The sequence below is a fragment of the Colossoma macropomum genome, unplaced genomic scaffold, assembly GCF_904425465.1.
Source record: "Colossoma macropomum unplaced genomic scaffold, Colossoma_macropomum, whole genome shotgun sequence".
NCBI lineage: Eukaryota > Metazoa > Chordata > Actinopteri > Characiformes > Serrasalmidae > Colossoma > Colossoma macropomum.
Window position 1 is genome coordinate 39,776,058 of NW_023494788.1, and position 144,179 is coordinate 39,920,236.

At 39.2% G+C, this 144,179-nt stretch overlaps 5 protein-coding genes across 8 annotated transcripts in view; 3 read left to right on the forward strand and 2 right to left on the reverse strand.

Moving 5' to 3' along the window:
* The first annotated feature begins 11,631 nt into the window (after positions 1 to 11,631).
* Positions 11,632 to 15,563, forward strand: dusp1 (dual specificity phosphatase 1). Its single transcript, XM_036569332.1, has 4 exons — positions 11,632 to 12,197; positions 13,108 to 13,256; positions 13,389 to 13,608; positions 14,343 to 15,563. The coding sequence occupies exons 1-4, from the start codon at positions 11,789 to 11,791 to the stop codon at positions 14,696 to 14,698; spliced, it is 1,134 nt and encodes a 377-aa protein (XP_036425225.1). The 5' UTR covers positions 11,632 to 11,788; the 3' UTR covers positions 14,699 to 15,563.
* Positions 15,564 to 23,522: 7,959 nt separating this feature from the next.
* Positions 23,523 to 82,535, forward strand: neurl1b (neuralized E3 ubiquitin protein ligase 1B). Of its 3 annotated transcripts, none has more exons than XM_036569333.1 (5): positions 23,523 to 24,097; positions 71,181 to 71,759; positions 75,387 to 76,130; positions 78,894 to 79,016; positions 81,550 to 82,535. In XM_036569333.1, exons 1-5 carry the CDS (start codon positions 24,007 to 24,009, stop codon positions 81,795 to 81,797), a joined length of 1,785 nt encoding a protein of 594 aa, XP_036425226.1. In that variant the 5' UTR covers positions 23,523 to 24,006; the 3' UTR covers positions 81,798 to 82,535. The 3 variants fall into 3 exon arrangements, with proteins under 3 accessions (XP_036425226.1, XP_036425228.1, XP_036425229.1); XM_036569335.1 differs by having other exon boundaries at positions 71,184 to 71,759; XM_036569336.1 differs by lacking the exon at positions 23,523 to 24,097 and adding an exon at positions 57,477 to 57,857 and having other exon boundaries at positions 71,184 to 71,759.
* Positions 82,536 to 85,626: 3,091 nt separating this feature from the next.
* Positions 85,627 to 87,816, reverse strand: LOC118807329 (trypsin inhibitor ClTI-1-like). Its single transcript, XM_036569337.1, has 4 exons — positions 87,657 to 87,816; positions 87,399 to 87,445; positions 87,189 to 87,298; positions 85,627 to 85,860 (listed from the first exon to the last, which is right to left on the reverse strand). The coding sequence occupies exons 1-4, from the start codon at positions 87,694 to 87,696 to the stop codon at positions 85,815 to 85,817; spliced, it is 243 nt and encodes an 80-aa protein (XP_036425230.1). The 5' UTR covers positions 87,697 to 87,816; the 3' UTR covers positions 85,627 to 85,814.
* Positions 87,817 to 97,812: 9,996 nt separating this feature from the next.
* uvssa (UV-stimulated scaffold protein A) lies at positions 97,813 to 137,900 on the forward strand. 2 transcript variants are annotated; one of them, XM_036569338.1, is made up of 14 exons: positions 97,813 to 97,936; positions 99,972 to 100,134; positions 100,296 to 100,626; positions 102,969 to 103,089; positions 103,832 to 104,185; positions 105,569 to 105,678; positions 106,571 to 106,699; positions 118,515 to 118,623; positions 125,194 to 125,395; positions 127,262 to 127,399; positions 128,505 to 128,688; positions 129,056 to 129,167; positions 136,674 to 136,866; positions 137,009 to 137,900. In XM_036569338.1, exons 2-14 carry the CDS (start codon positions 100,025 to 100,027, stop codon positions 137,100 to 137,102), a joined length of 2,187 nt encoding a protein of 728 aa, XP_036425231.1. In that variant the 5' UTR covers positions 97,813 to 97,936; positions 99,972 to 100,024; the 3' UTR covers positions 137,103 to 137,900. The 2 variants fall into 2 exon arrangements, with proteins under 2 accessions (XP_036425231.1, XP_036425232.1); XM_036569339.1 differs by having other exon boundaries at positions 97,928 to 98,039.
* A 3,725-nt stretch (positions 137,901 to 141,625) lies between these two features.
* The window catches only part of nkx1.2lb (NK1 transcription factor related 2-like,b), a 3,800-nt gene continuing 1,246 nt past the window's right edge, over positions 141,626 to 144,179 (reverse strand). Inside the window, exon 2 of the mRNA XM_036567915.1 lies at positions 141,626 to 142,395. Within this exon, the coding sequence (XP_036423808.1) occupies positions 141,626 to 142,395 (770 nt within the window). The remainder of the gene's footprint in view (positions 142,396 to 144,179) is intronic.

Consider the following 144,179-nt stretch of genomic DNA (forward strand, 5'->3'; position numbering starts at 1 on the left):
AGTATAAGAGTAACAATGTTAGTAAATATAATTAGTCTTATATGGTAGTGTGTGATGTAGCAGCGAACATGCGCTAGGTCCTTTAACAAAGATGAATTAGTGGAGTTGTGGGAGTTTACACATGATATTATCTAGGGGTTTAATTGTATTAATAAAAAAAATCAAATGAAATGTACTGGAACTCAACTGATTTTTATGATTTTTAGAAAAAGAGAATATTTTCTACTTTGAAAATCCAAATTATAATATATATAGATGTATAATGTATGTTTTTATGTAATTACATTGGAAATGCATTCCAATAATAATAAAAATGTTTGATTTCAATAGTACTTGAGTGAAGCACTATTAATCGAAAATAATATTTAAGTACAGTAATAGACTACAAACATTTGAGGTCCTTTCTTCCCAGTCCTATTCAAAGGACTGAGCCCTGTGAAAACCAGAGAGGGTTATAAGGTCTAGGAGTCAAAAATAACACATTCTTTGATGCTTATCATACAATTGTTGACACTTCTATGCAAACATTTATTGCAAAATAATACTGTGAACAGATATACAAGTAGCTAAATGTGTCTAACCCTATCATTTACAGTTAATTTACTATGAAACCGGCTGGTTAACTGCTAGTTTGTGTTTAAGTTACATTTGATTTTAATGTCGTCTTCATAGCTTCGCTAAATGTACATTGTATGTCATCAGGTACTAAATTAATAGGTGACTATTTGCCACCACTACTTTATTTAATTCAGACTAAAAATACTGTAAAACATTTGAGAGCAAAGCGTCCACTGGTTGGTCCCTTCTGTGCCGTCTATTTACGGCCCTTGGAAGAGATTATTTTTCAACATGTCAGTTTGGAGGTGCACTTTGGTAGCAGTCCTTACTCTCCCCCAGAAGTCAGGAGGCATTTTAAAGGAGATTTGTAGAATTTCCTTCACTACATCTCGCTCACAGTTTAGAGACCTGGATTAGTCCTGTTAGAAAGCAGGAGAAACACAGCTGCCATTTCTACACAGGGAGGATCCCCTGTCGTTGGGAAACTCAGGCCTAAACCAGCGTAGTGAGATTACTACTGAAGGCATTACAATTTCAAAAGCATCTCCACAAACAACTCAGTGAGTGTCCAGGAAATAGGAGTTTAACAAAAGTGTTTTAAACTGAAGGTGTCGTCTGACAGAGTTGACAGAAGCCTCTGCTTTTAAATGCAAACCAGTTTGCACAACACATGTCAGCGCTGGATTCTTTGCTGGTTGTTTGAGGTTCATACTATTTCTATTTACTTATAGCTGGTCTGTGTATTTTGAATATACCAGGTGAGATTTAAGAAAAGGCACAACCAGTTGACAAAGTACCTACAAAGCAAAAAATGCAAGTAATACAAATGTAGGTGTTTACATTTACTCAACATAGTTTGATACTATTGAATAAACTTGACTATTTAACTAGGTAGCATTAAACACTGCCATAAGCCTTATCTGTTCAGAAAAGCCCCACTAACATTAGAACATTAGACAAACAAACAAGTAAACAATACTATTCCCAAACCTCAAGGAAGCATACGATTTACAGTTAACGTCCAATACCAAGTTTAGCTTATTGTTTCTTCATTAAATTAAATCAGGTGTGCAGCTGATGGAATTCAACAAAGCCACACAGTGGCTGGAGTTCACTGAGAAGACAGGAACCAAACCTGCCTTCTTCTATGTTCCTGTAATCAAGATAGTGACTAAAATAAATAAATAAACAAACAAATAAATAAATAAATAAACAACTTAATTCATAATTGTTGTGTTTTACTGTATTTTTACATTCATTATTTATTGTTTTTTGTAAAGGTAAGTTAGGGAAAAACTTACTGACAGGATAAATAGTTACATAGAACATTATAGAACATTAATCTTGGCTGCCTAAGACTTTTGTACATTACTGTGTTTTGGTTGTGTATTTTAATGTGTATAAAAGGGGCTTAGAAAATGAAGGGATTAATTAATTATATATACTCATACATGTATAAATACATACATACACACACACCCACACACACACACACACACACACACACACACACACACACACACATATATATATATATATATATATATATATATATATATATATATATATGTATGAATGTAAAAGTTTAAGAGACTACAGAATATTTACTTTTTTAAAAACATGATATAACATACGGTTTCATCAATGCAAGGGACTAAATTTGCAAAACTATATAGTGTATTTAAACCTATAGAAATGTGTATGGGTATATAAGCCCATGTAAAATTCTGTGTTCAGATGATTTGCCCTGAAATATACAGTAAATTAAAAAAAATATATTCATCCTCTGTGACCTACAGGAACATACTTATTAATATGGTTATAGGTAGTGCATGTATTATTGAATGGTATAATTATGAAGAACAATGTTTTTTCTAACAGAAATATAAATAGATACATGGGTCAAAAAAAAGGTAAGGTGATTAAATCACAAGGCAAGTGGGTGTTGAGTCCTTTTGATGTTGAGGTTACACCACTAAGGCAGGGTGTAACTTCTTGAAACTTAGTGCAGCACAGTATTCATAGGCCTGCAGGCTTGTGAATCCCTTTGATCCCTTTGGAATAGTTTCAAATGAAACTGTGGATCCTTACAGCTACGTTTTTGAAGCAGTTGGTATGATTCCAGTCTTTTTTTTCTGAGTCATCTGCATAATTCTTCCACAGAATCAGAGACAATTATTCTACATGTACACATTGGCATCGTATTAACAAATACAGCAAAGACTGGTGGACACTATTTCAAAATTTAGACAAATATAGGACTCACTGTAATGTTTAGTGTATCCAGCATTTCCAAACCTGTACTCGAAAAAAGTTTGAACAGCACGTGAAATGCAAATAAAAACAGAAAGCCGTGAACTGTAAATCTACTTTCATGTGCATTTAATGAAAACAGTAAAAAGACAATATATTTCATGTTGATTCAATCATGCTTTGGTATACAAGCAGCAACCAGGAAAGCCCCAGTGTTTCATGAGCAAGGGTGGATCAAAACCCGCCACATAACGTCATCCACAGGGAATTCAGGGGAATCTATGTGTGTGAAGGGCAAGGCTGAAAACCACAAATGAATGCCTGTGACCTTTGATCCCTCAGATGGCACTGCCTAAAAACCCAGATCACTTCTCTGATGAAACTGTCAATGAACACAGTTCACTGCTGCATCCACAAATGCACGTTAAGACTGTACCATGCACAGCAGAAGTCATATGTCAACAATGTCCTAAAAACACTGCCAACTTCTCTGAACTTGAACTCATCTAAAATAGACCGATGCACAGTTTAATCAATCAATCAATCAATCTTTATTTAAACTCAGAATACATTAAGGGAAACTCTCATTTACAATGTAGCCGAGTAATACAGGAATCAGGGACTGAGAAGTTGTACAGTACAAAAATAAATCAAGTGCTATAATTAAATAACAAAAATCATAAAAGTAAAATGTAATAATAAGAAGCTACCAATAAACTGTTAAATCAATAAACGATTAAATTACAATATAACAACTTATCAAGTAACTTATCAAGTAAAGAGCAGATAAGGATAAAATAAATAAAACATAAATTAATGAAATAAAAGAAATAGATGTAAGACAATGAATTGATAATAATAAAATAAATAAAAAGAATACTAATAAAAGAAATAAAAAGAATAAAAAGAATGATAAAAAGGAAAGAGATGAAAGTACAATAGTAAAAAAGTAAAATGTAAAAACAATAACTAAGACATGGCTAAAACATACCAAAAGTCATATTAAAAATGAAGTAAAATAAAAAAAGTCAAGTGTCAGGCTGTGCGGAGGTGGTTAGAGACTAAAAGTTTAAAATGTTCATGTGACACCAGAGAGCGAAGTTTCCTGTAGTGAATTCCACCTCACTGGTTCTGTAGCTAAAAGCAGATTTTCCCAGCTCTGTAAAAGCTCTGGGCACCTGAAGAGTGATCCAGTCACTGGAACGAGTCTGATAAACTGCATTATTTACACTGAGCATTTCTGCGATGTACGATGGCCAGTAAGCGCTTTATAGATAAAACGAAAAAACGTGTATTGTGTTTTGTAGTCTGATGAGTCAGCCTTTCAGATTGTTTGTGGAAATAATCAACACGGTGTTCTCTGTGCCAAAGACAAAAAGGACCATCCATATTTGTGGTATAAGATATATGCAAAATATATACAAATAGTGGAGCAACACATGCTGCCTTCTAGACACCGTCTTTTTCAGGATTGTCTATGCTTATTTCCACAATGACAGCATCAAGCCATTCACAATCAAAGAGGGTGGGTGCTAAACTGGCCGGCCTGCAGTCCAAAATTGTCTGCCACCGAAAACGTGTGGCATGAAATTTCTCTTTCCAAACCAGATCGATTGATGTCTTCAGTCCTCAAATGATTATTAAGTGAAAAGGAAAGGTTTTATTCAAATGATTATTAAGTGAAAAGGAAACGCTTTGCAGGCATCAAATTTGGAATAAGGGTATATCTATAAAATGAATGTAATAAAAAAATTAAATTCATAAGGTAAAACTTAATATGTCATGTTTTTTTTAATATATACGTGGAACAGAATTTGCTAATCACTGCTTTCTTTTTTATTAGCATTTCACATACTGTCCCGACTTCCTTGGAATTTGTCCAAAAAAATGTAAAGACCACACATGCATTGCTTAACGTAAGATTATATCATGTGTCATTGTGCAAACTGGACATTTGGACTTGTGTAAATAAAGAGACAGAAACTTTGAAAGAAGGTATTGCAGTAAATAGTGGAAAAGAAACAAGGATATACCCTGTAGTTTCCCACGACTTGCAGCGGTCACCCAGCCATTTCTGTCAGTAAATGGCCGGTGACGACAGGGGTACAGCCTTACACCAACACTATATACAGGAAACGTCTTGCATATACCCTTCTTTCAGTTCCCTTTTGTACCGAGAGCAAAAAGTGTGGTAAACAGAAATAAGGAGGGAAGATTTTTCACTATTGCCATAAAGATGACTCATTTAAACACATTATTGGAAGTGAATAGTCGTAGATACTGTTGCTTTCTATGTTCCTGGTGCACTCTTATGTCATTGTCTCACCATTTCTTATGTCTCTTTACAAGCTGTGATGGATAACCCCTTAAATTCCCAGGCTTATTACATCCTAAGGCTTATAATTCAGTGATTATGGAAAACGACGCAAACAAGCTGAATTATTCTTAAGTTAAAGGATGAATAGAAGCCTGGACCTACTGGCGGACCCTGGATATTCACTCACAGTCATGACAGTACTGTACAAATATCAGAGACCACCCTTTATTTGACTAATTTCTAATCAAAACACCTGTTAAGTACAAGTAATTACATTTTCAGGAGACATTTCTGAGATTAGATATATGATGATCCATTTGTATAGGGAAGAAGAAAGTCAAAAGAAGACAAGTGAAAAAACAGAGTTAAAAAAAATCATTAAATGATACAGAGAAAATGGGACTCCCAACATCTGTACAACACCTGGTAGACGCCCAAAACTGTCACCATCAGATAAACAGCATTTGAATCTTTGAGAGAAAATCCAGATTTGCTTCAGTTCTGAAAAAAACACAGGTGTTTCTGTCCATCCTTCCACTCAACCCTATGGGCCTGAAAGGATTTACAGCTGTCAAGAAGCCGTTACTGAGAAAGGGAAACAAAACCAATCAAACAAAGAAGCTGCTAGTGTTCTCAAGACAACGGACTGCCCAACCAAGAGTCCAGACCTCAATATCACTGAATGTATTCGGGATCACTTGGATTACGAGAAACACAAAGTGCAACCAACTTCTAAGACTGAACTTTGGAGGTGTGGAGATTTCTTTAAAAAACTGATATCAAATCTCTCAAACGAATGGAAGCTGTAATAAAGACGAAGAGTGGATACACTACATACTGAAAAAACTCACAATATATGTAGTGGTTGAGGCTTGTGTATCATTTTCTGTTAAATATGACATTTTTGTGAAATACTGAAATATTTGAGGTTTCCTAATCCACATCCCCCACAAAGAAACTAGTGTTTACAGTAAGTGCGGGTACAGTACAATGTGTTTTCAGACCACCTCCCCCTGCACATACTCCGCAAAAATGAGTAACATTCTCTTTCTGTGGCTCGTATTACAGGCTTGAGTCATCGCAGTGGGGTTTGGACAGTAAAGTCCAGCTCAGCAGGCAGATGTGCTGCATCGCAAGGCGTTGCCAAGTTCCCCTCTCTTGTTACTTTTTGTTTCTTCCTCTGTTATGGTCACACAGCCTTCGAGCGGTGCTCCAGCAGTCCACCTTCCTGACTCAGGCGCTAGAAACGTACCCCTGACGTCAGCAACTGTACTCTAACGCTGTCCTACTTTCATTTTGGTATACACTCTGCCTCTGTGAAGCAGGAAATGTGGTAAACATTTCAGAGCCTCGCTCAGGTTGGAAAGAGTTGTTTCTATGTATAAGTGGTTTAGCAAAGCACAAGCGCTGGCTTGCATGAGCAGCAACAACTTCTCTAAACTTCAGGAATGCCATGTCGTTCAGTCATGGGCTATTTCGAGACATAACAGCTTAAAGGGGTGCTATGAATTAGAAACCAGCCAGGGTACAGTACTAGTCAAAAGTTTGGATGCATATTCTTATTACAAGGATTTTCTTTGTATTTTACTGTTTTCCACGTTTCAGAATAATAGTGAGGTTATCAAAACAATGAAATGACGTGTCTGGAATTATATCTTCTACTTTAAATTCTTCAAAGTAGCCCTTTTTGTCTTAATAAAGTTTTACACACTCTTGGCATTCTGTCAAGCAGCTTTATGAAGAGACACCTGAGATGATTTTTCAGCAGGCTTGTTCCACATATCGCTGTTGTTGGAACAAAACCTTGTATCCCCAGAATGGTAGCTTTACAGGAGAAGGAAAAAACCTACTTTACTTTTAATGTAAGTCAATGGAACCAGACATTTTTCCAAGTCATTTTGGGCCGTTTCTTTTAGTCCATTCAACATAAAATTTACATACAATGTAAAGGGCAAAAGGCCTTTTCAAATTAAGTCAAAAACTGAAAAACGACAAAAATGGAAATGCAAGGTTTTCTGTCGACAACAGTGGAAAAAGAGGTGGGTGATATAGCAAAAATATAACATCACGATACTTGAAGACTTCATGAAACACAAAATGCATCACAATATTTATTTTTCCCATTTCTTTATATTACAATTTGTATGTATTATATACACACACACACTATCTAAGCTGCTTATTCTTCTGGGTTGCGGGGGGAGCTGGAGCTTATCCCAGCAGTCAATAGGATAAAGGCAGGAAACACCCTGAACAGGTCGGCAGTCCATCACAGGGATATATTATATATTATTTTATTAATTATATTTGTATATTATATGATATTTTATATGTGAGTATTTTTTAAATATAACATATTCAATATTTATGAATTATTTCTTAAGTTAAAATCTCACATCCTCGAAAAAGTAACTTTACAGGGGAGCGAAAAGAACATAACTTTCAGTGTAACTCAGTGTAAAAACATAGCATTCAGAGTCGTTTGTATTATTCCTATTGGTCTGTTTGTCATAAAATTCATAAACAGTGTAAAAGGCAACTTCCATTTTCAAATTATGTAATCAAAAAGACAAAAATGGAGATACAAAGTGTTGTACCAACAACGACTATATAATACACTGCACTAAATCCATGAAATGAGGCCTAATTCTGTTCTTTCAGTACTGCCGATATACACAATATGCTTAGAAAAATATATTGTGACGGAATGTATCACAATAACGATGAACATCATGATATTGCCCACCCCAACCTTGAAACTACTCGTTTGGATGGCAATAATTTTTAATTTTTTCATTTAAAATGTTCCTTTTTAAAATAAATACACACACAAACATCAGCCTCCCTATTTACATCTATCTTAGAAGCAAACTGTAAACCTTCAAGCACGAGCCCTTAGATCAGAAAGTCTTTACGATTAAACATACGTTCAATCATGTGTCCAAACTTTTGACTTCTACTGTATGTCTCAACATGGTCTAACCCAGAAGTAAGACATCACAAAGAGGAAATAACCCACACGTTTTAACGTAACCACATCCATGGCAACGCGGCCGGCCTTGTTATGAGGACTGCCTTGACAAGTTACACAACAAAACAAACCTTCAGACGTGTCCGCATTGTTTTGAGAAACACAACAAATGACCCGATAAAACCTGACGGGCAAGAGTGCAATGCAAAGACACCTAAAGCGATTGGTCAAACTGCTGCAAAGCTACAGGAAGATCCTTTCTGTAATCTCTTAATCAGAGATCTTCACATTTTTTAGTCTCTTAAAGCCCAAAACAGGTCTAACGGCATAAACAAACAAACAGGCAGGTCCCACGCTGTGATCCCATGCAGCCGAACCTGTGTAGTGTTTTTCAGCTGATGGAAATTTACCAGACCTCCAGTTTCTATACAGTGATTAACTTTTATGGTTTGCCTTTGCTCTCGCCGCATTGCACACTGCATAGGCCTGTACAATAAAAACAAAGTATAAACTTTTATGAGTGCAGTGACAGGTATTCACTAATTATCTTGTTATTTGTTAGAACTCATCAAAGGAGGAGAGCAAAGATCACATCCACAAACAATCACATCATGGAAAATTTGTTAAATTCCTCGACTGATACTGAACTGCTGCCTAAGGAGAAAGTTCTCAGACTGAGCATCTTCTCATCTTTCTCTAAAATAGATCAATAATGATAGTAAATAATAATAATAATAAAAAAACCATCATCATCATCATCATCATCATGCTACCTTTACTTTTACTATTAATTATTACTGTTGTTGTGGTTGCTGCTGTTGTTGTTGGTGGTGTATTTTTCTATTGTTATTATTTTTCTGTACATAGTAAACCAGAAATGTATTGATCTATATGGTCTGAACATTTTATGATTATGAAATACTGAATACTGAATTTAACCACTGCTGAACGCAGATTGTATCTCTTCTCTTCCACTAGCATTTGCATTAGGGGTGTGTTTCAAGGAGCAGGATTTCTCAGTAAGCTGGATAACTTAAACCTGGAGCAGCTTGTTTTTTAAGGCCTAAATTGTCAGACTAACCAAGAAATATTGCTTAGTGAAACACCCACTAGGTCTATTATTATTCTTGTTGTTGCTGCTGCTGCTGCTTGTTGTATATTTCTTTTGTTGTTATTATTCAGAGGTGGGTGGAACAGCCTTCACCCAAACTCAAGAACACGTATTAATATTTGGGTGAAATAATGCCTCAAGTAAAATTTCCCTTCCCCACAAAAAAAAACAACTTGAGTAGAAGTACAAAAGTATGATGTTTTAAAACTACTTCAGTACTGAGTAACATACACTGCATATAACATATACTGCAGTGGAACCTCTTAGTGGAACTTCAGCATCTCTCGGCACACAAACTGAAGTCTGTTAGGCGCTATTCTTCTCTTTTCAGGATTTTTTTTGGTTTAAAGGAAAATACTAAAGCTTCAAAGTCAGAAATGTGACCAATTATAAAGCAATACAGATGCTGTCACTAAGAAAACATTGAAATTAAACACAAAAAGGAATTAGTAACTAAATTAGAACGGCTAAAATGTAAAAATGTAGATTCCTTTACTCACTAATATTACTGAGTAGAGGTTTTATGATTTGAAGAATACAAATCCATCAATATTTTACTTAAGTACATGTATTTGAGTATATCTAACTAGTTACTCCCTACGTTTGTTATGATTATATTCAAAGTAAAATTCTTAACATTTTATGATTGTCAAACATTGCTGAATTTATCTCATAGACCACACGTATAAAAATAACAATTCAGAGAGCTTCTTTTCAAATAGTATCAGGTCTATTATTATTATTATTATTATTATTATTACGAATAGTAGTAGTAGTAACATTGCTTTCTATTTATGTATACATTTATATAAAAAGACTCTGGTAATTCTGATTATATTCATTGTAAAATTCTGAACATTTTATGATTGTGAAATATTGAATACTGAATTTATCTAATAGACCACTTGAGTATAAAATGACTAATTCTCTTTGCTTTAAATAGTATTAGGTCTATAATAATAATACATTTCATTATTATTGTTATTACTATTGTTTTGTTTTGAACAGCAGTAGTATTAGAATTAGTTTGTTGTTAAATAGTAGTAGTAGTAGTAGTATTAGTAGTAGTTTATTGTTGTTGTGAATAATAGTAGTTTGTTGTTGTTAAATAGTAGTAGTAGTTTGTTGTTATTTTGAATAATAGTAGTTTGTTGTTGTTAAACAGTAGTAGTATTAGTAGTAGTTTGTTGTTGTTTTGAATAATAGTAGTTTGCTGTTGTTATTAAACAGTAGGAGTATTAGTAGTAGTAGTTGTTTTGAATAATAGTAGTTTGTTGTTAAATAGTAGTAGTAGTATTAGTATTAGTTTGCTGTTGTTGTTAAATAGTAGTAGTATTAGTAGTAGTTTGTTGTTGTTTTGAATAATAGTAGTTTGTTTTTGTTGTTAAATAGTAGTAATAGTATTAGAAGTAGGTTGTTGTTAAATAGTAGTAATAGTATTAGTAGTAGTTTGTTGTTGTTGTTTGAATAATAGTAGTTTGTTGTTGATTTGAATAATAGTAGCTTGTTGTTGTTGAACAGTAGTAGTAGTATTAGGAGTAGTTTGTTTTTGTTTTGAATAATAGTAGTTTGTTGTTGTTTAACAGTAGTAATAGTATTAGTAGTAGTTTGTTGTTGTTTTGAATAATAGTAGTTTGTTGTTGTTGTTGAACAGTAGTAGTAGTAGTAGTAGTAGTAGTTTGTTGTTTTGAATAATAGTAGTTTGTTGTTGTTGAACAGTAGTAGTATTAGTAGTAGTTTGTTGTTGTTTTGAATAATAGTAGTTTGTTGTTGTTGAACAGCAGTAGTATTAGTAGTAGTTTGTTTTTGTTTTGAATAATAGTAGTTTGTTGTTGTTTTGAATAATAGTAGTTTGTTGTTGTTGAACAGTAGTAGTAGTATTAGTAGTAGTTTGTTTTTGTTTTGAATAATAGTAGTTTGTTTTTGTTGTTGTTGAACAGTAGTAGTAGTAGTATTAGTAGTAGTTTGTTTTTGTTTTGAATAATAGTTTGTTGTTGAACAGTAGTAGTAGTATTAGTAGTAGTTTGCTGTTGTTGTTAAATAATAGTAGCAGTAATAGTTTGTTGTTGTTGTTTTGGATAGGTGTAGTTTGTTGTTGCTGAACAGTGGTAGTGGTATTAGTAGTGGTATTACATTGTATTTATTTATAGGTGTTTATTAAAACACACTCTGGTCCCTCTGATCATTCCCTGATTGGTGAACCCTGAACACCGATCCGTCTTGATGAAGTGTATTGATTAGGTTAGGCTGACTGCGGTGTGAAGCTCTACAGTGCGGGCTTTGGTCTCCCTTGCTGCTTATGACGTACGTGCGAATTCACGCGGGCAGCTTGCCAGACTGTTAGGCGCGTGACGTCACAGCCCCCCCCTCGCTGAGAGGAGACGGAGCTATAAAAGAGCGCGCTGAAGAAGCGGGGGCAGAACGGAAAACGGGAAGGAAGGACGTTAAACTTTTGGACGAATTTCAAGATCGTCGACGCGGATTTTCACCAAACTTTTTAGTCGATTACCTGAGACAGAAAACTTTTTGTCGGCGAACAAAACCCCGAGCGGCGATCGGACTTACATCTCCTAACTTTATGTACTTAGACCTGTCTCTTCCCGCGCTCCGCCCTACTATGGTCATTATGGAAGTTCCCAGCATCGACTGTGTCGCCCTTCGGGCGCTGCTGGACGGGGACGAGCCCGGCTGCCTCGTGCTGGACTGCCGCTCGTTCTTCTCTTTCAGCTCGTCTCACATCCCCGGGTCCACCAACGTCCGCTTCAGCACCATCGTGCGGCGGCGGGCGCGCGGCGGGCTCGGGCTCGAGCACATCGTGCCGAACGAGGACACGAGGAGCGGGCTTCTGTCCGGCCGGTACCGGACCGTGGTGCTTCTCGACGAGAGGAGCTCCGACATCGCCCAGACCAAGAAAGACGGGACCCTGATGCTGGCCGTGACCGCGCTGTACAGAAACCCGTGCGGAGCTAACGTGGTCTTCCTGAAAGGTAGGTTAAACGAACTAAGCGTTAGCTAAAGTTAGCGAAGCCGCTTTAACCAGAGGTGTAAAATCCAGGTCCAGAAAGTAAAAATCCGTCCCAGGATTTTGTTCCAACGGCCTGGCTTCTCTAGTTAGATCAAACCACCAGCGAAGCTGTCCAGGCAGTTGGAACCAAATCCCGGGAAGGATTTTAACTTTCTGGACCTGATTTTTACACCTCTGGCTTTAACCTGTGTTTGGAGGTGGATGAAGCAACTTAAAACAAAACTAAAATTAATTCTGTTACTTAAATGAAATTATGGTTCACCTAAAATACTTCGAGGCTGAAGTTTAGCTTCTTACTCGCCAGCTTCTTGTTCGAAATTTCCCGGTCCACCTTAAATGGAGCAGCACTTACATTGTGGCGCCTCAGGGAAATTCGAACAATAAGCTGGGGCATAGGAAGCTAACTAGCTAACTTCAGCTTCGTATCTGAGGTAAATTTCGTCTGTTATCTACATAGGAAGGGGATTTTTAACTGAAGTAAAATGCTGAAGCTTGAACAGAACCCAAAGAAGGAATTAGGAACTAAATAGAAAAGATTGGCTTGTTTCCTCACACGTATACTTACATTAAACATACATAGAAAGTATTATTTGAGCACCAACCAATCAAATTTACTTATTTAGCTATATGGCACTGAATAAATGTGAGTAGTAACTACCCACCTCTGCTCATGTTAGCCTTCTTTATAGCCTCTGGGTTATTTGTGGCTCTCTGGCCTTGTACGGTAACTGCACTCCAATGTTTACTTCAGCTGTTGCCCCTCTCAACTGTTCTCTCACCCTTTGTGTCACCACAACTGTCAGTCACAGTTGACACTTGTAAATTATGCGATGTAATTAAACGTCGTCTTTTTTTAATTCTCTTATTTTTAGGTGGATTTGACACATTCGCTTCTGAATTCCCTGAAATGTGCACCAAACCAGCCCCCCCTCAGGGACTCAGTCTGCCTCTGAGTGCCAGCTGCCACCCTGACAGTGCTGGATCCGGTTGTAATACATGCGCTACCCCTCTGTATGATCAGGTAAGAGCGTGGCAAAAGGCTCATTAGGCCATTTTGTCAAGAATTACTTCACCCGAGGAACACTTTCAGTTTTGTTTTTCGGTTTGATTCACGTTCACCATCTTTAATCCTTCCCTCAATCTTGTTTTTTAGGGCGGCCCTGTGGAAATCCTACCCTTTCTCTACCTTGGCAGTGCCTACCATGCTTCTAGAAAAGACATGCTGGACATGTTAGGGATCACAGCCCTCATAAACGTTTCTGCCAACTGTCCAAACCACTTCGAGGACCATTATCAGTACAAGAGCATTCCGGTTGAAGATAACCACAAGGCTGACATCAGCTCCTGGTTCAATGAGGCCATTGAATTTATCGGTGAGAATTTTTTCTTATCCACTATTATTTGATTCTCTGTTACAAAACAAGAACAGATGTTGCTATAGGAGGGTTTTTGACGAGCAAACCCCCCCGCCCCCCTCCCCGAGTGAGGCCTGAATTAAATTTTTCAAAAGTTCCCTCCAAATCGACCAGCTGGATGGACCAAGCTTGACAGCTACAATAGCTTACATCATCCCCTCTCATCCCATTTAAAGAGGTGCCCCCTTTTCATGGAAAGCAGCCGGCCACGACCCGATCTGCTTTTTAGGGAGCAACTGGCTCTCTTTGCTTGCCTGGCTCCCTTTGTTCTGGTCAAACAAAAGAGGGTTTTCTCTGGCTCTCGACTGGCCTTCCTCCCCAGATCAATGCTCACAGCAGGGGGGCAGCCACCCCACATTGTGTATTCAGACCTGCCACTGAGAGAGTGCTACCCCATCACCCACCCCACAGCCCTCATTTAACTTCTTCCTGTTTCCCTAATGAGACGGCTCCCTCCGTTAGCTGTACTGCAGGGTTTATGATTTGCAATTGAAAGTGGAGGGAGGCAAATGCGACGGGGAAGGAGTTGCCGTTAGCCATTTTCAGCTTAGGGTTCTGAGGTCTTTAGACGAAGCTGTATTTTATACCAGAAATAACAACATTATATCTTTGTCCAACTTACCTGATGTGATGCTCTGTGTTGAGGCCTTTTGTGTAGATTTGAACTAACGTCCTCCGTCTTTTTCACGCAGACTCAGTACGGAACAAAGGTGGCCGTGTCTTCGTCCACTGCCAGGCCGGCATCTCGCGGTCGGCCACCATATGCCTGGCCTACCTGATGCGCACCAACCGGGTCAAGCTGGACGAGGCCTTCGAGTTTGTCAAGCAGCGGCGCAGCATCATCTCCCCCAACTTCAGCTTCATGGGCCAGCTGCTGCAGTTCGAGTCGCAGGTTCTGGCCTCGTCCAAATGCTCCTCGGAGGCAGGGAGCCCTGCGCTCAGCAAGAGCAGCACCGTTTTCAACTTCCCTGTCTCCATCCCCGTCCACGCTGCGGCCAGCCCACTCTCCTTCCTGCACAGTCCCATTACCCCCTCGCCCACCTGCTGACGGGACGTTTTGACAAGCAGGACGTTCTTGGTTCAGATGATCACTCTGGTGGTCTTTGCATTTCTGGACAATTACAATACCTTATTCCTCTTGTTACAACAGTATTTGCACAGCTTTCTGGAGAGGAGTAGGTGGCTGGTCCAACCTCGCTCTTGCGGACTGGCTGTGTTTTGAACACAAGACGGCAGTCATTCGTGTTGACTGAGCTGAAGGGGTTGGGCGTTCGTTAGTGTGCGTGTTTGTTAGTGGAACACACACGAGGCTCTTGAATGTCTTTGTATATCAGTCTCCGGGAATTCGAGTGTCGCAACTGATAATCACGTTGTGTTTTTATTTATTACCACCAATAAAGCAGCAGGTCTTACAGTTTGCTCAGGAAAAGTTAGCTTTTATTTGTTAGACACCCTTTGTTGTTTTTGTTTTTGTTTTAGCAAACACAAGTAGTCTGAGGGGACCATGTGTTGATGGGCTTGAAGGTGCTAATCTGAGTGAATGCCCCCTCTTTGGTTTCCTTTTTCGGTTCTTGAACAATGAATGTATTTATCATCTCTGGCTAGACTAGCTCTGCCTTAAGACAATGAAAGTTAAACGTATGGCTCGCTCAAGGGCCATTTATGCCTTTCAGAACTTAATCCAACTCACCAAGACGTTTGTTTCTTGTAAGCAAGCACGAAATACCTCATGTGTCTGTTTGTTGGCAGCCCTGTAAGAACCCTCCCTCAAGCACTAATGGGAGTGACTTCCAGGAGACTGTTTTGATATGTGATATTTATTTCCTAAATTAATATATTTCTTATGTTATATTTTTACATGTTTGTGATAAGATGTTTTGATACTGACGAATAAATGAATTTTTGTTACAATAGTGATGTGATTGTGGTTTACTTGGTGTGACATTTGCATTTTAACAATTTAAACATAAAGACACTGAAATACTGAGAGTACATACTGAATTTAAAGTAATAGTAGATGGAAGTTGTGGTCTTAAACATTTCTACCACATCAATCCAGAGAATTATTAAGTAAATACTGGCATCTTAGAAAGGATTTAGGAGTTTAAAGTCTCTCACCACTAGGCTGGAAATGTTAGACATCATTGCTGAGTAGATAAGATTAAATATTTCCCCTTTGTAACACTGGCAGAACACTCCATGTGGCACATGTGGTACGTGTAGGCCTGCCTGACCATTTGACTTTGTTTTTGAAACTTAAACCTCCTAGTTTTGAAATGAAATCTCTGGGTAAACACAGTCTTGGAAAAAGGCCTCTGGGTCAGAGCCCACTCTGTATCAAGTGTCAGCAAGTCGTCAACTGCTTGCGGAGTCCAGAAGAGCAAGCTGAGAAACTCGATACATGTGGACTCTGATCACGAGATCTATGGGAGTGGTGAGAAATGTCTGTTGTATAATTACAGTGTACAGTAATGGTTTAACTCTATGTTGATTATATGTAGGTTGTTTTAAATGGTTTTAAACCTACGCTTTATATCGCTGTTGGAACAAAACCTTGTATCTACATTTTTGGCCTTTTAGCCATAATCTGAAAATATTAGCTGCTCTTTACTTTGGGTAAAATGTCATGATGGAGAGACCAATAGAAAATATCAAAAATAACTAATTAAAACATTGATTTGTATTACGTTCAGAATGAATTTTTCCTGTATAGTTACCATTCTGGTGATACAATGTGTCCAAAAGCATGACAGCAACTATAAATGCCTTTAATTTCACTGTTTGGATGGCAACTTTACAGAAGAAGGAAAACTCTTTGAATGAAAGTCAACTTAAAAGTTTTATAGATTTTTATTCCAAGTAATTACGGATCATTTCTATTTGCTCATTCTGATATTTTCACACAGTGTAAAGGGCAGTTGGAATGTTTTAAACCTACAAAAAATGAGATACAAGGTCTCGACAGTGACGATATTATATCACAACCTTGTAAACAAATATTCCCAGCTGGTCAGAAAGTAAGTTTTGACCTTGTTTGTTTACAAGGCCGCAGCTAGTGCTTAAATATCGGTGGGAAAAAAGAACAACCCTTTCATATTCAAACCTACCCGGCCATATGTAGCGGCACTCTGCCCTGCCTTTAACCGTGCGTTGGAATTTCACATTGGCGATGTTGGTTGGGGTTACACCGTATAGAATCATTATCAATGTCCCCTATTGTTTGGGCCACAGAGTCTCAGCTAGCTCCTCTGATCCCTGTCAGGCGGCGGGAGGGCTGGCCGGAGCGGTCTGGACGACTACTTGGCGAGGCCCTTCTCTGAGCACAATAGGAGCAGCTGCAAGGCGTTTGGGAAAAGTGTGACAACTATAGCGCGCTTAGTGTTTGGGCAAACAGCAGTGTTCTAAAGGCTGCCCTGGGTGCCATGAACGATGGCAGGGAAGAGCGCCTTCGAAGGCTCATATATTCTCAGCTTGCAAATTAGCACAACGCCTGGCAGTGATAGCCTCCAGCTGATCACGGCTTTTAGCGCACAAATGTGCCTGAACTTATGCTGACATTGGAAAGGCTGTTGGATGAAAAAGCCTTTTCCCAGCTGTTTACACCACTGACCTCTTCTCTTTACTAAAACTTGCACGTTGTTATGTTACGTTAGGCCTACCTCTATCAAAACAAAGAATATAAAAATGATCAGATTATGATATAATCAGATTAAGTCTTAAGGCATGTTGTTTAGTCATAAATGGCTCCAGTTAAATCTGGTTGATTTTGGTGGCATATGTTGCCTCCTACCCCTCCTTTCACCCTGACCTATTGTGTCTCAAAGAAGGGATCTCTGTTTGTTGTTCTCCATTAGTCATGAGCCATAGAGGGAGGAGGCAACCGAGGGAGGGAGGGAGGAAAGGACCAAAACACTGCTTAACCTCAACCTATTGATAAGATCAGCCATTTCAAAACAACACAAAATCCTAGTCTTGTACCTCTGAACTGCGTTGAAACACCAATCATACATTATTTATTTACTATCGATTTATTTGGTAAATTAATATAGAATCTTCTTTACTGCCCCACCATTACTGTCAATAGAAATAAACTGACAATCTGGGTATTTGAGATTTGGGGCCCAGTAGAACTTCAGTGAAGTCTGTAACTAATTTAAGAAAGTTCTTATTCTCAAGCTTCAGTTCAGCAAATAATCCTGTCAAAATCTATCTCAAAAGTAGCAGTATTGTTGGGAACACTGGTGTAACTATATCACTGAATATCACAATGAAAGCTATTGATCATTTGCCCAATGTGCTACACATTAAAAATAAAAAGAAGGGGGCCAAGAACAGACCCTTGGGGCACACCTCGAGTGACGGGGCCAGCAAATGATTTACTTAAAGGAACAAACTGTTTTTTTGTTGGAAATGTATAATCTGAACGATCTGAACTGTTTTTGTAATTTACAATATTGAAAGCATCACTGAGGGGATCTCGCAACTCTCAAAGTGAGCAGATGTAGTGCTGTGATGTGTGTGAAAGCCATATTGAAAGGGCTCAGAGAGATTTTGTTGAGGAAATCATTTTGCTGGCAGTTGAGAATTGCAAGTTAATGATTTCTGGAAAAAATAAAAAATACAGCATGTTATTACTGGCTACTTCTCCGACTTTTTTAATAGCGACTGTGTTAAAAGGTGACGGCAAAAATTAATGGACAGAGGAAACATTTTTAATCGCCTGTCAGTGAATAACCTTTTTGGAACAATGGCTGGCTTAGTACATCAGCCACACCCATCTCTGACACAAAGAGGCAAAAATAATCTCATGCGACAAATCCTACAAACGTAAGCGCTTATATTGACACGCACATAGACGCTCACACTCATTAAGCTACCGATCTGGACAAAGTCTCTAAGTAAAATCTCTAACAAGGTCTCAGGATGAAGAGTAACCATTGTGTCTATTCTGAAATGGTAAATGTTCTCACATTACAGAAGGAAGATGGGGTCAAACCCAGCCCAGCATCCTTTTCCTATCTCTCTATTTCATAAGTGTGGCTTCAGCAATCTCTCAAAATGACATGGTTTGCTATTTAGGTAACAAGGGCGTTTTGGTGTGAGGTTCACACCCTGCCGGCTTTTGTTTTAGCAAGACTGGCAAGTAAGCCTGAAGGCTAATGTTTAAAGCGCCACTGTCCTGTTTGGACTGTTGTTTAGAGGGTATTCACACCTTATCCTTATCTAATGCACGTCTTAATCCGCCTGGCTGTAGCATGACGAGGCAGCTTTGAGAGTAATGCTCTGATGTCATGGGAGATGAGAGCCTAAAGTAAGAGGATTACTACACCCATCCGTTTTTTGGTCAGCTACTCTAACAGAAAAGGCCGGAAATTACTGTCCAGAGGGCCAGATCTTGAAAATGGCTTTTTCCTCAGAGACGACCCATTCTAGGTAGACAAATCTGAGACTACCTAATCTCGTCACGATGCGACAGCTTAGATGGTTTTAACCGAAGTAAGAGATTTCCTGTATTATAATGTCAGTCGCCTCATATTTTTAAAAGTTTTTTGGTTATATAACTTTTTTCATTTTTTTTCGTCAGGCCTAAATTTAATTTTTATAGCAGGGAAGTTAAAATCGGTCAGGCAAAATAATGAAGAACACATGGAGATGCTGATCTCATTCTGAAATGATTGAATCACCACTGAAACATAATCAAATATGTTTTGGATTAGCATGAACAGGAACAGGACTTTTTAAAAAATGTATAATGGGAAACTGTAAACAATCATGTTGTCATATGTGAAATGTGAAGCGTACACTAATAAGGAAGTCTACAGTCGAAGTTCATTGACAGGACAAGACAGATAGTTAAAACACACAGAAGTCAACATGGCCTGTTTATCTGATCCTCAACAACAACAATAACAACAAAAACCTAAATCTATGAACTTCACAAACCTGAAGTGACTGCTTGGTTAGACTGATGTTTCTTCACCCTTTGTAAAAGGCCAAAGGAAGCCTGCCTAGAGTAACTGTTCCTCATAGTATTGGGTCAGTTGTTCTTGAATATAAACCCCAACACTGTTAGAAATAAAGGTTCTGTGCAGGTACATTTTTCGTTCATCAAGGTACAAACAGTGTAAATGTTCCCTCAAAGCTACAACAGTGGCTTTAAGGTCTGATTGTGAACCTTTAATAAGTTTTTCCAGGTGAAAAGTTCGTATTTGTACCTTTTCATAACCGAATGTTTTAAACAGAACAGTAAAATAAAAGCCTGGAGACGAGACGGGGTGTGTGGAGTCAGTACATCTTAGAACATATCATTTCAGTGGATTATGGTTCAGTTATATTCCCTGACTAAAGGTACTGAGATGGACCCTTGAGGGGACTGCCCCAGTGACAAGAGGAGAACTGCCCCAGTGACAGTTTAGTACAGTGTAAGGTTCCTAATGGTTTTTAGATTGAACTTACAGGTATGGGAAAAGTTTACTTGGCGTAGAGCAGGCATGTCAAACTTGGTGGCTTTTGGGCCAAAGTGCTGTGGAGATTAGCATTTACCCTCATTTAATGCTCTGAGTTCAGTTCATGAAGGCCTGGCTAAGTAGCTAATGAGCTAAATCAGGTGTGTTTAATGAGGCAGTGTCTGACGTCTGCGGTGTTTTGGCCCGCGAGGACTGGAGCCTGACACATGTGGAGTAGAGCATGTACACTTTTTAAAACTTTGAAATGATTCTTCACAAAGGAACCAAAAGTGGTTCTTCTAGGGCATCACCCCAAAGCAACCTTTCTGGTACCTTTGTTTTTACCCCTTGAGTGGTGTTGATGTGTTTGTTACTCAGCGGTCTGCTGGACCCACCACATTATTGTTTTTTTTTTTAAATCAATACAGCCATAACAATATATGTAAAAATACCAGATGTTTAAAAATATCACAAGTGTCCAGCGTAGGGTTCTCCTTTAGCAGCTGTAGCCAGTCAGCAGCCTGTCCATGTTGTCCACCCTCACACACACACACACACACACACACACACACACACACACACACACACACACACATATACAAACACATACACACAGACACACACACACACACACACTAACAGCAGGCCATGTAGGAGGAGAACAGAGTGAAGATACACAGCACCTCCACACTTTTACTCCCCGTGGGTTCAGCCCAACACCACGTGTAGTATAAATGTGTGGGGGGTGAACAGAGTGAAAATGGGTTATTTTATATGTTCTTCACAGAAAATGAGGAAAGGCCAAGAATCTGAGGCTAAAATAATAATAAATCACATCATTTTTTCTTTTGGTAAACATTGAAAATGGGTCACACAGACCCCCCAACACCACACAGGGGTTAGGAGTGTAAAAAAATGTAACAGAATTCCAGAATTCAAAGGAAGATTAAATGGTTCTGAAGGACAAATCCCAACTCTAGGTCAGTTAATATTTCATATTATTGGTGTAACCACTGTATATCGCTGCTGTCGGAAGAAAACCTTGTATCTCCATTTTTGAGTTTCTGACCTAATTTGTAAATGCCTGTAGTTCTTTACATTGTATGTAAATTTCATGAAGAACGGACCAACAGAAACGGCCCAAAACGACTAGGAAAAAGTCTGGTTCCATTGACTTACATTAAAAGTAAAGTAGGTTTTTTCCTTCTCCTGTAAAGTTACCATTTTGGAGACACGAGGTTTTGTTCCGACAACAGCGATATGCTGCCATGTGTCAAATGAAGAAACTGAAGAAAATGCCATGTTCATTTTTCTCAGGTTAACCAGGTGCTTTCCATTTTCACAGAGAAGTGTGTTATCAGGTGGGTGTGATTCACGGTGACACTGCGGGTTTCCTCGTGAGTGGAATTCTCTTTCTTTTCCTTCAGATAGCTGAGAAATCACAACAATGACTGTCAGCAGATCTTCGCTCGCTTAACTGAACACATAATCTTACATAATATTCACAATGACAATCTTGTTTTCAAGCCTACTTGAATGGCTACGGCTGCTACCCTGTGCCTGACTGCCATAAGATACAGTAGGGAGTATTCCAGGTGTGAGAGGTATGAGCCTCTCAGAGTCAGTGTTATGAAACAAACACAGACGTCAGCACACGACAGAAGACAAGTACACATATTAAGAGTGTGGCAGTTTGTTAATGTCACTGATAGTGGAAAATAATAATAGTAATAAAATAAAAGTGTATCTTTGTTAGGAATATATTTTATTTTACAAAGCTGGAAGCTCAATAATACAGTTTTGATTAGTAACTCGAAAAGGCACAACAGAAATTCTCTTGTTCAGAGAGAGAAAGAGACAGACAGACAGACAGACAGACAGAGGGACAGAGAAACAACATAGAGAGACTCACAAAGCCATAGTGTATGGGGAAAGAGAGAGAGAGAGAGAGAGAGAGAGCGAGAGAGAGAGAGAGAGAGAGAGAGAGAGAGAGAGAGAGAGAGAGAGAGAGACAGCGAGCGAACTAATGTGAATTCTGAGTTAAGAGCGACCTCTGCTGACTGTTTTAGGGAATATTCCTTTTCTCTATCGCACGGGTACTGAATTATATGGAAACTCATTCCTAACACTAAAAATGAAAAAAATGCAGCACCTAATTATTATTTTTTCGTTATTAAGTGAACTGCTATGCCAATATTATTTTGTATTACTAAGAAATTCTTTTGAGATACTATCTCATTATTTTGAGATGCTAAGTCATTATTTTGAGATGCTTTCTCATTATTTTGATAAACATCCTGGCTATTTTGAGGACGTTTGTTGTAATTTTGAGATATTTTCTCATGATTTTGAGAAGCTTTATGCTTTTGAAATGAAAATATAAATAAATGTGAATATATATTTAAATGTAAATAATGAGAAGGTTTCGGAAAAATAATGACAACGTTTCTGAAAATATTTCTCAAAATAATGAGAAAGCATCTCAGAATAATGACTCATCATGTCAAAATATTGCTTTAACATTTCAAAATAATGACTTAGTGTCTCAAAAAATTACTTGATATCTCAGAATAATGAGATAGTATTTTAGAACAATGCGATAGCTTTTCAAAATATGAGAAAGTATCTTAAAATAATGATTTAGTATCTCAAAATTATAATTGGTATCTCAAAATAATGAGATATTATTTCAAAATAATGACATAGTATATCAAAATAATCACTTAGTAGCTTAAAATAATGACTCAGTATCTCAAAATAATGACTTAGTAGCTTAAAATAATGACTCAGTATCTCAAAATAATGACTTAGTATTTCAAAAAAATGACTCAGAATCTCAAAACAATGACTTATTATCTCAAAATTATGACTTAGAATCTCAAAACAATGACTTAGTATCTCAAAATTATGACTTGGTATCTCAAAATAATTAGATATTATTTCAAAATAATGGCGCAGTATATCAGAATAATGACTTAGTAGCTTAAAATAATGACTCAGTATCTCAAAATAATGACTTGGTATTTCAAAAATGACTTAGAATCTCAAAACAATGACTTAGTATCTCAAAATTATGACTTGGTATCTCAAAATAATGAGATATTTCAAAATAATAGTATAGCAGTTCACTTAAGAATGAAAGTAGATAATTAGGTGCTGGATGTATTTTTTTTTCTTTATTATTGATTATAAGTGGCGGGAATGGGCTTCCATAGGACTGTGTACGTCAGAGAGCCTTACAGCCAGTTTACAGGTTATGAAATGAAATTGGGGCCGTGATGCTGGACTCAAAATGACAGCAGACTTTTGGTTTATGGTGAGTTACTCACACTACCGGTCAGTATCGGGTATATAAAGGTTTCTGAACACTTGTTCGGCGCTGTAGAGCTGGACCTTTACACCACACGGGCTGATTAATGGTTGTTGAATTGCCCCGTATAAAGGATCATAAACACGTCTATAAAGAATGACTCTGTGGTGAAGTCAGACCAGCACACAGTAATGGTTCATTGAGCCCCTGACCTATTTCGATATGTAGTTACTCTTTCATCCACAAGACGTCGAAAGTGTCCGGTCCGCTTCTGTAACGGTTTAAGTCGTGTCCCCTCAGTGGCTCTGCCTGCTAAGCCCACCAAACACTGCCCACTTTCTTCTGTTGGAAAGGCGGCGACTCTCCCTCAGGCTTTCGAAACGCAATTGGCCGGCTGTGTTGAGATAAGGGCAGTTGGGCACGAGTTGGCCGGTTTTAGATTTCAAACTGAATTCAGGCGGGATTTCTCTGTTTACGCGCTTCATCACATCAGACTTCAGACCTCAGAGCTGGGAATGTGAGCGCCAAGGAAGAGCTGGGAGACAAGCAGTTACACCGGGCCGCACTTCTACCTTCATATCTGAGAGAAAGTAGAGCCGAATGGGGAATAACGAGTCATCTTCGCTGTTTTCTCAGCAGCTCTCCAGGCCTGAGCCAGCTGCTGCCTGGCAGTGCACGTCCACTAGAAAAGGTGAGTTCAGCTTATGTCTCATTACCGCTGACAGGGCTGAACATTTCCTGTGGACTCTAAATTCTGATCAAATAAAAACCTTAGTATGGCTTATCTGGTAGTGTTTTACTCATTTATGTGTGTTTATTTTGGAATGACAGAGGTCCCTGTCGAAAAAACAGCTTACAGCAGGATTGATCTCATGCTGGTCTAAGCTGCCTCTGATATATGGCAAAATATGGACTTCAAATATAGGACATATATTAGCATATATGGATTTCTGTTTTGTCCCACATGTATGTGACATATATGCCAGCTTATTTGAATTTGGCCATTTTCAAATATGGGACACATGGGATATATTTCAGCTATACATCAACATATATAAACATATATGTGTAACACATACATTGAACAATGTATGATAGAAGACATCATTCATGCTATATAATGTTCTTTAATTGAATTAATGTTATGGTGTGTATATATATATATATATATATAGATATATATATATATATATAGATATATATATGTGCTGTCGGAAGAAAACCTTGTGTCTCCATTTTTGTCAATTTTCACTTGTAAAATGCCTGTTGTCCTTTACATTGTTTGCAAATTTCATGAAGAATGCACCAAAAGAAACGGCTCAAAATGACTTGGAAAAAATTCTGGTTCCATAGACTTACATTAAAAGAAGTAAAGTATGGTTTTTCCTTCTCCTTTACAGTTATCATTTTGGAGATACAAGGTTTTCTTCCAACAACAGCGATATATATAAAGGTTCAGGTGCATATATATATATATATATATATATATATATATATATATATGTATATATATATATATATATATATATATATATATATATATATATATATATATATATATATATGCACCTGAACCTTTATGATATATGTGCATATATGGCCATATATCTGTATTACATATATGGGTGATCTATATTGGTTTATGCTGGTCTTGTTCTGGTCTGCTGTTGGTTTGGCTATTCACCCAACGTGGTCATGCTGCAATATATACTGGTTTTGCTGGTGATCAGCAATGTTGATCTGTGCTGGTTTTTCTAGCAGGTGTAGTTTAGGACAGACTTGTTTCTTTAATTTGCACTTTCATACACTTTTCATACAAATGTAGGTGTTAGCATACAGAAACAGGTCTGCTGTCAGATCTACAGGCCTACTGAGAGTTGAAGCTGTGCAAGATTTCCTAACACATTTTACCAAAATGTTAAATTGACATCTTAGCAAAATGTGTGTAGTTTGGTGGTGGCACTGAACTTAAGTAAGGACCTAATTGTGGGCAATATGATGAGAACAGAGAGACAAAAACAGCTTAGACCATGTTAGTTTCCATGTTAGTTGGTTTGTCATTCAAAACGTAACATTGCTGGTTTTGCTGGTGACCAGCTGTGCTCTCCTGTGCTGGTTTTTGCAGCAGGGAGTGTGCCTTTCTGTGCAATTTGTGAATATCATTGGTGCATTAGAGCACACACTGAACAACCACATGTTTCAGTACAAAGAGAGCCTTTTGAATTGGATTAGGGCAGAATGTCGCTGCTGTCGGAAGAAAACCTTGTATCTCCATTTTTGTTGTTTTTCAGTTTTTGACCTAATTTCAAAATGCCTGTTGTCCTTTACATTGTATGTAAATTTTATGATGAACGGACCAAAAGAAATGACCCAAAATGACTTGGAAAAAAGTCTGGTTCCATTGACTTACATTAAAAGTAAAGTAGGTTTTTTCCTTCTCCTGTAAAGTTACCATTTTGGAGATACAAGGTTTTCTTTCGACAACAGCGATATATGGGGTCGAATGAATATATTTTTTTTATCATAGTTATCATAGTTTTGTCAGTATTTTAGCACGATTGGTGCTTTTTGTCAGTTCCAACTTATCAAACCTCAGAAAAATGTGTCGCTGGTATATATATATATATATATATATATATATATATATATATATATATATATATATATATATATTGATTTACATATAATATTTGCATATGAAATACACAGTTGTGTTAGTGTAAGAGCTCTTGCCGTTTTAAAGGAATTTCTTAGACACATGAACACGTTCATTAGAACAATGCACGTGACAGGGCGTTTAACCTTTACCAGTGTCAATATTAATTTAACACAAATGTTCAGACTAGCACATTTTTACAGTTACACATGGTGTAAATGCATTCAGAGTCATTTCATTGAGTTTGTCTCTCTCTGTCTCTCACAGTCTCTTGTTTAGCGAATCTAATCAAGGAGATCTTGTGGCAATATGAAAAAGTGTTTCATATTTTCATGGGAATGCTTGCATGGCCAGACATGATGTACCAGATGTTTCCAGAGTGAGACAGGAAGTGTTGCTCCTGGGATGATCGAGCGGTCATTATTGGCTACTGAGCTATGCAGAGTTGGTGGAGCTGTCCTTTCCCAGGACCTTTGTGGGCGGTGGGAGCGCTTGGTTGGGAATAATTATGACGTATAGGGAGAGAAATAGAATGGCATTCGACCCCTGAAATACACTTGCTTGTGTTTTATTGGATTGATGTCAGCAATTATGAGCCAAATGCAGTAGAGACATCAGATCTTTCGTCCGTGTTCTCGTGTAAAAGTCCCAATAAAGCAGCCATTATTATTGATAACAGTGTTGCTTTTGTAGTTTTTGGCCAGACTGGATTAATTTGGCAGTGAATGTGGTTAAACTTGAGAGGGCATTATCAACCAGCAGATGGCGTCTGTGGTTCTGTGACTGAGCAGCGGAATTACTTTACTGTGTTGGATGACCGATTTTAAGAATTCAGTTAGAATTAGAATAGAACAGAACACTATATGTGTGGCTTTTTCCAATGTGGTCTCAAGATGTTACAGAACATAGATAGATAGATAGATAGATAGACAGAAAGACAGACAGACAGACAGACAAATAGATAGACAGACAGACAGATAGATAGATAGATAGACAGACAGACAGATAGATAGATAGACAAACAGACAGACAGATAGATAGATAGACAGACAGATAGATAGGTAGATAGACAGACAGATAGATAGATAGATAGATAGATAGATAGATAGATAGATAGATAGATAGATAGACAGACAGACAGACAAATAGATAGACAGACAGACAGATAGATAGATAGACAGACAGACAGACAGACAGACAGATAGATAGATAGATAGATAGATAGATAGATAGATAGATAGATAGACAAACAGACAGACAGATAGATAGATAGACAGACAGATAGATAGTTAGATAGATAGGTAGATAGACAGATAGATAGATACATAGATAGACAGACAGACAGACAGACAGATAGATAGATAGATAGATAGATAGATAGATAGATAGATAGACAGACAGACAGACAAATAGGTAGATAGATTGATAGATACATAGATAGATAGACAGACAGAAAGACAGACAGACAGACAGACAGACAGATAGATAGATAGATAGATAGATAGATCACTTTATTAATTCCAGAGGGAAATTCTTCTATTCCAGCAGTACAAAGTGCAGTAAAGAACAAAACAAGAGCAAAATGAACAGGAGCAAAGTATTGCTGTACACTATTTACAGATACATAAATAGAAAGTAAAGATTAATAATGAAATAAAATACACTAAAACAATAAACAATAATAAAAATAATGTGCAGTAAAAAAATAAGAAGTAAATTGCATAAGTACTGTGCAGTTGACAATGCAGTGGTGCATGTCCCTTCCAGTGAAAGAACTAGTGACTACAAACTGTAACGATAACCACTGTTAACAGTTGTGCAATATGACATTTATGGATGCATAAACAAAGTGACAGTGCAATATGAATTTTGTATAAATGTATAATCAAAGTGGCAGTGCATAGTAATATGAGTGGAGAGATGCAATGTAATGTCCAGTCCAAATGAATATTCAGACACTTATTATTCAATTTACTTCCAGTGCAAATATATATACACAATGTAAAACTAAATCGATAGGGAAAAAAGATATTCAGAAACCACAAATAAATACCAGTAGTACTTTATCGCAAAACCAGTTTTGTCAGTTACATCTCTGAGGCGTCAATGGTAAGTAGTAATTAGCTTTTAGCAGCTTTGTGGTTCACTTCTGGCTCATTCCTCTTGGCAAACTGACTCAAATTCCCCAAGCTTACGAGAGTCCCTCTAACGGACGCGCAATTTCAAAATCGCCCATAACTTTTCAATGGGATTCATGTGAGGAGATTGGTTAGGCCATACATGCACCTTCACTTTCTGTTTTAGAACCCAGTCTTGGGTGATTTTGGCTGCATGTTTGGGGTCTTGTTTTGTTGATACGTCCTTCTTATCTCCAGGTTCAGTTTCTTGGCCAATGAGATTAAATTCTTCTCGAATGTGTCCATGAGAAGCAGCATATTATGATGCTCCCACCGTACCTCACTGTGGGTATGGTGTTCTCAGGATTATACACAAAACCGTTTTTTCCCCTTTTTTCCTCCAGACATGATGAGCTGAATTATTGCCAAAGAGTCCAATTTTTTTATTTGACCAGAATTCAGAGTTTCAAAAGAGCTCTGATTTGTCTAAATGCACCTGTGCAAGTTTTAGACGTGTATATCTGTGTTTCTTTTCAGCAGATTTTTGCATACGATCTCAGAAATAAAGGTACTAAACTGTCACTGGGGCAGTTCCCCTCTTGTCACTGGGGTGGAACCCTCAAGGGTCCATCTCAGTACCTTTAGTCAGGGAACATAACTGAACCATAATCCACTGAAATGATATGTTCTAAGCTGTACTGACTCCACACACCCCGTCTCGTCTCCAGGCTTTTATTTTACTGTTCTGTTTTAAAACATTCGGTTATGAAAAGGTACAAATACAAACTTTTCACCTGGAAAAACTTATTTAAGGCTCACAATCAGACCTTAAAACCACTGTTGTAGCTTTGAGGGAACATTTACGCTGTTTGAACCTTGATGATCGAAAAATGTACTTGAGCAGAACCTTTATTTCTAACAGTGTAGGGGTTTTAGGTACGGAGATGTTCGCGGTGCAGTTAAGTGCTTATTCTTGTCTGTAAAACTGTTGCTCCTACTACTTTCAGGTCATCCTACAGCTCTTTGCAAGTGACTGCTGGCTTCTCTCTTACTTTAGACTAGTTTAGTTATGGTGCCATGAAATTTCCACGTGCATATTTTTGAACCGATTACACTGAAAGGGATGCTTAACCCCTGTGTGGTGTTGGGGGGTCTGTGTGACCCATTTTCAATATTTACCAAAAGAAAAAATGAAGCGATTTATTATTATTTCAACCTCAGATTCTTGGCCTTTGCTCATTTTCTGTGAAGAACATATAAAATAACCCATTTTCAGTGTCTTCACTCTGTTCACCCCCCACACATTTATATTACACATGTGGTGTTGGCTGAACCCGCGGGGAGTAAAAGTGTGGAGGTGCTGTGTCCTTCACTCTGTTCTCCTCCTACATGGCCTGCTGTTAGTGTGTGTGTGTCTGTGTGTGTATGTGTTTGTATGTGTGTGTGTGTGTGTGTGTGTGTGTGTGTGTGTGTGTGTGTGAGAGAGGCTGGACAACATGGACAGGCTGCTGACTGGCTACAGCTGCTAAAGGAGAACCCTACGCTGGACACGTGATATTTAACACATCTGGTATTTTTACATACATTTTTTTACGGCTGTATTGATTTAAACAAACAATAATGTGGTGGGTCCAGCAGACCACTGAGTAACACACACATCAACACCACACAAGGGTTAGGTTAAGTTGATGTAACAGTGCATTTGTGTAGAACTGATGTACACATTTACATTCAGCAGCTTTTTTCAGTGTATATGGACTTTCTAACAGCCTGGATATCATGAATACTGTGGAATGGACTTGCATGTGGTTGGTTTAGCGTAGTGGGTAACATCTCTGCCTTCTATGCTGTAGACTGGGGTTAAGAGCGTCTGCTAAATGCCATAAATGTAACATGTAAATTATGTAGGGTTGTTCCTGATTTGTCGACATTGCTTAGAAGTAGTAGAGTATTTTAAATCTCAACTTTTATTTTAACTACATTACTTATGAAACGTTTGTTGATAGGCAACAGATGCAAGGATTGCATTCTCTTGCTATAGAATTGTAAATTTGAGGTTTACACGGTTCATGACTCTTGGCTTCTTTACCCTAATCAAGACTAGCTAATAAACTAGTTTTTGGGTTTGTAATGGAATACCCTTACTGCCACTTTTCAATTCAGAAGAACTTCATGAGAAGGAGCTGCCCAGAGGCGTTTCTCCTCCTTAACAGATTTATATCATGCTCGAACACAGTTCCCCTGGCCATATTTCTAATACAGGGTGATTCAAAAAGATTCATCCAATTTCATACTTTTACAACTGTGAGGCGACTGGGAACCAATCACATACCAATTGAAAGAAGTGGTCATAGAGTGTCCGGCTGTCACCAGAAGATGGCTCCCTCATCGCTGGATTGGCCGTAAAGGAGCCCACGATTTGGCCCTCCACTTCTGGCCCCCAAGATCACCAGATCTCACGCTGTGTGACTTTTTTTTGTGGGGGTACGTTAAGGATTCTGTTTATGTGCCACTCCCAACAACACTGGATGATCTCCAAAATCACACTGAAAGAGCCGTGAGTGCAGCGACACCCGACATGCTCAATCCAGTATGGGATGAATCTGACTATGGTGTTGATGTTGTCTGTACAGCTGGAGGAGGTTCATACTGAGACCTTCTACAATCACATAATAAACTTTATGCTCATTTAAACAATTTACAGTTTACTGCATTGATCTGTAATGATTTATAAGTGAAATAAATCATTTGGAAATCGGATAAATCTTTTTGAATCACCCTGTATTAAATACAGATATGGTTATGTGTTACTAAGCTTGGATGTTCTGGACAATCAGTCATTTTTAAAGTCGGACTTTGGGCCAATTACAGCAAGAATATGTTATTCTCACAGCAAAACCTGTTCAGTTTGATATACGGTCATCTAGGCATGAGCAATAAACAATCGGTGGACTGTTATTACAAGCGATGGCGATCAAACGTTGATTGATTAAAATAATTCTGACGATTATTGTACTTCTGTGTTTTAGTTCTGCTAAATTAGAGAGTGCGTGTTTAAACATCAGCTGAGTTGCCAGTTCTTGCTTGGCCGAAATCTCAGGGCTTTCTAGAAGCGTATTGAGTGAACTGCTTTTAGCTTAGTCACTGTAACTCAAATAAGGACATTTAGCAACAATAGCGTTACGATTTTATTGGTTTATATTAGGCCTCAAGAGGCCATTGTGCATTTTAGTTTTGAACTCAGACAAAGAATCTAGCCAGATTGTTTTGCCATTTTAATGGCAAACACAGTAAATAATTTGCTCTATTAGGGAAAAAAACCTTCTAGATTTTTGTTTCAAACTAATGTGCTGGTATTTTTTTTAAAGTAAAGGTTTAAAAAGATAAAATACAATTTTAATTATTTTTATTACAATTTGTAAAGCATAACCTAGTGAATGAGCCCTAGAATACATACTTACATGTTTTAGGCATGTAGAAATAAAGGTTCTGTGCAGGTACATTTTTTTGTTTATCAAGGTACAAACAATGTAAATGTTCCCTCAAAGCTACAACAGTGGTTTTAAGGTCTGATTGTGAAGTTTTTCCAGGTGAAAAGTTCGTATTTGTACCTTTTCATAACTGAATGTTTTAAACAGAACAGTAAAATAAAAGCCTGGAGACGAGACGGGGTGTGTGGAGTCAGTACAGCTTAGAACATATCATTTCAGTGGATTATGGTTCAGTTATGTTCCCTGACTAAAGGTACTGAGATGGACCCTTGAGGGTGACAAGAGGGCCACTGCCCCAGTGACAGTATAGTACCTTTATTGCTGAGTGTATATGTGTCTCATATGTCTAAAATATCACTATCTACATATTTTGGTCCCTAAATCAAGCTAGAATATTTATGTCAACACCTTAAAGGTTTTACCATAACTGTCTATGTCCAACCCATGTCAGGATAGTACATCTGTCACTGCATGTGTTTACTGGAGTAAGTTTGGAGTATGTTTTAGACATGTGCTAAATGCTGTTGTGTGGTAATATGGTTTAAGTGATGTACCCATTTCTCGACACATACATCACCGGGAAGGCATAAGGTTGCATGCTTAAACATTTAAAGGTGTCTGCATTATTGATGAAGTTGGCTCTGTTTACCTGTGTGTGTTATCCTGTCTCAGGGGAGCGCCCAAGATTTGGCACTGCTTTCCTCACCAACCTGTTCGACACGTTAATGTAACGGTCGTTGAATGATAGCCAAGTTAGCACATGGTTTTGTAATAGGGCGAATCTAAGGGTGGGCCTTATGGAAAAAAATAACACAATACTTGAAAGTCAACCTGAAATGTTGAATTTACCTTTTTATTTGTTCTTGGTTATATTAAGCCAGATTCATCATACCGTTCTATCATAATAACAAAACTTCTTGTTTTTCCGTAATCTTTAAACAAAGTGTAATGACTTTTAGCCTCCTTGAAAATGTTTTTGGAGTTTTGGCTGTGTTATCGTGCACCAGTTGGTGGAGAAAAATAAAATATAATAATATATATATATATATTATATACACCAATCAGGCATAACATTATGACCATCTCCCTGTTTCTACGCTCATTGTCCATTTTATCAGCTCCACTTACTATATAGGTGCACTTTGTAGTTCTACAGTTACAGACTGTAGTCCATCTGTTTCTCTGATACTTTGTTAGCCCCCTTTTACCCTGTTCTTCAGTGGTCAGGACCCCCATGGACCCTCACAGAGCAGGTACTATTTGGGTGGTGGATCATTCTCAGCACTGCAGTAACACTGACGTGGTGGTGGTGTGTTAATGTGTGTTGCACTGGTCTGAGTGGATCAGACACAGCAGTGCTGCTGGAGTTTTTAAACACCTCAGTGTCGCTGCTGGACTGAGAATAGTCCACCAACCAACAGCGTCCTGTGGGCAGCGTTCTGCGACTACTGATGAAGGACTAGAGGATGACCAACACAAACTGTGCAGCAGCAGATGAGCTATCGTCTCTGACCTTACATCTACAAGGTGGACTGACAAGGTAGGAGTGTCTAATAGAGTGGACAGTGAGTGGACACAGTGTTTAAAAACTCCAGCAGCACTGCTGTGTCTGATCCACTCAGACCAGCGCAACACACACTAACACACCACCACCACGTCAGTGTTACTGCAGTGCTGAGAATGATCCACCACCCAAATAGTACCTGCTCTGTGAGGGTCCATGGGGGTCCTGACCACTGAAGAACAGGGTAAATGATGTAAGTGTACACAAGTTGTTGTTGTTTACAGGCTCTTGCATGCATGTGTTCTGTATTAGTACTGACAATACCCGTGATATACTCAGAAAAGCACATAGTTACGTAATTCATCATGATAACCTGTCGCCGTATCACCCACCCCTGGTTGAATGCGTGTCTGGGGTCAGAGCACTTCGTGTTCAGGCTGCCTGATCCGCACACAGTGGGTGCTGAAGACCAGAAATAGCGGGCCGGGAATATCAGCAATAGCACCAGCAGGAAGTGATGCAGAAACAGATAGCGCCGTTCTCGGCCCAGAATGTCAAAGTGTCTTTGGCTCGACGAAGTGCCAGAAGGAAGTGCCCTGGTGCGGAGGCCATGCACCCTTCTCTCATCCCACAGTGGACTTCCTCTAAGAAAAAAAGAAAATTTACGTTCAAAAGAGTCTCTGTTCTCATTCTTTCCGGTTCCAAGAAGGGTCGGACACACGGGTACGTTTAACAGCGCACGCATTATAGGCTTTACAGCAGGATAACACTGACTATTTGGGCGAATACCTCGACACACCAAGCAGCATAGAGCCATAAAAAGCACTTAACAATGTGGACATCTCTCCCTTCAGCTGTCTTCACATTCCGTGTGCAACAACAGCAGGAAGTCTCAGCTGGTGCTGCTGCAGTCCCACCCAGCCGAGTTTCGTGCGTTCAGTCTACACTATAGGCCAAAAATATAGAGCGAGCAGTGATTTTTTGAAGTTTCACATATTTTTACATATCGAATCACCAACAACCAACACACATCCACACACACACACACATATATATATATATATATATATATATATATATATATATATATATATATATATATATATATATACACATATATATATGGATGTATATATATATGTGGATATATATATATATATATATATATATATCCAAAATGGTAACTTTACAGGAGAAGGAAAAAACCTACTTTACTTTTAATGTAAGTCAATGGAACCAGACTTTTTTCCAGGTAATTTTGTGCCGTTTCTTTTGGCCCATTCGTCATGAAATTTACATACAATGTAGAAGGTAACAGGTATTTTCAAATTATGTCAAAAACTAAAAATCGTCAAAAAAGGAGAGGTTTTTCTCCCGACAACAGTGATAGTATATATATTGTCCATTTTATCAGCTCCACTTACTATATAGGTGCACTTTATAGTTCTACAGTTACAGACTGTAGTCCATCTGTTTCTCTGATACTTTGTTAGCCCCCTTTTACCCTGTTCTTCAGTGGTCAGGACCCCCATGGACCCTCACAGAGCAGGTACTATTTGGGTGGTGGATCATTCTCAGCACTGCAGTAACACTGATGTGGTGGTGGTGTGTTAGTGTGTGTTGCGCTGGTCTGAGTGGATCAGACACAGCAGTGCTGCTGGAGTGTTTAAACACTGTGTCCACTCACTGTCCACTCTATTAGACACTCCTACCTTGTCAGTCTACCTTGTAGATGTAAAGTCAGAGACGATAGCTCATCTGCTGCTGCACAGTTTGTGTTGGTCATCCTCTAGTCCTTCATCAGTGGTCACAGGACGCTGCCCACAGGACGCTGTTGGCTGAATATTTTTGGTTGGTGGACTATTCTCAGTCCAGCAGTGACACTGAGGTGTTTAAAAACTCCAGCAGCACTGCTGTGTCTGATCCACTCAGACCAGCGCAACACACACTAACACACCACCACCACCAGCTTAATAACATTCACATCAACAATATTTTCTCTACCAGATTTTGCACACTGACTCCTTTCTGATGATGCGACAAAGCAGCATTGGTAGTCCGTTCTGTTATGCTTTATCCAATACAAATGTGGAGCCTTAGTAGGACAGTTCCTTATATTTACCAGTATCTTCTGTTATTTTTATTTTATACAAAGCACTAATTTAACATACCTTCAGTTCTTCAAGCCTTCAGGAGCATCTTAATGGGAGGAACCAGGCGGATCTGATTAGAGCTGCAGTAAAACTCTGAGGGAGAATCACCAGGAGTAAAACTAATAAGGAATCAGTTAGTTGGACACTATTGCTGAGATACTTTGTTCTGTGTGAATAAACATTTTCCTTTATGTTACTGTTCTGTACCTATAACTGTACATTTCATGTTCATTACTACAAAGTTAGTGTTGCTTCCAAATGTTTGGCCGGAGGTGTAACTGCACAATAACTTTTATAACCCACATTACACGCATGTCCTTCTGGAGTAAACAGAGTTAGTAGCATATGGAAGTGCTGCCTACTGCGCTCGCTGCTTGTTGTTAATAATGTAAAAGGATCCTTCGGGTTATTAGATCCACTTTCGGGGAGGAAGTTCCCATATTTACAGCTCCTCAAAATAGCCTACTCAGCCAGCACTCAGTGTATCAGTGTCCCCTTCAGAGGCAAGGGGGCCCAGGGAAATTTCTCCCTACACATGGCCTGGTGTCACGAGCAGAGGTGGAAAGAAGAAGGGAAGAAGGGCACAGATGGGCGGAAGTGAGCAGAAACTCAAGGGCCTAGAGGTGACTGGACCCTCTCTGAAAGCGAACGGTCAACCTTCCCCGTTAAATTGGTCCACAGAGGGGAAAAAAGGGTTACGTAATGCACTATGATCTGTCAGTGAGCTCATGGCTCATCCTCTTTCATCCTGGTTAGCTTTGTTAGGGGGAGAAAATGAGCAGTCAACTAACAATGGGTGGAGCCGCCAGTGTGTAATTGCCTGTCTGCCTCGTCTTGTGCTGGAATTGGGTTTCTGTACGTTAACAATGGGGATTAGCAAACCACATCTCACTCGAATCTATGGCGGCAGCAGCAGATGCACCTGGGCGTCATCGTGGCCCCATAGTGAGGTGTCCAGTTCTGCGTGACTAGCATGACTTGGAGCCGAAGTTCAGTCTAAAATAAGAAGAAAAATAACAATAAGCTGTGTCTAAAAAGAGCCTTCCTCTGACTTTTTTGCCCTCATCTGAAAAAAAAGGCCCCCTTTTACAATGCTGTTTGTGTTGGGGTGGAACTCGGGAGGAGGGAGCCAAAATAAGCAGATTTAATCATAAGAAAATAAACGGCCTGCCTTGGGGTTTCCACCGCCGCACTGGAGCTCGCTTCTGATTGCAGCTGCTGCAGTTTGCAGGGCGTGTGAGATGCACCCTGGAAACTGCAAAACACACCGATACTATCACACGCCGCGCCTTTAATTCACACTACAGCCTGTTTGTATTACCTTCCTAAGAGGACTGTATTACACTTACTGCACTCACTGAACAAGGATTCATTATCTTAGGAAGGCTCACAAGTGAACGGGTTGTTTGTTGCAGATTTAGACCATTTATAAAAAGCCTATAAACAACAACAACCATTGTATAGCAACTTTATAAACTGCTTGGTAAGTATCTTTAAAAAAAATGGTTGATTTTAAATTCATACTGTTCTTTTTAGCAACATTGAAGATTACATTAAAGCCTTTTTGCAGTATGGCAAAAGCTTTGCAGGTGCATTTTGTCTGTAACTTATTTGCAAACTTAACACACAATTATTTGCAATTTGTATTGTAAAAAAAACATTAAGGAATCATAAGGTTATATTTTGACTATATACTGTCCTAAGTATAAAGCCTAGATTAATTCTGGGACTTGATGATTAGAGCAAAATACGTTTTGCTATTTCAGTCACTGTTTCCCCTAGATTTTTTTCCAATGTTTTTATGGTCTAACTGTGTACCTTAAATAGGTTTTTCCTAAAGGAAAGGTACACAGTTTTACCTTTTCATCAGTTTATGTTTAAAAACAGGACAAAAAAGTATAAAAAGCCTGGAAACAAGGCAGGGTGTGTGGAGTGCAATTATCTTCCCTAGCAAAAGGTACCGAGTCTGTACCCTTGAGAGTACCACCCCACTGACAGTTTAGTACCTTTTTCACTTTGCAGTTCGCATGTATTTCTATAGTTATATGTAGGAATCGTTTTAATAGTGCCTTAAAGCAGCACTGATACCTGATTATTAGGGATTTAAGCTATAAGTAGTTGCTTATGTCTGCAAATTCTCACTGTTTTTCTCATCATAAAACAGCAAAGATGAAACACTATGCGTGAGTTTTGTCTTTTATTATCACCTATTTAAGGCTACAGCACCATATTTCAATAAAAAAACCCAAACTAATGTTTCAGTTTGCAGGAAAACATTATATCTTTAAGAGTAACCTAAAGAACCGAGCATCTCGCTGCCAATTAGATGCCATGGGAGTTATGGCTTGTCCCTGTTGGCAACAGTGAAACATGTCAGCGTCTATGATTGCAGCTTTCTGTGTGCTACTGTACTTTCTATCACTATGTAAAAGATACCCGAGCCTTTATTGCTGGATGTATTGTGATATTTATGAATGAGTGTGTAAGCTCATTACGATTAAGTGACCCCTATTTGTCCCACAATGGGGAAATTTCACCTCCACAATTTAACCCATCCGTGCAGTTAAACACCACATACACACTAGTGAAGACACACACTAGGGGGCAGTGAGCACACTTGCCTGGAGCGGTGGGCAGCCCTATCTGCAGCGCCCAGGGAGCAGCTAGGGGTTAGGTGCCTTGCTCAAGGGCACTTCAGTCACAGCTCAGTGGATCAAACCGGCGACCTTTCGGTTGCAAGGCTGGTTCCCTAACCTCCAGCCCAGAGTGCAGTTCAGATTGGTAAACACTTATTGTGTTGTGTAATCAAAGCAGTATTAAAACACCACTGGTGTGTCCTAATCGTGTGGTTGCTTGGTCAAAAATGAATTTTCAGCTTTGTGAGATCATATTTTTTACATATCAAATAAATGCTACAAGAGCAATGAGCAATCACAAATGGCCATGTTTTTGCACCTGCCAAAAAGGATTAGGGACCAAAGAACTCTGTGATTAAAGCCTACCATTACGATGGTAGAAGACTAGAGCTAGACGCTGCTCCTCTGGCACAAACTCTGCAACACACTGCTGCATCACACTAAATCTGTGCCAGACGTGGGATCTGAATTTAGTGCTTAACTACACCTGAAAATAGATTGAGAAATTTATTTTGTACAAAAAAAATAGCACAGACTGCATAAAAATAATGGCTATGAAGCAATATTACCAGTTACATCCTCTAATCCAAGCCAGGTGGCACTTTATGGTAGGGGAAACGCTGATATTGCTTCATAATGCAATTGTATGTCCAGCGATATACTGAAAGCACATAGCAACGTAACAGATAACCCCTAATCACATTTATTTCAAGAAATTAGTTCCTGTTATAATGTGCCTACTTTATAAGAAAACCATCTGACCATTAGCTTTGGAAGCCTATTGCCTCTAGTTAATAAAGAGATCCAATGGAAGTTTTACATTATGGCCGTAATTAAAAAATCCAAACAAAGACTTGAGTTAAATCAGCCCGTGTAGTCCAGAGTTGCTCTTAACACACTTGCGGCCCTTCCTTTGGGACTCTGCTCACACTTCGGCCTCCGGTCTGGTTACCTGCCCACAGGAAAGACTGGACCCTCGCTTGATTTTTTTGCTTAGGTCAATATCTCTGGTCAGAGGGTCTTAGGTTTGCGGAGTGTTCCAATGGGGAAAAGTTCAAGCTCTGAAGGAGAAGACAGGAAAGCCAGCTTTACAGAGGAAAATATGGCTATTAAGTCTGCATTTATAAAGAACCGTAGATGTGCATGTTTTTGCTTGTAGTTTTTAAAGTCTTCCTTGTCTTTTGTGAGCTCAGCTGAAATAGTTGGCAATATCAGCTGTGTTCAGATTTCTTCTACAGCTGAAATCAATCTCATACTCTTAAAATTACGTATTAATACTCCAGCACTGCTGTGTCTGATCCACTCAGACCAGCGCCACACACACTAACACACCACCAGTGCTGAGAATGATCCACCACTCAAATAGTACCTGCTCTGTGAGGGTCCATGGGGGTCCTGACCACTGAAGAACAGGGTAAAAGGGGGCTAACAAAGTATGCAGAGAAACAGATGGACTACAGTCTGTAACTGTAGAACTACAAAGTGCACCTATATAGTCAGTGGAGCTGATAAAATGGACGATGAGCGTAGAAACAAGGAGGTGGTCATAATGCTATGCCTGATCAGTGTATATTTCCTCCTGTATTATTGTAGATAGTAGGTTGTTTGAGCAGTTTAAGCACACGTTTAAAAGGCCATTTTAACTGATGTGCTCAGTTAACCTATAACTCATTTTAAAGCTTAGTAATATTTAAGGAAAAAGAAATTGGATCAGTATTGATATCAGCCAATACTAAACATTTCAGTTGGTATCAAGCCATCTCGACTCCCCTCCAGTTTTGAAATATGAGCGCGAGATAGCAGATGATGATGGAAAGAGAGATTATTTTTCAGGGATGGGCTCTGACTTAACTTACAAATGTCAGTCAGTCTTTTTAGGCCGTCACATGGCGGGGAGTCCTGTGGCCGTAAATTTTTCATTTGACATACTTAAGCATATGGTGGACGATATCGCATTGAAGTTTTGCTTCATACAGTATGTTTGTGCCCTCATGGATCACTTTTATCTTGGTTGTATTAATAGAGTCAAACATCAGTGGAATGAGGTCATTCATATGATTAGCAACATGTGGACTGGATGCATGTCTTTCATCGCATTAGGCCCTCGGTCAGTAAACAATCGGTGTCCAGAAGAGGAGGCATAATGCAGCCCATAATGTCCCATGCTCACCATGAGTCCTATGGCCTACCACCCTGGAGGGCCCCTTTTGCTATGGTAACGGCTCTCCGGGTGTTGTTAACCTTGTACAGAGGAGATGCCACGAGGCTCCACGGGCCAATTTGGATCTGCTTTAAAGGGTATTAAAATAGCATTTAAAGATGGAAGAGGACAGGGCAGCTGGGGATGGCTATCGGGGAGTGGCCGTGAAGACTGCATCTGTGACAAGTGACATTAGCGTACAGCGGATCTCCCAAAGCGCCTGCTCCAGCATATCTCACCATGCTTTTAGTAGACCCTGAGAACCATGTGGAAAATTTGTCCTTCACTTATACTCTGGGTATAAATCTCTGACCTCACATTGTTTGATTTGATTACAGTTCTTTAGGAAATCTCAAATTCCACTATTATTTGATTTATTATAGCAAAATACAGAATTCGTTTTAAACACACACTGAATTAACTGATAATAACTGACAATATCAAATATCATGATAATATAAATAACTGTTGATATTATGCTTTTGTTCACTTTCATGTGCCAAGTGATTTTTATTTATTAATTTTTTTGCTGTACCATTTGTTTTGTACAATCATTCTAATCTGTGGACAGTTTAAAAATGTCTATAATAGTAAAGCTTGCACTTAATTATGGTTTATACAAACAGAACGTCAACATCTATTATCTACATGCATATCGCTGCTGTCGGAAGAAAACCTTGTATCTCCAAAATGGTAACTTTACAGGAGAAGGAAAAAACCTACTTTACTTTTAATGTAAGTCAATGGAACCAGACGTTTTTCCATGTCATTTTGGGTCATTTCTTTTCCATTCATCATGAAATTTATACACAATGTAAAGAGCAACAGGTATTTTCAAATTATGTCAAAAACTAAAAAAACGTCAAAAATGGAGATACAAGGTTTTCTTCTGACAACAGTGATATAGAGGTGGGTGATATAGCAAAAGGTGATATCATGATACTTCAGGAAGTTTTTTACTTTACACAGTGTGTGACAATATATTTTTTTTCCAGCATCTGAAAATTAGAACAGAAAAACACATTTTAAAAATACTATCAAAACCATGAATCCAATTGTTTGGATTATACCTCTCTTCTTAATCAAACATGCAGTTTGGAGGTGATTTTTAAGTTATATCCATGATATGCTCACTAAAGCTATTGTGGTACATTGTGATAGAATAAATAAATATTGTCATATTGCCCAGCTTTACATGCAAACATAGTTTGGATGCCACTTGGAAAAATTATAACGTACATATTCAGTCTGACAAAGAATGCTGGGGTTTCTGCAAATGAGAAACATCTACCAGTAGAGAGTGAAATGGCCTATCTTGTTCTAAACATGGGAGCCAGTTGGTTGATTCAACAGACCCTCTCCTCTGCTAGGAACCAGACCCAGTTTAACACACTGAGCTGGATGATGTGTCCTGAAATGTCCTTGCAAATTGGTAGCATTACCCTTGCTAATAATTTGCTTTCTGCACAGATGGCACAATGGTTCTCCACATTTGTTTGGCTGGAAACCAAAATATTGCTAAACTGGCTCATTATACATTATAAGTAATATTAGAAGCTAGCCCAGATAGTAATTATATAAATCATTGTTCATATAAGACTCTATAATGCTCACATGGGGTACTTTGTAACTGAATCTAGATTATGATATTGCTAATTGTGTGCAGATGATAATCGTTTGTCTAAATTTCCATTATTGCCCAAGCTGGCCCTGAATATACAAATGCAACTGTATAGAACTATTTACCCTATACAGTCATATGCAAAATGCAAAAGTCCATTTTAATGCACAGTTATTGTTGATCTATTAATTTCACATATTTGAAAAAAAAAACAAACATAAACTGTGTTTTTTGCCAAAGATAAAGCACATTTCATATTGTACATTTTTACAATGTGTTAAACTTGGCAAATTAAAAGATATGTAAAGTGCGTTAAAGTGTACAGATGTGTGTTGTCTGTAGCATAACTATGGAAATGGGTGTAGCGTAACTATGGAAATGGGCATAGCATAACCATGGAAATGGGTGTAGCGTAACTATGGAAATGGGTGTAGTGTAACTATGGAAATGGGTGTAGTGTAACCATTGAAATGGGTGTATTGTAACTATGGAAATGAGTGTAACATAACTATGGAAATGGTTGTAGCGTAACTATGGAAATGGGTGTAGCGTAACTATGGAAATGGTTGTAGCGTAGCTATGGAAATGGGTGTAGCGTAACTATGGAAATGGGTGTAGTGTAACTATGGAAATGGTTGTAGCATAAGTATGGAAATGGGTGTAGTGTAACTATGGAAATGGGTGTACTGTAACTATGGAAATGAGTGTATTGTAACTATGGAAATGAGTGTAACATAACTATGGAAATGGTTGTAGCGTAACTATGGAAATGGGTGTAGCGTAACTATGGAAATGGTTGTAGCGTAACTATGGAAATGGGTGTAGCGTAACTATGGAAATGGTTGTAGCGTAGCTATGGAAATGGGTGTAGCGTAACTATGGAAATGGGTGTAGTGTAACTATGGAAATGGTTGTAGCATAAGTATGGAAATGGGTGTAGTGTAACTATGGAAATGGTTGTAGCATAAGTATGGAAATGGGTGTAGTGTAACTATGGAAATGGGTGTAGCATAACTATGGAAATGGTTGTAGCTTAACTATGGAAATGGGTGTAGCGTAACTATGGAAATGGGTGCAGTGTAACTATGGAAATGGGTGTAGTGTAACCATTGAGATGGGTCTAGCATAAGTATGGAAATGGGTGTAGTGTAACTATGGAAATGGGTGTAGCATAACTATGGAAATGGTTGTAGCGTAACTATGGAAATGAGTGTAGCGTAACTATGGAAATGGGTGTAGTGTAACTATGGAAATTGGTGTAGTGTAACCATTGAGATGGGTGTAGCATAAGTATGGAAATGGGTGTAGCATAACTATGGAAATTGGTGTAGTGTAACCATTGAGATGGGTGTAGCGTAAGTATGGAAAAAACAAACATAAACTGTAGCCTTTGCAAAGGATAAAGCACATTTTATATTGTATATTTTTACAATGTGTTAAACTTAGTTATCATATAATTTTCACTTAGACAATCAACAAAAACATAGAATGTTGTTTGTGCATTTTAGATTTTACGCTCAATTTTTTAAACTCTAGGAATCGTGCACTGAAAGTTTCGGAAAATTTACATAAGTTTGTTCCCTGGAAAAGGATGACTCAACTTATTTTCACATAGAAAATCAATAAAACATATAATCTGAACAGGTGTGTTCAAGCATACAGCTGTACAGCTGAGACAATCAACAGAAAACAGAGAAACAAATAACAGGCTTTATATACTTATGTCTAAATATAGCTTAAGAATATTATATTTTGGCCAAAGAAACAAATGCATCCTTTATCCAAAACCGATGCCGTTACCTTCCGATCAACTGTGATGCATTTTTACACCCCTGTCTATAACACGCAGCCAGCCGTGTATGATGATGCATCTTATTTTTGTGGTGATTGCTTCCCGTAAAACAATAAAGTTTTAATCGGAAAGGACTGTGTAAAAAAAAAAAGGTGCAAAGTGCTTGTGTGACTGTGCCGGATTGTCTTGTTTTAATCTGGGCCTGCCATACGGTTTTTCAAGTAATTAAGGCTGACTAACCTTTTAAAACAGACTGCAGCCTGATGAGATGTTGCAGACATGGCATGCAGGGTTCCCTGGCCTCTCAGCAGAATCCTCCACCAAGTGGATTACCGAGCGATTGAATTCACCTCTCATTAATCTCAAATTCATATGGCTCCCATTAAATCTTACGATGTGTAAGCCCTGTTTAGAGCACATGGCTACATTCCGTTGGTTTGCAGAAGTGGAGGTCCGTGGAACAACAGTATAACGTTACATCAACAGGGGCGGGAAAGCCACCGGCAGCCTCCTGTCTTCCAAATAAAACGACTGCGAGTCTCGATATTTCGTGTTAAGTGTTTCAAACATTCTCAGCCTTCATTACTGGAATCAACTGTACTCTACTCTCTAAAGCTCTAAAGCACAGTTAAAACACATTTGTAAGCAAAGACGTAGCGCTGGGGCTGGGGACAATGAAATTTCTTGCCTCTTCATAGCATTCAGGCAGTAATGGAGCACATCTGCTCAGAACTTTTTATTTCTAGAATAACTGTGGAATTGGGTGTAGCATAACTATGGAAATGGTTATGATATGTGCAAATTGCAAGTGATAAAATGAAAATGCCTAAAATAATTTTTGTGCTTTTTGCTGCCCGGCAGCTTGTTTCCTTAAAATTGACTTTTATAATTGCAATAAAAATTGACATGACATGTTTCATCTCTGATTATATGTATGACTTGCGTGCCTTTGGATTCCTTGACGCCCCCGTAACCATAACTATGGAAATTGGTGTAGTATAACTATGGAATGGGTGTAGTATAACTATTGAAATGGGTGTAGTATAACTATGGAAATGGGTGTAGCATAAGTATGGAATGGGTGTAGTATAACTATGGAAATGGGTGTAGTATAACTATGGAATGGGTGTAGTATAACTATGGAATGGGTGTAGTATAACTATGGAGTGGGTGTAGCATAACTATGGAAATGGGTGTAGCATAAGTATGGAATGGGTGTAGTATAACTATGGAATGGGTGTAGTATAACTATGGAAATGGGTGTAGCATAAGTATGGAATGGGTGTAGTATAACTATGGAAATGGGTGTAGTATAACTATGGAATGGGTGTAGTATAACTATTGAAATGGGTGTAGTATAACTATGGAATGGGTGTAGTATAACTATGGAATGGGTGTAGCATAACTATGGAATGGGTGTAGTATAACTATGGAATGGGTGTAGCATAACGATGGAAAGGGGTATAGCATAAGTTTGGACATGGGTGTAGTATAACTATGGAAAATGGTGTACTGTAACTATGGAAATGGGTGTAGCGGAACTATTGAAATGGGTGTTGCGTAAGTATGAAAATGGGTGTAGTATAACTATGAAACAATGAAAATGGGTCATTAGGAAACATGATATCGATTTTCATAGCAATGACACCCAGTTGAAAATCCTGTTGACAAGCTGACCAGCTGTGTGTGAGATATTTCTCAGTGGATGTCATAAAATTTTCTACAAATAAATAATTTAAAAATGAAAATACTGACACTTGGTACTAAAACTGAGAGAAAAATGAGAAGTTTTATGAGAAGCTTGGCTCTTTTGCTTCGCATACCAAACCTCAGGTAAGAAACTTGGGTGTGATCTTAGACTCTGAGCTCTGCTTTATCTCACATGTAATCAGTCACTAAAGTAGCTTTTTATCATTTGGGAAATACCGCTAAAGTATGGCCATTTGTATCTCATAGTGATGTAGAGGAAATTGTTCATGCATTTGTTACAAGCAGAGCTGATTACTGTGATTTACTGGTTCTTTAAAAATAATACATCCTAAGAAGAACAAAAAAGAGAGATCAGATCACTCCCATTTTAAAAGAACTACACTGGCTGCCTGCATTTTTTGGGATAGACTTTAATGTTCTGCTCCTGGTTTTTAAGGCTCTAAATGACCTTAAAGCACCTCACAGAATGTCTCTCTGTTTCTGTTCCAGCGTGTGATCTTAGCTCCGCAGATTGTGGCCTTCTGTGAAAACCTTCCGTAAAATACAGAAAATGTGGAGAAGCCTCTTTCGGTTATTCTGCTTCTACACTGTGAAACTCAAATCCACCTTTTATTAGCCAGTTAAGCTCAGTGCTCACTTTTAAGAAACATTTGAAAACTTATTTATCTTTTCGATTTAATCTGTCGTTTACATCGATCACACATAACATTATGACCACCTCCTTGTTTCTACACTCATTGTCCATTTTATCAGCTCCACTTACTATATAGGTGCACTTTGTAGTTCTACAGTTACAGACTGTAGTCCATCTGTTTCTCTGATACTTTGTTAGCCCCCTTTTACCCTGTTCTTCAGTGGTCAGGACCCCCATGGACCCTCACAGAGCAGGTACTATTTGGGTGGTGGATCATTCTCAGCACTGCAGTAACACTGACGTGGTGGAGGTGTGTTAGTGTGTGTTGTGCTGGTCTGAGTGGATCAGACACAGCAGTGCTGCTGGAGTTTTTTAAACACCTCAGTGTCACTGCTGGACTGAGAATAGTCCACCAACCAAAAATATCCAGCCAACAGCGTCCTGTGGGCAGCGTCCTGTGACCACTGATGAAGGACTAGAGGATGACCAACACAACCTGTGCAGCAGCAGATGAGCTATCGTCTCTGACCTTACATCTACAAGGTGGACTGACAAGGTAGGAGTGTCTAATAGAGTGGACAGTGAGTGGACACAGTGTTTAAAACTCCAGCAGCACTGCTGTGTCTGATCCACTCATACCAGCACAACACACACTAACACACCACCACCACTACGTCAGTGTTACTGCAGTGCTGAGAATGATCCACCACCCAAACAGTACCTGCTCTGTGAGGGTCCATGGGGGTCCTGACCACTGAAGAACAGGGTAAAATGGGGGCTAACAAAGTATGCAGAGAAACAGATGGACTACAGTCTGTAACTGTAGAACTACAAAGTGCACCTATATAGTAAGTGGAGCTGATAAAATGGACAATGAGCGTAGAAACAAGGAGGTGGTCATAATGCTATGCCTGATCGGTGTATAAGCTTTATCAGCTGTCTGTAAAGCTGGGGGGGGCATTCCCCCCCTTTGTCCCCACTGGAAACTACGCCTGTGTGTTTAGTGGAGTCATTGATCTGAGAGGTTGGTTCTGTGCTGCAGTTGTTTATGCTGAGTTCCACAGCTGACTAACCTTTGACCTTAACAGATCAAGTACTCCGTTCCAGGCTGCCCATCTTATGGACAGGTCAGCAAAAGGAACTTTATCAAAGAAGGCAAAGCAGGACAACTCAGCACCATCCTACTGACCATCACTTGTTCTCTGCTGTTGTGAAATTAATACACAGTTACATAAAATAAAAGACTATTGTGTCCAGGGCTCATGAGCTACGGCTCACTGCACACGTCATCCGTACTGACTGACAGCCCTTTAAATCTACTGACAGTTTTCATCAGTCAGTGCATTATGTAATCACTTCACCCTCGCCAGAAGGAAGGTCACGCTCCTCCTCTTCCAGTGCAGTACAGTAACCTTCTTTCCATACAGGGAAAGTCATTGCTCTCATCAGAAAGCATTACACTGAAGCCCTTTAGGATGTAGTGTTTTCAGATGGTAGACAGTAGTTAATAATAGAGGTAGCAATCCAGTTTTTCCGATTGCCCTGTGGCATTCGACCCCTTTTGACCTCAGGGCTTTGTGAAAAGGGTTAACTGTTGATGCCAAGGTTCTCGCTATTTTGTGGCTGTTTATGCGCTGTGGAACACTGAACACGTGACACTGAGAAACCTCACACAGCGTGTCAAGTGCATTCTCGACTGCCTTTGAAGCAGTTAACCCTAAATCTTAGGGCAATAAGGAGATTTAAAGATAGACCTGAGGTCTAAATTTGTGAACTGATTCAAACAGTGTCATTGAGGTTTGTATGTTTTGTGTATGCTGCACTAAGCAGTGAGTCACATTGTATAAAAAATACATTTAATACAATCAGTTTTCCTCATAATAATGGCAGCATGAGCTGTAATTCTCGACAGGTCAAGCTAAACGGTTGTGTAAATGAGCTGGATTGATAATCTTACATGCAGCATGTAAGTTGGCAACAGAGACGGCAAACCTGTATTAATGGATATCGGTAACGGGTTGATGTCCACTGGATCAGATATCGAGAAAAAATTACAAAAAAAAGAATGAATATGATCCAGTCCTGTAACAAATCTAGCCTGAAATAGTCCAAACCTACATTAGCTAAGTTTTCATTGACTCTATGTGCAAAATGCGAACGATAAAATGAAAATGTGTAATATAATATTGTTTTGCTGCCCAGCAGCTTGTTTCCATCAAATTGACTTTTATCATTGCAATAAAAATTGTTAATGTAAAGATGTCATTTCTTGCTGCTGTTTTGGTTTATTAAAGTTGTATTTGACACGTTTTCATCTCTAATTGTATGTATTTCACAACTTGCGTGCCTTTGGAATCCCTGCCGTCCCCATAACCTAATAAGAAAGTTTTGTTTATATTGTTTTGTTTTATTTATTATTATTTATCATACATACATACATACATCATCTAAACCGCTTATCCTTCTGGGTCGCGGTGGGGTGCTGGAGCCTATTCCGGCTGTCATTAGGCGGAAGGCAGGATACACCTTGGACAGGTCGCCAGTTCATTGCAGGGCAATATAATTTATTCATCATTATCATTATTATTATTAATTATTTGTTTTTTTCCCCATCAGAACTGTTACACGAGAGATCACATTTCTCTGCCGTGTAGAGCTGTTAGAGAACTTTCCATTTAGATAGGCTGTGGCCTTTTCTGGACGTCTCTCTCTCTCTCTGTGGCCTTTTCTGGACGTCTCTCTCTCTCTCTGTGGCCTTTTCTGGACGTCTCTCTTTCTAAGAGCTAAAAAGTGGCAGCATTCATGTGGCACATGTGTGAAATCGGTCACTTGACACTAAATTTATGTGTGAATGCATTATTTTTCCTGGAAAAAAAAGTTGCCGATGTAGGGATTTACAATATTTCAGGTACTGATAAAAAGTTTCCGCTTAGGTTTTCCACTGAAAGAAAGAACTTTTGTTGACATTAAATATTACCAACAGTTTCCAGCCTACAATGACGAACTTTTTAAAAAGTTCTTTGGATGGAAGTGTAGCTGTTGTGATCACCTACTTTTAGATGCTCATTTTAAGTAAAGTGCTTCAATTAAAAATAGTTCAATTTGAATCTTAGCAGTTTTTAAACAAAAAATATCAGGCCGGTATCGGTACTGGCTGCTCCTCAACGTTTCAATATCAGTATCGGTATTGGAAAGGAAACAGTGGTATCGTGTCATCCCTAGTTAGCATTTTAAAGTTTAATGATTAAAAATAGCTGCACTAATATTACAATATTTGATAAGAAAAGCTGCATTACTGTTGACTCCAACCCAGACCCAACCAAAGTTATGTGTGTCATTGATTTCTAGGGTGGGAGTGGGTTGGGGTGTTGTTTGCAGAACCGAGTTATAATTTGCACTGTTGTAGTGGTGTTAAATTCCAGGTTGTTATTAGCACAGCAAGATGCGAAAGGTCCCACTGCCCTTCTGTACCTTGTCTTGGTATTGTGTGACACGTTCAGAAAGTGCTGTTATTGTATATGTGGAATACAGCTAAATTGCTCTGGTAGTTTAGGGAACATGGCATTGATTGGGAAAATGAGTCAATTACAGGGAGCTCTGGAGAGGAGAAGCAAAATGGTAGCGCAAAATGGTTAACCACAAGAAATCCGAAAGAAATCCAGCAGACCTGCTCCTAACCACTGGCATAACAGGATTTGGGATTTTCACCCCATAACAGATATCTTGGGACCCATTTAGAGGTTGCATTTTAAGAGTTGAGCAGTGGATGCAGGATCACATTGCCCCAAAATGCATTTTAGGGCTATTTCCTCAATTGTGCTGTAAACTTTTAATGATGTGATGCGGCTAAAATAAGCTTTTTCATTAAAACACAGATTCCTTTGTTGATATTTACCGCTGACGCCACCCCACCACAACGCTGTACTTTACATTCATTATGGTTTAATGATGGCATATCTGCACATCTTTGGAAGCACCTTGGCTCAACTTTCAAAGCGCACTGTTTTTCGAGTCACATGGGGACGTGCTTGCAGAAAAACAAGGGGCACATCCAGCCTCACCTTATCGCCTCATATTCATATAGTCATTCATTTATCCAATTTGATGTTAGCCAAGCAATATTTGAATTTTTTTTACCACTTTTGTTGGCATGACTGTCTTATTATTATCCCTTTTTTCTCCAACTCATTATTTTGCTCACTTGCTGACATGGAGTTAGCATGCCATGACCCTGCAGGTATTACTAGGCTTGCGTGGCTATTCTGGGCGCATGCTTCTGAGGCACCAGCCCCGGCCTGGGAGAACATGTTTTCTGTGTTTGTTCACGCAAAGAAGACAAGACCATCACATCAGTACCAGACATCTGCTTTCAACTACAAACAAATCTCTTAGATACATTTTGCAGACATAGAAAGTCGAGCAAAGATCTGCTGTTTTTTTAAACCGAACACAATGTATGGCCACAAAGTTTTAGGCCCAATCGCATTTCTTCTTTTTACCCCTACCCCTTGTTTTCGAGTGTCACCCTAACCCCTTGGAACTGAGTTACAAGGGGTAGTGGTTAAAATCTTGCCCTGCGAAATGGGACAACCCTCAAAAAACAAAACAAAAAAAAATATATTGCTTCATAAACAGCTACTAGCGCTGCTCTGTAGGCGACCCTGCCAGTCTGCAGTGATAGCAGAGGAGGGTAAAGTTCAGCTCCTCACTGCTGGGCTTTAGTTACATTTAGGGCATCATATGCTTTTAAAGAGGGGTATAAGACAATTATTTATTATTGCCCACCACTAACTCCGTTTGGAGGGCCATGTACACTTCGCCCTACGCCTCTATCTCAACAAAAATCAGGACACCCTACCCCTAGACGTGAGCGCGCAAAACAGAGGGCTAAGGGCTAAGTGGTAGGGCCGAGGGGTGAAATGGGACTGGGCCTTTGACACCTGCTCATCTTTTTATTGAAAGCTTTGTTTGTTGAAAATCCCCTTTGCTGCTGTAATAGTCTGTACTCTTCTGGGAAGGCTTTACACCAGATGTCGGAACATTGCTGTGAGGATTTGATTGCATTCAGGCACGAAAGCATTAATAAGGTCAGGTGATGTTGGACGATTAGATCTGGATCACGAGTCCCACTCCAACTCCAGCTGAGCTCCATCACTCCAGAGAATGCAGTTCCAATGGACTTTAGCCCGGTGCTGGGGGTCTAAACCTCTCTAGTTGAGGCTTGGTTTTGGGTATGGTGACCTTAGGCTCATTTGCAGCCTGTAGATCATAGGAGACAACTACACATCCTTTCAGACCCATAGCCTTAAGTTGTCTTTTCACAGTGGATGGATGGACAGAACTAACTGTGCATTTTTTAAGATCTGAAGCAAGAGTGGAGCTTGATTTTCTCCTGTTTCTCAAATATGAAAGCTAAGTGCCTGATGTGATGGTCTTGGTTCTCTGCCAAATCTTGTTAGAAGTCCCATTTTCTCTGTAGCTTTAAATCATTTTATGAACTCCATTTTTGGAAACTCCTGTTTTTTCACTTATTTTCCTTTGACTTTTCTCTTCCTTATGCGAGTGGATCATCTTATATCTAATCTCTTATATCTAAAATGAATTACTTGTACCTAATGGTTGTTTTGACTGGAAATTAAATGAAGGGTGGTCTCTGACATTTCTTCAGTACTGTATATGTGTGTGTGGGAGTGTACACAATAACACAGTTGTTTGACTTATCAGTGCAATTAAAACAAATTAAGATGAATTACTTGTTCTACGTCCTGCTCAATACGTGTTACCTTTCACACATAGGAGAAACAAGTTTGTTGTTCTCTTTTTACATGGTAGTATGCATTTCCTTAAACTAAGGTAGCCATGCATCCGTTTGTCTTGCCAGAGAATGCAAGCACAATAGCACAGCTGGGGGAAATGAGGCCAGTGGTCCACATCTGTTAAAGACACAAACCCCTTGTTCTGAGACGTGTTGGCAGGACCAGCCATATCACTAACGTCAAAAGAGTAACCACACCAGTGAGATCTATTCTCCTTATTCTTTTCTCTAATATGTCTGCCTTTATATACAACCCCATTTCCAAAAAAGTTGGGACGCTGTGCACAATGTGAATAAAAACCGAATGCAATGATGTGCAAATTGTTTAAAGCCTATATTTCATTGAAAATAGTACAAACACAACAAATCAAATGTTGAAACTGAGAAATTTTATTGTTTTTTGAAAAATATTTTCTCATTTTGAATTTGATGCCAAGAATACGTTCCAAAATAGTTGGGACAGGGGCATGTTTACCACTATGTTTCATCACCTCTTCTTTTAAAAACAGTTTGGGAACTGAGGAGACCGACTACTGTAGTTTTGAAAGTGAAATATTTTGCATTGTTGTTTGATATAGAATTTCAGCTGCTCCACAGTTCGGGGTCTCCTTTGTCGTATTTTTAACTTCATATTGCGCCAAATGTTATCAGTGGTGACAGATCTGGACTGCAGGCAGGTCATTTTAGCACCCACACTCTTTTAATTGGAGGAATGCTGCTGTAATACATGCAGAATGTGGTTTAACATTGTCTTGCTGAAATAAAGGCCTTCCCTGAAAACGACATCGTCTGGATGGCAGCATATGTTGACAAAACCTGTATGTAGATGTGCACGTGACTCATGCCATGTGCACTAATGCACCCCGATACCATCATGAATACTGGCTTTTGAACTGATAACAAGCCGAGTGGTCTTTAGCCCAGAGGACACATTGTCCATGATTTCCAAAAAGAATTTCAAATTTTGATTTGTTGGACCACAGGACACTTTTCCACTTCCCCTCAGTCCATTTTATATGAGCTCGGGCCCAGAGAAGGTGGCAGCATTTTTGGGTCCTGTTTATATATGAATTCTTCTTTGCATTCTAGAGTTTTAACTTGCATTTGTGGAGGCAGCGATGAACTGTGTTCACAGACAGTGATTTTTCAGAAGTGTTTCTGAGCCCATGCAGTGATTTCCTCTACAGAATCATGTCTGTTTTTAATGCAGTGCTGACTGAGGGCCCAAAGATCACGGACAGCAAATACTGGTTTTTGACTTTGTCCCTTACATACAGAGATTTCTCCAGATTCTCTGAATCTTTTAATGATATTATGTACTGTAGATGATGAAAAGCACAAGTTCTTTGCTATTTTACGTAGAGAGACGTTATTCTTGAATTGTTGCACTATTTGATGGTGCAGTCTTTCACAGAGTGGTGAACCCCGCCTCATCTCTACTTCTGAAAGACTCAGCCTCTCTGGGATGCTCTTTTATACTCAGTCATGTTATTGACCTGTTGCCAATTAAGGTTTTCTTTTTTAGCATTACACAACTTTTCCAGCCTTTTGTTGCCCCAGTCCCAACTTTTTTGGAACGTGTTGTTAGCATAATATTCAAAATGGGCAAATATTTTTCAAAAAAACAATAAAATGTCTCAGTTTCAACATTTGATATGTTGTCTTTGCACTATTTTCAAAGAAATATAGGGTCTGAATGATTTGCACATCATTGCATTTTGTTTTTATTTACATTTTGCACAGTGTCCCAACTTTTTTGGAAATGGGGTTGTACTTCCAATGGATGTTTTTCTTTATTTTAATGAGCCAACTTATATCTCCCATGAGCACTCCTTGATTTACATTAATGAATGATGATAAACATGGGGCAATTTATTGTATATTTCTGTGTTATTGCTTGTTGTAGTGTCTCCTAGCAAGATTTTGAGCTGAACTACTCTAATCATTTACTATTGGATCCATTCACAACAAATGGATACAATCGGTTCTATGTATTATTATTAGTCAGCTTTCTTTCTTTGAACTAAAAATGTCTGTCCAGAACACCCCGACTAAGCAATCTCAAGCCCTGGCTTTCTCCTAAAATCAGAAAAACCTGCTAGGCACAGAGCACATGGCAATAATTCTCCTTTTAAAGAACTCCGATTAGACACAAATGCTGTCGTTGGATTTCGTACAGACGTTGGCTGACATCAAGTGTTCCAGTCGACACCTTCTTTAGAGAGTTTTCTGTGTTGTCCAATAGAAAACATGACAAATGGCTTTCCCTTTGCTCGCTCAGTCAACAGGTCATGCAAGTACTGTTTATAAAGCCATAGATCACCTAAGGGAAAAAAAAAACACGGTCGGAATGAAGTCATATTGCATGGATCTCTTTTTCTAATTAGATTTAGAGAATAAATTCTACTTGAGGTATTTGCACATGTGTTTAATGAAAACGCCGGGTCCTCTTGGAGGGTGCTTATGACTCACTTTGTCATTAGATCTGTGAGTTGGGGTTTGGACAAAAGCTCCCTGCTGCTCAGACAACCACATGCAATCCTCCCAATCGGCCATCTGCTTAGCATTTCTGCAGCGCCTTGGAAACCGAACGGGAATTAGAAGACTGCAAATCTAACACTTCGCAGTCCAAGGACCAGTCACTCCACCGCATGGCAATGATTTCGATATGATAGGCCAAGTTTCCTTGCACATTATGACAGCTTCATCCCTCAGAAAAGCATACTGCTTCATTAGAAACAAAATTGCTCCATTCTATAGGAGCTTTAGCCAAATACGCGTTGGCCAAAAGCATTTGTCTTCACAGCGTACGGTCGGGTGGACTGTATTAACAAGGACTTTTTTGACCACTGTCCATCCCTGAATGTGCCCTTCACCCGTTTTATCCTAGAATAGCTAAGGGAACTGCCTCATGTTTACTCTGATGCTGAGTCACATTCTCTTCTTGCCTGACACTCTTGACCATGCCCAGAGCGTCTGGCCAGTGAATGAAATCAGAGTGACTCCTTCATGTTAACTGGACCAGAGGAGAGCAGATGCGGTTGAGAAGTTTTGGGAAAAATGCTTAAAATTCAGGTCTTTTTTCAGGGAGAACAAGCATTATCTCTCCATTACTGTGGGCTTTCAGACAAGCAGTGTTGGAGTAATGCCTTTGGAATTAAAAAGCATTAAATTAAACTCGGCGGGAGTCCATTTAACTCCGTAGAAGTTAATTTAACACTGATGATTTTACTGTGTGTCTAATGAGGAGACTCGCACGTGCTGTTGCGATCAAAGTCCGGGCCCCAAAACCTTTTGTTCTCTGCTGACGGCTCGAGTTATCAGACTCATTTATCCTGTTACGCTGAGGGTAAATATGATTGAACTCAAAAACAAAGAGCCGTTGTTCTTGTGATATTTTGTTTACACCACAAGCAATATTGCAGCCACACTCACTGTCTCATGCACGCTTCCTGCGTAAATCCCCACGGCCGCTGCCGTCCTTTCTTCTCTAACTGTGACAAGGACGTCAAGGAATTTCGGTTTTGCTCTAATGTCTCCTGTGTGAGCTGAGAGTGCCACCATTTCCTGCTGCGCCTGCAGAAGGAGAATTGTTCTCAGTAAGCGAAAACCTTTCAACCTTCTACCGCTCTGTCAGAAGGCAGATTTGTCAAGACCACCCGTCAGGGCTAACTACTTTAACTCCGCCTTGGAATTTTGGAGCAGTCACTGGACTGGTGATCAGCCATGCCACACATAAATCCTCACTTTTTACCATATTTACAACAAGACAAGGAATTCAAAGCACTTTGCTGACAGAGGATGGTCTGATTTGTAATGCGGTGCAGGGAAGGCAGAAAGAGAATGCTTTCCAGTTATTTCCACGCAATGCTGATGACACCTACTCCTAGGCCAGGCTTTGGAAATTAAACAATATGTTGCTCGTCTTCCAATTTCTGTCCTATTCCCATCTGTGTGGAGTACGTTGCTTTGCCCCCAGTGGAGGCAGGTCATATTTCTACCAATTACATCAGCTGGAGTGGAACACGTTCAAAGCAACTGGACTTCATTCCATGTGTGTGAATATGAAAAAGGGGCATTTCTCTCGTTACCATCCGAGCACACATGCTAGATGACATGCAGGGCTTAATGTGAGCATATAGCCTCCCTCTGGGCGGTTTGGCGGTGGACTGGACAGACGTTGGCACGCGGCCGGCAATCACGGACCCAGCCCGTTTGGACAGAGCTCCTTAGAGACGGTTTCGGTTCAGAAGACAGGAAACAGCTTGCAAGGATCCCAGCGGTCAAGGCTGTGGAAGGATAGGGATGGGGGGCCGGGGTGGGGATGCAGGGAATTTCCTCATAAGGGCTTGTGTAATTCCCAAACAGGCTTTTATAGAGCCTTTAAAACTTAAAATGGTAATCTCATGCATGATGATTTGTCCTTGGCGTTTTAGGGGCTTTTCTTTGGGAAGACGTGGTAGATTAACCAGGGATTTGTCTCCATTCCATAGATCTGACTATCACAATGAACTTCTGTTAGCAATTTCAGCTCAAGCAGCATGTCATTTTGTGACTTGAGCAGATTTACATTTAAGGCATTTGGCAGACGCTCTTATCCAGAGCGACTTAGAATTAGATCATTTTACACAAAGGTGGTGTTGGTAGTCTTATTGGTATAGTGTGGGGTGCTTGAACCCCAGTCTACAGTGTAGAAGGTGTTACCCACTACACTATGCCAACCAGATGCTCAGAACATCTCAAGATGGCCCAAACTAAGAAACTGAGGTGGGTCATTCTACAGAAACGTCCATTTTTGTGCCTGTAGCGTTTACAGATATATTACACTTCAAAAACATGTTAGGGTTACAACTTATTTATATTTTTAAAATAAAACAATAAGTTATTTTAACAACTACACCTTCTTGAGCCGTCAATTTAGCAATATTAGTTTTTAGATAAATTATCTAGAGTTCCAAGCACCACAGAAGTGCTTGTGTTCACAGTCATGTGTAAAGGCTGAGGCCATATTTTAAAGAAAAAAAAACGTTTTTCTGCAATTTTAACTACAATAATCTACACATGACTATGCAATATATGAATTACATGACAAAGAAAACAAATGCCGATTAAATATTATAAAATATATAATGAAAGTTGTGGTCCTCAGGAGTCGTGTCACTGGTGTTACCGTTTAACAAAAAAATTTGAAATAAAAGTCACACTGATGACATCACTTGACCACCTTTTACCTGTTTTCTGAGGATCTATGAACAAAAGCACATGGTGAGTCCACTGTGTCTTTCAGTTATCAGAGATTTTCTCATTTAGCTCATGATTTCATATGAAGCTTTTAGCTGAAGTCACTGGTGTGACCGACTTTATTCTGAGGTAACTGTGAAAAAGTAGAATACAAATGGATTACATGACATATTTTAGTGGATATTCCATGATTGACAACATGTGGTTTGATGCTCTGCAGCAGCCATTTTGTAAAATGCATTGTTCATCAAAAATGTCTCTGGTGTTCCTTTATTATGTGGAACACCAATGACGGTCGGTAACACCAGTGACTCCTATGTAGAGATAGAAAAGTGGACGTTTCTGCAGGATGACCCAGGTGTCAGTGCGCACATCAAGCCTGTGGATAACAAGCGATGGGACAAAATCATGCCCTGAAGTGCTGGCAGTAATTCCTGGTGAACACTGTCTGTGGTGGGTGTCTTTTGAGAAAGGGGGGGTGTTAATTGGGGCGTGTGATGAGTGGCGTGCTGCATGTGGGTGGTGTGCCTGTATGTTGCTTTAAAGTTGAGCAGGAGTGAAGGCTCGTTTTTCCTTTTTTTCTGAGGGAAGGAGGGGGCGGCAGAGTGCCAATGAGGGCGAACGCTGTGGAGAGAGCTCCACACACGCACGCCTGGCAGATAGGATGAGCGCGTTCAGTGCGGTGGGGCAGCAGAACCCTGCGCTCCTCAGCGCTGACCAAACGCAGCTGTAGGTTCTCCACGGTCGTCGCGTCCACGAGGTGCGTGACATTTCGCTTCTAGATGGAAGGACGAGGAGGAGCTGCATCCGGAATCCACTTGCCACCAAGGGAAGCGAATCGCTCGCAGTAATGGGGAACACTGCGCCCAAACCGCTCTTAGGTAAGAGAAGCGCCGCGGACGCGCGTCTCGGCGCCAGGGCTTCGTTTTAGGGGCAGATCTTGGGGTTAGAGACCCCGACCGTCACCCGCCTGTCATCGTTTCTGCGTTTTGCGTTGCTTCTGTGTTTTGCGTGGGAGCGGACGATGAAGACGGCGGCCGATCGGCGAGTTGTAGAGAAATGTAGATCATCCAGTTTAACCCAGAATACGAGCTGCTCGTTGACACGTTTGGACAGAGCATGATGGACGAGGTTGACGTTGGGCTCACTGATGCACCTTCTTCTCAGGGGCGGTCTCAGATGTTCCAGTGGAGATTCTGTGGTCCACAGCGTTGGGATATGCTTCTTTTTATAGCCTTATATAGGGGGGCTTGCTTATATCTAGCTGTCCTCGCGCTGTTAGACTGGAGACCCTGCCAGCTCAGGCATTGGTTCCAGGACTGGGTCTAGCTTTTCTGAGGACCCTAGGCAGAATTTCTTTGGGGGCCCCCATCTTGCAATGAGCTGTAAAATGATGTGTGATGTCTAATAATAATAACTGCCACAAGCTGTCTGAATTATATACATTTATAACCGGCTAATTTCTAATTATGTATTCTAATAAGTAACAGTTTAAATGATAAATAACCTCCTCAGCATTCTTGATCCACAGTATTTGTTGTCTACTCAGCTAACTTTAAGCTTAGATCCACCCTCGTGGCCGAGACGACAGCATTGCTTTTTTTATCATTATAAATGCTTTACATTCTACGTGTGAAGAGTTACGTTTAAAAAATGCTGTATCTATTTTGGATATAACACATATTTTAAAAGAATAACAGCAGATGTGTAATGGAAATGTCTATTTCTCTAATAAGAATGGTATGAATCATAATAAGGCACTTATTTCTTTGATAAGGATGGTATGAATCATAATAAGGCATATTTCTAGGTTGTGTAAAGTCCACTTCCAATAATATAGGGCTTAAATTATTTATCGTCACCGTCCAAACAAAAATCAAGTATCTCCAAAACAGTAACTTTACAGGAGACGGCAAAACCCTCTTTCCTTTCAGTGCAAATTAATGTAGAAATATTTTATTCTAAGTGATTTTAGAGCATTTCTATTGGTCCATTCTTCATGAAATTTTCACACAGCGTAAAGGACGGCTGGTGTGTTGAAATGATGTAGAAAAATAAAAATTAAACAAAAATGGAGATGTATGGTTTTCTTTGGACAGCGACGAAACCCTGGAAACCCTTCATGTTTAGTTAGTATGATATCTTTTTCCGTCTTTGCTCGACTCCTCCTCACGTTTCACGTGATTGGCTGTTTGTCATAAATGTCAAGCTTTCATGTGCACGCGCACAAGGATTAATCACAGCCTGAGTATCAAAAACTGGATTACCAGAGAAAATTGTAAAATGAGTTGACCACTGCTGTGGTTGTTAAGTTTTGAGAAGCTGAAAAAGTCAGAAAGCCTTTTGAATCTGCTTTGTTAGACAGACTTAAGATTCACTACTTATTCATGTCCAACTACAAACCAAAACAAACGGCATAACATTAACGTACCTTTATGTTTAAGCTTTTTCACTTTTTTTGGCTCCAGGTTTGTACATTCTTTTTTGAAACGTCAAGAACCAGACATTTTCCCCCTCACTTGAGCATGTTGCTCAATATAATGGTGCAGTAATAACCCAGACGTTGTTTGGGGGCACCCCTGGCACTCGCGAGGCCCTAAGCGGCTGCTTATGTCGCTTATTCGAGCCAGCACTGATTAGTTCTGATGATGAACTTGCGTGTGAGTCCAGATCAGATAACACAGCTGTGGGGAAAACCAATAGGCGTACTGTCTGAAGAACTTCATTCTTTATCATGAGAGAAACCTTGTCATGTCACAACCTGGTCCTCCTCTTGTGCACCTTGGAGGAGCTGTTTTTCCAGCTTTGATTTAAGTAGGCCACCCTAAGTTGCTGTCAGGTTTCTGAATGCTCTTAATAGAGTTTTTTTGAAAAGACTTGTACTTTAAATACAGTTTTATGGGACTAATTGTAGTGCACATCCTGTGGCAGTACTGTAGGATTTCTATAGTGCTGCACAATACTTATATAATAATCTACAGTATTTTTTGCCTTCGGATGAAATGTCTGTTACTGTCCTGTAGAAATCTAGTCTACTAATACTATTGGAATCATCTGAAGCGACTCTTTTAGGGATTTGTATAAGAATCCCTGAAGAATTCCCACAATATTCCTTAAGGATGCATAGCTGATTCAAATTCTGGTTTCTTTACAGACAAATTGGCAGATGTTTATTAGCTTGTTTTCCTCAAACACCCACACATGAATGAACACATGAAAAACATTAGCACATTCCCAGTGCTTTCTTTTACCCAAACTTTCAATACAGGGTGATTCAAAAAGATTCATCCGATTTCTAAATGATTTATTTCACTTGTAAATCATTACAGATCAATGCAGTAAACTGTAAATGGTTTAAATGAGCATAAAGTCTATAATGTAATTGTACAAGGTCTCAGTATGAACCTCCTCCAGCTGTACAGACAACATCAACACCATAGTCAAATTCATCCCATACTGGATTGAGCATGTCGGGTGTTGCTGCACTCATGGCTCTTTCAGTGCGATTTCGGAGATCATCCAGTGTTGTGGAGCCAACGACGAACGCTCTGAGCTGTTGGAGCTTCACTGCTGATGAAAATTACGCTGCACAGTTATGACGGATTCACTCTTATTGAAGTGGAGAACGCAGAACGCTTTCTGCTCAGGGGTCTCATCTCCTCTCAGACTCACAGACCCTCTTTCAATTGGATTGTGATTGGTTCCTAGGCGCCTCACGGTTCTAAAACTATGGTGCTTTGAAATCGGATTCATCTTTTTGAATCACTCTGTATAAACAACATTATTTGCTCTTGAATGGCTTAAAACTGCCATTTTGTATTCATAAACAAAAAAATCTTCTATTTAAATAACATGAATCAAATAAAATGCTACATCAAAAGCAAGAGGCGACTGGCTATTCAGCATAATGAAACATCAGGTGTAGGAGATGAGTTTAAATAAAGCACAGATGCACTTACTTCTATCAAGTCAGTGATGTCAAAATTGCAACACAGATCGGCCAAAATAAAAGCAAAAAATTGACCAATTTTCTATCACAATCTGCAGATTCCAATCTTGGCCTATTCTGATCACTTCGCAAAACGCAACATTAAATTATATGCAAAAAGTAATTATGCAGATTTTCAGCTGACTCCATGTTTTTGTGTGCCAGCTGTCTGTGCCCTTTGGAATCCATTCATCTATTTATGTTATTGCCAGGTATGCACTGCTGACAATGCTTAAATTACCGTAGCTTGTATTTTTAGAGCAGCTATTGTCGCCCTCCTGAGTATGTTGTTTTCTTTGGTGATTATTCATCATGCTGTTTATAGATCACAGAACAAAGTGACACGTTTCCACCGTATAGCCTGTCTTGGATGAATGACATCATTAGCACCGAATTGTTTTCGATGTACACAGTTACATGTTACATCATAGCTCTACCGCTGCAACGGCACGAAGGTTCTCCAGAGGGTTTCAGCAGAACTCGTCACTCAAATGAGCTGTGCTGTCTGTTTCAGACATGTAAGGGTATTCAATGGCATAAACAGTTACGTATATGATAATAAATATTAAATCACCATAGTCCAGCTCATGTCACAGTCTAGAATTTATTCAAAACGTGCAGTTCAGTCCTCACAATAAATCAGAATGAAGGGGAGCGACGCCTATTCTTAATATTAAAAATAAATGGAACATTATAACAAATGAAATTATTCCCCTAAAGAATGAACTGATGTCTAATCTGATGTCTAGTCTCAGTCATGTGATATTTTTTTAAAATTTTTTTCCAAATTGCTGTGTAACTCATGATTGATGTGTAAACAAAGTTATTCAGAGTGCTTTCATGTGATATGTTGCATTGTTGAGAAACATAGCCGCACTGATTCTTTAAAGTGGTGGTGATAGGAACCAGGGGTCGTGATGTCTACAACACAAACATAGTTGGTTAGAGGCGGTCAATATGGCAAAAAATATAATATTGCAATAGTTCAAGAAATTTTCATGATACACGATACGTCACGATATACATTTTTTCAGACATCTGATTAGTTGTAACTGAAAAAAGAACCAGAAGTGCTACATTTTAAAAATACCATCAAAAACTGTGAGTAGAATCATTTTATTCAATATTTAGTCTACTGTGTTGCACCAAATCCAGTTAAATGGGACTAATTTTGCTCTCTTTATAATGAAACGTGCAGTTGGTCAGTGTCTACAGGTACTGACGATACAAGCGATATGTTTAGAAAAGAATATTGTAACATAATTTATCACAATAATGATATTGTATTGATAATGTATTACCATATTTCTCACATTGCGCCTGGTGAACCTATACATGTCTTCTGGGTTTTGTATGTAATGTTGTACAGTTGTGGTAAATCTGAAAAAAATGTTTTATTTGGGGACTATATTGCCTATATTGTCCCATATATTGCCCCCAAATACCCTGCATGTTCCATGAATAGGTTTAAAATATACATTTTAGGTCAAAAAGCTTATCTTATACCTATTATAAAATAATGTTTCAACCATCAGGCAGTTTATGTTTAATTATATCATAGTAACGTTCTGTGAGGTAGTTTTTCAGAAGCATTAAACACTTCAGACGTCTGGTTCCTATCAGTACCACTGTGAAAAATTCTGACCTGGCAAGTTTTTTTTTAGAATGGCATATTTTTCATCAAATCACTCTGAATGACTTCGTTTATCTTCATAATCTAATTATGCAGAAGATTTGAAAAATTGTTGGAAGATAAGCAAAATGCGACATGATTTAAACCACATAACGCAGAAATTAATTTCAACAGTCAGTGGTCTTTCAGTGGTCCAGATCAGGCATACAGAACATTCCTACAGTTTGGGTGCATAATGTCAGTCCTTTAACTTCATGACCTCTAATGTAATGTAATCTTTGTTTTAATGCCCCTGAATGGAACGCAGCTCTAGACTGCAATCCATTACCCCTCATTGTGTGCTGTCCCCACCCTCCAGTAATCAATTGTGCATGGAGCAATTGCATTTAATAGTCCCCACTGATATTTGAATGATGAACATTTTTCCCCACAAAACACAAAGCCCTATTAAGTGGCTTAGCATGTACGTGACTAGCAACACTGCATTCGAAATGATAAGCAGATGTGCATTAAAGTAGAAATACAATGGTTTCTTTGAAAATTTTGGTTTTGGAAAAGCCTTGTGATAGGCCTCGCTCATGGATAATTGATGCGCAGTTATGGATAGAATGCTTTGAGTTGCATTTGATATGGCCCAAATAAATATGCACAGCTAAGCCACTGAGCAGAGCTATGGATATTTCCTTTAAAATACAAAGCCTGTTGTCCACGCCGAGAGAAGCCCACGCTGATTGAGGTATTTTGTGAGAACAGTGTGGATTCGGGTCACGGAATGTCAGCTGGGCGCCTTTTTCAGCTGGAAAACGCGCAAATGGACTCTTCCCGCAATAGTTTTTCCCACTTTTCCTTGGGGTGTTTGCAGGATTAGGGAGTGCGCACAATGGCGCACTGTCTCTAAAAATAAACGAGACTACATCACATGTGTGTTAGTCCTCAGAGGGGAGCTCATCGCAGACATTAAAGTGCTGCACTGGCGAACTGTACTTGGCCAGATTACTCTCTCACTCTCTGGTGCCTCTGTTGTCACATTCTCTGACTGTAAGCACCAGGCTCGGGTCACTCACCGTAGGTAGGGATTACATAAAGCAATGCACTTCATCTGAAAAATGGCATTAATCAGAAACAAGTCGCAGCAGGTTAACTAAATTAGCTATGATAAGGTATTGAAAACTCACTAGTTGACTATTTAACCCGTGAAATTCTAAGTACTTAAGATTAATACAGTACTGTACAAACGTCAGAGACCAGAGAACCAGTAAAATGGTCATTCCAGTCAAAAACGGTAACTAAAATATTCATTTTTAGGGTCAGGAAACAAAGCAGAAAACATATATTTAACAGTGAATTACACAGGACATACATGTCAAAATTTTCAGTATATAGTGTGTCCACTTTTCAAGGACATCTGCAGGGATATTTTTTCACCCCTCTAAAGTCCAGTCTTAGAAGTTGGTAGCATTTTCTGCTTCTAATGATCTAATTCCAACTAGACTCATCAGTCCATAAAACCTCCCTCCCCATCTCAGATGTCAAGTTTCAGTGTTGTAGTGCTAAAGTTCTTCTTTTTTGTCTATTTCGTTTTCTCAGTAATGGCTTAATGTCAGCTACACATCCTTTCAGACCCATAGCGCTGAGTTGTCTTCTCACAGTGGGAGGATTGACAGAAACCTGATATTTTCAGATTTGAAGAAGCTTAATTTTCCCCTCTCATTCAAAGCTTTAGGTACTGTTTATGTGTTGGTGACAGTTTTGGTGGTCTTCCAAGTCTTGTATGGTTGCTAAGGTGTCATTTTCTCTGTATCTTTTAATCATTTTTTGGAAGCTGCTGTTTTTTCACACATTTTACTTTGACTTTCCTCTTTTGCACAACACTGTACATTCAAATATTCTGAAAGGAGCACACAAAAATATCTTCAGTCTGCATTTGAAGGCTGCATGTAACACCATGATCTCTCAGCAGCCTAATACAGCTTAAACAATAAAGGCGAAAAACCTACAAATTACAGTCGGATAGCCTCATCATATAGCTGTAAGCGAAATTAGCTAACATACCTTGGAGGTATCCAGTTCAATAATACACTACACACAACGTTACGACACACCGTTAACCTTTGTCTTGTAAAATTGGGGCCTAGTTACAGTTACGAAGCTATAATTGGTCAATCAGTATTTAAAGGGGGGAGTTTCGAGAATGGTGTGCAATAATTAGTTTGCTTTGGTTTGGAAGTGCATCATATTCTTATGGATATTTTAGAAAATGTATAACAAGTGTAATGAAAGTAAAAGTCTAATGGAAATGCTGCCAAAAAGTACAGATACTTGAAAACACTACCAAAGTCCAAAAAAGTCAGTGTACTGTCAACCACTGGCTTGTTTTTCAGTGATGGCCAGTACATGTTCTTAAAAAAGTACATGTACTGTCCACTACTGAGCTTGGCTGCTGTAACAGAAATAGCTTTGTCATCACCTTCTCTCTCCACTATTGAGCAATCAGTTTTGTTTCAGTTTCGTCACGAACACATTCTTGAAGCAAAACGGGCCGAACTGTCCAAGTTCTCTTGCAAGATGGTTTTTCTTAGATCCGTGCAAGACGTGCCAACTAGGACAATCTGTCTAAACCGTCTTAGAATTATGACAATGAAACACTCAAAGGTACATCTTAGCCACAATATCAAGTATGTTGTGTGTATCTTGTTACGCAATTGCCTGCATACTGCAAAGTATGTCTTATTGCAGTAATTACATTTTAGAAGATATGTATGAATCCAGTTTTGGCACGCTAACATTAACACAGCTGGTTTTTAACATGTGTCATAACAGTGGCGTGGGCCCTCAAACCCTCTACTTCTGCATTTTCTTGCTGCGGGTGTATTTTCTTGCTTTCGGGGCCTGGTTTAGACACAAAGCCTGTTGAAGCCTGCGGCGTTTGCTCCAGAAATGTGACAAGATGGCACGAGGCCTTTCGCGCGTGTGCCGGAGCGAGGCGCTGGAGGAGTGGACTGCAGCATCATCGTCTGCCACAGTGCCGATTTGCCGTCAGATCAGGCAGATCTATATTTGGAAGGCGAGCAAAACCGTGCTCCGCTTCACAAGTGCAGTTCACGGCTCTCATCTCGCCCTCGCCTGTGCACAGAGTGGCGGAAAAGGTCCCTAAATCACACAGCTTGTGAGGAGGCGACTCCGGTGTTTTATGCCTTGCGCCTCGGCTCTGTTTATGAAAAAAGACCTTTGGTCTCCATCTCCTCAACACCATCTCCTCGCAGTCAGCTGGGTTTTATCTAACACTGGAAATTTTTTCTCACCAGGGAAAATGAAATGTAAAGGCCCCTGTTAATATGAGCTTCCTTTTTTTTTAGTTTCTGGTCATTTGCACTAGTGTTATTATCATCAGAAGTAAAACTAAACTGTGGAAAAACCATGTGAAACTAGCTATGATTGGGATTAACCTCAAAATATGAGGTATTGAAAGCAAAAGCAGCGATCGTAGTCAATGCACTGAAGTTGTTGGTGGTTTACTGTAACCTTTAGAACCTTTAGAGAAGTATAAGGGCAAAACTCACATGTTGGTTGGCCAATAAGACCTTCCTGTTTCAGTACAGAACAGCAACACAAAACACCATCATGGCTAGAATCACAAAAACAGACCTAACCTTTAGCGTGAAAATAACATGCTACCTTTTTTACGAAGATAAATAATGGAAAATGATAAAAAATTACAGACGCTACTAACCAGAATTATGGGTAGCTCCAACCCGCATGCTACAATTTTATATGATATAAGGCTCTAAGGCACTATTCAAGCTGGTGTAGTTTTATCAGACGAGGTCCATTAATGTAATTTGTGAGTAATTCGACTGGCCGATTTGTGAGAGATACAGGATCTGTGTAAATCCCCCAAATTACACCGAATTACACTACAATTAAGTAGATCCAGATAAACAAACTAACAAAAAAACAAACTTCCGGTAAATACCACATAGAATAGCATTAGGCTTGTAAAGTGGGCTTAACAAACGTCACCCCACAGGACAGAAATCCCTTTGCTGTGTCAGAGGTACCTTCAGATAATTCATTCCATTCTTCTAAGTAGCCCATCTTCAAAATGTTTTAGATTACAGTTGTCCTGTTTTGAATTTGAGGATAAGAAACTGTGCCAAGAGCTCCATTTTAGCGATCAGACTTGTCTCCCTGTCACCAAACAGTATATATTACCTGGATTTATTACTACATTACTCTGAGGTTGATTCAGACAGGACGTCTATCAGTAAAGGAGCTCAGGGTTTGATGAATTATAAGCCCTAAACCCAATTCGAGCTGGATTAGGTTTATTAGAGGAGGTCCAGTAATGTAATTTGTGATTTGTGTGTGATTTGACTGGCCGATTTGTAGAGAATGAAGGACCGGTATAATTTCCCCTAAATTACTCCAAATAGCCAGGATCAAAACATCTTTGTGTGGATATCTACCTCAGCGTTATGCACCACACTTCCCAACAATAAAAACATGTTGTACAGCCAAATGTAAAAAAGATGTGACTCTGAACGAGGGAGGAGACTTTACATCTCATGGCAGCGTAGGGTAGGGGTGGCTGATATGGGAAAAATGTCATATCGCGGACATTTTCACGATGCACGGTATGTATCATCATATTTTGACAGAGACGCTACACTAGCCGCATTTATAAACAGCTGTCAAAAACTCTTGCATATTGTGCTGCACTAAAACCAGATGAACAGGATTAAATATGCCCTCTTTTTAGATTAAATATGCAGCTGGTCAGTGTCCTTTAAGTACTGACAATATCCACAATATGCTCAGAAAAGTATATTGTCGTCACAATAATGGATTTTGTCATGATCACGAAATATTGTCACAGTGCCCACCTCTAGTGTGAGGCAATAACCATTAGCAATGGCAGTTCAAAATGATGGTGCTGAATCATAGTGTAGGAAGCGAATGTACACAGAATTGTTGTGGATTTCAGTAGTGTTGTCATGAATTTAAGGATTAGGGAAATGGTTTAGATCAAGGTCCATTTAGCTGTTAGCCATGTCTTCAGGTCATTCACTCTGGATTTGTTACTTAGCGGACTGGTGAAAACTACAGATATTGCAGATTCAGGATTAAAATCATAAATCTCATCACTCAAATTACATCACCTCGCAGGTAAAACTAATCCAGCTCAAATAGGGCCGAAGAGGTTCTGAGTTTAAGAACAAGTAACAGTTCAGTTGAGACAGTTGAGAACTGACACTCAGTAAAACACTTGCACTACAACTACACACACATTTTCTTAGCCGCTTATCTTCCTGGGTTGCAATTTCGTACACATTCACACTTAGGGGCAATTTAGTATCTCCAGCTGGCCTGACTGCATGTCTTTGGACTGTAGGAGGAAACCGGAGCACCCAGAGGAAGCCCACACAGACATGGGGAGAACATGCAAACTGCACACAGAAAGGACCCTGGTTACCTGGCCAGGGAATCGAACCCTTTTTGCTGTGAGGTGACAGCACTACCCACTGTGTTACTGTGCCACCCTACTTTTATAAATATAAAATACAGGGTGATTCAAAAAGATTAATCCAATTTCACAATGATTTATTTCACTTGTAAATCATCACAGATCAATGCAGTGAACTGTAAATGGTTTAAATGAGCATAAAGTTTATTATGTAATTTTACAAGGTCTCAATATGAACCTCCTCCAGCTGTACGGACAACATCAACGCCATAGTCAGATTCATCCGATACTCAATTGCGCATGTCGGGTGTCGCTGCACTCACGGCTCTTTCAGTGCGATTTCGAGATCATCCAGTGTTGTGGAACCAACGCCGAACGCTCTGAGCTGTTGGAGCTTCACTGCCCACGAAAATCACGCTGCACATTTATGACGGATTCACTCTTATTGAAGTGGAGAACGCAGAATGTTTTCTGCTCAGGGGTCTCATCTCCTCGCAGACTGAAGGGAGCCAGTCAGAAACTCTATGACCCCCTCTTTCAATTGGATTGTGATTGGTTCCTAGGCGACTCATAGTTGTAAAAATATGGTACTTTGAATTCGGATGAATCTTTTTGAATCACCCTGTATAAGTATAGAATAATACCGGCCAGTACTCTCACTTAGCACAGTTTTTAGCTCCTAAAATCAGTATTGATATCAAAGTTGTTGGTTGGGCCCCAACAATTACGTGGCTGTAAACGATTAGTCACCTTTCTTCTCCCTAAAAATACCCCGTGACCATCCAAAGTATTGACTCTAATCATCTTGATGTCATTACAAAGTGCCAGAGCTTGTCAACTGTAAGATTCTTGTGAAATAATCTGATGTACATCATACATCCATGTTACTAAAAATGTGTGCAGTTATTTTTACCTGCATAAACACTTTGACTAATCAGACACTCTGCTGTGACCTGTTCTTATGGAGTTCATAAAAACATCAGATGATTCATTCAAAAAGCCAGGAAGTGAACGGGCAACATGCTTTGCTTGTTGTAACAGGTGTGTTTAATCCTCTTTGTGGAAGTGGTTAAATGAAGTGCGCATTTCAAATAGGAAGGTGATCAGATCGGTAACAGCAGCTTGGAGGTTTACAACACGCTCTCGCTGTCAGATTCACTGAGATGTAGCAGATGCTGGCATTTTTGTCTGCTGCATCATGGATTCGAATATAATGAGAAGTAATGTTCAACTAACTGGTTTGTGATAAACAGAAATCCAGTCTCATCGAATCAATGAGCAAATAACATTTGACAATGGAGCAAGTTACCAGTGTTCCTCTGGAATGCAGTCCTGCAGGATTTAAGTGTGATTATCTGATGATTATTTAATAGGGTACGGCATCTTGCATTCAATATTTACTCAAACGTGTGGATGAAGCACATGTGCCACAATAGGGACCATAACATCATAATACGTGAAGGTATTTTCAAGCACCACAGACGATTCTTAGAGAATAGCGATGCCGCGGAAGAGCCTTATTTGGTTCCCTAAAGAATCTTGTTTGTGAGAGTGAAGAACCTTTTAAAGGTTTAAAGAAACCTTTACATAATGTAAACGTTTGATACAAGTCAAAGTCAAGTCAAAGTTTGATTATATAGTGCTTTTTTCAACCCGAAGCAGCTTTACAGAAAAAAATCCGGGTCTGAGCCCCCAAATCCAGGTCCATTGTAAATGGTCTTTCTAGAACCTTCTTCATTTCTTCCTAACACTATGTGGTTCTTTAAAATTCCGTTTTTTAGGGAACCAGTGATTCTTCTACAGCATAGCATAAAGAATGCTTTTTAGTAACTTTATATTTAAGGGTGTACATGATCAATGGGCATCACAATATTCTGGTTTGTGGAGGTTTGATAGTAGTGCCACATTTAAAAAGGGCTGGGAAAAACATTTTTTCAATATTTTACATAATGCACTGCACTAAATATAGTTAAACAGGACCAATCATAACCTTTTTAAAAAGAAACTTGTAGTTGATCAGTGTTCTTTAAGTACTGAGGATATTAATGGTACATTCAGAAAAGCCTATTGTGACATAATTTATCAAGATAACAACAGCATATCATCATATTACCCGTCCCTACAGCACAAGAATGAATGCAATGTAATGAACATTACTATACTGCGAATGTGCCTTTGCCTGATTGCTTTAATGAAAGTAGTTTGGCAGCAAGTATTGCTCAAATAATTCCTTTGATGCTTAATTATTCATAAACACACAACCAGAGTGTATTTCATATCCTGAGCACAAGAAACCAGCCTCACCTGTGCTGTGATTAAGAACAGGTGGTCACAGTGGACAGAGTAATTGTGCCGTTTTGTTTACTACTGTAGATTTACTGTGCTTTGATACAGCTATATTTGCCTTGGCTGGTGGGAGATCTGTCAATGCTGTCATCACTGTAGCCTTTAGTGCCGCCAGTGGTATGCTATTGTTCCAGGGGTAATGTCGTTTCCATGCCCTTGAGCACCAAGTTCATGGTGAAAGGCAAATGCTCTCCTTATGTTGTTCATTAGGGTGAAATTTGGAGGGTGTATTTATCTAGCCAACATTAGCAGATGTGGGATGTCAGAGGGAAGAAGGGACATTGTGGGAACGTTGTCCGCCCCCCCCCTGCTCCTGCCCCAACTGAAGAGGGTTACCGGATGAAGCTTTTTAAATACAATGCAGTGTATTTTGGTTAATGGGACAGTGTGGGAAAGAGTCTTGAGAGATTTGGATGTAAATAATTGATGTCATAAGACGAGTATAAACTCAGCAGTGTTTTCTCTAAGGAGCAGCCTTTGCTTCTTGTTGAATTCTCCTAACATTTAACTCCTTAACTGCAGGCTTACTGTTCAGTTAATAATCTTAAATCTTTATATGTATTAACTATTATACATTAACTGCTATGAAACTATGTAGTTAAAGTGAGGAACGGAAATGTGGATTCCTGAGAATTTAACTGTTTGACTTACTGAGTTTAATATTTAATGATTTGCTAATATCAGTGAATTGACATATGAACTGTGTTCTTCCTTGTAGCAAAGGATGAGAATTGAGCTTACACTGTTTCTGATGTCTCAATGTTTTGCTCCAGCAGATGCGAGCCTGCAGCACCGCCCGGTGGCCAGCCGCCAGTACTACGCCCTGCAGCATGGTGCAGTGGCAGTGGAGCGGCGCACATCTGCCCAGCAGCCGCCCAGCCTGGAGTCGCCCCGCTTCCATCCGCATGCCAAGGGGAAGAACATCCGCCTGGATGCGCAGCTGCGGCGTGCCACGCGCAAGAACAGCTTCTGTAACGGCATCACCTTCAGCCAGCGGCCTGTGCGCCTTTATGAGAAGGTGCGTCTGCGCCTGTCTGGGGTCCATACCGGCTGGAGCGGGGCGCTGCGCTTTGGCTTCACTAGCCTGGACCCTGGTGAGCTTGCATCGGCCGACATCCCAAAGTATGCGTGTCCTGACCTGGTGACCCGGCCCGGTTACTGGGCGAAGGCTCTGCCGGAGAGGCTGGCCGCCCGGGATAATGTGCTGGCCTTCTGGGCCGACCGGCATGGCCGCGTCTTCTACACTATCAATGAGGGTGAGCCCATCCTCTTCCACTGCGGCCTGAGTGTGGGCTGCCCGCTCTGGGCCATCATTGACATCTACGGGATCACACAAGAGGTCACCTTGTTAGGTGAGTTGCAGCAATCAAACTTGTGTTGTTCACTGAAATCCAGTTTCCCATATTCACACAGACTCTTAAAGTATCTACAGCTCTATATGCTGCATATTATTGCATAGAGAGAGGCCTTATCATCTTACCAAGGATTACTTCTGACAGCAATGAAGACACCATATCATAGTGTACAATGTGATTTTAAGGAATGTCACAGTTTAAATAAACATACAGATAACATAAAACAAAACAATTGTTAATAGCACACAAAGTCTCAAGTCCATCTATATTGTGACTGGAGCTTTTGAAATAGATGTTTTGAGAAATTTAAATTAAGAATTAACAGAATATGTGTTGTGTAATTTTCTTTTTGTAAAGCTGAGTTTTTACCATAGATATAAAGTTTCCATACTGTGCAAAAGTCTTAGGCACTTAAGCAAATTGTTTTAAACCATTTATCTGGACAAAAATTTTATTTTTGCTAATAAAAACAGTATGTAGCATCAACATAAATGCAAAAGTAAGAAAACAGTAAAATGTAACAAGAGATTTTTGTCTTTAAAGAAGTAATTGGTACCATTTGAGCTACTTAGAGGTTTTGCTCCACCTTTTATTTATTTTTTTCAAATCCATGACAGTACACCTGATTTAATTTAATGAATTATTGACTGAAGCAAACCAGGTACAACTACAAATAATACTGGGCTTACTGGTGGAGAAATTTGGAAATGGTTAAGTAAGCACTTTGACATGAATAACCACTACTTATTCTACTAATTGTATTTATATTTAGTCTAATATTAGTGTTTTTTTTTCTGTGCAAAAAAATTTAACTGCCTATTTAAAAACAGTAAACAGTTCAAGAAATGTTTACATTTTAGTTTCAGGTTCTTCAGCTTTTATTCACTGGGTTTATTTTGCCAAGGACTCTTATTGTAGAGGGCGGGGCTAAGAGCCGAAACTCTGCTTATGTATGGCGTAGCTGGGGCCAACAACAGCTGGAAAATAAAGCACCACGACTTGTGCAAAAGTAGTGCCTCTTTTAACAGAAGTGAGCGCTTTTCTGACATGAAGGAATTTGTATCAAAGTCAGGATATCATAAAATTCTAATTCTAATTCTGTCCAAGTCCAAGTTTACCAGATCAGTAATAGTTCGGAAACAAAGTACCTTAGGTTTCTGAGTAAATAGGAGGGCTGATTATTTGTTCAGGTGTGTTAGTCTAGCATGGAAAACTCCAAAATTTGCAGGGTAGGAACTCCAAGACCAGGATTAAGAACCACATGTATAGACACATGTCAAATTATCCAGCTCAAGGTAGTTCCCAGCAGTGGAAGCCCACTAACTGGTCCATTCTGGCTTCACAGAAGTAGCATTGGCAGCAGTGCAAGACTATTAGGATAGCAGCATATTCAAGAGCTTTTTTTGCCCTGATAAGATAGTGTTCTTCCAGCTGAGCCTCAGCCACTTTGGAAGGGCCCCTGAGTAGTGGACAGGGGCAGATTGCCAGAGGAACAGACGTCATAATGACAGAGGTGCCATGGGTCACTATCACACTTTGACAGGCTGACGGCTTTAGTGTGTGTGGCAGCGAGGTGAATCATATCCTGCACACTCCTCCTAAACCCCACACACACTCACAGCATATGAGGCCAAAAGGAGCACCAAGAAACTAGATACAAACCAGTGACTCCCTCTCTTCCACTCTCCCCGACGCTCTGTGACATTGTTTATCTTCTGTCCGTCGGGAGCCCTGGCCATATTTGGTAAGGGCCGCTGTGTATCCCTGGAGAGTGAGTGTTCCTGTGTTGCTGAGACTGATATTCTGGGAGGCCGCAAGTCTGCCAGTGGAGCAAAACCAGATACATGCAAATGTTGTGTCTAGCTTGTCAGTCAAGGCGTGTGCCTTGATTAGCTCGTCAGACTCCACATGATAACTTAAACTTAGATCAGCACTACGTAAAGCAGTTACAAAGCAACACCAATTAAATTACAGAAAATTACAGTAAATATGTTGCTCTTGACTGAATGCAAGGGTGACGTATTTACAACAGCTTATCTCCAAAAAGAGTAATGGTGCATTTAAAGACCGCTTGCACTCAAAAACCTGTTTTAAATGGCTCTTGGAGGTGTAGAATGATATTTGTATCAAATGTATTACTGTAGCACAGAGTTCACATTTTTGTATTGAATTTGTATTGGGTGCTACGATGGAGCTTAGTTTGGTACTGGGTTTATTTTGCCAAGGACTCTTATTGTAGAGGGCGGGGCTAGGAGCCGAAACTCTGCTTATGTATGGCGTAGCTGGGGCCAACAACAGCTGGAAAATAAAGCACCACGAAAACTCCAAAATTTGCAGGGTAGGAACATTAAAGATGTTCCTTTCATTAAAGATGGAGCTTAGTTTGGTACGTCACAAATGAGCTTATCACGGTCCGCACTGCCGATGCCAAACCGGCTCAGGCTCTCGTTAAGGGCAGCACAAGAACTGGAGCTGTGAGAGAGAGAGAGAGAGAGAGACAGAGAGAGAGAGAGATAGAGGCCGCTGGGAAGCTTCATTAGACATTAGCACTAGAAGCTAGCATTAGCTTAGCGAGAACACCTAAACAGGTTTATGCACAACCACTCAGATTAATTCCAGCTCACTAAAGCCTCACTGACTCATGTTTAGAGAATAAAGACTCAAATCTGAGCCTGTAATCTGTGTTTTTTGTGTGTGGAGCTGTGGCTTAAGCCACCTTTAATATATATCCTAGTTAGCACAGGCGAATAACATTTGCTTAGCTTAACCTCCAGCAGTTCTGACTCACTGATGCTGCACTGAGGCAAGTTTAGAAGATAAAGAATCAAATCTGAGCGAGTGAAGTTGAGTGTCTGGTGCTGGAGTGACAGAATCTTTCTGATTATTAAAGATACAGTGGAAGCTTTGTTTCTGCCCTGTCTCATATATTCAAACAGAGATGCTGTGAGACATAGTTAGGGGAAGGGACAGGGTTTGGAAAAGGGGCAGCAAGGGGGCGTTTAAGATTGGCATAATTGTGCATATTCATAGATCTTCTCATCCTTAATGAGCGTTGAGGTTTAGGGATACTCCTGTGCCATTTTGAGGAGTTTCTTGGGCACAACAATACATGATAATAACTACAATGCATAAAAGATTTAACAATATTAACAATTTTTTTTTGTGATTTAACCTTGGGGGTACTTTAAGTCATGTGACTTGACATCAGCAGGAAGTAAGGGCATGGCTAAAATCACATTTTCTTCAGATAATGTTTGCTATGTTAAGTATCAGTTTTGTATTCCAACTAATGATTGTAGCTGGCTAGCTAGCTGTAACGTCAACCATGCTACTGATAACGTAGCAAAAGTTATAGATGTTTGACATTGTCTTACGTCATGATTACGCCAAAATTGACTTTCTGCTCCAAAACACTGAAGAAGGATGGAGGAGGCATCTTAAAAGGCTTTAAATAGAATGGGTGGTTTGGTTTGCAGGGTTTGTTCTGCTCTACTGATACTGCAAAGATTTCATTTTGTGGTTGCAACTGTTCCTTTGAAAAGTCACATACACTGTTATTGGAGCAGAATAACTCTAAAGCCCTTTTTAATGACCGAGTCACTGACTTTCTCACCCTTCTTTCAGAGAGCACATTTGCTGACAGCGTGGGGACGAGCTGCCTGAGCGCAGCGCGCCTCAGCGCCTACCTGCCCCAAAGCAACCACGACTCGGCTAACTACAGTAACAACCAGCTGGAGACCAACCAGGCGGCCGCTGCCAAAATAGCCACCCTTCAACTTGGCGGCTACAACCAGCTCAGTCCCTGCTGTTCCTCCTCTTCTTCCCCCTCCTCCACGTCTGCCCCCTCTTCCTCTGCATCCTTCAGCATCCAGAGGGCCACCCGTGGTATACTCCCAGCCCTCGACACTGATCTGCACTTTCATCCTGTGCGGGGGGCTGACGTAGTGCTGTCCAACGACCGAGCAGTCGCCTGTGTCCACTTCTTGGACAGCAGCCGGACTCTGGTGTTCAGCGACAGGCCTGTGCGTGTCGGAGAGACCCTGTACGTGGAGGTGGGCCACTTGGGCCTCCCCTACTTCGGAGCTCTCCTGTTTGGGATGACCTCCTGCGACCCGGGCACTCTTCACGCTGGTGAGCTGCCAGCCGACCCGGACGTGCTACTGGACCGCAAAGAGTACTGGGTGGTGTATAGGGGCTTCCCTGTTCCTGGACCAGGTGATGTGCTCAGCTTCACCCTGCTGGCCAACGGAGAGGTGCATCATGGGGTGAACGGAGTGGCTCGTGGACGCCTGCTGTGCGTCGACTCCTCACAAGTGCTGTGGACCTTCTTTGCCCTGCATGGCGCCGTCAACCGACTCAGGATATTAGGCAAGTGTCGAAATGGGACCTCTAGATAATTGGTTCTCAAGTCCAGCCCTGAGGGCTCACTGCCCCGCAGCTTCCAGTGTTCCCTGCCCCATCACACCAGGTCCAGCATATGAAGGACTTGATCATGAGCTGATGAGCTGGGTCAGCTATGTTGGGGCAGGAAAGGCAGAGCAGAGCAGTGGGTCCCCAGGACTAGAGTTAAGAATCACTGATCTCGATCACTGATTCCAAAACTTGGTCCTTTTCTGCATATTTTAGTGTTTTTCCTGCTATAACACAACAAATTTAGCTCAGGATGAGCTGGTCAGTTATCTGGAGTGCATTTTACAAAGCTGTTCAATGCTAAATACTTAGTGAACGTTCATTCATCAGAGAGTCCTTCCTGAATTATTAGTACTTTATAAACTCACTAGTAAACTAACAACCAACACAACCCATTTCTTAATGGCAAAGTGCTTCTTTAGTTGAATTTCACGTGCAGTTCTTGATGAAAAAGGCTGCTAATTTAAGTGCAAACTAATAATAATAATAATAATAATAATAATAATATCACAGTGACTACTTAATGGTCAAATTGTCATTTAAATTGTTTCTATTTTATTTTCATTTGTCATTTGTCATAGCTATTAAAATGAAATGGAACATACAATGGGACATAATTTGACGGAGGCCTATTTACTTTGATTAATAAGAACAATTTTGAAAAAATGGAAAGACTACAAATATTTTCACGTGAATTATACATTTTGAAAAACTAAAAAAGGGGCTCCTCTTTACAAGATTTTCTTTGCTGTGCTATAAAATTACAAATGGCTGCTGTTCTAATTTATTTCCCCTAACTGTGCTGAACTCATGCATGGACACAGTTTAATTGTACTGTAAATTGACATTGTTCTTGAAGGACCCATATTATAGAAAACCAAATTTTCCTCACTTTTTCAACATAAATGTGTTTGATGTAGTATGTAAATAATATTAAAGTTTCAAAACGTACCCAGTCCATACAATCCATAAATGGAAACTAAGCTGCAAAAACAGCCTGTTTTGAATTCCTTATTTTTGTGATTTCCTGGGTTTAGTCACAAGAACCAACTCATTTACATGCATCCACCTATTAACCAACAGCAGTTTAGCTCCATCCACTATGAAGTTATAAAGAGTGTTATAGGCCTGGACTGCTTTTTGAATGAGGTGCAATACAGGGCAGCCAGTTAGAACAGAACTCTTTTACATATATCGGCCTTAAAGGCTCAGTAACAAAAACAGCCTGTTTAATTCTAAAGGATAAAGAAAGGTCATGTAAAACCTAATTATGACTCTTTTGGCACAAAAAAAATTATGCATTAAAAAATATATATGAGACACATGGGATTCCTGTAAGCGAAGCTTCTTCACCCGTTTTCCACTGTAATATTTGAAATGTTTATGGATAATTTTTCAAGTGCAACAGAGATTTGGAAAAATAAAATTAATGGTTTACTTTTTGACTGGCAAAACATATTCCCACACTGATGCACGAGAGGAGTCAACAAACACGTTAAGTTTCCGATTCTGGGAAACAGTCGCAGAACTCATGTAATTCTCATGTACTTTGTTAGTTTGTTCATTATTCACTAGGATTGATCGTTTTCGAGAAACTCACCCCTGATTGGTGGGATTAGGTGTGGATTAGACCAAGAAAAACACCAAAATATGCAGAGTACTGTGGGATGGGCCACCAGATGGTCCAGTTTTGCTCTGTCCCATCTCCCAACATACCTGAACCAAGTGAATAAGAACACTGAATGCCTGGAACAGGTGTACTGGAAGCTAACTTAGGGCAAAACTGTGTACCTTCTTGGGGGCTGGGTTGAGAAGCACAGATCAGTATACGGCACATTTTACTGATTAGAATTAAGAGGACAAGTAAAAATAAGAACTTGCAGTTTTACAAATATGCAAAATGTCTGAAGTGTATTTAAGTGTGTTGACCTTGCGTTCTATTTTTCTAGGACACGTCCTCTTTTTGATACCTGACAATGTGAAATTGCTTAAAATGAACAATATTTGGCTTTGCTCTCTGTGGTCAGCCCTGTGCCGACCTCCTGCTCCCAGTGTCCTCTTTTTTGAAAAAAACAAAACATGTTCCTTCAGTACAAGTGTATTTATAGTCCATTAATGTTGCAAGAAAAAATATGAAATACCAGCACAGATCATACTTAAATAAGTGGTTTGGATGTTTAAAATAGAGGTTTTGCTACGACTGGACATTTTTGCAGGCTACAGCAAAAGATTAGCTTAGCTCTCCCCAGTCTTTCAGCTCCTCTGTGGTGGAGAGTAGCCATTACTGCCCAGTCTCATTAAGCTGTTTTTCTCCCAGGCTAGTTTTTTGCCCCCAGAAATAACTGCTGGCACATCCTTTAGTCTGTCTTATTTTGGGATGCTATTTCGCTCTGTAGAATTCCTTCAAAATAGGACCCGAGTCCCTCTGAGCCCAGTAATGTGATTTATAGCAGTATGACAGGCTGTGAGCTTATGCAGGCTGATATATTGTTCAGTCAACAGTGCATACAGAGGGAAGACAAGTTAGGCAACATGACATAAGTCCTATATGATATTCTTTGCTGCTGGATTTCAGAACCAGACGCTGTCGGCACACATTTAACATTTGACAATGATGCGTAACGCATTGCCATGCTGTTTGTAGAGCTGATAGCCTTTCTCTTAGAGAGACAGCTGCCTGGGACAGAGATGATGAACTGTAGCCCTCTTTCTGCCTTCCAGGAACTCTGCAGGCGAGTCCATCCACTTCCCCCTCCGTGTCCCGAGGCACGACATCTGACGACAGTGACTCTGACCTGGCTTTCAGTGTCAACAGATCCTCATCTGCCTCCGAGTCCTCTCTGGGTGAGTGAGAATACACAAAGCTTCCCTTTAATGCTGAGTATACTTATCAGTATTAACTGATCGCTATATGCAGCTTCGGCTTCAGTGGCTGGGAGTACAAAGAAACATTCACAGTTTAGTGAAAAGAGAAGACCTATCTTTTTAAAATAGATGAGCATGTTTTCTTTGTTGGTTTGCTGTAACTAGAGTAAATAGAAGTTAATAGAAAACTGTTTAAATTGGAATAAAGTCAGAACTCATGCATTTTATCCTTTTATTGTGATGTCAGTCTTCACCAGCACTCAGACCCTTTGAGGTTTGCGTTGCAGGCTTGAGTGTTCTGCCTCATCAACTCATTAGCTAATTAGCAAGGCTTTCGTAAAACTTTGCAGCGCTGATCTCTTCAGTGCTGTGGCTCGCCAGGAATTGAGTTAGACTCCCTGGATTTAGGCAAAACCAGGGCCCTGTCCCATTCGGTGCACTTGCAGTCTTCAATTTGGCATATCTGCAGGGATCGCAAAAAGTCCCATTACTCATTTTTGAGTTCAAGGGGTCCTCAGGCAGCACATTACACTTATAGCCTGTACGTCGCATGAGTGTGTCCCAGATGCAAGTTTTTACCTAGTGCCCTTGAAGGCAGACCACAGGGAATAGGGCAGCATTTGGGACAGGCCCCTTCTCCTCCTACAATGAAAACCCTTTGATTAACAAGCTGAGTTCTATAAAATATACTGAAAGGATTAATAAATTGCTATTTTATGTGAACAAATAAGTATTTTTTTCTTACTGAGGGCTATTTTAAAATATAACACTGAAATTAGTGGAAAATGATTATGCCCAAACAATTTTGCTCTCACATCTCTATTAAGGATGGGCGATACACTGCAAAAATCCTAACTTGTCAAGTGAAATTATCTTAAATCTAGCTGATATATCTAAAATGTCTCATTTTGAGACTGCTGTAAGAATACTAGATTATTTAACATATTCTTAAATATTGTCCTACTTGTTTTAAGTGATCTTAGTAAGTCAAGTCTTGGTATATTGGTAGATAATATTGCTTGTTTTAGGCATATTTCTTACAACAAAAAATGATCTGCCAATATAGTGGGATAGTTTGACTTCAAAATCACCTAAAACAAGTAAAAATATCTAGATATAACTTAAAAATTCTTTTGAAAAGCTTACAAAAATTTCAGCATGCAGATTACTGGAAATAGGGGGCAGTCATGGGCTGAAGGTTAGGAAACCAGCCCTGTGACCAGAAGGCCGCTGATTCGATCCCCTGAGCTGACAGTACATGACTGAAGTGCCCTTGAGCAAGGCATCTAACCCCCAACTGCTCCCTGGGCACTGCGGATAGGGCTGCCCACCTCTCCGGGCAAGTGTGCTCACTGTCCCTAGTGAGTGTTCACTAGTGTGTATGTGGTGTTTCACTGCACGGATGGGTTAGAATGCGGAGGTGAAATTTCCCTGTTGTGGGACTAATAAGGGTCTCTTGATCAACTAGATTTAAGATAATTTTACTTCACGAAATACCATTTTTGCAGTGTATGACATTGTTAGGCCTGTCACAAAGGTTATATAATTGTTTTATCACAATTATATGAGCTGCTCTTAATTATTTTCCACTGTTTTCCACTTTTATGTTTAATCTGTTTACATCATAGCAAATAGAATGTGAACCGGGTGTGTTTTCATCAGTCGAATGCTTGTAAAAGTAAAAGGAAAACACATTATCATGGGTCTTATAAAAACACGTCAGTCATCTGGTTGGTTAATCATCTAATTTGGCCACTTTAGACATTTTCTTTAAAAGCTGCATACAGTGAACAAAAAAGAAAAATAGTTAGTCAATATTGTTTTATATGGTAATTAATTGTCAGCTGACAGCATATCGTGATAAATTACTGCATGATACACTTTTCTTTGTACACGATGAATAAAGTCAGTACTTTGAGAACACAGAACAACTGCATGCATCATAAAAACACCAATGACCAATTATAAAAGCCTGTAAACAACAATCAAGTATAATAAATGCATAAATGGTATAATAACAGGTTGCTGATTGGATGATTGGGCCCATTTTATATGATCTTATTTTATTCATTTATTGTTACTAGTTGCTTCTTCTAAAACGGTTTATTCATGCATGAATTAAAAAAACATTGGGCCTCATTCACCAACTGTTCTTAAGAAGAAATTTCTTCTTAAAGCCCACTCAGTATTCACAAAGACTCTGACACTTAGAAATGTTTTCTTATTAGAGATTTGTTCTTAGAACAGAATCCACACACACTAGGAGTTCACACACTAGTTCTGCGGTTTAAGATCACGTCATGAATCTGACGTAGACTTTTTTAGGAAGATATTATTGAATGAGGCCCATTGTTTTTCATAGCCCTCTAACTGTGGCACTACTGTATGCTGACGTATTGTCTGCTGATGTGGTGAATATATGATATACTGTTGCCACGTCACCCACCTTTAAGCTCAACTATAACAAAAGCTGAAAGTCTGGAATGTGACAGTTATGTGTGTTCCTCCTCAGTGACGGCCCCCAGCTCTCCCCTCAGCCCCCCGCTCTCGCCGAGCCTCGTCTTTCCCGAGACACCACTGGGCAGCAAGAGCGGCGAGTGTACCGTGTGCTTTGATCAGGAGGTGGACACGGTCATTTATACGTGTGGACACATGTGCCTCTGTAACGACTGCGGACTGAAGCTGAAAAAGCAGATCAACGCCTGCTGTCCCATCTGCCGGAGACCCATCAAGGACGTGATCAAAACCTACAGGCCATAATGGGGTCCCTCGACAACGAACTCAGCACAAGACTGTCCAACTGTGGGTCCATCCTGGGCTGCTCTGTAGCTTTGTTTCCTGTAGCGTTACTTCACCACCCCTTCTGCCTACCACTTTCAAGCTTGTTTTAAACCATGAAGCCAAAGGCAGCCGAAGATAAGATTTTTTTTTTTTTTTCCACAAATGGGGTTTGTCTGATTTGTGCTCAGACATTTTAGTGCCTTTGAAGTTTGCCTCTAAACAAGCTGACAATCATATTTGATATGTTTTGTATAGATTGGATTTATGGACTATATGAATTTCATAGTCAGAGGGACACTGAGCTGCATCCTTTAGCAATGTATACTTGATAAAAGCAGAGCGGGACAATGAGAGTGATTCTGGGTCGATCTTTTAAAGGTAAACGTATGTTTCTGATTGTTGTGTTTATATGTATGATGACCTCTGATGCATTTGGACATTTATTGCACTTAATCAAGATTAGGCTAAACCTGCGGCACAAGAAACACAACACCCCCGACAGAAACCCAGTGTCACAAGGCACTGAAAAGGCCTGCATTGCAGATATATATATATATAAAAAAGAGATTTTTTTGTAAAAATTTATTTCTTTTTTATGGCTGTGTGATTATGTAGAATTGTGTTTATGTAAAGAGAAAGTAAATGCATTCTTTTCCTGTAGCTGAAGAAATCCTGGGGGAACGTCCTCCTGTAATTTACTAAAAGACTTTCAAACATTAGAATTTCTGGATTGGATTCTTTAACCTCTTTATGACCAGGGTATATTTTGGTTTGTCCATCTGAATTCACATGACCAAATCGTAAGGCAAATTATTCAGTAACTGCATGAAATAAATGTACATTTTTATTTATTTTTTGTAAAAGCTCTCCTTAAATTAACAGAATGTGTTTTATGATCACACATATTGCTATATGCTTACAGTTTACTGCTGAAAGCCAAAAATCTTAGACAGTCTTTGTATTATTTTATAAAAATAATTTTTTCAGAGCAGATCACTGAAGAGACGCCATCTGTTTATAGTTTATAGCCCAGATTTATGGAAAAATGGGTCGACTTTCAGTAGAAAAAAAAAATTGTGAGTTCAGCTTCTTTTATTATAAGAGTTTAAAATTACATCACCCATCTATTTGACTGGAAAGAAGACAGTTACAGCTCGCATACGACCCCCACCTTTTGAATGTAGCTTATGAAATATGAAAGTGTGAAGAATATGACAAAGTGCATTTTGGAGCCACCGGGGGTCCCAAGGGGTTTAAAAGGTTCATATAAAGTCAATAGAATGACCATAGGTCAAACTTTGTAATATGAATTTAGGATCACTGTAGTACTGCAAAATATGCAATTCCCTCTAATTTTCTCTGAAAAAGACAGCTTGACACAAAAGTCTGGCATCCCATTCTGGCAGCCCATTTAAAGCTTGATAATATTGACCCTTATTTAGACTTAAACCACCTTTAAATTGGAATTCCACTGATTTTTCAAAATTTCTGGATAAATAAATGGTTAAGATGTAAACAAAGTCATTCATAGTGATTTAGTATGAAATGCTTGGTTCTAGAGAAACCTATACAATTGTTCACAGCGGTGGTGATGGGAACCAGATGTCTGAAGAGTTGAATGCCTCTAAAAGCTCCCTCACAGAAAAGTATTACATCAAATGGTTGTAAACACGCTGCCTGATGCCCGAGACACTGTTCTATGGTCGTTTTAAGGTTTTGGCCAAAAACTTTTTTCTTTTTTTTTTTTTATATACATGCTGTGTGGAGACGCTTTAAAACAAAATAGTCCCCAAATAGTCAGATTTACCACTATTTTACCATGAACAACATTACACATAAAACTAGAATTAGAATGGCTCTATTTGCATTGTAGACATTGTGACCCCTGGTTCCCATCACCACCACTGTAAAGAAATCAGGCTTGATGTTTTACTACAATGCAGCATCTCACACCAAACCACTCTGCAAGATCTTGTTTACATCTCAGCCGAAATATGCAAATATTTTAATACTTCTACTCAAATGACACAAATGACAAGTACAACAGAATAAAATGTTGCCTTTCAGGTTTCCTTAAATTGTTCTTTAAAACTATTTTTCTAAAGGTAAATCTATTAACAAAAGGAGAGAAAAAGGAGAGATTCAAGATAGCTTAAAGTTAAGCTCCAACTCCAAACCAGGCTTCTCATGAGCTACCTGCAGACTTTAGTTCTGACTTTAATATAACACAACTTGCTGGAGCACTTCTGTATTCCTGAAAAAATGAACTGGATCACTTAACCCTCTATTGCACGATGTTGCCTCAGGGCAACAAACTCATTTTCCTCACCTTACAATAACATTATACATATTTAAACACAATAATAGGGTTAACTATAAAGGGAAGAGTTTAAGTAAGTCAATAAAACGCATATAGTTGGTCATACTATCTCTTAGTGGGCACATTTAAACCTCTTTTTTAACATTCAGTATCAATTTTTTTGTAATGAGAATCTGCAGAAATAGGTTTGTTGCCTAGAAGTAACACTGTGTGACAACGGATGGATTTAGCCAGTCACAAGCCAGATCTCACCACTTCAGAGAGCTCGGCTCTATGCCATTTCTTCCCATAGTCTCACAATGTTGCCTCAAGGCAACATATTCCAAAAAGACCCCTGCACACATTATTATTTTTTTTTTATGTTTTTGAATGTAATATTTGGGACCGATTGTTAATAATTAACAATAAGACTGTAAAATTAAATCAGTTTTTCAGAAATATCCGAGTACTCAGCCAGTAGTGTTATAATAGGGTTGGAGCTAAAGTCTGCAGGTAGCTCTTTAGAAGCCTAGATGGGGATGGGTGATTTAGAAGAAAAGCTATTGTTTTGCATTTGGATACCAGTGAATACCACCAACTCCACAATGGTGCCTAGTTCAACCTTGGAGAACCTACCTGCATGGCACCGTTTAGTGTTCGCTCAAACCAGATTAGGTTCAAGAAGGACTTGCTCACTGAGTATCAATGACTTAACAGTAAACAAAACTATGCAAATAAAGGTGGAACTCCACACAGCTGCTGGGAAATATTGGCACAGTAAATTTAAAACCCTTTGTAAACATCACACATCACTTCCATCATATTACAGCTGCCCTTTACTTCATATGAACATTTTGTGATGAATGGAACATCAGAAATAGTCCAAAATTACTAAAATCCTACATTTAAGTACATTAAATTTAAAAATGGAGTAAACTTCTGGAGATATGAGGTGTGACAATATACATGCTGTACTCATGTGACACTCATGACATCAGAATTTAAAATGATAAAGACAGGAACCGCCCAACACTCTTCATGGAAAACTTGAGTTTACTTAGTTATTAATTTAACCCACCCTAATCTGGCTTTTCAAGTTTTAGAGGCGCAAACTGGAGGCAGATGTGGTAGAGTAAGCCATGTGTGGTAGATAAGGGCCAGAACTAGTTAGGCATCCAAATAAGATATGTAACCAAAGCTGCTACTGTTTCAATTTTTTTCTCAGGTTGACATGCAAACGTAAAAGTAAATTTAAAAAAAAAGTAAATATCATTTATATTTATAATGTGACCTTGTCTGAACAGCCATTTTCAGATGGCCCCTCATAACTGACCTCTATGTCCACCTGAAACCTCTTAAAAATGCCCTGAGACACTCGTAGCAAGTAGATTGAAGATAATTCCGCTTATGTGATACTGCAAGTAATGTTGTTAATGTAACAAAAGAGCCTGTTTTGATGAGTGCAAAAATTCAGTGGTTCACTGAAGATCACCAAAAACATTCAAACACTTTTACAACTTAAGACTCTTTAATTAAGATAAAAAGCTAGAATGATACAAAGACAAAAAACAAACTTAAAACAGTGAGATCACAAAGCATTCATGATATTAAAAAAGATCGTATGTGGTTTGCAGGATACCACTGAAACTCAGACAGGCACTGAACATGTGGCACAGCAGGTGTCGTGGACGTTTGATCTAACAGGCCCTCTTTCTGACTATGTAAGTGTTGGTCTTTTTCTCCCTGTAAACAAAAGAAAGAGGAAGAGTGTTGGCTTCAGTTTCCTTACAGGGTTGGAAAATGCTTGCATATATTATATTATACTTCATTAATATACTTAAGTATTATTTTTGGAATATTTGTACTTTAACAGTATTGAACCTGAATACTTGTACTTCTACCCAATTACATTTCCAAGAGAGAAAAAAAATGCATTTTACTCCTTAAATTTTCATTTAGACCTTCAGTTCCCATTAAAAAAACATCCAAACAGTTAATATCAAGTCAAACTAGCAACTATGTCAATTAGCATCGCTGATTTGTTCTCCGTACTGTATCCACCCCATTTACTTAACTGTAATCATAAAAACACCCTAATAAAAAAAGCCCCAAAATAGCTTATTTTCTAAAAATATCAACCATGTCCAAATAATTACTTAGTATCTGAAAATGACTTATCACAACATTATTAGTTACTTTCTGGAAACTTTCTAACTTATTATCTTGATATATTCCGAGAGAATTGGTTGTTATTTTAAGATATGTCAATATAAATAAATAAATAAATAAATTCATAAATAAGTCATTATTTAGATATACCAAGTCAATATTCTGGTATAATGCTGTCAGATACATACAGAGACCCTGAGATGATAGGTGATTAATTTTTAATAAAGCACGGCCTTGAATTACTATATTGATTCCATGAGTTCAATTTCTCATAACTTGTGGCCTCACTATAAGAATTTATGGCAACAATATAGTTACTTGAGGCTTCAAAATAGTCATTTGAGGCTTCAATATAGCAATTTGTGACCTCAATATAGTAATTTGAGGCCTCAATACAGTAAATTAAACAGTAAAATTGTCACTATAGTAATGCAAGTCCCTAATATAGTTGAGGCCTCAATTTAGTAACTTGTGGCCATAATACAGTAAATTAAACAATAAAATTGTCACTATAGTAATGGAAGGCCCTAATATAATTATTTGAGGCCCTAATATAGTAATTTGTGACCTCAATACAGTTATTTGAGGCCTCAATATAATAACATGCTGCCACAATACAGTAATTTAACCAGTAGAAGTGTCACTATAGTAATGGAAGGTCCTAATATAGTAATTTGAGGCCTCAATATTGTAACTTGTGGCCATAATACAGTGAATTAAACAGTAAAATTGTCACTATAGTAATGCAAAGCCCTAATATAGTAAATTGTGGCCTCGAATTTAGTAATACGTGGGCAACATAGTAAACAGTGGCCACACTAATCACCGTTTCACCTTAGGGTCTCTGTAGGAAGAGAAGGAGAAGAAAACGGGCGATTTTGTGGAGCTGATAAAAGACTTACATGTTATCAAGGCACAGCATACATTCGTTTGAGTGTGTTTTCCCGTCTGATCCGCACACAGGTATGTACTCGCGGGTGCAAATGGGAAGGGCGTATTGGTCACAATCAGGCTGTGAAAACAAGCGGGTTTTATGTAACAATCAGGCTTCACAGCAGAGCAAACAGACATGAAGCCACACCGTGAGACGGAGATGTTATGTTTCCACCCACCGTTCCGTCGTTGACCCTGTTAGTGATGGCGGCTGCTCTGGTCAAAGCTGTGAGGAGAAAGAAAACAGCGTCAGATCCTCAGTGTGAGCTCACACAGTCGGGGTTAGATACGCAGAGACTACTGTTGAGACTGTTAACACACTGACTCATCAACTTTGAAACCTGCTGGAGAAGAACATGAAGACTTTTGATGAAAAACGAGGCCTAAAGTAGTTTCCCCCAAACCTCCTTCCACCACACAACCGTTGCGACACTCACCAGCCACGGAGAGAAGGACGAGGATGACCCTTACGAGCATTGTGAACGGAACCAGGAGACTCGTAGTCTTACTAACGACTGTCTACAGGTTGAAACAAGCCAGACGAAAGCGGCCCACCTACTTATCTCCTTCCCTCTCCCCCTGTACCAGCCCACAGGCGGCGCTTCAGCTTTGGCACCGTAGCAAAACATTAGTGTTGCATGCTGATCTTAGTCCAGCTCTGCCATTGATAGAGCGGCCTACACTTAATAAACTTTATTTGTAATTAATAAACTGGGCATATAAACATAGTAGATGGCCGTAATCATCATCATAATAGGCAAGTTCATTTATGGGTCATTCTACAGAAACGTCCACTTTTCTATCTCTCCATGGGAGTCACTGGTGTAACTGATCATCATTGGTGTTACACATAAGAAAGGTAACACCAGAGACATTTTTGATGAAGAATGCATTTCACAAAACAGAGCATCAAACCACATGTGGTCAATCGTGGAATATCCACTAAAATATGGAATTTAATCTATTTGTATTCTATTTTCTCACAGTTACCTCAGAATAAAGTCGGTCACACCAGTGACTTCAGCTAAAAGCTTCATATGAAATCATGAGCTAAATGAAAAAATCTCTGATAACTGAAAGACACAGTGGACTCACCATGTGCTTTTCTTCATAGATCCTCAGAAAACAGGTAAAAGGAAGTCAAGTGATGTCATCGGTGTGATTTTTATTTCAAAATAAGAGATTTTTTGTTACGCAGTAACACCAGTGACACGACTCCTGGGGACCACAACTTTCATTATGTATTTTATTACTTTTATTTGGCATTTCTTTTCTTTATCATTTAAATCCTATATTTCATGGTAATGTATAGATTATTGCAGTTAAAACTGCAGAAAAAACATTTTTTACCTCAAAATATGGCCTCACCTTTTACACATGACCATGAGGACGAGCTCTTCTGTGGTGCTTGGAATTCTAGATAATTGATTTAAAAAACAATATTGCTAAATTGAAGCTCAAGAAGGTGTAATTGTTAAAATAACTTATTGTTTTATTTTAAAATATAAATAAATTGTAACGCTAACGTGTTTTTTAAGTGTAATATATCTGTAAACGCTAGGGACACAAAAATAGACGTTTCTGCAAAACAATTCAATGTGCTTTACATAAAGTGACTGGGACATCAAAAAGAAAAGAAAAAGACAAAGTGCAAGTGAGTGAAAAACATAAAGTGACAATAGCTTACAAAATTAATATAAAAAAACAGATAATTCAGAGAAAGTACAAAGTACATAAAAGCAAAATAAAAACAAGGAACTTGAAGACAAATGGGCTCAAGTGTTATTTACATTAGTTTATTAAGTGTAAAGCACAGTAGGAGTAAAGTGCAAGTCTTTGAGTTGAATCATGGGCAGATAAGATGAGAAATATTTTTAACCTGGATTTAAATATCGATACATTTGAAGCACATCTAAGATCTTCTGATAGTTTCCTCCAGCTGTATGCAGCATAATAGCTAAGTGCTACTTCAGCATGTTTAGTTTGGACTCTGGGTTCTACCAGCTGTCCTGTATCCATGAGTCTAAGAGGCCTATACAGCTTATATTCTTTAAAGATTCAGAGATGTATTCTGGGCCCAACCACTCAGTAATGTATAGACTAGTAGCAGCACTTTACAGTCTATTCTGTAAGTAACTGGAATAATGTGCTCTGTTCTCTTGGTCCTGGCATGGATAAAGAATGGATGAGGTTCTCTATGTCGTGTTGAGGCACCAAACGTCTGATTCTGGCTATATTTTTAAGGTGATAGAAGGCTGTTTTGGTCACTGCTTTGATATGGCAAGTGAAAGTGAGATTTGAGTCTATTAGAATGCCAAGATTTCAGACCTGGTCATTGGAGACCTGGAATTAAGGTGTTTGCTAATATGAAGTCTTTGTTGCCAAACACCATAATCTGTTTTGTCATTATGTAATTCAGTTACTTATGTGCTCCATACATTGACACCGAAAGTCTTTTGGACAGTATTCATCTGCCAAGTATGTCTGTGTATGGTTTACATAACTATAGTAATAAATGTTGTTGTTCTGTAGAATTTGGCCTAAAAGAGGTCCGAGAACTAAACCCTGGGGGACACCACATGTCATAGCAACTCTAATCAGTTTCATAGCTGTCAAGGGTGACAAAGCAACTCACTCTGGCCTTCTAACTAAGACATGCACCAAGTAAGCTCTGTTCTGGAAAGTCCTACCTAATTTCCCATCCTGTGTAACAGTTTTCTATCATCTACTGTGCCGAATGCAGCACTAAGATCTAGTAACACCAGGACTGATGTTTTGCCATATGAGTCAATATTCAGCTGTATATCATTTAATGCTGTTATAAAAGCCATTTCAGTACAGTGGTGAAGTCAGGAGCCTGATTGAAATTTGTTAAAATAACCATTAAAAAAAAATAATAATAATTGAGTTGATAGAAAACCTTCTCAATTGTTTTACCTATAAAAGGTTGTTTAATACAGAAGCATCCAAAGTTTGATAGATAGACAGCTAGACAGATAGATAGATAGATAGATAGATAGATAGATAGATAGATAGATAGATAGATAGATAGACAGGCAGACAGACAGGCAGGCAGGCAGACAGACAGACAGACAGACAGACAGACAGACAGACAGATAGATAGATAGATAGATAGATAGATAGATAGATAGATAGATAGATAGATAGACAGACAGACAGACAGATAGATAGATAAACAGGTAGACAGACAGACAGACAGATAGATAGACAGACAGACAGATAGATAGATAGATAGATAGATAGATAGACAGACAGACAGACAGACAGATAGACAAACAGAAAGACAGACAGACAGACAGATAGATAGATAGATAGATAGATAGATAGACAGACAGACAAATAGACAGATAGATAGATAGATAGACAGACAGACAGATAGATAGATAGAAAGATAGATAGATAGACAGATAGATAGATAGATAGATAGATAGATAGATAGACAGACAGACAGATAGATAGATAGATAAATAGACAGACAGACAGATAGATAGACAGACAGACAGATAGATAGATAGATAGACAGACAGACAGACAGACAGACAGACAGATAGATAGATAGATAGATAGATAGTATCCAGACTCTCTTTTATGAATTCAGCCACTTTAAAGTGCACCTGTTGCTGGTGTTTCTACTGCACACACACAGTTTGTGTAATCTCCACAGAAAAGCACTGAGTGATAGAATGACATGGGCCTAAGGTCACCATAACTAATGCCAAGTGTTGGCTGGAAGGATATACAGCCCCCAGCATTGGGAGGATTGCTGTGGAGCAGTGGAATTGCATTTTCTGTAGTCTCTGTAGCTCCATCATCAATACGTTTGGGATGGGTTGGTGTTGCACTTGTGATCCAGAGCTAATCACCAAACATCAGTACCTGATCTCATTAATGTTCTTGTGACTGAATGCAGTCAAATCTTCACAGCAATGTTTCAATATCTAGTGTAAAGCCTTCCCAGAAGAGCAGAGACTGCTAATGCAACAAAGGGGGAACATATTTCCTATTTATACCATTGATTTCAGAGGAAAAATTGGATGAGCCAGTGTCTACAAACTTTTGGACATTTTGTATTTGTTTATAGCTTATTGTGCAAGCCACTGAAATCATAATGATGGGAAACAGGTGATTTGAATTGATATTATAATACGGAAGATGAAAGAATATACACACATTGTCAGAAGCGTTTTTTGGAATAAAGAAACAACAGGGATCCCTGCAGAAACAGCTCAGTTCAGCTCAGCTCAGCTCAGGTTTGTAAGTACATTGAAATGATACAAAGATGTATTTCTGTCCAGGCCACACTTTAGGGGCAGCATTTGAGACAGGGGTGTGTAACACTTCACCCAGCTCTACAGAGTTTAGTTGCAATCTTGGTGTAACCAAGATCAAGATATTAGGGCCAGGTGTGGAACTGTAACAGGCCTGGACACGCTAATCCAAGACAATGTTTACGCGTGAAACATATTCACACAACTGATATAAATGTTATTTATATTCATGAGCCTGTGTAAAACTTCTTCAAGAGGCTGTACAACAAACCCAATTCCAAAAATGTTGGGACTGTAGGTGAAACGCAAATGAAAACAGAAAGCAGTGATTTGTAAATTCACTTTAAACAGTATTTCAGGAAAAATACAATACAATACAAAGACAAGATATTTAATGTTTTATCTTATCAACATACTTATCAAACATACGCTCATTCTGAAATCTATGCCTGCAGCATGTTCCAAAAAGTTGGGACAGGGCAAGTTTAAAGCCAGTTTAAGTCGTGCAATGTTTAAAATACATCTTAAGCAGATGTTGCGATCATGTTTGGGTGTAACGGGATACATTCAGAAAAGGCCTCACTTGTAAACAAGAATGGTTCGAGACTTGACACATTGCCAAAAATGTGTCAGTGAGGAATGCAGCGGTTTAAGAACAATGTTTCTCAATGAGCAACTGGAAACATGTATTGTGATCTGATGAGTCAACCTTGCTGATTGTTTCCTGGAATAAAGGATTGTGTTCTCCAGAACAATCCAGGCTGTTACCGGTGTAAAGTTCAAAAGCCAGGCATCATATTTGGAATGTTTACAAAAAAACAGATATTTACAAAAAAGAAAGTAAAGTTCACAGAAGGTAAAACAGCAAATATCATTTGTACTCTTTGCAACTTAATACAGGAATAAACAGTGGTGGACAGTAACAAAGTAAATGTAATTGGTTTCTGTACTTTAGTATTTTTTCGTGTATCTGTACTGAAGTTTTTCCATTTTGGATGACTTTTTACTTTCACTCCACTACATTTCAAAGTCAAATATCTCACTTTTTACTCCACTACATTATGAGAAATCTGTCGTTCCTTTTGGTTTATGTGTGTATAAAAACTTTACATGTGAAAACGAAAGAAGCGCGAAGCAAGAATACCAATCAAGGAACAGCGGTCACTTTGTTTTGAGCTTGTTTTGACCTGTTGGTCATACCGACCCAGTGCAGCACACGGTTCAACATCAGTGCAGCAGTGTAAAATGTTGGGAGAGTCTATTCAATATAAATGATGAACTAACCTAACTCTGTGTAAATAAACCACAATATAGAAATATGTACTCATATGCAGTTGTGACTGACGTGTCTTTATTCTGAATTTATACAAACACTATTTCATTTTATAGTAAATTAGTTTTGGCTAGTTTATGTTTATGAACAGAGACCTACAGATGCAGGTTAGGAAAGGAAACTCATTTGTGAATCTGAGTTTAAAGTTTTTATTAAACTTAAACTTGTAACTAATCTGCAAATAAATCTTAAACTGAAACTTTGCTTGTTTATAAAAAGTTATTTCAGAGCCACTCAGTTCTACCTGTTGGAAACTGTTTGCCTTCAGTGTTTTGTGCTTATGATAATTTTAATAGACATCAGCGTCACTAATTAATGACTCTATTAAAAGACTGGTTTACCAAGAGAGACACTGGAGTATTTTCACCCAAAATGAGTTAATGAAGCAGAGTCTTGTTATAGAAATGATAATAGGACATTAAAGCCATAATTAATCTTTTAGTACTTTTACTTTTGATACTTAAGTACATTTGAAGGCAAATACGTTTGTACTTTTACTCAAGTGGAGGTCTAAAGGGAGAAACTTCTACATTTACTGGAGTAATATTTTACCTTGGTGTATCTCTACTTTAACTCAAGTACAGGGTTTGTGTACTTCGTCCACCACTGGGAATAAACAAAAAGGGTTCCACATAGCACCAAAAAGGCTTCTTCCAGGGGTCACTAGAAGAGCCATTTTGTCTTTTTAACAAAAATCAATCTGCCTCGGGCGCCACAACATTTTATGTTGATTTTATTGAAGTAATACTGTATTTTATCATTGTGGCTGAGAATTTGTCTTAATATGTGCTGATGTTCTAGTATAGACTAAAAAATATAAATGCAAACACAGACTGCTCTGTTCTAAGCTCAGCTACGGCCGCTTTACATCTCAGGCAGGACACTTTTCCTCAAAAGTAGTACAATTTCTTGCAAAATGTCTCTCAACGTTAGATTATTTACGAGGATGAAGTTGCTTCTCATACACCAGCTTCTTGTTCTAACTTGTTCTAACTTGTTCTTCTTCAAGAGGCTGGCGAACAGCTGACTTCAGGTTCGTGACTTTTTAGTGTTTGTCAGTTTCTAATTGCAGATTAAACGTATCATGAAACCAACTGGAGTGATTATAAACACAAATACGCCGATCAGGCATAACATTATGACCACCTCCTTGTTTCTACGCTCATTGTCCATTTTATCAGCTCCACTTACTATATAGGTGCACTTTGTAGTTCTACAGTTACAGACTGTAGTCCATCTGTTTCTCTGATACTTTGTTAGCCCCCTTTTACCCTGTTCTTCAGTGGTCAGGAACCCCATGGACCCTCACAGAGCAGGTACTATTTGGGTGGTGGGTCATTCTCACGTCAACACTGACGTGGTGGTGGTGTGTTAGTGTGTGTTGTGCTGGTACGAGTGGATCAGACACAGCAGTGATGCTGGAGTTTTTAAACACCTCAGTGTCACTGCTGGACTGAGAATAGTCCACCAACCAAAAATATCCAGCCAACAGCATCCTGTGGGCAGCGTCCTGTGACCACTGATGAAGGACTAGAGGATGACCAACACAAACTGTGCAGCAGCAGATGAGCTATCGCCTCTGACTTTACATCTACAAGGTGGACTGACAGGTAGGAGTGTCTAATAGAGTGGACAGTGAGTGGACACAGTGTTTAAAAACTCCAGCAGCACTGCTGTGTCTGATCCACTCGTACCAGCACAACACACACTAACACACCACCACCACGTCAGTGTTACTGCAGTGCTGAGAATGATCCACCACCCAAACAGTGCCTGCTCTGTGAGGGTCCATGGGGGTCCTGACCCCTGAAGAAGTACATTTCTCTCGATGTTCATCTTAAATCTTTCTCTTTGTCGTTTCGTTAGCTACTAGCTAGGCGAGACTGTTGTCTGTGTTGCTATGGTGACCAGCAGTCTGCGCTGATCTTCAGGGTTAAAGGGTGAATTAGCAGTTCTACATTAACTGCAGTGTTTAAGCCCATTTATTGTTAAACTGTGTTGAACGATCAGCAGAGCTTTATTTTACTGTAAAGGAGGATTATTTTATTTTTACCTACAAATCTAATTGTGCTGTGGAGCCACAACAGGGCAGTAAAAGAGCCACATTTGGCTCCAGAGCAGCATGTTGCCGACCCCTGACCTAGTGTGTCAAGCTTGGCATCGTAACAATAGAAGAATCCTTTTTGCTGCTTTATGGATCCCTTTTCAAAAAGGTTCTGTATAGAACCATCTACAGCACATTTTCCATCAAACTAAAAAAAAGGAACCCTTTAATCACACAAAGGGTTCTTTGAGTGTTCCTGTTTCTATATAAACCCATTTTCTTTACTAAAGAACCCTTGAAAAAACATCGTTTTGAGAGTGTATAGTGTACACAAGAAATCCAATTGTTATAGGACTAAGCATCTCAGTAAGTCTGACTGAAGCCTTGTTTGCATGTGTCCATATTAACACCTGAAAACGCCTTTTTCCCTTACATTGTTAAAACCTCCCCACCCACACCAGCCGTGTTTATGAAAATCTCTTTTTGAAATGGTTGTTGATATAGACACTCGTCACACCTTACGGCAGGGGTGCGGACCTGAGGGCAGGAGTCCAAGACAGTTGATTTCTCTGATTTAACACACCTACCAAACCTGACAATTAAGTGATGGATTGAATAGGGTGTGTTTGAACTTGAACACAAAGTTCCCCACCCTATCCTTAAAGGAGAATCCCACCAATTTTAAAAAATGTATCAATAACTTAGCTGTAAACAGAGTCATTCAGAGTGATTTGCTGTGAAAAGGTTTATTGTAGAGAAACTGACAGACTCTGATTTCTTACAGTGGTGGTGATGGGAACCAGGGGTCACAACGTCTACAACACGGAACTGTAACAGGCCTGGACACTAAAGATTCAGGATCAATGCTTACATGCAAATATATCTGAACTTCTTATATAAATGTCATTCATATTCATGAGCTTGTGTAAAACGTGTTCGAGAGGCTGTGCAACAAACCCAATTCCATAAAAAGTTGGGACAGTAAGTTAAATGCAAATAAAAACAGAAAGCAGTGATATGTCCATTCACATTGAGCTGTATTTAAACGGAAACAGAATGAAGACGAGATATTTAATGTTTTATCTTATCAACTTCATTGTTTTATGTAAATATATGCTCATTCTGAAATCGATACCTGCAGCACAAAAAGTTGGGACAAGGCAAATTTAAGACTAGGATCTTTGTGTAATGTTTAAACCACATCTTAAAGTCATGCTTGGGTATAAAGTGAAACATCCAGGAGAGGCCTAGTGAGCAAGGGTGGGTTGAGGGGTGCGGAACTGAGGACTGGAGTCCAACACAGTTGACTGATTTCTTTGATTTAATACCTACTAATAATATCTACTAAACCTGGCGATTGCCTGGTGAATTGAATAGGCTGTGTTTGAACAGAAAAATCTCACTGGAACTCAGAGTTCCCCACCACAGCCTTGAACTTGGGGATTTCATCATCTACGGTACATAATGTTGTTAAACATTCAGAGAATTCTTAGTAATCAAGTAAGCAAGGGACAAGGCCGAAAACCAATACTGGCTGGCGGTGATCCTCCTCTGGTGACACTGCTTTGAAAACTGCAGTGGAAATCAATACATGGGCTCAAGGACACTTGTAAAAACCATTTTCTGTGGACACAGTTCATCGCTACAATGCCAAGAAGAAACCATATATAAACAGGATCCAGAAATAATGCCGCCTTTTCTGGGCCTGAGCTCGTTCAAGATAAACTGAGGTGAAATGAAAAAGTGTCCTGTGGTTCAACAAATCAAAATCTGAAATTTGGTTTGGAAATCACGGACACTGTGTCCTCCAGGCTGAAGAGGAGAGGGACCGTTCAGCTTATTATCACTGCATAGTTCAACGCCAGCATCTGTGATGGTGTTGCGGTGCATTAGTGTACTTGGCATGGGTGCCTTGCACATTTGTGTCCCAACTTTAACAAGTACAACAAAGTTAACAAGTACAACAACAACAATAAATGTCCTTTTTAACAATAGGGGGGTCGTGTGCAGGCTACTTTGCATGCCATGCCCCTCGAGATCCCCTTGAAAGGCATGCCAAAATATGAATCCAGTAATTATTAATTAAGCTTCTATACTTTACAGCTGTCTGCAAAAGTTTGGGCAAATTAAAATTTTGTTTATTTTCTAATGTAAAAAGAAGTACAGAGACACAGCGTTGCACAATTTAATTCACAATGACTGTTTATTTGCTTAATTTAGCATATGGGGTAAAACAAAACAAAATGTGGCTTGTACAAAAGTCATATTTTATATTTTTAAGTTTTTCCAGTATGTTAAACAAATAAACGGAAACTGCATCAAAATTTGCAGAACAATGGCATATTTACATTTGTTTCCTGTAGAGGATGTTAACCTATTTTTGCACAGGACTGTAAGAGCCAAAACAAACTCAGTGAGGCTGCTCTGAGATCAGCATTGTCTGTTTTATTAAATAAATATGAATATAAATAAAATTATAAATATAAATTAATGTATCAGAAGTGCCAAACCTGCATTTTAATACTACTACTACAACTACTACTAGTACTACTAACAATAATAATAGTAATAATAATAATAATAATAATAATAATAATAAAAAAGAAGAAGAAGAAGAAAAAGATAATTTTATATGAAAATAGAATTTTATAGAAAGTTTTATATCTTCTTCTTCTACTACTACTACTACTACTACTACTTATTATTATTATTATTATTATTATTATTATTATTATTATTATTATTATTAAATTGCTGGTTTAGCGCTTTTGCGTGATATATTTATGTATATTTATAATTGTATTTATATATAAGAACAACAACAACATCTAACTTTTTAATAATTTAGGACTTTTAATAGTAGTATCTAACTTTTACTTTGAAAGGCGTCATCTTTCGCGTCTTCAGTTGGCCGGTAGGTAGCTGTGTTCCTGTCTTCACACATTGATGAAGCCAGAATCCAGCAGTGGGGCTGTTGCTGTTCTCTCTCCTCACAGGGGGCTAATACGACCCCTTTTGTTTTGAAATGGCTCTGTTATCGGTCCACTGAAGGTAGGTGACCAGAGTGTCCAGACGAATTCGCTCTGAGTTACCGTCAGTGGTGTCGAGGGTCCTGATATGTTTGTTGTTGTTTCCCGTCAGCGCCTCTTGTAGTGTAAGTTAAGCTCTAAGCTAACGGGTCTGTTGTCGGGTCTGTAATACACTAATCCCGCCTGTGGCGGTTTCAGCCTGGGTTAAAGTTAAACACGGGTCTGGTAGGTTATTCTAACCGGGGCCAGACGTGGTTGAAGCCTCTATGAAGCCTCTTCTTGATGAGAAGAGGCCGGAGTTTGGTACAGCTAGCCAGCCAGCTAACGCTAGCAGACAGTTAAAGGGACATTCTGGTCTAAAACTAGCATTTAATATGTTATCTGTCATGTTATGTGGCCGTTACTCGGGCTCAGCCTCATTAGTTTGAACAAATTCACCATTTTATATTCTTTGTCTCATTGTTTTATGTGTCTAGCTATGTGTCTAGCTATCTGTCTATTTATTTATTTTATTAACATACAGGGGGTCCCAAAAATTCACATCATGTGAGATGTGAATATCTGAGTAACTGCATGTCCTGGCAAACGAAATTAAATAGGCTTCATGTTGAACAATACAAGATTTATTTATCAAAATTCGAACAAGAAATTCAGAGGGATGTAGATTTTATAACCGATTTCACAGCTTCACACATGTAATATCTCCCGATACTGGTGGTCGTCCAGATCCCTTTGTCCTGCACAGACAGCCTTCCTCTTTGAGTTTTTGTGCCATGTCCAAATCTGCTTTCCAGCTGGTGCATTTTTATTGAATTTTCTCGAAAATGCTCGCTGCACACTCTTGTTTGACTGTGTTTGAGTATATTCTAACACACTAAATGATCATTTCTAGTGAACGCCATTCTTCAACCTGAAACAAAAACATTAAAAACTAAACTTGGTTAGTTTTTACACATTTTGTTCAAATTTGAGATCATTTGAGGGAGAATTGGCTGTTATTAGACTAGAAAATGATTTTTTTGGGACACCCTGTATGTCGCATTACAATAAATACATCTATGTCAAAGTAAACTACCGACATAAGTAGTCAACAACAAGAAGCAAAGAAGACAACAATACAGGGTGTCCCAAAAAATTGACATCAAATGATCTCAAATTTTAACATAATGTGTCAATTTAAGGGCGGCACGGTGGTGCAGTGGGTAGTGCCTCACAGCAAGAATGGCCTGGGTTCGATTCCTGCCCGGGCGACCGAGGTCATTTCTGTGTGGAGTTTGCATGTTCTCCCCATGTCTGTGTCCTCCCACAGTCCAAAAACATGCAGTCAGGCCAAATGGACATGCTAAAATTGCCCTGCGATGGATTGGCGACCTGTCCAGGGTGTATCCTGCCTCCTGCCCAATGACAGCTGGGATAGGCTCCAGCACCCCACCACAACCCAGAAGGATAAGTGGTTTAGATGATGTATGTATGTGTCAATTTAATTTTTAACGTTTGTTTTTCAGGTTGAAGAATGGCGTTCACTAGAAATGAAAAGGCATTTTGTGTGTTAGAATATACTCAAACACAGTCAAACGAGTGTGCAGCGGCATTTTTGAGAAAACTCAATAAAAATGCACCAGCTGGAAAGCAGATTTGGACATGGCACAAAAAACTCAAAGAGGAAGGCTGTCTGTGCAGGACAAAGGGGTCTGGACGACCACCAGTATCGGGAGATATTACATGTGTGAAGCTGTGAAATCGGTTATAAAATCTACATCCCTCTGAATTTCTTGTTTGAATTTTGATAAATAAATCTTGTATTGTTCAACATGAAGCCTATTTAATTTCGTTTGCCAGGACATGCAGTTACTCAGATATTCACATCTCACATGATGTCAATTTTTTGGGACACCCTGCACATAAATTAACTGTCTAACAGTGTTCTCTAACTACAATACCCAGAGTGCATTATGCACATACTTTATGCAAACATTGGAGATATGCAGCTAAAGAAATCCTGACAGTATATTTTCTCTCCACAGCTCATTTAAAATAATCTTTTTTTTATCCCCCAGGTTCCCATGTAGAATAGTTCACAGTTGGTGTGGCTTCCCAACTTGGTAACGGGATGGACCAAGAAAAGCGGGATAAGCTGTCTGAGTTGGTGGAGGAGTTGACTACCTCTGGAGAACCACAGCTCAATGAAGCAAAAATGAAAGAAGTTAAAAAGATTTGCAAGTAAGATGGATATTATGGACTGAATAGTAGTTGATTGGATAAAATCTCACTGAAAGGATCCATTTTTTGCAGCCCAAGCTACTTATTTTACCTACTGTCACCTGCTGTATGTCTCCAAACGTTCACTCACAGTTTTCCTTAATTATCTTTCCACCCTGCAGAATCTCCAACGACTACATCGACCATTTCTATCACCTCATCATGACCCAGCTAAACCAGGATCACGCTGAGATTCGCCTCTCTGCCTTCCAGATGGCGACTGAGCTTTTCAGCCGTTCTCATCACTTCAGAGTCCTCCTCGTAACTAACCTCCAGGAGTTTTTGGAACTAACGGTAGAAACAGACATTGAGCAGCCACTGCCGCCGCCTAAAGAAGTGGCCAAGAAGCTCAAGACCCAGGCCATCCAGACTGTGCAGGCATGGCAGGCCACATATGGAGATGCCTACAAGAAGCTGGCATTGGGCTATCACTTCCTCAAGCAGGTCAAAAAGGTAGGTCTATACAGATACTTATCTAAATGAATGGCTGTTCATTTTTCTTGCAGATTGATGCTAAATCTGAAATTAAAATTTATTTTCACAACAAGAACACAGTATTATTAGGGAGTGTGGTACAGCCATAGATATAGACACCTAGATGCTGCGTTGGGTCCAGTCAGGCACGTCAAAGGCGCCGCCAGATTGGGGTGGTCAACATTGCTGCTGGACTGCATTCAGTATCATTACAGAGCGGCAGTTTAAGAAAGATACTGTCCAAAATGATACTATTTCAGGAATATTGCTCTCAGAAAGTGGAATAGGATTATATAACGGAGGGAACGCAGTGATCTACACTGATGTTTGTGTGATGCGTATTGTTTGTGTGATGTTATGTGTAGATATGGCCGTGTGGTTAATGAGGCACAGAGAACCTGTTGATGTGATTGTTTTTCCTCTGGTTTTATATTAAGCTTATTTAATTTAATAGTCTATTCAGGGGGTCTTAACTTTATGTAGTAGTTATTTATTTACAGTGATGGTTAAAGCTTTGTAGCTCAGTAAGTTATAGCATTCCTTAATCCGTGTAGATATTCATAGTAGATTAACGTTAGAAACTTCTTACATGAACTTGAAGTTACCTACTTATGTGCCAGCTTGTTGTTTGAATTTTCCCGTTCCACCTTAAATGGTGCAGCTTCCGGCACCAGAAAGTGACTGCTGTACCATTTAAGGTGGAACAGGAAAACTTAAAACAAGAAGCTGGCGAATAGGAAGCCAACTTCAGCTTCGTCCTTCTTACTGTGTTTTGGGGGTTTATTTTATTAAGATTAGAAGTGATCCACACATTGATGGATTTGCTGATGTGAGTCTGATTGTGTTTCTCGCACTAAACTCGTTTTTTAACGTCAGGTGCAGACTGCTAATTAGCATGATCAGTTATTAAAGAGGTAAAGTCTTCCGAGAGCAGATCCGTGCAGTCCAGATTAATCTGTCTGAGGATTATAACAAAACAAACTTGGTGAAAATCGGTTGAGTAATAAGAAAGTTGTGGCTGATTTAATCCTGAGACTCATCGTCTCTCAATATAAGTGAATTTGTTCACAAGCGGATCTTGACCTTTTCAATCATGGTGGACGTGCAGACGTATCGCCCCAGATAGAGAACATCAGACAACGCAGCATCTAAGAATGTATATCTCTGGGTACAGAGCTATGCATACCTTGATCAACTACCTTTGTCCATTTCCCATCGCACAAGAATTGTGAGAGTAGGCGGGATTTTGTGGAGGTTATGTGGTGGTCAGATGATTTCTCATGCTAGTGTTGACTGTAAACACACAACAATAGCAGCAACAAAGACACTTCTGGTGCTTTACCCAGCATTTGGTTTTATTTGAGAGTCCCAGACAGCAAATCTGGCAGCTACTGTTTTTTAAATATGGCGTCTAACTTGACTGATGATGTGACTATACTTACGTGTTCTGCACCCTTATGTCCTGGTTCATTACTCCTGGTATGCCGACTAGAAGGGTAACCAAATTCAGCGCAAGTTCAGCTGTATTACGGTTCACTTGGTGGTGGAAATGACATGATCACGGATTAGTAACTACACTGTGCTGTACCAGTTATCAATACTGAGTATTGATGCAGACCACCTATATCAACCTATAACAGCCTAACCTTGCTAAACCTGAATGAGTGAACTGCAAGCCAGGTCTGTGATGTACTTTGCATCTGCCTTGATCTAGTGTTCCTGCTCACCTGCAGCTCCCCTTGAACAGAAAAATAACTAAGAGACAGGAGGAAATATGGCGTGCGTGTGCTGCTGTGAGTCACCCTGTAAAACCTGAAATAATCATTTAAAAGTCAGAGGCGTCGGGTCGGATTTTGTGGGAGTTTTTCAGACCACGTCGTACGTCTTTATGGATTTTCGTGTGAGGTTAAGGCTCAAAAGGAAGGTCTGGCTAGATGCTTAGGTCTCAGATATTAAGTTGATGATGATAGTAGACACTTCCATCTTTGGAAAACTTGACAATTTTGACTGAGTCCTTTTTCGTTACTCTTTTAATGCGCTTGCAAGTGTCAGATTTATCCACTCTGAAGGTGTCCGAAGCACAACCGATGTTACAAAAAAAAATGTTCTTCCACAGGTTATGTGTGTAACTACACATTTCTAGAGAGTTCCTATTATCCAAGAGTTTTCTAAATTCACAAATCTTACACACCGCAGCTTTAATTTTGGCTGGGAAAACAATTGATATGAACAATATAATATGAACAAATGTATTATAAAAATTAGCTCCATAACTTTCCTCTAAACTTGGTTTTAAATTCATGTTTTCCTTGTTTTCCCAGGTGGATTTTCAGGATGTTGAAGCCAGAACGCTGGCTGAGCGAAAGAGACAGGAGGAGAAACAGCAGAGACTTGAGAGAATTTATAAGGAGAAGCTTGAAAAGGCAAAGCAGGAGATGGAAGGTATGTCTGTACACATTTTTACAATCTTTCTATTATATCTAAGCTCTTAAGCAGTTTCTTATGAAAGTAATCATCAGATGAGGAAATGACTTTATTCAGAATGCTTTCACAAACATCTACGAAGTTCATCTTTAACATTGAGTATGTTTACATGCCCTCAATAATCCGATCGTAATCGGATTTCTGCAGTTATCCGATTATTCAAATGGTCACAAACACCATACTCCAATCTGTAAATCCGATTAAGAAATCCGATAAAGAGAGCTGGATTTTATCTCTGTAATCAGATTTCTCAGTGCATGTAAACTCTTACTCGGATTTCTTTCGGATTTCTCAGTCTGTGCATGTGGAAAAACATTCGACGGTACCGGAAATAAGTGAGCAGCGTTGCTGTGAGACGCAGCAAAACACTTGGAACGGCACTGAAACTAAATACGAAATAAAGGATTTAAATATTCTTCATCTTCTAGGTGATGCGTGTAAATATTTTCAGGTAAAGTGGCGCGACTTTTAAAAAAGCGGCATAAAGTTTGAGTTTACATTCCGTTTACGTCATGTCTTATTCTGTAAGTTTATTGGCTGGTTGCAAAGCAGAAATCTGATTACTGTCTGACTCATGTAGACCTCAAGTGCATGTAAACGCATTGATCCGATTACTTACAAAATCTGATTTTTTGCAGTTATTAATAATATTAAGTGTTATAAACGCACTCATTGTGTCTGAATGCCTTTTTTTTCTCAGAAATGTACTCTGAGATCGAGGAATCCCTGACTGAGATCAACAACTGCATGACGTTGCTCATGCCAGACAACTTCAATCTGTTTAGCACCGAGCCGAACGCACCCAGCAGCAGGGCAACCTCAGCATGTGCTGAGCCTGACCGAGACATGGGTGTCTTGGATGAACAGCCATGCTGCAGCAAAGACCTGAGCAACTGGGGTGATGAAAGGATGGCAGAGGACACCAAAAATGATGAGGAGGAAGAGGAGCCTGGCGAAGAGGCTGATATGGAGGAGGGTCCGGATGGGGACATGTTTATCCGCAGCACTGGGCTGATGTCTCATACCTATCGGCTTGACTTGAATGTGTCTTTAGGTTGGTTGGCTTTTGATCTCTAATGTTATTTGTGGACCTAAAACAGTTATTTCTATAATCAGTAGTTTTTGATTAATCAGTGGAGCCATTGTGCCTTCTTTGGTTTCCTCTCACTTTGCCCCATCACAAAGATGTTGTTTACTTTTATGTTGATACGAACATTAATAGCTTTATTGCCCCTATACTTCTTGTAGTGTATCAGACGCAGCAGTGCTGCTGGAGTTTTTAAACACTGTGTCCACTCACTGTCCACTCTATTAGACACTCCTACCTTGTCAGTCCACCTTGTAGATGTAAAGTCAGAGACCATAGCTCATCTGCTGCTGCACAGTTTGTGTTGGTCATCCTCTAGTCCTTCATCAGTGGTCACAGGACGCTGCCCACAGGACACTGTTGGCTGAATATTTTTGGTTGGTGGACTATTCTCAGTCCAGCAGTGACACTGAGGTGTTTAAAAACTCCAGCAGCACTGCTGTGTCTGATCCACTCAGACCAGCGCAACACACACTAACACACCACCACCACGTCAGTGTTACTGCAGTGCTGAGAATGATCCACCACCCAAATAGTACCTGCTCTGTGAGGGTCCATGGGGGTCCTGACCACTGAAGAACAGGCTAAAAGGGGGCTAACAAAGTATGCAGAGAAACAGATGGACTACAGTCTGTAACTGTAGAACTACAAAGTGCACCTATATAGTAAGTGGAGCTGATAAAATGGACAATGAGTGTAGAAATAAGGAGGTGGTCATAATGTTATGCCTGATCAGTGTATGGTTAAAAGCAGTCGGTCAGTATTCCAATGATGCCCAACCCTGTTTTTTTTGTTTTGTTTTGTTTTGTTTTGTTTTGTTTGTTTTTTTGATTATTTTGTTGGTTACTTTTGCAAAGTTCAATAATGACAACATAGTACAATGTGAACTAACATGAACATCTCTCCATTTCATTTAAAACAATATTGTAAAACAATAGTAATAAACATAGATACAAATACAAATAGGAAATAGCAAAAATACCTAAATGAACAGAAAATAAAATTGGCAGAACACATATGTATATACATGCATACATATACACATATACATAAAATACTAAACCATATTAATAATAATGTTAATATTGAACATTATTATAGTATTATTGATACACCATTTCCATATCAGGCACATTGTTTTTAATAGTCACCCCAGGGTGCCTGGGCCAGTCCAGCCTCAACCCCAAACTTGTTTTTAACTTGATTCCAATGATGTGCATCAAAGACTGTCATACTTATAATAATTCATAATATTTGATCATTCGTCATTTCAAAGTACAGAACAAAGATGTCTTTTAAAATCTGAAATGACCAAATATAAACAGTGACCTAATCTGTGTTTGTCCCTAGATTTGAATGTGAAGGAGACTGAAGAGAATGAGGCAGTAGTGAACAATATAAGAGACCTGCAGAGACTCATCAGCAGCAAACACCTTCCTATTGTCCAGTCTTGGATTCAGGTATGCAGTGGCCACAGTTTGAGAGCTCAGAATCAGTTTATATCTTAAAACATTTGCATGTGGGTGAGAAACATTTGCATACAAATGATAAGTTGTGCACAAGATGGTGGTTACTGAGCCAGAGGGTTTGAAAGTATCTTGTGTGTCGTCACTTAATGTCCTTAGTATTATATTATTTTGTTAGTGGTCTGAATCATTGTAAGTATCTTCAGGTTATTGAAAAGTGCAATACTAAAAAAAGGGCAGTTGTGGGCTGGAGGTTAGGACCCCAGATTTTGAGTTTGAGATCTCAGCAGCGCTGAATTATGACGAACATTGAGTTGGGTTGATGTAAAAACCGCATGAATTCCAATGTGGCTTTTCAGACTGAGTAGCATTGCTGCATATCGGATACGTAACGGATTTCAGTAACACATAAAATGAAAGCATCTCAAATCGGAATTGAAAATGTCAGATTTAATGTGTGGTTTGCTGTTCACACTGACACGCAGAGAACACATCAGAGTCACATATGAAGAAAAAGATGGGATTTGGGCCACTTTTACCTGCTGTGTGAGCAAAGCCTTTGACTGAACTTTGGAGATGTGGAAAAATATTCCTGCAGATTTCTTTGAAGAACTGATAGCAAGTCTCCCAAAACCAGTGGAAGCTGTAATAAAGGCAAAGAATGGACATACTAAATACTGAAAAACGCTGACATATTAAAAACATAAGAACCATGTTGACTGGAAATTGAATAAATATCTAATAATAATACTGTTTCCAGCCCACAGTACTGGAGCTGCATATTAATTGTTTTGCACCTTGGCACTTTTAAACCAAGCTAGTAACTTTTCATGCACTTCTTTTTTTTGTTTTAAGAAACTCTGATTCTGTATGCTTTGGTCTCCAGGTTTTCACGAAGGTTGGTGTGGAGGAGCAGCTGATGAGGCGAGCCACTGACCTCAAGAAATCTCTTGAGAAAGCTTTGAGGAAACACGACGAGCTTCATATAGACTACAAAACAAGACGGAGAAGAGTGGTGAGCCTCCCTCAGTTTCTTTGTGAAAACAGTCCACTTTACAAAAGAAGCCTTTTTGACTGTAAAGTAAAAGTAAGTAACCACAGTTCACCAGGAGAGGGCACCATTTCACAGCGTATGAGACCGATGTGTCCAAGTTCAGTGGGATTTTTCAAGAGAACATGATTTTGATCACTCCATAAGCGATTCCACTTCCACTGTGTTTTCTAGAAAAGGACTGAAGAAGTCTAAACTTTGTAGTTTCTAAAGGAATATCAGTTTTAGGGAATCAGGGAATTCTTAACCTGCCATTCAGAGCCATAACTTCAAATTGATGACAGAATTTCCAACTAAATCGCTGCAGCAATGAGCAAATGGGTAGTCGAACATTTTGCAAATGCGCTGACAATAGTAGCGAGGAGCAATGCATCAGGCTTGAGATTAGCTCGGCGAGCGAGTCAGGAGGCACAGCTCGGCTGTTAATGGAGATCGGCGCGGCGCAGGGCGGAATGGGACACACCTAGCAGTTAGGAGACACATCATTATGACACATGATATCCGCTTTTAACTGGGCGAAAAGAGCGAGCTGGGGAGAGGGAACGGAGGCAAGTGACAGTGACAAAGCGCTTTACTGCACCCTATAAAGGTTTATCACTGTCAGCGGCCATTTCCAATGCAAAAAGCCAGTGCTTTGTGATAAAGCAACAACTTAAAGCCCTTTATCATAATTAGTTTTTCCTTTTTACCCTTAAAAGCATTCCATTACTTTATTCGCTTTATCATAGCCCTGACACGGATGGAATTGCTTTTTTATTTTTTTTTTATTTATTTATTTTTTTTGGCGATGCAATAAACTCCTGCTGATTGGTGAACTGGTAATATTGCAAAAAGAAATGTGAAAACATGAAATAACTGTTTCCTTTAAGTTGTGGATTTTACACTTAATTACATGTAACTGTTTTCATTTTAGCATAAAATTAAAATTCAAATGGCATAAGACATGAAAGAACAGTGCTTCACCCGAAGTACAAATAAATAAATAAAAATAATACAAGGCATCAGTTACTTTTGTTGTTCTAATGATCACGTTAAGGAAATGTTTACCTCATACATAAAGCTTTGGTGCTCTTACCTTGCCCATCAGATAACCGTAGCTGTTGACATTGCGAACAAGCGTAATGCACTGCTGTGTTGTGATGGCGCAGCCTCCATTTAATTATTGGTCACGGGGGTTTTGTGTTAAGCACCCTGAATTTGTAGAGCAGACACCTTTTCGACTTCCCAAAAGGGGAGCACATTTACCATGCGGCCAGGGGGAATATTGCATTGTTTACACCGATAAGGCATCTTATCAGGACGGTGAGGAAGAGCAATAATTGATGTGTCTCAGAGTGTTTTTTTTTTTCCCCCCATTGGCAAACTCAAGATAAACCACGTCTATCTAGGTTCCTTTCTTCATTCCAGACCTATCAGGGATTCTTTACTATGTTTCTGCTATTCTTGTACCAGGGTAATACCTTATTAAGCTGGATCTAAGCAAAGGGTTTGGCTGTAAAGTAAATTTAATACGTTTTGGATCCAAACTGATTTATAAATATGAAGCAAAGGCTCGAGCTGTAAATCTGTGCTTGTCCTCACCTCATTAAGTTAAGAATGGAGTCTAACAGATATTGTCTATTGTTTGGCCCACGACCTGCAGTTTTATTGATATTGGCAAAAATATAGGTAATTACTGACTCGTTTGACGTGACGATAGATCCCAATGATGGATCAAAGCCAGACAGGTTACTGACAATATGAAATATTTATCATTATCATGCTAAATTGTCACGTTATGTCAGAACATGCTTTCCTGAGAATAATGTGGAGATGGTTTAATTGGATTTATGTGGATTTAGCAGTGCTGTGTGAAACGTTAAATGGAATTTCCCCAGATTTTTTGGAAAATTCTGTATAATTCTGCTGGTAAGATGTAAACAAAGCCATTTAGAATGGTTTCGTGTGAAATTCTCTGTTTAGAAAAACTTAGTCAGTTGTTCACAGTGGTAGTAATAGTAACCAGACATCTGAAGAGTTTAATGACTCTAAAAGCTTCATAACAGAAAGGTATTATGTGAAACAGTTATGAATACGCTGCCTGATGTCTGAACATAGTTTTACGATAGTTTTGAGAAGGGTTTGGCCAAAAACACACACAACTTATTTACCACTGTTTTATTATTATTATTAACACTACATATAAACACTCTGAAGACACATGTAGTTTCACTGGTTGTTTTGGGTTAAAAAAATTGGCTATTTTTATATTGTGGACACGGTGAGCCCTGGTTCCTAAACCAGCACTGTAAAGATGGTACATTACTGTACAATGAAACATTTCACATCAAATTACATCTGAATGATTTAAATTATATAAAAATTTTGAAAAGGGGAATTCCAGTTTTGAAAGTTCCTTTTAAATTGGAATTTTTTTTGTTCTCTGTTCCAAAAATAAAATATTATAATACTTATTGCGTACTGTGAAAATGTCTTGGAGCATCATAAAATTTTTAATTTTTTTTTTTATTATTTTGCCAACTCCTACATGACAATCATATCAGTCAAATAATCTCAACGATTAGTAGCGGTATCGGCCACAAAATGTTTATATCGATCGGGTTCTAGTTAAAAATCATAAGTATGTATAAACACAGTCAGATTGCAGTTCCACAAATTAAGATTTTTTTTTTTTTTTACTTTTTTCTCATTCTGTCCATTGTTTCTGCCTAATTTTGATTTCATTTGCTAATATAGTTTGTTACCTGTCTTTAATTGTCTGCTGGCTGTTAAGCAGTTACATTTCATTACAAGATTAAAATTCAGGTGCTTAAATGCATCATAGCATTTAAATTCTAGGAGTTTTATGGAAATAGGTCCCTTTCAAATTTACTCATCAAATCTGACCATAGCTGACCCGAATTTAACCTCAGGGGAGAACCGTTGGGGCTCTGGGGGCATTGAGGTCTCATTTACTCCAATCCTCCAGACAGCAGCAGTTTCTGAGAGGGCCTATTACACTGTGGTAAATTAAGAGACCTCCATCCATCATCTACTGTTTATCTACATCACCCACATTTTCAGCAACCATCAAACCAACGTCACCATTGCTTACCTATAATCGCTAATCAAACTTCAGGCCATGGTTAAAAGCAGGAGATGACTTTAAATGATGGTCCAGTTTCATTTAAACAAAACATAAACTCAAAACATTTAAGAAAGATCTGTCTACTGTGGTATATCGCTGTTGTCGTAACAAAACCTCCATTTTTTTCATTTTTCGGTTTTTGACATAATCTAAAAATGCCTGTTGTCCTTTGTGTTGTGTGTAAATATCATGATGAATGGACCAGAAGAAACGGCACAGAATGACTTGGGAAAAACGTCTGGTTCCATTGACTTACATTGAGAGTAAAGTATATTTTTTCCCTCTCCTATAAAGTTACCATTTTGGAGATACGGGGTTTTGTTCCGACAGCAGCGATATGTTTGCCTACCAGCTTTTGAATACTTTTTAATGTATTAGCATGAGTGAGTTGTATTTTCTTTCTTTTGTGTGCTTAAAAAGGTGCAAACAAACACCTGAAGGTTATTTCCATTAAAGGCAGGCAGTCCTTACCTTCCAGAACATGCATCTCAAAATAGGCTCCAACCTATCACTAGTGTAATGTATGCAAAGTTGTGCGCTTTTAAAGTGAAGTGCTGTCTCAAAGAGGCGCTTTGTGGCAAAGGAACGTTAAATTGCCTCCAGAGACAATGGCGGGCAACTTCACGAGGTTCTCTCTCTCACTCCGGGCAGCCCGAGTACCCCGCGAGCTCCGGAGCATTTCATTCCATTCGGCGGCCAGCGAGCCTGCCAGTCCATACACCTGAGTTATTGGTTTGCTGTAATAATTTGCAAGACCTTCCCAGTAAGAGAGGAGATTAGCATATAAATAGCAGATGCACGGAGGACCATCACAGCTGAGTACATTTAATTTTTAGTTTATAAGATTGAATGGGTTTTTAAACGCATAGCCATCAAACTTGGCCAAAGACAAATGAAGTCGAGAGTTCAGTTGTCCGAGGCTGCCTCCTCGGATCATTTTTTAAAAGGATAACAGACTTGCTTAAAGGAGTGCGCCCGCCGGCCGCTTCCCTGGGCACAAAGTAATTGAGATTGCTTACAGAGTTAATTAGACCATACAAAATATATTGGGAGGGCGCGGAGAGCACTTTAGCCCTGCTGGAATGTGTTTTTCCTCATAAGTGGGGGATATTTAACCGGAACCTCATTATCTGCCCCCTCTCCCAGCCAAGGAGACGGAGGTTGACACAGCCGCCGCGCAATCAATAGAGTTCACCGCGAATGTCTTTAAGCGGTCCGCTCGGGAGCACACGTGCTGTTTAATATTCACTTTTATTCTACATGGCCTGCTCTGTTAATGCTTAGGCCACTTTGCCTTGCTTGGAGATGATATCACACTGTTTCTGTTAAGCATTCGGTTAATTGAATTTCCTTAAATGCACTTTGTCATGTAAAAACTTTAAAAGCCAGAAGTGTAGTTAGACTGCTAATTTTTCAAATTAGACCAGTCTATGATTTGCAAAGAGTATTAAACAATAAGAAGCAGCCTATAAATGTAGTGTTATGTCACTGTTTAATATATAACATTTAAAAAGCCAACTTTTCTTTACAATATTTTAATTTAGATTGAAGATGAACATAAATGCTTCAGAATTGCTTGGAAAAAAAAAAACTCTTGTTCCATTAACCTTCATTGAAAGTTAAGAATGTTTGTCCTTTTCCTGCGAAGTTACAAGGTTTTATTCCCACCGCAATTTGTTAACAGCATGCGCACACTTTAGCTCAGTATGCTGGTCAGACCTTGCGCTCACTGTGGAGCCATTTTTCCTTCCGAAAAACTTTCCAGGAGCCCTTTTTACTAGAGAAATGAAAAGAAGTGTTGTTTATTCCTTACAAGTTATAGAGGCAGGCAAGCAAATGGTGTGTTTTAAATGCAAAGGAGACACTAAAAGGTGGGCTCCATACGTTAGCTGGGACTGTGTCAGCGAAATGCCCCCATATAGAGACCGATTCTCTTCACCACGGCTTCTTCTGTAGAAGACTTACAATGCTGCCATCACAAGTTGGCAGTGCAGATTTTATCACAGCAGAATTAAAGTGAATTAAAAATAAAATAGCGCCGGCTGGCCAGGAGTTTCAGTTCTGTTGGTAATCTTTTTCCACTGCTTTTTAATCCATCAAGGTGGAAATAACTGCATTAGATTAAAAAAAGACAACACTTATAAACAAAATAGCAATCTCCTTTTCCGCGATTGCTGGCTGCAAGGGATGAAAAACTGTACCGGTGTTGGGAATAATGTTACCTTTTTTTTACCCAATTTAAGTTACTTTTAAGATACAGGTTCCCTATGTTGGTGTAAGGATCTCCACCAGTAATTCAGGGCCACTTCTCAGCTAATAATACAACATTTGACAAGAAAAAAATGAGTAAAACTATTTGAATGTGTGCCTAATAACTAAAAACAGGTGCACTCTGATGGCATTTGCCTAGAACAAAGTGAAACCCATGTTTTATACTAATTATACAGTATTAATTTCTTAAATATTTCTGATTTTGCTTTAATTATATGGCCAAAGTAGCCAGTGCCCTGCAATGCCTTTCTCAGAGGTATATACCTCCCTTTCCCCTCACCGTGCTCTCATTATTATGCATAACATTTAGAACAGATTTGCAGACTTGAGCCTTTTAAAGTGCTGCTATGTGTTCGGCTAAGGGCTTGTTTTCCTCCGCAGCTCCAGTAAAAGTGCAGCTATCACCGCGCCTCACTCAGCCAACACTGCCAGTGCGAGTAATTGAGACCTCATCCAAAGACAGTTTATACCTTAATCTGCAATTGTCAACACGGCCCGCCTGCGGTAATGAAAAAGAAAATAAAAAAAGAAAGCGGAGGAATAAAAAGGAATAGGCAAAGCGAGCTTTGATCACCCTTTAGTGCCTGATATAGAGGTAATCATGGAGGCAATTAAGCAGAATAAATGGGAAAAAAAAAAAAACGTGCCTGGGAACTGCACCTCGCGCAATGCCCTCGAAAAAGGAAGGGCACACACATTATGTATACCATTTTATGAAAACGACCCCCATATTTAAAAACTGGCATTCTGTTATGCATTGTAGCGCAGGGAACGGTTAAGCACCTTTTGAGTAAATTAAAAGGCATAAATTCTGTTTAGCGCTGATGCGGACGCCTCCCCAAGCGCGGGGTTTCTCGTGCCGACTGGAGCGGAGGAGAGGAGGGGAGGAGGGGGATAAGAAAGCCTTGGGTTGCTTTTCACCTTTCATAAATTCCGGCCCGGGGATTTTCTATACCTTAAAAAAAAAAAGAAATAATAATTTGCGGGCCTGCGGCTCATTGTTATTCTGTATAGATTGATGGTGGTCATTTACCCGGCTGGGGAAGTTAAGTGCTCCTGTCATTCCTGAAGAGCATAATTGGGAGGTTCCACAGGTCAGCGCCGGTGACAGTTTTCTCTTTTGATTAGTGTTAGAGTGATAACAAAACTTACAGGCCGGGTGATGGATGAGCACGTGCAGGTTCCAGGCGGGAGAGGTGTTGTGGGGGGGGAGAGAGCAGAGCTCACCTGCCACCTCAAACCACCAGCAAGCCAGCATTTGTGCCAGGCAGCCTGTTAAATTAGTGTTTAAAGGCCCCAAATGCATTATTTTGCTGCATATTTTTGGCCTTTGTATTGGTTTGTATATTATGGACGCAGGTATTAAAAGAATGGATATCAATTCCATCTCAGTGGTAAAGAATTATTTGCTGGTCCTGTTTCTGAAGAATGAAGCAACATATCTTTGCACTTACTTCCTCTTTATTATGAAAATTTGACATTTATCTGAAAAATGCGTGCGTCAACTTCATATACACAAAGCAAGAATGTAGTTTTATCTGCCATTTCTTGAAGAATCCTGGGACTTTGTGAAGACTTGAATAGTCTTTTATAAGTCTGTTGTTTTGCTGTACTGTTTAAGTATAATTACATAATTTATTAAATAGTTATATACAACAGTTAGTTCCGGCTACGCAAGCTGATTGGTTGAGAAGCGTTCTAACCCACTCACAAACACTGTATCACTCCGCTGAGATGCCGTTGCTAACGACTTTGACAGCTGTAGGAGACGCTCAAGCCATTCGAACGTTTTTACTTCTTACTTTGCCACAAACAGAAAACGGACACTTTTAAGATCACATTTGACCGACAGCCGATTTGGTCAGACTCTGAAGATGAGACGACACTAAATTCCCAAACTGTCATCACCACTGAGCAGCTTTTCAGTCGGCAGCTGAGACAGAAGAACAGCTAAACAACCTGGAATCAGCCAGAAATGAACCCAATACCATTCTCCAAACGTGTAGTCTGATCTTCAGAGTCTGACCAAATCAGACTGAGCCACAAAACTGCTGCAATATCAAGTTTAGCTCAGTTTTGTCAGTTTTTGCCAGATCAGTATTGATGTTGTTTTGTTCCAGCCAGTCTGTAAAGCATCTTACAGCCCGTTTAGTTTGGCGAATGGTGTTGGGTTCATTTCTGGCTGATTCCAGGTTGTTTAGCTGTTCTTCTGTCACATCTGCTGACTGAAAAGCTGCTCAGTGGTGATGACAGTTTGGGAATTTAGTGTAGGGAGCTGGAGAACGAACTGCCGGCTGCACAGCGAGTGAGCGGAGTTCGTTACTCTGACGTAGCAACAAGCTGCTCGTTAAGGAGCTATAATTTGGCGGAAGGAACTGCGAACATTAAAACATATTAAACGCCACATTTATTTATTTCTTACTTTATTTATTTAACTGTTTCAGTTTCATCAACTTCGGCTCGTGCCTGCGACCAAATCACAGCCGTGATGTTATTTCGCGATAACACACTCCTCCTCACGTTCTATTCTGTAAATATGGAATAAATTACATTCTACGTTGACAGGTTTGAGTTTGCACTTCAGACCTTTTTCCATTTATTTAATTTATTCAAATGTCAGAAAAATGGCCCAGGTGCATAGAATTTTTTTTACTTTGCACAAAACAAGACTGTACACACTAATAACTGAACAAATCCATATCTTTCTAAAATATCTGCCATCGAAAGCTTGGAATCTACACTTGTGACAGAATCTCTTTGCTTGTGCTACAACAGAGAAATGATTCATATAAAATTACAATATGCTTTCGTTATGGCAGTCGGTAACTCTGATTTATAAGGTTTAAACTGCAGCCTAAGAGGATTCATGATCTGTTCAGACTTACATCTCATGCAGAACCTTGAAGTTTTAAGTAGTTGCCAGCTTCCTTGAAGCTGTAGGAGGGTTACAACAAAGAGCTACAGCAGTCAGAGTCTTACAAGCTGGATCTCCTTTGGATCGTCTCCTTATCTGGTGGCTGGTGTTGGGTTGATCTCCTTAAAGTGATTGCATGATGCTAACCCAGAGACTCAGACTGAAGGGTGAGAAACCCTCATCTCACCCGCTGAGCTCTCTTTTCTCGCAAAGAGCTGTTATCAGGTACACCTCCACCTGGCTAGCTGCGGCTAAGATAACCCAATATTACCTGCATATCTGTCAATCTCTTTGTTCTCTTCCTTTTTTCCCCCCTTTCCTCCTCTGGCTCTCTTGAACATGAGAGAGGCTAAACCTGCAGTTTGGGCTTTGAGCGCAGATTTCTCTAGATTTTCACTGGCTCTGAAAGTGTTTTCTCTCTTGAATCTCTAATGGTAATAATTTTTTAATTGGCTCTTTTCACTGATCCACTCTCAGAGATGCTGTCTGTCCAAAATATTAAGAACGTTGGAAAGGTTTGAAAGAAGTCTGACCTGTTTAATTCCTCTACAGGCAGGCAGATGTGGGAAAATTGGCCAAATGTAAACGAGCACTGTTTTATGCGGCCACAATTAGATGCCACAATGGTCAGATGGACTACAGCTACAAAAAAAATTGGATGTGGTCAACTGGAAATTCTATTACGAGTTTGAATTAAAATGTAAAGGGCTCCGACGTTACTGCATAGTTTGCCATTCAGGACGCTGTAAATCTCTGGAATATCCTGAGGCCATAGTCAATCCCATTTGAGTGTTAATCAGTGAGGAAAGAGCCGCTAAGGTGCCAGGCCATGGGTAAGCAGTTTGCAAACAAACGCTTGTGGAGAACGGTCGGGGGGGGGACACATTTGAGGTACCTAATTTCATAGACAAATCTGTGTTGACCTGATCGTCTGTGTTCTTGTGCTGAGTTGAGTGAATAGGAGGCTTTCTGTTTGTAGGAAATGGAAAATAATTTTTTAATTTTTTCCTTTTATACTGAACAAAAATATAAACACTAGACTTGGTTTTGCTCCTGTTTTGCAGCTGTTTGGAAAAATCCAGGGTTTTTTTCTTAGAAATGTCATGCTGTTACAGGCAAGTGGTGGTCACACCAAATATTACTGTTTCACTAAAATCTTTTTAGCAAAAAATATTTTTGCTCATTTTGGAAAATTCTGGAAACTTTTGAATTAAAAAAACACATTTATTGTTTATTTTCCTCTTAAATATATTCATTCTCGCCTTTCAGAGATGTTGATTAACCGATACAGCAGTTTTTTGACCAGTGTTTTTGGTTAAAAAATAGATTTAATTTCCAATAAACATTAACATTTGAACAGGTGGGTTTTCCATCCAACTTCAGGCCTGTTTTTTAACTTTATACTTAAGAGTGTAAGGACCAACTTGTTCCATTTGCCCAAATTACCGCCTGTTTCAACATCGATTTTAACAAGCCCTCATATGGGCCTTGTCATTTCCCCTCGGGGGAAACCCAGACACCATCTTCCATTATTTTGTTAGCTGAAGTGAAGGGTGCTAGATGAGCCCAAGAAGGGAGCGAGAGACTGAGTGAACATAAGTGTCAACTTCATCAGCAGAACTTGCCCAGAAATCATTGAGATCCTACTCATTTTCCTTTTCAAACCTGAAAATAATTGCAGACCCAGCTGTTTATAAGACATTGCAGAAAAGTACTTAAAAATGCTTAATAATTCAAAACCATAACTTCTGATTTGCCGGGCTTAAAGTTGCAAACTACCTATCTGTTGTACATGACTGCTGACACAACTTTATCACTTCATCACTTTCCTCTGCTATCTGGCTTGTTAGCATGCTACACGACTACACTGCTAACAACAACAAAAGAACCTCGGTTCTACACCAAGTTTATAACCCGACAAAGCAGATACTTACAGATGTTATGTACATAATGCTCAAACTTCTCAAAAAAGAGTTTTGCTTTGCAAAGTTGTCACGTCTAGCCGATTAGCTCACTGAGGCTAACCTGCAGCGGGGGAGGGCTCTCCATTTGAATAAGGCGCTCCAAACTACAGCCACGTTTATATGCAGCCTGATAATCAGTTAATAATCAGACTAATAGCTCAATCGGAATAGAATACGTCCACCTTAGTCAGAATAGTCTAGTCCGATTGAGGCCATTCGAAATACAATTTCTGTCCGACTGATTGAGGTGGGTAGTCCTGTAAATAATCCGTTAAATAGAAGAATAATATCCGTGTAAACACCTGTATCTGATTACATTCCCAATCGGAAAGTTTAAGTTCTGATCATGTTCGTCACGTCATAGTGAAAGTTTATAACGTTCAACATGGCGGAGCAGAAACTGGTCTGCAGAGGAGACGAAGTTTATGCTCTGATCTTTAAAAGACGGCGGTGGGACGGAGGTCCAGCTTATGTGTCTCAGAACACGACGTCTTCCTCTCGGCCTTCTTTAATGAGGACATGTGAAGGACGTTTTCCTGAGTCTGACATCATTTTAAAGTCATTAAAAACACAAGCAATGCTCACTGCTGCTCATCTCACTCTGACTGGACTCACATGATGCTCGCTGTCATGGTAACGTTTACTCTAAGTGGTACTCCACATACACATTTTTGTATCTGATTACTTGTAGTGAGCTTGTAAACAGAGATTTTCCATTAGATTGTTGAGTAGCGTGAGCATAAAAACACCTCAGTCTTAATCTGTAATCAGAATGTATTCAATCGGATTGACAAAAACCTTTGCATGTAAACACAGACACTGTCCCCTCTTCCTTTTCTGCCGTGAATGGCCACTCGCGAAACGTAGGTTTGATACACATCAATGTGAAGAGAACAAATTGTGTGAGGGCAAGTTTAAAAAAAAAAAATAATGTAATGGGTCCATAGTGATGCAACTCTTAGTTTTCTAGATTAAACTGTTGTGCCAGAGTTGTTGTGAAAGAGATACAGCAGAAATTAAATAATCCTAAATGTAGTTTACAGCCTTATCACAACTAGGACATTTAGCCACATAACATGCTAAGGCAGGCTATAGCTGACTCTTTTTTTATTTTTATTTATTTATTTTTTTTACATCAGCTTCTGTTTAGCATGGCCTTAAGCCTGCAGATGTCACATGACACCAAAGCTGAAAATGTTATGTAATCTTGTTGATTGTTGTTAAAAGTATGCATATGAACTCGCCCCCGTCATGCCATACATGGTTGTTAACGTGGGTTATTAATATGTGAACATTAGTAAGTAGACTACATTACATTACTGTCAAATCTGTTACATTAGGCTATGTTTTTCCTCCAATAAAGTTTAAAGCCTTGTTGGTGTTTGATGTTTTCATGCACAGTGTTTGTGATCTTTGTCGGTTAGCGATTAATCACCAACTAATAATGGTCAGTATTACTTCAAAAGAATTTGCCATAATTTGCATCTCTATTTTCCACACCAGATAAAAGCCGGAGAGGAAGATGACGATGACGACGATGATGATTTTGAGGAGGTGCCAGAGAAGGAGGGTTATGAGCCACATATCCCTGAGCATCTGCGAGCAGAGTATGGTGAGTTTGTTCAGGTGCAGATACCAGCACTGAGGCAGACACTCATTAGACATCAATAAGAGTTCTAGCTGCACCCAAAACCCCAATAATCTCTCATAGCGTATCACTGCACCCTGCAGGCCAATCAAAGTGGGGAGTTACAAGTACAAAGGCTCTGAAATCCTTTGTGAAGTGTCATGTTTGTTTATAGAGATGACCATAAGACACAAGGGGAATGTTTATTTGTAGAACTAGGGATACTAGAGGGAGATACTTCACTATGTTTACTTTAAAAATTTACTTTAAGAGAATAAAGCGGCTCGATTTTAGAAATTGGAGTTATGAAGTTGAAGTTATGCAGAGGGGCATCAATGTGCTTGACCATATAATAAATAAGCATTTAACATGTTTCCATTTTACAAAGTATTATTAAATCGGGACTGAAACACACTATATGGTACTATCCCTGCAAATAACATAGCACATATTATAAACTTCATTGGGTTTCCTTTGGCAGTAATGAATCAATTTAAGCCTGGTTTAAATCAATTAAATCAATCAAATCCCACAGTCACTGGGGGCATCCAATAAAAATCTGTTCTGACAGCCGACTGTTTGTACACGCAAAAGACTCCATCTGTGCAAGGACAACCATATTGACAGGAAGCTGCCCACAAAGCGACAGAGGTCAAGCAGTAGGTCAGGCGCAAGCTAAGTAATAAGATTATATTTGGCACAAAATCGTGTCCACTGTTAACGTTTATGATTGAATGGTAAAATATACTTGGCTGTCGAATATGTTTTCAAAATCCTCGTTTAAATTTTAACCTTCTGGACAAATTTAGCAGAGATCACAGAAGACATTTTTAATTCTTCTACTGCTCTCTATTACAGTAGGGACATTCCACATCAGCTGGCTGTGGGCCTGTTTGGTCATGTCATGGATTTCCATGAACAAACTCAAGCAAAAACTACAGTTTAACCCATGTAACCTTGCAGAATTTCAGAGCCACGATTAAGCATTCTTAAATGTTCACTTTAAACAAAGCAAAAACACACTAAAATATGGTGTCCACGTGCAGCTGTGAGTCATCCTGTATAACCCATGTGTCAAACACAAGGCCTGCGGACCAAGTCAGCCCCGTGGCACAATCCTATTTGGCCCGCAAAATTATTTTAATTTTCTATTAATATTGCCCCATTTCACCATGAGCTGCACTACAGTTCCCAGCATGTACTGCAATGAAATGTGTGCTCCCAGCCCCTCCCCAATAAAGATCTATGGGACAGCACCGCAAAGAAAAAGATGTCAGGTGTCTTGTTCAAGCAAATGAGCAGTTTAAAAAAAAAAACTACTGTACATCGGGGTCATTTAAAGAGGTTTAACAGTGATCTTCAGCTAATGTAGTCTATCGTTTTATATAAAACAATTTGTTTTTATTTATAATTATTTTTGAATCGTTCAAGTATTCAGTTTTTTGCCATTGTAGTTTTGGCTTATTTTAAATAAACAATGGTCAGTTGGGGTCATGGCAAAACGTTAAGTAAAAATAAAATAGAATCGCACCTGGTCCACAAATTTGTTGAGATTTTTTAATATGGCTCTTTTAGTGGTTGAGCTTGACACCTCTGCTCTAATATAAGAGTGGTGAGACTTGGCGGATGCTTTTCGGACCACGTTATGTCTTTGCATATTAACGTCACATTGCACAGGCTCAAAGAGAAGGTCCCGCTTGATGTTCTCAAATGTAAAATTAATATTATACTGATGAAGGTGTGATGACGGTGGCAGATCATTCACTTACATCCTCCAAAGACACATCCTTCACCAAGTTTTGACTGAGTGCTTTTTGAATGCTCTTTTAAGACACTCACAATCATCAGATTCATCAGCTGTTCTTCTGCAGATTGCGTGCAATAACACATTTCCACCAGAGAGGTCTCCAAATCTCCAAATCTTACATAGTGTGGCTTTTACTGAGAATAAACACAAAAAATAATATTTCACTTTAAATCTGGTTTCATGTTAATAAACAGGTTAATTTATTAGGGAATGTAATTTTAATGTTAGGTTGTTCAGTATTGAATATCTATGAAATTGAACCTGACAGTTTTGATAATTATTTTTAAAATGCATGTTTTATGTAGTTTTCCTCCTTTTTTGGAGCAAATCTGTGAGTTGATAATTTCTGAAGGCAATATTTAAAGCTACTCCATATGTTTCACATTGCCTGAGAGCTAAAAATTTTATTTGCCTTTTCGATTTGTGTTTTATTAAAAATGCTGAATTGTGCTTCATTTAAATATTTTCCTTAAACAGAACAATTTTATCTGATAAACATACAAAATTTATGATGTGCTGTGGCTTCTTTGTGGTTTAATAACTTACAAGCTCTCTGTAAGCTGGCATCGAATAACTCAGATAGAAACAGATTCTCTAATTTTTATGAATTCGTTTTCTGTTATTTATTTGAAGCATATTTTCATTGTTGGACCTGATTACTTGTCAAACTAGTTATTTGTCAATATAATTACTAGATTATACTGTAAAAATGGCATCTTAAAAAGTAAGTCGCCATGCTGCCTTAATAATTTGAGTGAATTAAACTTTTAATAGTATGTTAATAAAACAAGTATCTGTATCTTACGTTCTGTTAACCTTTTATTTGAAGTTTAGTGAACCCAAAATTTTAAGAATATCTGGTTATTAACTCTTTTTGAGTAAATATTTTTACACTGTACTCAGTTACTAATATAATGGCTACTAAGTACCTTGAAACAAGTCTTTATAATTAGTAATGACTTGTAATGATTTTGTGAAACCTGCATGTTTGGTGTTCTGTCTGTTCATAACCCTTCACCATCTGATGAGTGCCATAACACTAACACACACACACACACACACACTCTCACACACACACTCGCAGATAATTCTATTATTTGCTACATAATCTTCCCACAGTCTCTGCAGCGGTATTAACTAAAGACTCATTAGGCTGTAATTTCCATGGAGCCAAGCTGCTTTGATTAGTAAAGTATGTAATGATCAGTGTGCCGGCCATGCCAAATTAACAATGCAGTGGTGTTAATGAGCTCCCATTAGCCCAGTGTTGTAATTTACAACGTCCACCTGCCCTTACTGCAGCGGGGGGGCTAAACCTCTGGGAGCATCTATCCTCCGCACACAGCCGGGCAGGTCTATTCTACACGGAGCTCCGCGCGAATGAATTAGACTCATTCCTAACCAGTTTCCGCAGGAGTAATGAGTACGCACCGTACAGTAATTGAGCTCCTAAAATGATTCCAGAGCTTAATGATTGAAAATAATTTGGCTTTTGTGCATGGGAATATTTTTAGAGCTATTAAAAGTGAGGAACAATAGACGAAACCCGGCGCCAAAACGTTTCTCAGGTTAACCTGCCCGATAGAGGCTGCGGGCAAAAATATGCTTCAGGCACACTTAAAAAGTGACACCAAAAATATCATTTGGATTTACCGCCATCTTAACTTCGTTCCAGATCTATCAATCAGCACGAGTTAGTATCAGCGGTTTCATTTAGCATTACATTAAGCCGTCAAAACGATTTCACTTCATTTCCCGGTAATCTTTTTCTCCTACTCCTTTCAAAGGCGCTCTGCAGCTCTCATCTGGAGAAAAATTGTTTCATTTGGAAAGCATTTCTCTGTTTTTTCGTCTCTTCCATTCTCTCTCTCTCTCTTTCTTTCTCTCTTTCTCTCTCTCTCTCTCTCTCTCTCTCTCTCTGCTCCTTTCACTGCTGATCTTTTATCTATCCCTTTATCCCGGCATTCCTGTCAGGACGTTATCTCTTTCTCAAATTTACATTTTAATTACAAGGCCTGCTGAACTCAGGAAAATCAATAATGCCACCATTGGCAGCTCCACTCTGTGTCTACTGCTGGGCCTCTCTATTTCCTCTTATTGATTTATCTCTTTAACACCTGCAACTTTATTGCTTCAGACAAATAGCTACCATTTTGGTCAATTTGAACAGAAAAAGAAAGGATTTGGTCGTATTTCATGACTGCGTGGTCCAGAGAGTGGCTATGATGCAATAAGTCGTGGGGAGCAAGTGAGCCTGGATTAACTGTATGCCTCAGGGATCAGGCTCAGGAAAGTGAAAACCTTTGCCAAATGTTTAGTTTCCTACCTCACAGCCACAGAGTGTTGCATTGTTTGTAGCCACTACAGGAAACAATTTTGTTTTTTTTTTAAGAGTCGTGTTGTGTACAGTACTGAGAGTCAGAGACTTCATTTATTTAATTTCCATTCAGAATGGCCTTCAAAAACACGTTTTTCCTTTTTCAGTGTTGGGTAAAAAAGCAGGAGTCGTATTTAACAGAAACTTATACAGAAGCCTCAGGAACTAAGTGTAATATCAGTTTTGTCTTTGTTTAGTGTGTCCACACTTTACGTTTATTACAGCTTCCATTCTTTAAAGAGACTTGCTTTCAGTATTTCAAAGAAGTCTGCGAAGATATTTTCCACACCTCCAAAGTTCAGTCCTAAAAGTTGGTTGTACTTTCAGTTTTACACGATCCAAGAAGTCTCAAACACATTCAGTGAGGTCTGAACTCTCAAAGGGGCTTTTTAACAGCTACACATCCATTCGGACCCACAGCGCTGAGTCGTCTTCTCACAGTGGAAGGATGGGCAGAAACACCTGTGGATGTTTTCAGATCTGAAGCAGCTTGATTTTCTCCTCTCTCTCAGAGATGAAAGCTTTAAGTGCTGTTTATCTGATGGGGGTAGTTTTTGTGGTCTAGCAGGTCGTTTATGGTTGTTAGGAGTTCCATTTTTTGAACTCCAGTTTTGGAAACTCCTGTTTTTTGCACCTACTTTCCTTTGACTTTCCCATTGCTTAAAGAATTATGTTACATCTAATCTCCTCAGAAATATTGCCTGAAAATGAATAACTTATACTTAATGACTGTTTTGATGGGAAATTAAATAAACAAAGGTCTCTGACTTTTTCACGTTCCCTTCTGTGTCCATAGTAGAACTAAATTTACACTGTAGGCTAAAAGTAGTAACTTACACTCATTGTATGAGCAGAGTTTAAGCTTTTAAAGCTGTTGAATCCGTAAGTCACAGTTACCACCAAGTACAATAAAAGCATGTTATTTAATATTGATTATTTCTCACTGATAGCTCATTAAAGAAACCAGGGGGATTTTGAAAGTGCATATTCTAAACTGACAAACTGATACCACATTTGTGTTTGTAAGTAGATGAGATTTTATTTTGATTTGGATTTGGAAAAATGTCAACTCAAACTCGTGGATAGGTAATGTAAGCCATATTAAAATGTAATTCACTGTCTAAGAATGTAATTAATCAGATAATTGCGCAATTAGATTTAAACAGTTTAGCCAAATGACTCTATACTTCTTGGGATAGAAAACACATATGTTTATAAGTGTGTAACAGAAGGGTCTGGATGTTTCCCACTGCTTCTAATGAGGTTGCAGTCACTGGCTTTTCTGTAAACCTGGCCTTGAGTCCACATGGTTGATGACCCACGTTCAGAGTGGTCAGGTGTTCCCTAATCAGACCCTTAAGAGGTTTAAACCACTCCTTTAAAGTTTTAATTTGGCCACACTCCTGGGATTTGGGGCAGGTTTGGAGTCAGTCAGTCTTAGATCTCAGTGTCACTCTAAAGCTCAGCTTAAGCCCCTGCATGCCCTGCTTAGACCCCCACAGCCCACCCAAGAGACATTTCCGCAGTGTTGCTGAAGTGGACTAATAATGTCAGGAGCTTCCTCGCTGCCATGCCTCCATTTTAGTTGCTCTGATTTAAAGGGGTCGTCCGCTTGCCCCAAAAAAGAGTTTGGACATTTTAACCATTTAACCATTGGTAAATGGTAATGAAGCTCTTTAAATTACTTCATAAAACACAAAATGATATTTGATTATGAGAAAAACACTTTTAGCAACAAACATAAAACTGTTGATAGATCCTTTGTGTAGAGAAAAGCTGGGGAGGAATTCCAACCAGGCTGCTTTAAGGGAACTGTAAACCACAGAGGTGGAAACCCCAAAGACTGGAGCTGTGAACTCAGAGATGTATCAAGACATTTTGATGGAGGTCTGCAAAGACACTGCTCAGACAAGAACAGTCTGAAACACACCAGCTGCCTTTTGACATAATACCAAAAAAGAAAATTACCGTCTTTTTTAAAATAAATGGCTTTTGGTTTGATGTTTTGTTTCCTAACACTAATAATTTTTTTTCGTCATGGTTGTGATGTTGCAACCATGGATACATTTACATATGACTGCCCAGTCAGTTCATTTATGTTGAAGTGATATGGAGCGTTGTTACTGCAGACAGTCTATAGCCGAGTTATTAGAATTAAAAAGTGTGGTCAAAAACAACTAAATATTTGGTTCTCTGGAAGCAAATCTATTTTTTTGCAGCATTTCAAAAGATCCGTACATCAAAAAGGAGTGGCTGAAGTTTCAAACTTGTGTTGATAAATAAAATCACTTTATAAGAGGACTGCACATTCAAAGCATTTGGCTATTACACGTGAAAAGCTCACTGTGTTCTTCTCACTTTGTTCTCTAAGGTCTTGATCCATTGCCTTCCACGTCTACCTCTGTGGCCAAACCAATCACATCAAAACCTGTGGTCAGGCCTGCTGCTCCTCCCATGCCCTGGACTCTTGCCCGACTCGAAAAGAAGCAACGTGACGAGGAGGAGGACCCCACGTGTGCAGCTGCCACTATCCGTGTCCTAAAAGAGAGACTGCCCTCTGAACCATCTGCAAGGTAATCAAGCAAAATTAGGATTTAATTCAGGTCAAGATCAAGAAGTAATGGCATTAATATCAGGGATGCTGCTTTTTAAGCAGTACTTTGGCAAAGAATGTCATGTATGCAGTCTGACTTTTGACCACCATAGTCTTGTTTGGTGACTAATTGAGATGGGAAAATCTGATTGAGACAAATAAGTTTCCATGATGATAAGTGCTGGGTTTATCATCATAGCCTCATAGCTCCAGTACAAAACTACAGAAGAAAACACATCCTGGTTGATCTTCTCTATTTAGTGTGTAGGAAAAACAGTATAAATAAAATTCTTCATCAAGCTACCCCTCTTTGCCTTCTTGGAGTGAAACTGAGAGTTCATAAATTGCTCTTTAAATATTTTTTGAAGGGCCGATATCCTACAACTGTCTTATTATATTCCCTCCAGAGATCCACTCATGAAGTTTGGGATTGTGTACCAAAAACAGTCATCATTCATTCTTACATGACCATTGTCCAACCTCTCTTTCTCTGTAAGAATTAAACAGGCCACTTTTGTTGCTGTGCGTGTAAAACTGATAGACTGTAAATGTTCTCTGTTCTGATCGCCCTCTGCTGTGCCTCATTCAAAAAGCATTTGGGGCTGAAAGACAGATTAACCAGCTGTGTGTCAGATATTTCTCAGTGGATGTCGCAAAATTTTGCACAATTAAATCACGAAAAAACCTGAAATGCTGATCGTTGGTACAGAAGCTCAGAGAAAAATGCTTAATGAGATACTTGGTTCTTTAGCTTCATATACCAAACCTGAAGCAGGAAACCTGGATGTGATCTCAGACTCTGAGCTCTGTTTCATCACAGATGTAAACGCAGTCACTAAAGTAGCTTTAATCATCTGAGAAATATCACTGAAGTTCGGCCTTTTCTCTCTCAGAGCAACTCAGAGAAACGTATTCATGTGTTTGTTACAAGTAGAGTTGATCACTGTAATGATCTTCTTACTGAACTTCCTAAGAAAACAACACATCCCTTACAACTCATACAAAATGCGGCAGCATCCTAACAAAAACAACACAGAGAAATCAGATCACTCCTGTTTTAAAAGAGCTGCACTGGCTGTCTATCGTTCAGGATAGATTTTAAAGCTCTGCTACTAGTTTTTAGGGCTTTAACTGACCTTAAAGCTCCGCTTACATCACAGAATGTCTGTCTGTTTATGTTCCAGCACGTAATCTAAGATCTACAGATACTGACCTTCTACAAACACCTTTTGTAAAATACAGAAAACATGAAGAGACTCATTCAGTTATTCTGCTTTTAAACTGTGGAGCTCAGTTCCATCTTTTATTATTATAAAACATATGTCTTTAACTTAGCATTTCATTAATACTGTATGTCTTGTGGTATTTATCTTTTAATTTGATCTGTGTCACTTTCTTATGATTCTAAATTAATACTTATAATTTCTTGTATAACTGTTTTTTTTATCTCCTGTCTGTAAAGCACTTTGAGCTGCCACCGGCATGAAAAGTGCTATATGAATAAAAATTATTATTATTATTTTTATTATTCTACGTTCAACATGGCTATGGCTATGGCAGATATTTAACAGCCATGGTTATGGGTGTGGCAAATATTCAGTTTTCATGACATCACAAAACAGTGAAGAGTTTCTATATATGGACTTTATGGACTGGGGAGTAAACAGTATGCTTTAAAACTTTCAACCACATTTACATACTTCACCAAACTCTATTATTTCACAAAAAGGAAGAAAATTTGACGTCCCATTATATGGGCCCCTTAACAAAAAGCTAATTGTATGTATGCCTGAGAAAGCTTATTCCAGGTTTCCTCAGTCTTTTGTTTCTTTTCTGGTTGTGTCAGTGCGTCTGGAGGCTCTGCTGAGGCCACTGCAGGCAGCAGTGAACAGGGGAAGGAGGCAGGGAAGGCTCCTGTTGTTCCGTTCGGAGTGGATCTCTATTACTGGGGAGAGGAACAACCTACGGCTGGCAAGATCATCAAGTAGGCTTACTTCAGACATCATTATTTCTTACCAAATTCTTTGTCTCTGCTTTTCCTGGGGCAATCTAAAAGTTGAAATCAGTTCACTTAGTTCATAGACCATTCACAGATGGTGGGGGTTTTAGTTATCATGCAGCCATGTGCCTCTTTCTGTACTGTAAACATATTTCAGAGAGAAGGTCAGGGTTGTCTGTCATGTCTGGTGGCCACTAGAGAGCACTATTGTCTGTTCTGACTTCAGACAAACCCCAATCAGGCCAAATTAAGTAAAGAAATGATTGGTCTGAATATGTGGAGTTACCATATTTTCATTCATGTTCTTGCTGAATTGAACAGAATACCATCCTTGTATGTCGCTGTTGTCAGAAGAAAACCTTGTATCTCCAAAATGTTAATTTTACAGGAGAAGAAAAAACAGCTTAATTTTAATGTGATTCAGTGGAACCAGAATTTTTTCCAAGTAATTTTGGGTCATTTCTTTTGGTTTCTTTACACACAATGTAAAGAACAACAGATATTTTCAAATTGTGTCAACTGAGTCCAACACAGTTTGGCAGTTTTCCCTTATTTAGCTCTGCAACTAACCTTGGCAGTTAACTGTTAGTTCAGTCAGCTTACTTGGAGCAGACAAATCACCTGATTTTGTGGAAATCCATTCCTCCAAGACTCAAGTTCCAAAATTAGTGACTGTGCAAGAAGGGAAAATGCCTACATCAGCCATCATGCATTTGAGGACAGTAATGTTTGATTTTTGCTGCTAGTTTTCAGTCAAGTAAGAAATTACAGCTATTTAGTAAAACTGATGCACTATAAATGTACATTTTGCACTTAGCTTTTTGTTCATCAGTGTCTTCCTTAGTATGAATAGTAGGGTTTGCCTAAATATTGATTTGACCGTTTTCTGAACTATTCCACCATCGTTAAAGCACATATTGTGAACCTTCTGACTCTAAGGTGGTCATTTATTATTGCAAGTAGACAAATAAAAAAATCCTGAAAAACAAAAATAGAACCTTACTTGTCAAGAGAATAGCAGAGACGGTTTATTTAGAACTTGGCACACTCAGTGTGAGAGTGAAGTTCTCTTGTCGTCTCTGGTTTTCAGGAACATCTCTCAGCACCAGTTCTGGGTGCCACATGAAGTGGAGGAGGAGGTTGAGAACAAAGAGCTGTCTGCGCAGATGAAGTCCAGGTACATCACCTTTGCTGGCCGCTTCCAGCCAGTGGGTCACAAGTGCAAAGCTCCAATGCCCAACGGCTCACTGTGTGAACGCCAGGACCGAGTCAAGGTGAGGACGGCAGATGGAATTCATGCACATTCTTGCTGTTTCTACTGCACTCAGGCTTAGGTGGCATGTTTCTTTTGTACAGCATGAGGTACTCCTAAAAATAAGGCCAAAAGGGTTCTTTGGAGCAGTGCCTAAAAGAACCACTTTTTTTTGGTCCATTTTCCAGTGGACAGTTTTTTAAGGAACATTTTCGTTAACATTATGTGCAAATGTGAAGAACCTCCTTAAAGTGAAGGTTCTATACCACTTAAAGGCTTTTCCTAGAACCTTATGTCCACGTTGAGAACCATTCAGGAACCTCTGTTTTTTTAAAAGTGTTGTTTAGGCGTGGTCTTGTTTTACTTATCTCTTTAATGTCTCTTTAAAGTGTCCATTCCATGGGCTCATAATCCCTCGGGATGAGCTTGGAAGGCCAATTAATCCAGAAGACGCTGCTCGTCTTGAAAAGGAGGAGAGGAAACGTTTGGAGGAACAGCCGGGTAAAATTAATGTTCAGTGTTTCAGTCGTAAAATAGCTAGTTGTAGATATTATTCGTGCAGCACATTTAAAACACTTGCGAACGCCCTGAGCGCTCAAGGAAATGGATTTTTGTTAGCTAGAATAAAAATGATAAAAAACAGAAGAGACAGCATGATTTGAAAACTAAATGAATCCTTTGAAGTCTTAAGCGCTGTCATTTTGCTGTACTTTTCAAATACAACCCCAATTCCAAAAAAGTTGGGGTTTAGAGACGTTGTGTAAAATGTAAATAAAAACAGAATGCAATGATTTGCAAATATCATAGACCCATATTTTATTCACAGTAGAGCAGAGAAAACACATGAGATGTTGAAAGTGAGACATTTTACCATATAACAGCTGTTTTTTATAAACAGCTGTCCCAACTTTTTTGCGATGCGTTGCTGCCATCAAGCTTTAAATGAGTTAATGTTTTTCATTAAACGGTAAAATGTCTTACTTTCAACATCTGATATGCGTTCTATGTTCTATTGTGAATAATTATACATATTTACATTTATTTACATTTTTTACGCAGCTTCCCAACATTCCAACACTTTTTTGGAATTGGGGTTGTATAATTATCAGGGCTGTGAAACTATTAAAAGGATTAGTGCTGATTAATCATGGTCAATTGTGTAGTTAATTGCGAGTAATATTTATTTTTTTGTTATAGCTATTTGACCGGACAAAAATAAGCATAATTAAAATGTATTTATTGCTTAAAAAATTCAATAATATTATTTTTATCATCTGAATGCCGTGTTACGTTGTTTTCAGGGGAACTGTAGCTTCCCACATTGCCATTGTTTTTTGTTAGTTTCTGTCCCGTAGGCACTGTCTAGCATAGTTTTCTCACTGATATTGCTGGCATCGGCAGTTTTTTGCTACTTAAGACTCCATGTTCTTTGGTGAAAAACAGATTCTCTGTATGGTATTAGCTAAAAGTAACTGTTTCTATCAAGAGAGACAGCAGTGGAACTTGCTATTTAAAAGGACTGCAGTCACGGTGTCAACCATAGCAACATACAGCACGCAAGCAGCTGGACTTCATGCTGAATCTATGAATAGCTCAAACGGTCAAACGGTTTAACTCCATTAAAAAGAAATACTGGAGTTCATCATTAATTAATTAATTTGATTAAGTGACCCTTATCAGTCCCACAATGGGGAAATTTCACCACTGCATGCTCAATATTACTCCAGTAAAAGTAGAAGTTCCTCCCTTTAAACCTCCACTTGAGTAAAAGTACAAAAGTATTTAAGTATTTAAATGTACTTAAGTATTGAAAGTAAAAGTACTAAGAGATTAATTATGGCTCTAATGTCCTATTATCATTTTTGTAACAAGACTCGCTTCATGAACTCATTTTAGGTGAAAATACTCCAGTGTCTCTCTTGGTAAACCAGTCTTTAATAGAGTCATTAATTAGTGACGCTGATGTCTATTAAAATTATCATAAGCACAAAACACTGAAGGCAAACAGTTTCCATCAGGTAGAACTGAGTGGCTCTGAAATAACTTGTTGCAAACAAGCAAAGTTTTATTTGCAACTTAGTTACAGGATTCGCGCTTCTTTGGTTTTGACATGTTACGTTTTTATGCACACATAAACCAAAAGGAACGACAGATTTCTCATAATGTAGTGGAGTAAAAAGTGAGATATTTGACTGAAATGTAGTGGAGTGAAAGTAAAAAGTGCCCAAAATGGGAATACTTCAGCAAAGTACAGATACACGAAAAAACTACTAAAGTACAGTAACGAATTACATTTTCTTCGGTACTGTCCACCACTGGAAATTACACCTTGCTTTTGTTATGATTTGCCATGAACTGCGACTTCTAAGAGTTAATAAAATAATGCTCTAATTTCTGATTTTTTGGAAAATGCATATTAAAGCTCCAAAACTAATGTTATTGGCTCTGTCAGGCAGAGCTCATCGTTGCCTTCAACCTTGCGAAGTGAAAGAGTTTGGATAGGCCACTGTTCCAGCGTTTTCAAACCCCTCCATAAACAGGACAAATCCTAAAGACCCTTTAGCTCTGCTCCTTCATCACAGTGCACGCACTAGACAAATGGCAGGGCAGTGAGTGGATGGCCTGGAAAAGATGAACTGATGAAATCCCAGTCATCATCAATAGCCTGATAATAGGACAGGCAGCATCTCACTCTGTCCTTCTTTCTCTCCGTCAGGCGCTCCCTCTCTTTCTGCCTTTTGCAGAGTTGGGCGCTAAAAGCCAATTAAGCGGCAGCTCCTCGCTGTCAGTGGAGCGTCGGATGTGCTTTTCTCTGACTGCAGTGACTTGTTAACAAACAGGTATCTGAGGCAGCTGGCTTCAGAAGCCTGCTGACCACTGGCTTGTGAAATAGCATCTTTTGTAACTAAGTACGCTATCGATCCCCGCCCCGACTCCATCATGCCCTCTGCCCATCTACACGCCAGTCGTCACGGTAACCGCAGGGCACCCCGCCCGTCCTCACGTGCTGCCAGCGAGCTCGCGGCACCAGTGGAGGTCCATCAGTTCCCTGACTGACCAAGCGCTCCCCTGCTGGGCCATTGATTTCTGCTCTAAACAGCCACCTTCAGGCCCTCCAGAGTCTCATGTGCCTGTGTTTCTGTCTACACACTGAAGGTTTGGCCCAGTTTTTAGACTTTTGCCATTTTAAACAGCTTTAAATTTTCATTTGTGATCAAATCGTAATTTCACCAGAGTTTGTAAGACAGTGAAAAAGCTGCTCGAGGAAAAGTAGCTGCTAGTGATAAATCGTACTCCACAATGATTTGCTAAGTAAAGAAGAGGTATTTTACATCAGCTGTTAAGTCGGCCTGTCATGATCAGAATCAGAATCAAGCTTTATTGGCCAGGTTTGCTTACACATACAAGGAATCTGGTTTTGGTTACAGGAGCTCACAGAGCACAGTACCAGACAGACATTCACACGTAGTGAATAAAATAAAATAAAATAAAATAAAACATGCATTTCTACCATCACTAACTCACACACACACACACACAGTCATACCTGTAAACCTTACGTTGTGCAAAGTATGAGTCTAAAGTTAAAGTGCTGAGTGCAGCAGCAGTTAAAGGATGTAAAGTGGCAAGGAAAGGAATCAGTGAGGTAACAGTCAGGTAAGTGAGGTAACAGTCAGATAAGTGGGGTAATAAGGCAGGTAAGTGAGGTAACAGTCAGATAAGTGGGGTAATAAGGCAGGTAAGTGAGGTAACAGATAAATGGGGTAATAAGGCAGGTAAGTGGGGTAATAAGTCAGGTAAGTGGGGTAATAAGGCAGGTAAGTGGGGTAATAAGGCAGGTAAGTGAGGGAACAGTCAGATAAGTGGGGTAATTAGGAAGGTAAGTGAGGTAACAGTCAGGTATGTGGGGTTATAAGGCAGGCAAGTGAGGTAACAGGTATGTGGGGTAATAAGGAAGATAAGTGAGATAACAGATAAGCGGGGTAATAAGGCAGGTAAGTGAGGTAACAGTCAGATAAGGGGGTAATAAGGCAAGTAAGTGAGGTGACAGTCAGATAAGTGAGGTGACAGTCAGATAAGTGAGGTAACAGTCAGATAAGTGGGGTAATAAGGCAGCTAAGTGAGGTAACAGTCAGGTAAGTGGGGTAATAAGGCAGGTAAGTGAGGTAAAAGTCAGATATGTGGCGTAATAAGGCAGGTAAATGGGGTAACAGTCAGATAAGTGGGGTAATAAGGCAGGTAAATGGGGTAACAGTCAGATAAGTGGGGTAATAAGGCAGGTAAATGGGGTAACAGTCAGATAAGTGGGGTAATAAGGCAGGTAAGTGAGGTAACAGTCAGATAAGTGGGGTAATAAGGCAGGTAAGTGAGGTAACAGTCAGATAAGTGGGGTAATAAGGCAGGTAAATGGGGTAACAGATAAGTGGGGTAATAAGGCAGGTAAGTAAGATGCTACAATAAACACTGGTCTGAGACGGTAGTTTCAGAGGATGGAGTTGAGTGTGATAATATATACCAATATATTTAGAAGTGCAGTTTAGAAGCTGGAATATTGTTTATGTGTAATATTTTAATTGTTCGAGTGAGTGATGGCTTGTGGGAAGAAGCTTCTCTGTAGCCTGGATGTCCTGATCCTCATCTGGCTGGCCCCCCCTGCCCGAGGGAAGGAGCTGGAACAGGTGGTGGCTCTTGATCATGACATTTTAGCTGGTGATTACTTACCATGTAAATAATTGTGATTAATCGTTTAATTTTGTTTTTTGTTCATTGAAAACAGCTTTTAAAGTACGAGTCTAAAGTGGCTAAAGTGGCTGATTAGCACTTGCTTCCTAGCTGTCGATACTTAGTAGCTCCTAACTGACAACAGAACAGCTCCAGCTCAAATAAACAAACATTCCTCCCTGCTGTCCTCTAAAGATCTTATAGAACCAGTCAGGAGTTTTGGGGGTGTGTCCAAAAATGGATTTTCCCACACCATTTTAGAAAGCCAGCTGCCCTTTAGGTGTGCATGCAACATACATTAAAAGCGGACTGATTACTGAATATGGGTCCATAGAATTCACTGTGTTAAATGATAAGCAAGCACATCGTCAGTATTGGCAAAATTGTCATAAAGCCATTAATGGACCAACACCTTCTTAACTGAATATGCTCCACAATGATGTCCAAGATCTTCACACACAGGACTACTTTCTGTTCCAAGAGTGAAACGTAAATGGAGCGTTTAGGCTGATTTTAACGTGTATGCTTCTAAACTGTGGAGCTCCCATTCAGCCAGCATCCTCAATAAATTTTTTAAAGCAGTTTAAACACATCTTTTACTTTTACTTATATATTTATTGTATTGCATTATTTAATATTTTAATTAATAGTTTAATTTTTATTTCTCATTTTGAGCTACAACTCCTTGTTTTAGTCATTTTGTTATTAATATTTTATTTTTCTTTATTTTATTGTTAATTTTTTTTCTATTTTGCCTTTTTGTTCTGTGCTTTACTTTTCTCTATTTTCTGTTTTTCGCTTCTCCAGGGTATATTTTGGTTTGTCCATCTGAATTTGCATGACCAAATCATAAGGCAAAAGAAATAAATGTAAATTTATTTATTTATTTATTTTAAAAGCTCCCCTCAAATTAACAGAACATGTGTTTTATGATCATACACATATTGCTATATGCTTACAATTTACTGCTGAAAGCCAAAAATCTTAGACACTTTGTATTATTTTATAAAAATAATTTTTACAGAGCAGTTCACTGAAGAGACGCCATCTGTTTATAGTTTATAGTCCAGATTTGTGGAAAAATGGGTTGAAATTCAGTAAACAAAAAAATTGAGTTCAGCTTCTTTTATTATAAGGGTTTTTTATATTTTTTATAAGGGTATTTGTAAAGCACTTTGAGCTGCACTGTAATATATTGTAGCATCTAAAAAGATGATGTGGAGAAACATTGCACTTTAAAGGTGAATGCTCTTTTATTGAACAGGCAGCAAGGGCTGCTGACCAGTGCTAACCAAGCATCTGGGATAGCAGGCAGGTCACTCACAGCTGTGTACTTGCACTCTATGGTAAACACCTTAACTCACAACACAGCACAGAATAGCACAACCAACATGTAAACACATATCGCTGCTGTCAGAAGAAAACCTCGTATCTCCATTTTTGAGTTTTTGACATAATTTGAAAATACCTGTTAACCTTTACATTGTATGTAAATTTCATGATGAATGGACTAAAAGAAACGACCCAAAATGACTTGGAAAAACGTCTGGTTCCATTGACTTACATTAAAAGTAAAGTAGGTTTTTTCTTCTCCTGTAAAGTTACCATTTTGGAGATACAAGGTTTTCTTCCCACAACAGCGATATACATGTAAACAAGCATCAACGACTTAACGAACATTATAGTCTCTCCTACTGTGAGTGCGGTGCCTCCCAAGAGTCCCTTTGCATGGCCACTCCTCCCGCGCTCCTACGGCAGCGTGGCCATTGGTGGGACACTATAATATGGAATACACTATATTAATCTAAATCTACCTTCGGTCATAAAAAAGCCCAGAGTCACCTAAAACGTTATAGGAGAAGGAACACTTTAATGTGCTTTAACAGTAGCAAGATTTTATTTTGGAGCATTTCTATCATGAAAAGTTCAGTTTGAGGTTTTCTTGTTGCAGCTTCAATCTTTGGCCAACTTTAGGTAGAAGACAACAATGTGACGTTTCTCACCTCCAATGTTTCTTATTCTTCTAATGTTTCTTCTGAAATCAAGGGGGTTAATAGGGAGTTTGTCCCCTCTGCTGCAGTAACAGCCTCTACACCTTTGGGAAGGCTTTAGACTAGATGCTGGAACATTGCTGTGAGGATTTGATTGCATTTAGACAGCATTAGGTCAGGTACTGATGGTGGATGATCAGTTCTGGATCACTCCAACTCATCCCAGAGGTACTGGATGGAGCTCCATCACTCCAGAGAACGCAGTTCCACTGCTCCACAGCTCAATGCTGGGAGGCCCAGACATGGCGTTTAGCATAGTGACCTTAGACACAGGCTGCTCCAGAGCAATGGGTGCACCTTAAAGTAGCTGAATCCACTAATTAGAAGGGGTGTCTAGGTAGCTTGCTACTAATTAAGTAGCTTGTTAAGTGGGTTGGTATAGTGTAGTGGGTAACACCTCTGCCTTCTACACTGTAGACTGGGGTTCAGTCCCCGCCTGGATGAGCGCCCTACACTATACCAATAAGAGTCCTTGGGCAAGACTCCTAACACTGCCTTCACCTACCTGTGTAAAATGGTCTGCCACATGCCATAAATGTGAACATGTCTGCATATTAATGAACATATAGTGTTTGTTCAAATGTATACTTTCAGTTTACTTTTCCAAGAAAATCTGATTGCATTTGGCAGACATCATCTAGTAAATCTGATGCCCGAGTGGTCCAACAGGCAGGATGACCCGACCGCAGCTGTCCCCTACATCATGCATGTGTGTATCTGTGCATGGATGTGTGGGGTCCAACACGGCTGCAGCTGGAGCAGATATGAACTGTTGACAGAGAAGTGGGCCCTGCTGCACAGCTTAACGTTAATACGCGGCCTCCTCTCTCATCTTCACCAAAGCAGCCAAGCCAGCACAGAGGGTCCACAGCCCTCATGTAATAGGGTCTTTATCTCCTGTCTCCCCAGCACTAAAATTAATTTGTAGCTAAAAAGAGGACGACTCACTGACCACTTGGTTTGTGTGAGTAGAAAAACAAACTTGGTACACTTTTATTTGTTAGGATGGTTTATGATTTTCATGGTAAGGTGGAGGAACCCGCCTCTAAACGGAACCTATTCTGAATCCTCAGTACATGTGTGAGTGCTGACTTCATAAAATGAAGGAAAAACAATACTCCGAAATGCTGGAACCAGTACGAGGAACATATTTGTGTTGTTTGGTCAGTGTGTATTAATGAACCTCCACAATTAAAAACAGCTTTTTATTTATGTTATTATTATTTTGGCTCAGATTGGCGTGATCCAGAGCTCATGAGGGAGATTGAAGCAGCTACAGGCGAAGATTTGGGCTCCTCGAGAACGTATGGAAAGGGAAAAAAGGCTGGTAAAGGAAAGGGAAAGAAGAGGAAGCACCCCAACCTCACAGACCTGAAACAAACTGCCAACACGTCTCGCTCAAGGCTGGAAAAGAAGGTCTTTAATAAGTAAGTAACTGTCCAGCTGCTCTCAGAACTGACTTGCACTGAGCAGCGAGACGTCAGGTTTTAAATAAGCATGAAAAGTAAATTCAGTTGGGCTCTTTATGCTGTCGACCATGTTGAGAAGCTGAACCTGTTTGTTTTGCAGGAGCTCCATGAGGCGAACAGCGGAGGTCATGAACAAGTTGGACAAGAGGAAACACGAGAAATTTGCAAACCAGTTTAACTACGCGTTTAAATGAGCCGCAGTGAGACTCCTGTCCTCAGCACTGTGAAGCATCGGACTGACTGAAGTGTCAAAATAATGCAGATGCGTCTTCAGACAACTTTTCTGAAACTTTTGTAGCTGGACAAGTATTTTATACTTCTTGATATTGTTTTTTTTAATAATTTATGATTTTATAAACTTCATACTGGATTGTAAATATTATGTAGCAAGTGTGAGGTTTGACTACACTAAAAATGTTTGCCGTGCTGTTTTTGTTTGCTAAAATACTCATGATTTAACTTATGGTTTCAAGAAAAAACTGTGTAATAAACTGTCATTTTTTTGTCATTTTTAAAATACTCAAATCACTGCTGTCTGAACAAAACTTCATATCTCCATTTTTGTTGTTTTTCAGTTTTTGACAGAATTTAAAAATGCCTGTTGCTCTTTACATTGTGTGTAAATTTCATGATGAATGGACCAAAAGAAACAACTCAAAATGACTTGGAAAGACGTCTGGTTCCATTGACTTACATTAAAAGTAGAGTAGGTTTTTTCCTTCTCCTGTAAAGTTACCATTTTGGAGATATCAGGTTTTCTTCCAACAACAGTGATATATTACTGTAATTTAACTTCATAATGTTTCATATGATGGTTGCCATGTTGGTCAGTGCATTATTCAATTCTACCTCTTCCAAGGTGCTTTTTGTCCTGGGTGCATGTTATTTTATGTTTTGTCTGTCTACTCTAAACCTTAAAGTCTGCTGTGGTGCCTTTTGAACTTGCAGTCTTGTTTTGTTCCATTTGAGTTTTGAAAGAAAGCTGTTCATAAGTATATGAGTCTCTCTGGTTTAATGGAGGATGAAAGAAAAAATAAAAACATTTTCAGTGTTTATTGAGAAGAGGACACTGCTTGAAGGGTTTGTGTAGCTGAATATTACTTGTCCGTAGTATTGAGAATAGTTACTCTTTCATACTAGTGCAGAAGTTTGCAGGTTCTTAAGTCTGAATGTAGGTTGGAATATTCTAAATCGGCTACAGAGGAAGCATAGAGTGTGCATGTGTGTGTATATATATGTATATATATATATATATATATATATATATATGTGTGTGTGTGTGTGTGTCTGTTGCTCTTTACATTGTGTGGAAATTTCATGATGAATGGACCAAAAGAAACGGCTCAAAATGACTTGGAAAAAATTCTGGTTCCATTGACTTACATTAAAAGTAAAGTATGATTTTTCCTTCTGTAAAATATGTATGTATGTATGTATGTATGTATATATGTATGTATATATATATGTATATAAGTGTGTGTGTGTGTGTATATATATATATATATATATATATATATGTATACTACGGCCAAATTGTTGCATATACTTTAAGTAACACATTTATAACGAATGATCGCACACATTAATTTAATAACAGATTAATGCACCTGTATTGGTGGGATAGTTCACTGACTCGACTGGTCAGAAAAAGCCTCCGTCTGGCTCTGATAAATGACGTCTCAATAGTTTCACTCAGCTATAATCCAATAGCAGCTCTTATCGAAAAAGTCTAGAATAGGTAAGTTAAACACACTCTTAGAAACGATGTGTTGTATCGTTTTCTGATTGTATTAAAAGTAACACAGAATATGTTTCCCGTATCTGAACAGAGAAATATTTCAACACATTTTGTGTTAAAGTCACATAAAATGTGTCGTCTCCAAATAAACACACTGATTTGTCCAGTTAGAGACAGAATTAGTTTTTAACACGTTTGTTTTCAGAGTGCATGAGTGAATAATAATTTCATCGACGTTAAAAAACATCTTTTCAAACCAAATTCAAAAACAAGAAAAACAGTAGAATCCCCCACATATCTGAGCACTATTTACATTATTATTTTTATTTATTTAAAAAGAAGCAGCCATACTGTAATCGTACACTGTAAAAAGTGGTCAGATCTACTTAAAGAACTACTTCATGTTGTAACAAGTAAATTAACTAGTTTCATTCAACCTAAATAAACAATTTGAACGAACGATTCTTACAATCAGTGTAATTTTTGAGCTGAATTAAATTAGTTCAGTTGCTCGTTACAACATGATTTTTAAGTAGATCAGATGAGCCACTTTTTACAGTGTAGTTGAATAAAGTTATAACAAATCGCTGCTGTCGGAAGAACAACTCGTATCTCCAAAATGGTAACTTTACAGGAGAAGGAAAAAACCTACTTTACTTTTAATGTAAGTCAATGGAACCAGAATTTTCTCCGTGTCATTTGGGGTCGTTTCTTTTGCTCCATTCATGATGAAATTTACATACAATGTAAAGAGTAACAGGCGTTTTCAAATTATGTCAAAAACTGAAAAACGTCAAAAACGGAAATACGAGGTGTTAGTTATAATAAAGCCTGTATCTGTGGTCGCTCACCGAGTCTCTGCGGTTAACGACTGCATTTCATTAAACCAACGATTAAATAAATCTGTCTATCCAGATGAAATGAGGAGTCGATAAAGAGAAGATCAGCCTGCTGAGTCTCTGAACCTCTACAGACATCAAAGCGCTGCTTAACGCAAATAATCACTACAAATATTCCACCTAAATTATAAACACTAAATCAGAATTTCAATTTCAGTTCACTTCAAACTTCACACTCGTTTTCCATTCTTTCTTCAGCTCATCAGCAGATCTGATCTCTGTTTAATCAATAAATACACTAATAATTAAATCAGTGAAATGATCTCCAGATAAAGGCTGGGAAAATTCGGGGTCTTTCTTCGTTAAATCATTAAATCACATACAGCATTAAATAAAATATCATAATATATTTAAAAAGAACCGCATCGATCTGCTTAATAATGATCAATACTTGCGCCAAATATATAAAATTGAAAAACAAACAAAAAAACGAAAGTAATGATAATAATAATAATAATAATAATATTAATAATAATAAAGTACAAATGCTTAATGCATCAAATCAGTGTAAATATCGACACTGGTATTTAAATATGAGTGTGGGCTGCAAAGTGTGAAATTCAGAAAAATCGCTTCTTAAAAATCGGCAATTTTATTTAAACTTTTTTTTAAACAAACAATGAAATATCATGTAAATTCTGAAATAAATAATCCTAAACATTTAAAAAGTCCCAGATAAACCTTTTACGATTCGATTCATCTCCACAACATTTCAGTTAGACGAGCTCATCGAAGATTCTGATACATAATTAGTTTTATTCCCACTAATTCCCGACTATTTTTTTTTCCATTTTCATTTTTTTTTGCCTCTGCATTCAAAATGAGTGCCTAAACATATAGTCATGATAACTGAGTATTTACAGTTTGACCCAGAGAAAAATATGCACATTTCGATGCTTCAAAATTGGGAAAACATTCTGGGAATTTAAAGGAAAATCTGCGAAACGAGGAAAAGCGAAATCAGATTTCTCCTCGTTCGACTGTCCGGCGAGCTTTCGAGCTCAGTGAGTGTCTGAGTCAGTCAGCACATCAGTGTCTTTACAGGAGGAAGCTGGGAGAGGGAAGAGCCTCAGAGTCAGAGCCGCGGACAGAGGCAGAGGACAGACAGGGCGAGGAGTGCTGGAGTCACCAGAGAGGGGGGATTCAGGAGGTCGGGGCCATCGGATGATAATAGAGGACACTTAAAAACGAATTTAATCCGAATTCATTTATTTACACCATTTCTCTTTCACACTGGAATATTCTACATAATAAAAACGGTGTAAATAAATGAACTCAATTATGAACACATTTTAGTTTGGAACTCAACGACAGTATGGCTTCATAATTGAGGGTCCTGTATTGTCCACAGTGTCCCATATAACCTATACCCACCCCCAGACCTACAGTCCTATGCAAAAGTTTGTACACCCCTAGCCAAAATACGTTTTAATAATTTTGAACTGAAAATAAGTCCAGTTCTTTTTAGTGAACACAATTAAATATTGCATTTTAATGGAAAATTTCTGTTTAATTTCTAAGTTCAATATATTGGGAAACAATATAACGTGCCATAACTTTTGCACAGGCGACACATCATGTTTTATTTTTTCCCTGAATGTAAATTCAGCAAATAAGCAGTAATAGTGCATTAAAAGCTGCAGCTCTCTGTAGAGAATATCTATTATTTTCACTCAGAAAGTCGCCAAAACGTGTAAATTTCACAGAGTACTCAAACTTTTGCACACGACTGTACCTGTTTCGGGTGGATTCGGGTATAAATGAGACTTCAGGTAATAAGGGACCATTTAAATGTAGTCTAATTCGTTCCAGTTTAAGCTGATGTTTGTATTGGATTTATGCAGATAGACTTAGTCATTATAGAGGAGACTAAACAAACTGAAGCCTTTTCCATTTTGGGGGGGTGGCATGGGGGTCCCTTATTACCTGACTGTCCCATCACAGCTGAATCCATAGCTACTCTGGGCCATCAGATAATAAGGGACGCTTTCAGAAACTTGAGCTCGTTCACTTCATTGTCCTAAACGATCTGCTGCCCCATCAGCCCCTGAATCCAGCCCTCGTGCTCCTCTCCCCGCACCTACAGGTGCGGCGTGTAGAAGGCCGGCGCGCCGTACGTCTGCGAGCCCAGCATGAAGGGCGAAAGCACGGCGTGGCTGGGCAGAAAGGGCAGCTGGGTGGCGCACACCAGCCCCCCCGGCGCGGGCGGCCCGTAGCCGGAGTGCATGGCCAGGTGGCCGCTCATGGGCGGAGAGTGGCTGAGGGGGCTGAGGCCGCCGTGCCCGCCGGGTCCTCCGCCCGCGCCCCCTCCCGCGCCCCCTCCGACGCCCACCCCGACCCCGCCCGCCGGCGCGCTCGTGTCCGCGCCGGGGTTCTGCTTCTTCCACTTGGTCCGTCGGTTCTGGAACCAGATCTTGACCTGCGTCTCGGTCAGACTCAGCGAGAGCGCCAGGTTGAGGCGCTCGCACACGGACAGGTAGCGCGTGGACTTGAACTTGTTCTCGAGCGCCACCAGCTGCTCGTACGTGAAGGCGGTCCGCGCGCGCCGCGGCTTGCCCGACTTGGAGTCCGAGCCCGAGCGCTTCCTCTTGGGCTTGGCCTGCTGCTGTTGCTGCTGCTGCTGTTGGCTCGCGGTCCCGTGCGTGTGCGCGTGGCCGCTCTCGGGGCTCGCGCTCTTCAGCAGCGCCGCCTCGTCGTCGTCCTCCTCGCGCTCGCCGTCGTCGTCGCCGTTCGCCGCGAGCGCACCGCCGTCGCTGAGCTCGCTGCACGCGTCCTCCTGCAGATCGCCGTCCTCGGGACTGCCGCGCGTCAGCTCGGGCTCGAGCTCGGACCTGAACACGAAGCCGTCCTCTGTTTGACCAAACAAAACACGTCAGGTCACTGAAGTCCGCATATTCATATCTGGTTATTACAGCATTATAATAAAGTGCTTCACGCGAGTTTGGCTCAATAATAAACTTTGCCCAGTAAAAAACGTGATTTGCTCCTTTTATTGATCACAGATTCAGGATTTCGGGGCGTGTATTATTAAATCAAACACTCAAATTTCATATTCATATTCTGCTCATATTCTCTCATATTTTACTCCACAGTAAACCGAGCACGTGCGTGTTATAACTGACGCGGCTCAATATTAAAACTAATTTATTTACTTACTAGCAAAACTAACATTCGTTCAGTCCTAATCTGCTCCACATGAATCCAAAACAATATTCATATTTCAACATTCATGCATTATTTTACCCCTACAGTCAAATGAGTGATTGGGATCAGATGAGATGTCCGGTTGAACTCCAGTCTATTTTCCTCAATTCAAAAACAACACGTGCTGACGTTTACCACTCACTTCATATCCATATTTATATTCATATTTTATCCTAATAAACGGAAAAATTGCGTTTTGCTTGTAAGAGGCCAGAGCGGGACAGGTCTGAACTCCGCTCAAAGCAAAAACGCATGCATGCAAACTCAGATGCCACTCAAATATGAGCAGTTCTTTATGCACGTGATTCAGATTTCATAAGCACGTCATATTTCAGTCTCTCAGACAGAATGTATTTAATGTAAACGTGACGTCTAAGAGGCTAATATTGCTCTATTACAGCTCTTTTATCCAGTATGAATTTAATTCTGAACACTGGTCCACAATTCCTCTCAACTGCACGAGCGCAATTTATAAATAAATGTAAACAAATGTGTTTTATGCTTTTCCGTATATGAACAAACGTCACGAAACGTTAACATCAAAGATCATTTTAACGTTTATTAAAACGTCTAGACAAGGTTTATAATAATAATAAATTATAATAATTTTTCCTGTAAGTGTTGAACTATAATAGTTCAGTAAATTGGCTCCATATCTGGAATTAATTTTAATTTTCAATAAATTTAAAATTTCAAGAAAAGTCGAAAGTGCTTCATCTGTTCCTGCCGCTTTTTTTCCAGTCTAATCAGTGTTTAATCCTCAGTTTAATAATATTGGTAGAAACTTTTATCACAACATTTTTAGAGAATTTCCTTTTTTTTTTTTCATTCGTTTCCTCCAATCAGTCGCGACCTTGTCCCACGCGAGGCAGGACAGGCTGGCAGATTTAAGGACCTGATCGCAGGCTTTGCTGCCCACATGCAGGATGACTTCTCTTCATTTCCCCCCATTCAGACGTGAGACAAAGCTATGCAACATCCAAAGAAAAAACAATTAAAGTCCTTCGATCCCTGACTGCAGCGTGGACGCGGCCCTGGATAATGGGGCAGACCGGCCCACAGTGGACAGGTCGATATCCTATTATCGAACTGAGTATATCTCTTTCAGGCAGCTTGCAAACTCCTCCTCAACATCTAAATTATAGGGGCAAATTTCGGATAATTACACGATTTAAACCTATTATACTTATTAAGGAAGATATCGATCAGCAGACTCTAAAAACTCCAAAAGATGGCCAGGATAGGGCCCCCCCAGTGTCCCCCCCACCAGAACAACTCCCTAATTTTGTGAACGCAGACTCTGAATGCAGTCGCTTTCCTTCAGCATTCAAATGTCAAAACAATGACGTGTTATTTTCACCAAAACCAGCCGGTCTGGATTCAATCAGTCCAAACTTTACACAGAATATGCACTCATGTGGCGCTGGGTT

Excerpts from the sequence above, each read along its gene's own strand:
- dusp1 (XM_036569332.1), top strand. The coding sequence starts at position 11,789 with ATGTACTTAGACCTGTCTCTTCCCGCGCTCCGCCCTACTATGGTCATT. Across the intron at positions 12,198-13,107 it reads TAACGTGGTCTTCCTGAAAG|GTGGATTTGACACATTCGCT; the intron begins GTAGGTTAAACG and ends TCTTATTTTTAG. Across the intron at positions 13,257-13,388 it reads CTACCCCTCTGTATGATCAG|GGCGGCCCTGTGGAAATCCT; the intron begins GTAAGAGCGTGG and ends CTTGTTTTTTAG.
- neurl1b (XM_036569333.1), top strand. The coding sequence starts at position 24,007 with ATGGGGAATAACGAGTCATCTTCGCTGTTTTCTCAGCAGCTCTCCAGG. Across the intron at positions 24,098-71,180 it reads GTGCACGTCCACTAGAAAAG|CAGATGCGAGCCTGCAGCAC; the intron begins GTGAGTTCAGCT and ends GTTTTGCTCCAG. Across the intron at positions 76,131-78,893 it reads CAACCGACTCAGGATATTAG|GAACTCTGCAGGCGAGTCCA; the intron begins GCAAGTGTCGAA and ends TCTGCCTTCCAG.
- LOC118807329 (XM_036569337.1), bottom strand. The coding sequence starts at position 87,696 with ATGCTCGTAAGGGTCATCCTCGTCCTTCTCTCCGTGGCTG. Across the intron at positions 87,299-87,398 it reads ACAGGGTCAACGACGGAACG|CCTGATTGTGACCAATACGC; the intron begins GTGGGTGGAAAC and ends TTGTTTTCACAG. Across the intron at positions 85,861-87,188 it reads ATGCTGTGCCTTGATAACAT|GGAGAAAAAGACCAACACTT; the intron begins GTAAGTCTTTTA and ends TTTTGTTTACAG.
- uvssa (XM_036569338.1), top strand. The coding sequence starts at position 100,025 with ATGGACCAAGAAAAGCGGGATAAGCTGTCTGAGTTGGTGGAGGAGTTG. Across the intron at positions 104,186-105,568 it reads TGACTTGAATGTGTCTTTAG|ATTTGAATGTGAAGGAGACT; the intron begins GTTGGTTGGCTT and ends GTTTGTCCCTAG. Across the intron at positions 125,396-127,261 it reads CCCTCTGAACCATCTGCAAG|TGCGTCTGGAGGCTCTGCTG; the intron begins GTAATCAAGCAA and ends TGGTTGTGTCAG.